General features: G+C 41.7%; 5 protein-coding genes across 9 annotated transcripts; 1 reads left to right on the top strand and 4 right to left on the bottom strand.

The window, feature by feature from the left end:
* Window positions 1-911: 911 nt before the first annotated feature.
* lhfpl4b (LHFPL tetraspan subfamily member 4b) lies at window positions 912-6,380 on the top strand. Of its 2 annotated transcripts, XR_014890225.1 has the most exons (8): window positions 912-1,131; window positions 3,770-3,990; window positions 4,137-4,341; window positions 4,585-4,664; window positions 4,741-4,888; window positions 4,973-5,009; window positions 5,087-5,498; window positions 6,127-6,380. XR_014890225.1 is itself a non-coding variant. In XM_085260464.1 (7 exons), exons 2-6 carry the CDS (start codon window positions 3,772-3,774, stop codon window positions 4,999-5,001), a joined length of 681 nt encoding a protein of 226 aa, XP_085116590.1. In that variant the 5' UTR covers window positions 912-1,131; window positions 3,770-3,771; the 3' UTR covers window positions 5,002-5,009; window positions 5,087-5,697. The 2 variants fall into 2 exon arrangements, 1 of the variants encoding a protein (XP_085116590.1); XM_085260464.1 differs by lacking the exon at window positions 6,127-6,380 and having other exon boundaries at window positions 5,087-5,697.
* A 4,097-nt stretch (window positions 6,381-10,477) lies between these two features.
* pcsk1nl (proprotein convertase subtilisin/kexin type 1 inhibitor, like) lies at window positions 10,478-19,801 on the bottom strand. The gene is made up of 5 exons (XM_085259717.1): window positions 19,658-19,801; window positions 14,220-14,475; window positions 13,692-13,935; window positions 13,507-13,614; window positions 10,478-11,451 (listed from the first exon to the last, which is right to left on the bottom strand). Exons 1-5 carry the CDS (start codon window positions 19,709-19,711, stop codon window positions 11,049-11,051), a joined length of 1,065 nt encoding a protein of 354 aa, XP_085115843.1. The 5' UTR covers window positions 19,712-19,801; the 3' UTR covers window positions 10,478-11,048.
* A 2,398-nt stretch (window positions 19,802-22,199) lies between these two features.
* Window positions 22,200-30,958, bottom strand: LOC146551252 (synaptophysin-like). 4 transcript variants are annotated; one of them, XM_085259579.1, is made up of 8 exons: window positions 30,779-30,958; window positions 28,179-28,244; window positions 26,213-26,337; window positions 25,730-25,928; window positions 25,466-25,657; window positions 24,091-24,345; window positions 23,749-23,829; window positions 22,200-22,839 (listed from the first exon to the last, which is right to left on the bottom strand). In XM_085259579.1, the coding sequence occupies exons 1-7, from the start codon at window positions 30,878-30,880 to the stop codon at window positions 23,764-23,766; spliced, it is 1,005 nt and encodes a 334-aa protein (XP_085115705.1). In that variant the 5' UTR covers window positions 30,881-30,958; the 3' UTR covers window positions 22,200-22,839; window positions 23,749-23,763. The 4 variants fall into 4 exon arrangements, with proteins under 4 accessions (XP_085115705.1, XP_085115704.1, XP_085115707.1 ...); XM_085259578.1 differs by having other exon boundaries at window positions 22,200-22,857; XM_085259581.1 differs by having other exon boundaries at window positions 24,130-24,345; window positions 30,779-30,957.
* Window positions 30,959-33,115: 2,157 nt separating this feature from the next.
* On the bottom strand, window positions 33,116-49,273 carry LOC146551253 (synaptophysin-like). Its single transcript, XM_085259315.1, has 8 exons — window positions 49,200-49,273; window positions 43,739-43,804; window positions 40,103-40,227; window positions 39,626-39,824; window positions 39,362-39,553; window positions 36,616-36,831; window positions 36,170-36,250; window positions 33,116-35,116 (listed from the first exon to the last, which is right to left on the bottom strand). Exons 1-7 carry the CDS (start codon window positions 49,215-49,217, stop codon window positions 36,185-36,187), a joined length of 882 nt encoding a protein of 293 aa, XP_085115441.1. The 5' UTR covers window positions 49,218-49,273; the 3' UTR covers window positions 33,116-35,116; window positions 36,170-36,184.
* An 8,319-nt stretch (window positions 49,274-57,592) lies between these two features.
* cacna1fb (calcium channel, voltage-dependent, L type, alpha 1F subunit) lies at window positions 57,593-105,004 on the bottom strand. Its single transcript, XM_085260367.1, has 51 exons — window positions 104,655-105,004; window positions 94,580-94,839; window positions 94,309-94,409; window positions 93,704-93,809; window positions 90,669-90,808; window positions 87,412-87,566; window positions 87,177-87,329; window positions 86,713-86,909; window positions 86,508-86,611; window positions 85,943-86,094; window positions 84,969-85,043; window positions 83,882-83,963; window positions 83,743-83,769; window positions 83,493-83,653; window positions 83,153-83,378; window positions 82,862-83,069; window positions 82,664-82,784; window positions 82,358-82,433; window positions 82,215-82,263; window positions 82,076-82,136; window positions 80,252-80,354; window positions 79,807-79,936; window positions 77,426-77,485; window positions 77,223-77,329; window positions 76,969-77,056; window positions 76,681-76,788; window positions 76,137-76,189; window positions 74,736-74,882; window positions 74,458-74,659; window positions 72,603-72,761; window positions 72,411-72,521; window positions 72,080-72,163; window positions 71,001-71,129; window positions 70,699-70,764; window positions 70,262-70,353; window positions 69,042-69,201; window positions 68,602-68,729; window positions 67,984-68,080; window positions 67,779-67,881; window positions 65,433-65,534; window positions 65,211-65,341; window positions 64,004-64,135; window positions 63,837-63,891; window positions 63,488-63,707; window positions 62,527-62,634; window positions 62,287-62,423; window positions 62,099-62,211; window positions 61,828-62,026; window positions 61,681-61,743; window positions 60,861-60,961; window positions 57,593-60,775 (listed from the first exon to the last, which is right to left on the bottom strand). Exons 1-51 carry the CDS (start codon window positions 104,674-104,676, stop codon window positions 60,512-60,514), a joined length of 6,228 nt encoding a protein of 2,075 aa, XP_085116493.1. The 5' UTR covers window positions 104,677-105,004; the 3' UTR covers window positions 57,593-60,511.
* Between the last annotated feature and the right edge of the window lie 8,637 nt (window positions 105,005-113,641).

The raw sequence follows: 113,641 nt of genomic DNA on the forward strand, positions 1-113,641 counted from the left end.
CTCCTCTTCTGTGGAACCAGCTCCCAGTTTTCCAGCTTCTCTCTACTTTTAAGATTAGGTTTAAAATGTTTCTTTCTACAAAGCTCATAGTTAGAGAGGAGCTACGCTGCTATGAGCTGTTTATACATTATTACAACATGTCCTCTGTCCTGTAGTTTGTCCTCTCTCTTTCCTCTCACCTCCAACCCATCTCAGCCGATGCCTGCCCCTCCCAGAGCCTGGTTCAGATGGAGGTTCTCTTACTGTTCAAAATGAGTTCTTCCATCTCACAACGTCTTGTTCACATGATCGACTGATCATTGGGGTTCACCCTCTGATGTTGCCCTGCACTACAAAGCACACTGAGGTTACTAATACGGTCACTTCATTTATGCCAGGGCTCACCTCTGCTGAATGAAGTCAGTGATTTAGACCTCTCTTCCCTGTTTGAAGCAACTGAATTACAAATTATCTGTCAAATGACATCTTTTGCTGTGAGGCAGAGACCAGCCAAGAAGTCTATATGAGTGAGATGACATGCCTGTATTTTATTTCAGATTAGCAGACGTGAGAGATGCATTCATGGGAAATTGCTAAACACACCCTCTCCTCCCTCTCATTCAGATATGGTCACTTCTGGCTCCTTAACACGACCAGAGTCAAGTCAGGGATGTTATTGCTGCTGCGTACTTCTTTTAAGTAGTACAGAGGAATGACCTTTGCATTCAGTCATGCACCTTTACAGAATAGAATGCATTGGTGCAAATCAACAGACGCATAAAGAAGGTAAAATGAGCCATTTGCTGCTCACATCTTTCCCCCCTCTTGTTGTAAATTGGTGAGAGATGCGAGATGAATCAAAGTGAACGTTCAGTCCTCTTGCAGCTCCTCAGTCCTCCTGTAGGAGGCGCAGCTCATTACAAACGACCGAGTGTGGAGTGTGGAGGCTCGTCTGTTGTTCGTGTTTCTCCGTCCGCTTATTGATCAGCAGATTATTGTTTACAGCGGAAGCTCCACATCCGGGGATGTAGAGGAGACCGCCCCCTCCCTGCTGCTGCAGCAGCATCCTCTCATCCGGCAGACAGACAGGTGGAGCTCATCCCGCAGACAGACAGGTGCACAGACAGACAGGTGGAGCTCCTCACGCTGCAGGTTGGTTGATGCCGTTTTTCTCTTTTTACCGGATGAATACGGCTGCGGCTCGTGCCGTTTCTGTGCTCGGTAAATCACGGGGTGATGATGTGACGTTAGTCTGTAGGTGATCTGATGTTTATCGGCCGCTGATTGGCTGTCGGTCGCTTTGATTCTGCAGCTTTTCGTGTTCTCGGTATCAACCCCGGTTTTCCCCACTTGGTCCTTGCAGAATTTCTCTGCAGGCTGTCCTGAGCGTCGGTGTCTGCGCTCATTGTTGCAGAGAGATGATGCAGAGCGAGACTCCCCCTGTGCCTCTGTGATTCACTGATACTCCGTCTGTGCATCTAGGGCTTCACGATTAATCGAATTTTAAATCTCGAACACGATTTTGGCTTCCCATAAATGCACGCGCTCCCGTAATCAGCACCTGACCACGTGCCTACATGTGCCAATCATAGCTGTTCCCTGAGCCTGCACAGCCGAAAATCTCAGGTAGAGCTCCTGCCGCTACACCTGTCTCCACCTCTCATTCACGTTGTGCAGGTACAGTGACAGGAGTGGAGGATTTTATGTTAAGACTTCCTCCCTGCTGCCGCCTTTAGCAGATAATACACCGGACTATCATTTATGAAAGGATGCAGGTTTTTTTAATAGAGCATTTTCCATTTCGTGCTATAATCTGCTGATATGTTTTGAACCTACGGTGAAGGAAACAGTGGCGAGTACGATGCTGTAATAAAATCTGATTATAAGCCTTTTAAAGTAATCGAAGGGCTAACGTAGTTCAGTTTGTATTAGTTTTGTCTTCACATTGGTCTCTGCTTGATTGTCAGTCTTTAGGATCTATTGGACGTCTTCACCTCACAATATAAATACGATTCACAGGTCTTTTCGCGTTGGCATAATCTAACATTACACAGACTTTGTACTTTTTACCATGCAACCGTCCTGCCACGGTAAAAATTCCAGGTTTCAGGGTAGCAGAGCTGGCACGAAGCGCCTTGGAAGTGTAATGGGAAGTCTTTAGGACCCAGGGGACCCAATGGAGGGTATAAAAGAGGAAGTAGCAGCAGGTGCTCTTCATTTCCACTGACGAGCGGCTGTGAACAATGGTTGTGTGAGTAGGTGAAGAGCCTGAGAAGTTTTAATTGTCTGCTACACAAACAGTTGTTGTAAACCTCTACAGCAGAGGTTCGAGGTACAGGCTGTTTTTCTTTTTTTTTTTTTAATTTTTTTTTCAGTCAGATATGTTAACATTTATTATTTTAAAAGAACACAAAGGGTTTGCAAAAGGCCTAAAACATCAAAATGGTAAAAAGGTCACTAACGACCACAAGATAGTGTTATTGGTGCAACCTGCCAGCAATGCAACTATCACCTGAGGGCTTGCTCTCCCTTGGCGGTCCCAGATGCTCGTTGCTTTAAAAGAAACAAATCCACCCCAAATAAATACGAGCCCAACAGAACACTTATCGCATGCACTAAGTGCTAGTTCAGGCAATAATCGGTGGCACTAAAAATCACTCTTAATAAAAACTTATTCACTGCAAATCCACACAGAGCACCTCTAAAGATCCTAATTCCCCTAAGGTAAGAGTCCCACTCAGGGATTGCACATTGCCCGACTAATATTGCACCAGCCCAGTAGAAATAAAAACAAACCCGGCATAAAAAAAAACAGTTTTAAAAGGTCCATCCATTCGCTTCCGCTTATCCTTTTCAGGGTCGCGGGGGGCGCTGGAGCCTATCCCAGCTGTCATAGGGCGAGAGGCAGGGTACACCCTGGACGGGTCGCCAGTCTGTCGCAGGGCCAACACACAGGGACAGACAACCATTCACACTCACATTCACACCTAGTGGCAATTTGGATTATCCAATTAACCTATCCCCACAGCACGGTGGCACGGTGGTTAGCACTGTTGCCGCACAGCAAGAAGGTCCTGAGTTCAATTCCACCATCAGGCCGGGGTCTTTCTGTGTGGAGTTTGCATGTTCTCCCCGTGTTTGCGTGGGTTCTCTCCGGGTACTCCGGCTTCCTCCCACCGTCCAAAGACATGCAGTTTTAAAAGGTGACCCTACTAAAACCAAAAACACAACAACAAGGAGGAGGAGGGAAAAAAAACAGCGACAAATTCACATGTGCAGCCTGCCCTGCAGGAGGCAATACAATATAAATTAGATTATAGTGCATCAATATACTTTTTTTAATGTCAAATATATTAAGTTAACATACCTCCAACAGACAACTGTGTTTGCTGCACACCTGGCTTATCTTGGCTTATCTTGTGAAAATCACTACTAAAACATAAAATACAATAAACATCAAATACATTATAACAAATTTAAAAAAAAAAAACACTAAAAGAAAAACAGCCTGTACCTCGAACCTCTGCTGTAGAGGTTTACAACAACTGTTTGTGTAGCAGACAAAACTTCTCAGGCTCTTCACCTACTCACACAACCATTGTTCACAGCCGCTCATCAGTGGAAATGAAGAGCACCTGCTGCTACTTCCTCTTTTATACCCTCCATTGGGTCCCCTGGGTCCTAAAGACTTCCCATTACAGAAGGATTAGGACAGTAAAAGAATCTGCAGGTTGTTTAAGAAAGTCTACAGACATTTTTCTCGTCATGGTCAAACGTGTCTCTTTCTCAGTGATGTTGGTGTCTCCCAGCCTTGCCGACCTTTCCCGCCTGTACCAGACTGAGTTTGTGCGGAGCGCCCGGGCCGTTGGCGTCCTCTGGGCCGTCTGCACTCTCTGCTTTGCCATCATCCAGGTGGTTATCCTGGTGCAGCCGTCCTGGATCTGCACCACAGACGTTCGCCCACAGCAGGCGGGACCAGAGCCACCCAGCGGCACACTGGGACTGTTTGAGGTGAGAAACGGTGCCTGTCCAATCCACAGCTGGATCTTTTAGGGGTTTCTGTATTTGTATGTACACATGTTACACCTGCACACAGATGGATTATCAAATAGCTTACCTGATCACTTTAATGTGTGTTCATGTATCCCTGTGTGTAGGTGTGCATGGAGTCAGACTGGCCGGTCCCAGACTGTCACGGTGGTCTGTCCACTCTGTCTCCACTGCCGTCCTTGCAGTCGGTGGCGGTGTTGGTGGGAGTGTCTCTGTTGGCGGTGTGGACCAGCGTCCTCTGTCTCTGTCTCTTCAGGTTCTGCAGCGCCGCAACGGTTTACAAGATCTGCGCCTGGCTGCAGCTGACTGCAGGTTAGTCATGTTGATGGGTCATTGAATCCCAAACATTAACACTTTGGTCACTGCCGTGGTCGTTTTTCTGCAGCTAGAAGAGAGCAGAACTGCAGCTCATGGTTATTTTTGCATTTGGCTTGATTCACCAGGCTGGAGGTTGCTGCTTGGTCAGACACTAGTTTTATTTTAGAGGACAGTGTTTCTGTAGTTCTTCTCTCTGCCTGTACAGGTCAGCTTTTCAGTATTTTCTTGTCTCTGCAGGTTTCTGTCTGGCGTTGGCGTGTCTTCTGTTTCCTGACTCATGGGAGAGTCAGGAGATGAAAGCTCTGTGCGGAGACTCGGTGAGGATTCTGATTGATCGTTTTGCTTCTGGGTGTTTTATCACACTGATGTCCTTAATCGTGAATCTGTCTCCAGGTGGGCAGCTTCTCTCCAGGTAACTGCTCAGTTCACTGGGCCTACATTCTGGCCATCCTGGGAGTTCTTGATTATGCCATCTTGGCCACACTGGCCTTCGTCCTCGCCAACAGACAGGACGCCCTACTTCCACCAGATACCCAGGAATGTGAGTGTGGGGGTAAGGGGGTAAACTCATCTGACGAGTTAACTTCACAGTTTCATACTAAGACTCTTTTTTTCATTGCTGCAGTGACCGCAGGTCTGCTGATGACAGCATGAATCAGCAGGTGAGTATCTTCTTTATGTTTTACTAGTCTTCTGTCTTTAAAGCCTCAGATATTTATTTCTTTTTACTCTCTCTTAGGGATGTTCGGTCTTCATTTCTTCAACTCCGCCCGACCTCTTCATCCTCCATCATCATCATCATCATCTGTTTCTGCATTTCATGGCACGACTGTCTCCTTCAGCTGCAATCGTTCATTGCTGCATGATGTTTCCAGGAGGAGTTGTTTAGTGTTGAACAGAGGAATGTAACAACAGGAGGAAAGAGGCTCTGCGGTGGTGAGGTCGGTGTTCGGGACATTCGGTCGCTGTTCAGTTGAAGTAAAATGGTGAGAAAACGAGCGAGATGGAGTAAATCAAAGGAGAACTAAGCCCCTTTTAGACCTCCAGTTTTTATCTTCACTCTCATATTAGTGATACCGTCATAACAGCTGTGTCAGCAGGCTGGACCCACCTCCAATAGATGCCGTCAGCACAGGTCGTTTGAGTTGCAGGTGATTTTTTTAAAAATTTATTTATTTAACTAACCACTGGGAGCAAAATGAAGTGTTGGTACTGGATGAGCACAATTAATAGATTACTACATAGTAACATTTCTACACAGTGTGGCAATCAATCAGGACAACTTTAAAGCAGAAACAAATTCGTCCCACGCATTAAATTAAAATATATTTGGGATATTTTCTGGAAAAACTTAAGTCAGCAAATTGAAGGAAAGTCTTAGATTTCTCTACCGACTTCCTGTTCTGTCAAGCCATCCTTTTAGCTTAGTATCAGCTTTATCTTATGGTCCATCAAGCCTTATGATTAAGACAGTTTAGTAACTGTTTCTGCAGCTTTTAAAATTTACAAAAGTTGTAGAAGAAAGAAAAAAAATCTGCTTTGTAGGTAAAAGTTAAAACTCCAGTTAACAGCCTAGAGTTGATATGTTAAATCTGATATTTTGGGGGTGAAACTGTATCCCCGCCACTGTCTTTCCATTTAGACTGGCTTTATGTTAATATGAAACTTGTTATACTGTTGCTTTTTGTTTGACTTTTAAGCTACATTAACTAACTAATGGTGTTGAATATTCATGTTAAACATAATGTTGTAAAGGTAATCCCTGTGACTTCCCCGCAGATTTCAAGATGAACGTGTGGCCCAGCACTGATGAGAAGCACAATTGTTAGACAGTATTATTCTACCCTTAAATTTGGTCTTGCTTGGTAGTTAAGTGTCCATGTTTTGTTCGCTGAAGAATGAAGTCCTTTGCAAATCAGTGCCACAAATCTGTGTGCATGAGCCAAGCGTATTCGCTGTACTATTTAGAGTCAAAGGAGCTTGCAAAGAAAAGCGTCTGGACTTCTTTAAGTTACTTGAAGACGTTTCACCTCTCATCCAAGAAGCTTCTTCAGTTCTAAGGTCAAATGGTGGAGAGTCCCAGATATAAACCTAGTGGGAGTATCCCTCCACAGAGGGACAAAAGGACCCCCTGATGATCCTCTAATCGCCTGAGCCAAGGTGTGAAACTGGGTGTGGGTCCCAATCAGCCAGAGTTTCGGGTGAGTTCATTGTGAAACCTGGCCCCACCTTATCATGCTAATTCCTGAGATCAGATGGCCCAGGATGTGAGTGGGCGTTAAGGCGTCTGGGAAGGGATCTCAAAACTGGATTATAGATGGCAGAGAGTTGGTGTCGTAAACCCCCGCCTCTGTTCAAAGATGGTCGCTCACAGTGGACATAGATGGCTTCTTTCACTCCTCTTTCAAACCATCTGTCCTCTCTGTCCAAAACGTGAACATTGGCATCCTCGAAAGAGTGTCCTTTGTCCTTAAGATGCAGATGGACTGCTGAGTCTTGTCCTGTGGAGGTGGCTCTTCTGTGTTGTGCCATGCGCTTGTGAAGTGGCTGTTTGGTCTCTCCAATGTAGAGGTCTGAGCATTCCTCGCTGCACTGTACAGCATACACCACATTGTTAAGTCTGTGTTTTGGTGTTTTGTCTTTCGGGTGAACCAGTTTTTGTCTTAGCAACACGCTCAGACAAAAACTGGTTCACCCGAAAGACAAAACGCCAAAACACAGACTTAACAATGTGGTGTATGCTGTACAGTGTACAGTACAATGTACAATGTACAGTACAGTGCAGCGAGGAATGCTCAGACCTCTACATTGGAGAGACCAAACAGCCACTTCACAAGCGCATGGCACAACACAGAAGAGCCACCTCCACAGGACAAGACTCAGCAGTCCATCTGCATCTTAAGGACAAAGGACACTCTTTCGAGGATGCCAATGTTCACGTTTTGGACAGAGAGGACAGATGGTTTGAAAGAGGAGTGAAAGAAGCCATCTATGTCCACTGTGAGCGACCATCTTTGAACAGAGGCGGGGGTTTACGACACCAACTCTCTGCCATCTATAATCCAGTTTTGAGATCCCTTCCCAGACGCCTTAACGCCCACTCACATCCTGGGCCATCTGATCTCAGGAATTCGCATGATAAGGTGGGGCCAGGTTTCACAATGAACTCACCCGAAACTCCGGCTGATTGGGACCCACACCCAGTTTCACACCTTGGCTCAGGCGATTAGAGGATCATCAGGGGGTCCTTTTGTCCCTCTGTGGAGGGATACTCCCACTAGGTTTATATCTGGGACTCTCCACCATTTGACCTTAGAACTGAAGAAGCTTCTTGGATGAGAGGTGAAACGTCTTCAAGTAACTTAAAGAAGTCCAGACGCTTTTCTTTGCAAGCTCCTTTGACTACGATGACCTGGATGACTGAGAACCTTCACAGACATATGTACTATTTAGAGTACTCATTTTTCTCTTAGCTCAACCTTTAGGGACTTGTGTGGAGCACCATTTGAAAATATGGAGATGGGAATGAGCTAAATAGACCCACTTAAATGTAAAAGTGACGGCAGGTCACTTTGATGGATTTAGGTTTTAAAAAGGTTAAAGAATAAAAGGAGACGGCTGCTGTGACAATATGTTTGGTCTGAAGATCAGTGGTCCTATGTTGTATAAAATCATCTTATGTCATTTTTCAGCATTTATTAAGTAAAAAATTGTTTTAATCAAAGTGGTTAACCTAGCTTAGCACAAGCACTAGAAGCAAGGGAGACTGTTGGCTAGCATAGCCAGATTTATCTTAAATATGTCCTAGATAGCAGTGGCTTCTACCACTAATGTATTCAGCATGAATAAATGTCTTATTTACATTGTATATCATATTATCTAACAGTTTGTCATTAGGAGTCAGAATGAAGTTACCATTAGCTTTATGATATAAGCCTATGCTTCCAGCCTGATTTTTAGCTAGGTTAGCTTGCTTTGAGTTAGCTACGAGTTCATTTAGATTTGTGTTAGCTTAAGGTGTTTAAATGAATAAAGTGCTCCTACAGGATTAATAGTACTAGATGGATTGTTAGTATACATTACCCTTCATGTCTAGCTAGCTTCTTTAGTCAACTAAACCTCTTTGATTCCCTTTCTAGCTAACACGCTTAAGCGCTGCATCTGAAATAATCTATTCATTAGGATAAAATCTAAATTATTTACTAACCAACAACTTGTGCAATAACCATTCAGTCTCAATGTAAATGAGCAGTCGAGGTCAGAAGTTTATATACGCTCATCTGTAATAATTTCTTTGAAATGTTCGTTTCATCAAATGATCATACAGCATACGTCTTTAATGACTGTTAAAACATAAGTTTGAATTTATTTATTGTTTTTCCCTAATCTACAGAGTCATACAGGCTCATAGTTGACCAATCGTTCATATATATTGGTTGGGACCTTAATGTTAGTCTGCTTTATCCATCCCAAAGCCAGTTTTGTTGTGTGTTTGCTAGAATGTCCAGCTGTGTCCAAGTCAATCATTTTGAAATGGCAATTCTTCTTTATTCTAGTACCACTGGCAGCAAAACAGCCCCAGAGCACAGGTGGTACAGTGTTCTTAGGTTTGAAAGCCTCACTATTGCTCCTCCAGACATATATCCCTTATCATTGTTGCCATATAGCTCAATCTTTGTGTCATCTGACCATAAAATTTGTCTGTTTGATCAGCAGCAACTTTCAGAGGAGCTTGAAGGTGTTGATTTTGGGTGGGGGTTTCTTTCTTGGTAGGTAGCCTCTCAGTCCACGGCAATGTAAAACTTACTCCACTGTGGACAGTGATGTTGGCGTACCAGTTTCTAGTCCATGGCAGGCTTGAGGCTCTTGGGTTGTTCCTGAACATTGTAACATCCTTGACTACGGCTTCTCAAGTTTCTTTTAGTAGGTTGATGAAGATTATATAAAATCTTTTAAGTGTTTGTTACTATTTGAGCCTGTATCTATACTTTTTGAATTAAGAACATTTTCTTTAATCTTTAAAGATGTATGCTGGACAATCATCCCACCCTGTAAAAAGAGCAGCTTAAAGAAGTAAATAAAAGCCCCAAATTACCATGACATTCATGCACACGAGTGTGTATATAAACCTGTAAGAGTTCACTTTGGTAGGCATAAACACACATGTGAATGACATACTGTCACACATACTGAGTGTCTGTACGGGAGTAGGTTAGAGTTGGGTATGGGGTTTCAGATGCAGCGCGGTTCTTTGTGCTAAGCTCAGCTAACCACAGAGATAAAACTGATGGAGAGCATTAGTGTTTGCTGTCAGCATGACCTTTGACCTGTAAGGTACATGAATAAATGTGTTCCCTTCTGTGTTTAAAATGTTTTTGTTGTTAATGAGATTATGCTGTGTCTTTATTAGATTCAGTTTAACTTATTTTTTTCCCCCATAGACCAGACATGTGTTTATTGGAAAACTGTTTTTTGGAATGATTCAAAAGTTTTTCTGTTTCAATGTTTTATTAAAATGTAACAAAGCTGTTAAGTGGAATGAGTTATTTCTGTACCCTGGATTTGACTTTTCCCAGAAATGGGAAGTTGAAAATTATGTGATCTGGACCTCCAAAGGTTTGATGAACAAAGTTGGGAAAGACTTAACCTAGTTAATTTACTTACCTGAAACAGAATAATCAAAAAGATGTGCTGTTTGTTTTAATGATATTATAGCCAAACTGTTTTGTGTATATATTTCAAACAGTTAAGTCAGAATGATTGTTTCATATTTATTAACTTAAATTCAGAGTACTTGGGGTGTGAAGACTGTGATAAAAGTGTCATTTTTTCACACCAATGTGACCCATAATTGATTAAATGAACAAGATTTTTTTTTTTTATCAGATAAGATCCGAAACTGCCATCTCAACCTATAAACTCACCAGACGACTGAATAGTGAGGTTAAAGTTTAAAGAAGATGTAGGGTAATTTTCCCATAGACCTCAACACAATCGGACTGTTTTGCAAGCAGATCAGACTCCCCCTGCTGGCCATTAGAACAATTACAGGTCCTACACTGTTCTCCCTTTCGACAACCACAGGATACGTCCGTCTTTGGTGGGGACAAAAACAGACAGCAGGCGGCAGTGAAGGTCGACTTTACCGACTTTATTTCTGAGTGTGACATGAATCAAAATTTCACCACAGACAGACGAATCATCACAAGCTGAAGTACAGGAACACAACGAGAACGTATTGATCACATAGCTGATGAGCCATTGCCAAGGTTATTACCACTTTCCACCATCTCTCCATCTTTTTTGAAGGAAAGAAGCTCGATTTAATGGCGAACCTGTAACAATGTAACCACATTACAGTAATGAAGAGTCTAACTACAAGCCCCAGAGACCATTGCAGTAGATTATCAGCCAATCGGAGAGCTTGAGAAAGAAGTTTCTTTTCACAAATTTGATTCCGGTGAATTTTTAGATTTTGGTTCATTGAATGTGCTGGAACAATGCCTGCTGAGGCTCATGGGAAATGTAGTGTTTTAAAGACTCGCACAAACGGAACCGTTTTATCCTTTTCCATCTGTTTGACATTTCTCCTCATTTTTACAACAAACAACTTGATAAATGTTCACGAAAGCAGCAGGAACAAATGAAAAAGATGCACAAATAAAAACCTGAATGACAACGTATACTCTTTTCTCTACTCCTTACTCCCTCATGTACTCCAGAATCTGATCAACCAATATTTGTGGGTCGTAGTTCAGAGCAGCTCTCCTCCGGCGCCTACGACTCCCATGATTCAGTTCCTCTGCGTCACCTGTTGACGTAGTGTCGATGCGTTTCATCCTCTGCAGCCCGACCACCTGGGGGTGCAGCTTCTCTCCTTGCTCCTCTCCGTCGTAATCCTCCAGCCTCTTCACCCTGAGGAGGGGAGGGTCGTTGCTAGGTGAAGGGGGAGCCAGATCGTCAAGAGAACGGCGGGTTCTTCTGTGGGCGGAGCTAACAGGCTCAGGTGCTTTCGCTGACAGGTCCCTCTTCGCTCTGCGACCAGAGGAGGCGACCGAGGCACCGTTAGGACCGATGCTGGAGAGTATCCCAGCAACCATCCGCCTAAGGAGGGAATACATGGCCATCTTGAATTTATTATTATTATTATTGATAATATTATTAAACAAAATAAGTAAGCAATTTATTAATAAATCATACTATTAATTTACATCATAAAATAAAGAGTCGGTGGTTCAGCAGCTGTGGGCACATCATTGGATCATTAAGTTCAGTTTTACATTTTCTAATAAGTATAAAACTGAAACAAGTCAAATGAAGACACATAATTAATAATAACATTTCTGATATTAGTTCCCAAATGGTCTTCAGGGAAGTCAAAGTGTGCCTTTAGATTTTTTTGCTTTTTGCCTTGACGTGTGTCAAAAAAAAAAAAAGATTGAAAAACACGAAATACATCCTCTGGATTGTCACAGTCAGTCCCTGATGTACTAAAAATAAAAATAAACAATATCTACTAAATATCATAGAGATTAACATAATTCAGCGCTACGTGCATCATGTTTTAAGTTAGTTTTCAAAGTGTGTCTTTTAGAGAGCAGTGCAGTTTAGGACCAATCTAAACTGGTTCAAAACATACTTAGAAAACAGGAAATACTTTGTATCAAAAGGTAACTTCACATCTGAGCAGACAAGGATCACATGTGGAGTTCCCCAAGGTTCCATCTTGGGACCCCCTCTGTTTAACATTTACATGCTCCCACTGGCACAGATTATAAAGAACAACAAAATAAACTATCACAGCTATGCAGATGACACACAAATATATATCACAATGTCACCAGGAGACCGAGGCCCTGTACAGGCTGTTGGTAAATGCACTGAGGAAATTAATGACTGGTTGTGCCACAATTTTCTCCAGCTAAACAAAAACAAACTGAGGTAATAGTCTTTGGTGCCAAAGAAAAACGATTACAGGTCACCAGAGAACTTCAATCTATACATCTAAAAACCACAAACCAGGCGAGAAATTTGGGTGTAGTGATGGATGCAGACCTAAACTTAGAAAAACACATTAAGACAATAACAAAGTCAGCTTACTATCACCTCAAGAATATATCAAGGATAAAAGATCTGATGTCTCAACAGGACCTGGAAAAACTAGTCCATGCATTCATCTTTAGTAGGCTTGATTACTGTAACAGCATCTTTACAGGTCTACCTAAAAAATCAGTCAGACATCTACAGCTCATTCAGAACTCTGCTGCTCGAGTCCTCACTAAGACCAAAAAAGTGGACCACATCAGTCCAGCTCTGAGGTCTTTACACTGGCTGCCTGTCCGTCAGAGGATAGACTTTAAAGTCCTGATGCTGGTCTATAAAGCTCTGAATGGTTTAGGACCAAAATACATCAGTGACCTCCTGACCCAGTATGAACCATCCAGATCCCTCAGGTCATCTGGATCCGGTCTTTTATCAGTTCCTAGAGTCAGAACCAGACACGGAGAAGCTGCATTCAGCTTTTATGCTCCTTATATCTGGAACAAACTCCCAGAAAGCCTCAGATCAGCTGAAACACTCAGTTTATTTAAATCCAGGTTGAAGACTCACCTGTTCTCAGCTGCATTTGACTAAAGCACCAAATCCTGTAAAGCACTGTTTTACTTTTAAGCTTAAATTTCAAAAGTTACATTTTAACTACTGATTTTATCTACTGTTCCTTTCTTTCTTTTTTCCCATCTTAAATCATGCTTTTTATTTGTTTTGGATTTTTAATGTCTCTGTAAAGCACTTTGAAACCCTGTTTCCCTGTAAACCTTTGGATGTTCTCAATAAGTGTTAATATGTGAATAGAGGAGGACACAAATATAGATGTCTCTTAAAAATAATCAAAACATTTCAATATTTTAGGGTGGAAAACTTTCATTCAGAGAAAACTCATTCATTCTGTAATTAGTCATGCTAAATTAAAACTTTGTTCACATTGTTTTAATATATTCTGATTCTTTCTCTCCATTTCTTAACTTTCTTTTCAAAGTACTTTCATTTAATAATTAAACTCACAGTTACAGTGGACTGAATTTTAAAAAAGAACTCTGTAGAGCTGCAGGTGGAGCGGACTGATCCATCGTTTATCCATTAACAGATTGGTGAGCTCACCTCAGGGTTTCCTGGTCTCGGCTCAGTCCTGATGCGACTCGTCCAGCCTGCTGACGTCTCTCCTGTTTCGCTCTTTCCAGCAGCGTCTGAGCGAGCCGGGGATCCATCCTGAGAAAATCATGCTTTATTATTATTGATTACTTTTTCTGTCTCCTACAGATTCTCAGCATGAAACTAAAATTTACCTGTCAAGCAGGGCCTGAGCAAGCTGGGGCTCCACAAGGCCCCACCAGGCGGCCCGGGGCCTCCCCATGCTCATCCCCCTTCCAGTCTCATCGTAGTCTGCAGGAGCAGGACCCTGGAAGTCCCTTGTGGGGCCCTGATCATCCTCCTCATCCTCCTCCTCCTCGACCACTTCCACGTCACCCGGACCGACCAGTCCTGCGCTCTCTGCCTCGCTCAGTAGGCGGAGCAGAGCTGCCAGGTAGGCTGTGGACATATTTGATTGGTGTACTTAGAAGTTGGTTTTAATTTCGCCTAAATAAATATACTGATGATAAACTGATACGGAGAAACGTTTACAATGGAAATAATTGAAGTGATGTGAGGAAACAAAGACAAAATATTGTATTTTTACCAATAAATTAATGAACATTTCTAGAACAAAGTCAGAATTTTTGTTCATATGTAAAACACTAAAAAAAGTAAACAAAGTTTCCCTGAAAATGAAAATCTCAAGAAAAACATAAAAGAAAGGATTAAAGTTTCCTAACCCGCTTGCTGCTCCTCTTCCTGCTCCTTCCTCTGGTCTCTCTCCACCAATCGCTGCAGTGCCTGGTCCAAGCCCCTCCCCCTCCAGTCATCTGATTGGTAGTACAGGTCATTGGCCCTGCCTCCTCCCTGCATGGCAGGATATGACATCATCTGATCTTCATAAGGCAGCATGTTAGGGAGGTCTCTGCGCTGGCGTCTGACTCCACCCACTGACACATCCAGGCCGTGGCCCCCAGCACGAGCTGCAGGTAGAGACTGAGGGAGACAGACCAGAAGTTACAGCTTAGATAAGCTTAAATTTTTATTCTCAGGGATTAAAAATAAAATCCATCTCATGAAAGAACAGATGCCTTCTGTCAGATTTAGCGAGTAGCTAATTTCCCTTTCCAGTAACTGAGCAGGTAGATACGATATTAAATAAGGTATGAAATAATCACCACCAACATAAATACTTGCCTTTCACTTGAGCTAATTTGAAACTTTGTCCATTATATGTGGCAGATTAACAGCTAATTGCTCAGCTTCTTTCCTCCATATGTGAACATGTCAACATCATCGGCATACAGAGCACGTGGAAGCTGAAAAACAGAGTGCCCGATATTGATCCGTGCAGCACCCACCAAGCAAACGAGGTTGAAACATTAGCGTTGTGTCCCCTGCAAAACTGCACCAAGGACGTACAGATCTTGATGTTGTTTCCATGGTTACGGTCCTTTCAGATTGTGTCTTACAAAGCAAGAAATATTGATCAGGTTATTGCAAACAGAGCTTTTCCTTTGATGTAGCACCACTGATATGAACTAGCTGTGATCAGAGAGCCACAAAAAATATGCATGTATACATGTAATCATGTCCTTGTGTTGTGAACTGACTTCTCTCCATGTGCCTGGATGTCAACATTATAAATCTTTGAAGCAGTCTCCTTAAAGTGTTAATCGGTTAGTTAACTCAATATTCATTAGTGCTGAAGGTCAGGAGTTCGATTTCCCTGTGGTTGATTTGCTTTCAATGAGATTCTTACTTAAGAGAGAATAATTCCTTTTCATCTTGATTTAACCAATGAGCGGATGATAGAAAGCTAACTTTCCCTCTCCACAAAGTGTCGAAATGTTCACAGAAGGAAGGAAAGGTGTGAGAACAGATGTGACGCAGCAGTTTCTGTTCCTAAGTGAGTGTGTGTGAGACCGAGGAGGACTGATGCAGTGATGAAAGACAGCCGAGAGGGTTATCGATGAGCTGTCTGAGGCCTCGGGGTGATCGCATTTATATCAGACTCTCAGACCACGGTGATATTAATCAGTGAGCTGCACTTACGGTGACTCAGCAGCAGTGCTGGCTGTATGATTGCACTGAGAAATTATTGTTCTTCTATTTAGTATTCACATCGCAATTAATACTCCAGTTACCACTTAGATGTGCAACTGAGATGGATCTCACCACCACGTTGCTGTGAAAAGCTCTTTGAGCTGCTTTCAACTAATTATGCTAATAATAAATAAGGCTTTGTGGTAATAACGGTGAACCTAGCTTGCAGATTCACAGCTCCATATTTTTCTTCTCATACTCAATTACAGTAGCTTTGCCACCATAATCACCATTCATCTTATATTGGTTTTAGTTCATTTCTCCTGTGCTTTTATCCAGTTTTCTTCTGATTGGCTGCCCCTCCCAAACATCTGTGCTCATAGCCAGAGCTGTGTCGGAGACAGCTATATTAGAGATATCCCATATCAGTGGTGTCATCTGGGGAAAAGGCAGAGCATTTAGAGCAGTCTGGAGTCTGAGCCTTTGGCTCACAGGGATCATTTTTCATGCTCTGACTTCATTATTTCAAATTTTAACCATGCTTCATACAAATATCCACCATTTACTAAGAAATAAAACATTCTTTAAATCTACTATTTTTAAAAAACATCTGTGCTACATCTCACACAAACATGCTTGTACTGAACACGCCATCCAAATTTGGTAATATATTCTGCAGCACCACCTGGTGTTTCCACTCCTCCACCCCTGGCATCAACCTCTAGGCTCCAAGGGGATATTTACTTTTCACTTCCCAGTTCCTGTGCATCTCTTATTTTCAGTGAATGATGAACCAAATGATCACCTCTAATTAAACTCTTCTGCTTAAATCTAGGCAGGCATCTTTCTGTCATAAGTGTCTGAATGAAATGTGCTAATCCTCGTCATTGGGAGACATATGTTGGCAGATGTGACGTTTAATGCTTAAGTGACAGTTACACATCAGTGCATCTGCGCTGATATAGAGCGACTCATGGGTAAAGTACCTAAAACTGCTCCTCAGTATGAAGAGTCTGAATAGGCTGCGAGCAATCTTTGCTCAGGATTAATGGAAGCATGAGAGAAAAATGCTTCAACAGCTTCTTTCACATGAAAGAAGCTGTCGCTTTGACTGTGAGATGATTAAATCTTCCATGCCAGGCGATCGCAGCAGACAGATCCGGGTTCATCCTGCTGCAGCAGCTTTAATTTCCAGCCGAGATGTGTCAGAGTTCTCGAACTAACACTGATTTACAATGATAATATGTCTCCGCCTGCAGCAGAGCAGCTTATTCCGGAGAGGAGGAGGGTTGTATCTGTGGCTCTGTGTGATGGTGAGACAGCGGCGTGATGAAGAGATGAAGGAGGAGGAGGTAATGAGCCCTCTGAGGAGAATAACTCTCTGACTCACTGTGGGATCCAGTATTTTCTGCAAACGTTAGAGCAGCTCTGACACGGCGCTCTGGGAGATTAAAACATCAGCATAAAAACCTAAAAAAGAGCTTTTCTTTGCTTTCTGTGCAGCACGGAGGGAGAATTTAGTCATATTAAGCCAAAATGTCCACATTTTCACATCATATCATGATCTTTCACCGTTTTCCAGACTGAACTGAGCACCGTATGGAAAAACACAGGTCCAGCAGATGTGTTATGGATTCTGCTCAGATATTCCATTTTCATGGAAGATGATAGCTCATAGCATCGTAACTTCCCAAAGAAGAGGCAGGTGTCCAAATTACACCCTGCTTTATCCTACCATTTGACACCAATAAATAAGCCTTAACTGAGATCATAAACGCACAAGGACAATGTTTACTGAGGTCACAAACCAATGAAGCAAAGGTCCAATTTCACATATACTTAATACAACCAGTCTGAGGTTTGAGACCTGAAGAGTCTCCCCCTGCTGGCTATTGGAAAGAATGCATGTTTAAGACACTTGCATCCATCTTTCACACCCTGAATCCACAATCATCTATGGGTGAAACGTGATTATAAAGAAAAGTGAAGTTCTTCCAAAGTTAAAGAGCAAAATAATTCCATGTTAGGTGGCTGCAGGGGCGCCAGGAGAGTCTATAGTTCCCACAATCCAATGATCCAATGAAAATACACCGTCTCTGTGAGCTGACCGAGGTCGCATTTTTATTTGCTGTTTATTTTTATTCTGACCTGCTGGTTTGTTAGCTTTACCTGGTTAGAATTACAAAGATCATGGTTTGGGTTAAAATAGTATTAGATGTTTTTTCAGCGCTCAGGTTTCTCGGTTGCCTGGATACCTGATCACGCAACCCTTAAAAAGAAAGTCATATTTATGCTCTGTCTGTCTGTGGTACTCATCATGACTGTGAAAGTCACTTTGTTCCTCATGGAAGTGAAGCAACCAAGAAACCTGAGCTCTGAAAGAATCATCATATTTTTCATATTTCTGTGGCGCTACAGTAAGAAGGAAGAAGCTTTTAATGGGAGAGGAGCGAAAAGATCTTGTGTCAGACAGGATGAACTAATGGGCAGCATAAAGACCCAGTAAAAGGTTCAAAAAGAATTAATTTGGACTGAATCATGCAGATGTGTCATGCTGGAGATGGGCAAAATAAGCCACTCTTTAACTGTTTTTACACAAAATCAAGCTTTATTATCACAACCCTCATATTTATCTGGAAGTGAGGGGTCTCAGCAGAAGTAAGGTTAAGCAGTATGTGTTGTTTTCAGTCGTTACCCTGTAGTAGTTAGATAGAAGCTACGTATCTATAACGTTACTGATGTCGATCAACGTGCTGGTTGAATTCCCACAACCTATATGTCTGTGTAGCCAAACAGGTATGTAAACGGACACCATAATGGGACCATAAGTCCCAAAAAAGTTAACAGCGCATGACATTATGCACAGGTCGAACGCTGTTGGACTAGACCAGTAAAGAGAATGGCAGCACTTTATCATAAGCATGAAAAGGTCAGATTGAAAAAGGGCAGGTAAAAGCAGAGAACTGACGGTTTGCTCAGGATGTTCTTTGTAAACAACATTTGTTCTCTAAGCTGAAGGAGCACCAAAAGCAAGGACATGAACAAGAGCAGCCCATGTTGTAAGCTGTTCCGTACATGTTTTACACTCCCCCCGGGTGACAGCACACAGCTGCTTATCACCTACAGACCGCCACGCCAGGATCTGTCGGTGAGTCTTTTACAACATGTTTAAAAATTAAAGTCCAGGATGATGATGTCAGTGTCTAAACCTCGGTAACAAAGTGAGCACTGTGTGCAGTACAGGTGCAGTTGTGTTGTTGTGCACATACTGAATAAAGATTACATAACTTTATTGTCACAGCGCCGTGAGACCAAATATAAATTTTCCCTCAGAGACAATAAACCTCATCTCTATTATCGCTCAGTCATTTAGGTCTGTATGCTCAGGGAAGCGAACCCTGTCCTCACAAATAATGAACAGCAGTGCACACACACACACACACACACACACACACACACACACACACACACACACACACACACGCTGAGCAGTCATTATGTGTCAGGAGACCTGCTGTAGCCTGTGTAATCTACGGCCGTGTTGCTGTGGGTAACCGTCTCCTGTCGCTATGGTGACAGCAGCTGAAACGAAATGTTCTTCCTGACACAGCAGCTACCCACACACACACACACACACACACACACACACACACACACACACATCCACACACAAAAATAGACTCATGATTGTCCTGCTATCTTTGAGAGGACCCACGGTGAAATGATGCATCTGAGGGTCCAAACGCAGACCCTGGACCTGGTTCTGACCTGGTTCTGACCTGGTTCTGGTTCTCTCCGAACATCTAAAACTCAGTTTGATCTTCACGTAGATGCCGCAGCCTCACAACATCTCAGTTTCTCTGCACTGATTTCCCTCATCTGTTAATCAATACCTAATCAATGAAATAGAAAACAGAAGACAGGCACACATACAGGTGTGTGTGTGTGTGTGTGTGTGTGCTGACAGGTAGAAGATAAACAGCAGTGACATTGTTTTGCATCAGTGTCAGGTTACCGTGATGATGCAGCACCGTGGAGATGAATGGCTGGATAAACACACATGCGACACATATGTAAACATGCTCTCTCTCTCTCTGTATGTGTGTGTGCCGTCGGTGGGACTCGTCCTTACCTGAGTGGTGTGGATCAGAGCAGTGCTGAGCAGCAGGAGGCCGAGAGACGCCATGCTACAGGCCGAGCACACACACAAACACACACTGAGGCAGGATGCAGACACTCCTCTGATAAAAGGGAGGAAGGGGGGAGGGTACAGAGAGAGGGAGGAGCGATGACTCAGGACAGAAGGCGAGAGGAGAAAGGAAAGAGAAGGAGGCGACAGGGAGAGCTTTTGAGATGGAATAAGATAATAACAGAAGACAGAGGACAAAATAGGATGTGATGAAAAATGGAAGAACCAAGAATTATGGGAGTGAATAAGGTGGGAGAAAAAAATAATTGAAGGACATAAGGAAGGAGATAAGAAGACACAGAAAGCGATAAGTTCATAAAAAGAGATAAGTTTGGCTGTAAGGGCATAAGGAAGGAGTTGAAGTAAGGAGGTCGATGTGGACACAAGGAAATAAAATACGGGAATAAAATTTCAGAAATGAGGCAAAGGAACAACGGAGGAGAAAACAAATGTAAAAAGTGGAAATAAATAAGATAAGGAAGGTAATAAGAAATGGGACAAGTAAGAAAATCAGTACACAAGGGAATGCAAGAAATAGGAAAGAGGGGGTGAGGGAGGAAAATGGGAAAAGGACACGAGGAGAAAAGGATATAAAGTGTATAAAACAAAAAGGGGCAAGGATTAAGATTAGGACATAAGGGGCGGCATGACGAGGGAAAGAAATAAGAAATAGTGTGGAAGAAGTAGCTACAGAGATAAGGAATTAAATAAACGAGGAGATAAGGAACAGGTAATATAAGAACCAAAGCAAAGAAGTATGTATTTCCATAACAAGGAGAGAAGGATATATGGAAGTTGCTAAGGATGAAGAGAAGGACACAACAGACTAAACACAGAAGAACCAAAAGATGCACCGATGGAGACGAGAAGACTGACCCAAGAAGAAGAAAAAGAAGAGGAAGGATCACTTTTTTTCACAGAAACATTTGATTGGAAGACAAATAAAAACAAACGTAAAAGAAAAGCAGCAACACTCCAAAACAGCTCGCTGACTGGAACATCCATCTGAAGATTTATAGCCAATAACTGAGATCCTGTCAAAGGGCAGAAAGCCACGGAGGAAGCTTTTAACAGAAACACTTCCTGCTCCGGGTTTTTATAGCACAATCTTCATCCTTTTTACAGCTGCCCTCACGTCCTCCTCTAATAATCCTCTGAGATTCCAGATTCATTGACTTTCTGCTATTACTTCTCCTCTCTCATTTTCTTCAATCTTGAGCACATCATAGTATTCCTTACAACCTCTCAGCTCACTCTATTCACTTCCATCTCTATCCTTAACCACTCTAACCTGGCTCACATCCTTTTGCAGCTCGACCTCTACACCTCCATCACTTTCCGTACTTCCTCATTCCACCACCAAGTCTTCCTGCCCTCTTGCATACACCGAACACCTTCTTGGCAGTTTCTCTCACCACATCAGCTGTACTTTCTCAGTTGTCTAGTAACTCGTCACTAACACTCAGTCTTTTCCCTGAACTGTCGCCAAATTCTTCCGTCTTCAGCTTTCATCATTTAAGCCTTGTCTTTGCCTTCACTCTCCTTTTCTTCTTGATGATGATGACCTCATTACCTCTGTTCCTTTAACCCTTTCTCTACCACTTCATCCAGTTACTCTAGAATTCCTCTCTTTCAGCATTCAACATTAGCCATTTGACTTCAAGCATCAACATTTAAAATCCCTGCTCTCACCTTTCTTTCTCTCTCACTGCCTCCTAACATGCCCCCTCTCCTCTTTCCTTTGTCTTTGGCTAACAGCAGCACAGTTTTCATTGACACCCTGTAGGCCAACAGCGCCAAAGGCATTTGTTGCCAGCCCGGGCCTGACAGGCTGATTTTTGACGACTCGTTTGATTTGGCAAAGATTTTTTGCCAGACGCTCTAGTGCACAGGTGTTGAACTCCAGGCCTCGAGGGCCGGTGTCCTGCAGGTTTTAGATGTGTCCTTGATACAACACAGCTGATTTAAAGGTAAATAACCACCTCAACATGTCTTGAAGTTCTCCAGAAGCCTGGTAATGAACTAATCATTTGATTCAGGTGTGTTGACCCAGGGTGAGATCTAAAACCTGCAGGACACCGGCCCTCGAGGCCTGGAGTTTGACACCCCTGCTCTAGTGGGTGCGGCACTATGGCGTTTGGCCAGGTTTCAAACTACATTCTCTTCTCAAAACGATTTCTCTTATTTAATCACAATAGTTGACATTTTGTTTGGACATTTTCTACTGACAGCCACATCATTCTACATATGAACAAAACACATACAATATCCCAAATCCCTGTCGCCGCAAAATCTCATCCATTTTTCTGAAAAACACGCACCACCCAGCACTCTGAGGCGGATGCTCTGATCCCCTCTGGATCATCGACCTCTGGGCCACTCTCACTTCCTCCTGGTAGAGACCACCTTCAACTCAGATTCATTCTTTAAACTTTTGTCGAAAAGAAGTTTAAAACTCAAAAATGACAACCAGAGAAGAGCAGAGTTCATAACAGATCAGTTTATTGAACTTCCACAAACAGCCGACTAAACAAAGAGAGCGCAAAAGCTTGTTTTTAAATGTGTCAAACCTTCTTTTATTACACCATTAAAACTCATTCAAGATTCTGGATCCATCCTTCTACCGTTTAAAAACACGTTTTAAACTGTGCACAAAACAAATGCAAAGTGTTGGTTACAAAGCATAAATGCTCTTGCAAAAGTCTAATATGATTGTCAGTGAGTTCATGTTCATATACGATTCAGTAACCATATAGACTGCAGATACATTCAGATAATAAGCAGGCAGAACACCATTATCATATAGATATACACCATATAGCAGGTCATGTAACAGTGGATAGGGCAGATTAGCACTAAATAAGAAGTAGTTCAGTATGTGTTATATATTTGTTCAAAGTGATCTATTCAATACAACTGATTAATGTGTGTGAGTCCTATCAGCACTGTCACTGGTTACAGGTTACTATTTGTTATGGATGTCTTGGTGGTTAGCTTTTATTAATCATTTATACATCAGTTTGTTATGGTAAACATCTAAACCTCTTTTTCCTCATCGATCTCCATGGAGTGTTGCATTGTGGGTAGATTGCAGGTGGCTCACTGTTGGCTTGTTACGACGCTTCCTGTGACAGAGAAACAAACTGGAGACATTTTCTCATATAAGAGCAACTTCTCAAATTATCATGACCTAAAAAGTTTGAATGTTTTGCGTCAGGGAATTCAAAAAAAAAGCATCATTAAGCAAAAAAAAAAGATTAAATATTTTGCATCAGCATGATTTGAATGAACATATATTTGTACAAGAATACACACCACACGAACACGATACTAGGCATATTTAACTGTCTCTGGATGCAGCTTGCTAACCTATTATGCTAGCTAGTTGATACCTTTGCACTCCACCTTTTAGTTCAAACATGAAAACTTCTGGTTCCAAACAGTAGACAGGATAACACTAAACTCTTAAAATCAAGTTTTATTCTTTTAGTGCTACAGTGCGGGCAGCACAGTGCCACGGTGGTTAGCACTGTTGCCTCACAGCAAGAAGGTCCTGAGTTCAATTCCACCATCAGGCCGGGGTCTTTCTGTGTGGAGTTTGCATGTTCTCCCCGTGTTTGCGTGGGTTCTCTCCGGGTACTCCGGCTTCCTCCCACCGTCCAAAGACATGCAGCTTGTGGGGATAGGTTAATTGGATAATCCAAATTGCCACTAGGTGTGAATGTGAGTGTGAATGGTTGTCTGTCCCTATGTGTTAGCCCTGCGACAGACTGGCGACCTGTCCAGGGTGTACCCCGCCTTTCGCCCTATGGCAGCTGGGATAGGCTCCAGCGACCCTGAAAAGGATAAGCGGAAGCGAATGGATGGAGTGCTACAGCGCCCCCTGGTGTGTGGATGCTCTAGTTCGTGTTTTTTTTGTTTTTGTTTTTTAACAAGAATCAAGTTACTGATTAATCAAGAAGAAATGAATTCAAAGTGCTATACTCTATATAGTGCCACATGTAAAATATACTAAACATACTTCACTGACTCACCCTCTTCCTCACAGCTCACATGTGATTGGAGAAGGAAGTCGGCGCCCCCTGCTGGTTGGAGCCCTGACTGTACTGCACGTCCTGGAGGAGGCAAGAAAACAAAACAAAAACCAGGACATATTCAGCCTGTAACTAATCATTATTTTCATTAGTTCGGTTTATTTACTTAACTGATGGCTGTAACAATGAAATGTTTGGATTTCGGGCAAGTCATCAGGAGCCAAAATAAAACATGCAGAGCGACCCCTTGTGGCAACAATGCAGTCAAAGGTAGCTAGCTAATCAATCTTTGATTAACTAGCATCACATCATCTAGTCACAGACCTTCAGGTGTGCGTTTACCTGCTGCAGCATTTTGTTTCCTGAGCATTGTCTTCTCACCTGGGGATATCCCTCCTGGCTGCAGTCAGGTGAGTGGCCTGCCTGTTTGTTGGTGTATGTTTCTTGTTCGTTGGCCCCCTGCTTGACGTGGGCATCAGGTGCAGCAGGTTTCTCCTGAGGAGGCGGAGCCAACACGGAGTCAGTGATGATGCCCGTCTCCCTATAGATGAACCAGAGGTTTCCCGCCCACAGGACCAGGTTAATGAAACCAAATGCCTGAGATGGGAGACAGTGAAGGTCAACCCTGGAGTCTCCGTTTAGATGTAGATTCAAAACTTTATCAACACAGAATAGAAGAATAGAATAGAAAAACCTTTTATTGTCATTGTACAAGCACAATGAAATTATGGGACATTATGAAACATCTTAACGAAGAACGTTCCAAAGTTCTCAAATTCAAATTTATTCAGATTTTTGTTCCTAGAGTTGCAGCTTCTCTAATAGCCACTTGAAGCCCACTCCAGAAACTAGTCAATCCCAACAGACTTCCATGTTAAAACACCTTTGCAGTAGAAAATATCGTGTTTACATAGCCAGTTTAACCTTTTATAAATGTTACTGGGGAGGAGTTAAAAAGAAGTATCATTGTTTTAAATTATATTATGGCTTCAAAGTATGAATGATCGGGACTGAGGCCACACTGAGTGACAGGTAGGACCACCAGTTCTTCAGTGTGTGGTCGCATTAAAAGACAAATTGTGTGTCACACTCGGATGTTTTTGGATGCACAGATATTTGAGCCTCAAAGCTCCTTTCTTTAGTACAAACATTAGCTGAAATAAGTAAATGTAACATATTTTCAGAGATTAGTCTAACGATGCCACAGTCAACATTACCAGCTACTCTGATCTAGCAAGGGTTTTGCCATGTCAGCATATTTTCTTGCTATGCACCCTGGACATGGAGTAATTTACAGGTCTGTCTACCTGACACTAAGCCATCTCACTTTTTCTGTCTCTTTATAATAGTGAAGTAAAATCGTACATAAATGTCAGCAATAAGCTTGTCCTTCATTTGTGATTGTCGGTGGCGTCAGGAGAATGTAAGGAGGGTGTGTCAGAAGATCTCTGCTGATCAGTTTACATCGGTTTTGGCAGCGTGTGCAAGGAAAGCTTGATCCTCATTTATTAACCATTTTGATATTTTCAGTTCAATAATTGCAGTTTAGTTAATGAATCACATTTGAAAATTGTGGCTTCTTTGTTTTGGATGTTTCTCAGTAATATTCTGTGCTTTATTGGTCAGTACTGACTCTCCAGTGTTGGGACCAGTAAGTTCTAAGTTCCCCCGTCCTGATGATGATCAGAGCTGTGCCCAGGCCCAGTGAAAGTCTTACCACAGAGGTGTTCAATCCTGACATAACCGGGTCGTGGACTTCACGGCATCTGTTCTCATCCTCTTCACAGGCGTTGATCATAGTGATGACTTCATCCGGGTTGGTCGCAGTCTTCACGTTGGACAGACCTTTGGCCCAGGCTGCCGAACTCACCAGCCACATGAAGGCGAACACTCCGGTGACTCCCAGGTCCTGAAACGGCACAAAGACGGAGTGAGGCAGGGTTTTCAGAGGTCAGCTGGGAAGTCGGGTGGCTGTACTTACGATCAGTGGGCCCTTGTTGTTCTCCTTGTACTTTTCAAAGAAGAAGACGTAAATGCTGAGAGCTGCCGTAGAGTACAGGAAGGCGAAGACGCCGATGGTGACAAAGAATTCGGCCGAGGAGGAGTAGTCGCCAGTCAGGAAAACCCGTTCTTTATACTCAGACTTACAGGTGGGGGCATCAAAATACTCCTGGTGGAGTCTGACAGAGGAGTTTAAAGTTTCCCTGTTAGTGAAGGTGATCTTTCACCAAAGTGATAAACAATAACTAACACGCAGATAATAACTTCAGAGCTTTGATGTTCAGAATGAGCCCAAAACACCTCAAAGCTTTGAAGAACCACTAAAGAGACAAAAAACACCCAGGAGGGCTGACCGATATCATTTAAATGAACCAGGATAGTGCTGCATCCTCTAAATACTATTTGAAAGAATTTTAAATAGGTCAAAGTCAGTTTCAGAGTTCACAGAGTTTTTTGTTCTGACCTGAAGGGATACTCAAACTCCACCTCTATACTCAGGTCGCTCTGCACCCAGCTCTTGCACTCCACCGCAATCTTGAACATCCCGGAATAACTGCCACAGGTGGAGAAGGCGAAGATGGCGAAGAACTGGAAGAAAGAGCAACAACACATCACAAGCTGTGGAAACAGCTCACAGTCAGAGCGGGCTCAGGTGAGCCTGAACTGCAGTAGGCCTCTGCATTTCATTTTTACTTTTGTACTAAAAAGGCTTTATTTTAAACATGTTAAAATCATATAACAAACATAACAATCATGATAACATGTTCAAAAAGGAGCAGAAAGACACATAATCTTAATCCCACTACAAAACGTTCTGTGTTTTTATTGGAATACTTACTTTCCGATAATAATTAAAAATTAAAAACAATTAAAAAGACTAAAACTAACAGTGACACTAAACGTATAAATAAAATGCATCAAAACTATAATAACTGATGCACGGATTGTAGGCGTGCTCACTGAAGGAACAATCCCATTAAATCTTCTTTATTTTAGCCTGTTGTTTTTTCCATTTTGTCTATTGTGTGTCTTCAGTTCATAACAACAAGTTGCGTCAGAGTGTCACCCAGGGCTTTTGTACTTTTGACTAATTAATTCAGCTCCTACAGTGGAAAAGAAAACCTCTGGCAATGCGACAAATTAAAATCTGAATACTGAAGAATCTCTGACATTATTGTGACAATTGGCTTTTTAGCAGTTGGTGCAAAAATCCAAATTTTAGTTAGTCAAACTTTACTTTGGAATTTTCTTGTAGATTCAACAAAAGAAACTGGAACAAACGTGTTTTTTCGACAAGCTGCAAGCATCAAACTGCCTAAAGATGCAGTTTAAAATAAAGTTTTGTGCTACGCATAGATACAACACTGATTCATCCCTTGTGTTGAGTGCATTTGTATGCTTGAATGATTCATATTTATGTGTTAATTAGTTTAAAACAAAAAAACCCCCATTCCTCTGAAAATGGTCAGGTAAGGGGAAACAATGCAATGTTCAAAGAAAAACGGGAGAGGCCAGGAGAACTACAAGAAATGTGGGTGGCTCAAGACTTTTGCACAGCACAGCACTTCTTTAATATGATGCAGCTTATAAAGGCTGTACTGTAGGTTGGGTTTCTCTTTTTATCCTGTCTTCCTTCTCTCACACCAGCCAGTTGTGGCAGATGGCCCCGCCTCAGAGGTTTCTTCCTGTTAAAAGGGAGTTTTTCCTTCCCACTGTCACCAAAGTGCTTGCCTATAGGGGGTCATATGATTGCTGGGGTTTTCTCTGTATGTATTATTGTACAATATAAAGCGCCTTCAGGCGACTGTTGTTGTGATTTATATAAATAAAATTGAATTGAATCCTCCTCATTTGCAGTTTATAAAGAGTTTAGAAGAAAAAGAGTCCAATTAAAAAACACTGGTAGCAGGAAGATCTACAGAGTCTGCAAAAAGACATCAGCGCACCATTAAGTTACTAAGTTAAATTATTTAAAATACTGTCAAGTTTCCCCCCTTAAATTTATACAAAGTTATCTGAATCTGCAGTGAACCGGTGTCTTTTCCATAGAAGAAGAGTAAGAAAACGTTTAAAGCCACCACCCTCTCCCTACAGCGCCCCCTGCTGTGTGCTGGAATCTACAGTTTCTGTGTAACAAGTAAGCTCGCTCATTAAAACCTGCATCATAAAAGCGGCATTCAGAATTCTACAACAAACTAAGAATATATTGATATAGACCATAAAAGTGTATTTCATGTGTGTGTCCAAAGTCCTGTGTTATGCAGATGTGCATAAACTCTTCATATGATGATACTCGTGCTTTCCCGTATGGTGAATTATTAAATTCTGCCTATGATGTTTCCGAGCTTTAAACATCAACGTGAACTCAGTTACACATCCGTGCTGTGGTTGCAGTTTTTGTGGTGCAGCTGTTGGTCTGATGGACTCACCCATTGTAGGACCTTAACGAAGCCCAGAGGAACCTTCAGCACCCCAAACCGACCTCGGGTCACCAGCTGCAGACAGACAGATAAAAAAAAGCAGCAGGTAAAATATTTTCATTTTAGCAGCATGGTGAAAAACAGAAAGACTAATGACCCACTGTTCACGTGCATGTTTATTCAGGGACGTCAGATCATCAGAGTCAATAACAAAAATGACAAAAACAAAACACATTTTTATAAAAGCTTTCAGTTAGTTCATTCAAACTCTTCTCGTTTTCAAGACCCAGCATCTGTTTACATTCCAGATGTAGGGTCAAAATGATAAACTTGGTCCAGCTGGGCACCTGTAGACTCACCTTAAGATCAAATTAAAAAAATAAAAGGGATGGTAGTGGCCAGGTGATGAGCGGTGCCTGGTTTCCTCCAGACAGTTCAATCTTTATCTCATCAGACCAAAGAGTTTTGTTTCTCATGGTCTGAGAGTCCTTCAGGTGCATTTTGACAAACTCCAGGTGGGCTGTCATGCGCCTTTTATTGAGGAGTGGTTTCCAGCTGGCCACTCGACCATACAGGGCTGATTGGTGGAGTGCTGCAGAAATTGTTGTCCTTCTGGAAGGTTCTCCTCTCTCCTCAGAGCACTGCAGGAGCTCTGTTTGAGGGACCATCCCTCCCCGATAAATGTCCTTCTACCCTGATCACTAAAATTGGCCGGGCATTCATAAGAGACACCATAGGAGGGAGAGTCCTTCTTCTTATGGTTGATGTAGACTTCTATGCTCTTTGGGACCTTCAGTGCTGCAGAAAGAACCCTTAGCACAAATCATAGGGTTTGTGCACATACGCAAAGTATATAGTGTAAATATAGATTAAATATGGTGTAAATGAGGTGCAGGGCCACCAGACCTAAAATTTTGGGTTGAATATAACTGAGTATTAATTCCAGTCTTTATATTATTCAGTGTATATTTGTCATAAAAACAAACACAGCGACAATGAAGCAAAGGTGTAACTCAAAGAGGAGGTGGGGGCCGATGGGTTTGGATGGCGGGGGCCACCAGCTTCTACATATATCACAAACACAGACATCACAGTATGAGTACCTCATATACTCCACATGCTCTTCTCTCCTAACTTCTCTATAAAGCACAAAAACAAATTGTTGCATAGTTGACGTCAAGAGTTCATGGTCATTCTGCACAAATGACCGGGAGCGAGGTCAGAAAGTACCGGTAATGTGCTCCCCAGCATCCATCGAAACTGTTCAGAAAAGCATCTATTTTAACCAGCATAGTGTCACATGACGAAGAAACACCTGCAGCTAAAATTCAGTTCATAAGGAAATTCATTCAGTTCATCTGTACTGCATAAAAATGTTAGGCTTTGGTCCCCGAGAGAAAACCGTGACTTAAACACATAGTGGACTTCTTGTAAGGTGCCCACACACACACGACCACCTTAGGAATATGAACATCCAGTGTGACGCAGAGGATGGCCTCCATTAATAGTCACTGTGACTGCGCTGCTTGGACTGGTTGGTTGGACGTAATGAGCAGTCATGTGAGTTCCTGTCGCCTTTCTATCAGCTTAAAGCGTCCTGGTCATTCTCCTCTGACCTCTGCCACCAACAAGGCTTTTTACCACAGTGAACCGCCTCTCACTGGATGTTTTCTCCCTTTTTTAAGATTGTTGTCTGTAAACCTTAGAAATATCCGTGTGTCAAAGTCCCAGCAGATCAGCAATTTCTGAAATACCAACGTGGCTCACACCAACAACCATGCAACGCTCAAAGTCACTGAAATCACCTCTCTTAGACTGGATTTCTTTAAACATCAGCTTAGTTTTATTGTCTGAAAAGGTTTAGTTTTAATTTTGTTTTTATTTGTTTCAATGTCAGTTTTTTTTTTTTAAGATACGTGATTTGGTTGTGCTGCAGGAAGTCATTGAGTGTGTGCAGGAATGGGAGGGGGCTCTTGTTGTTGTTGTTAGGGAGCTGGAGAGTGAGTTGTACCGGAGGACAATCCTCGGGATTAACGGCCCGTTTTTCTGTACCTCCTCAATAAACCGTGGTGAGAACAAACCTTCTGGTGCTCGAGAGCTTGCGAACGTTACTATCTATCTATCTATCTATCTATCTATCTATCTATATATATATATATATATATATATATATATATAAGCACAGCATGAAAGATGGGAGCTTAATTGCGCATCACCGCGGTCAATGATCCGGCTTATATTTGTTTACCTTGAAAGCTTCAGCAAAATCCTGAATGCATCATTAAATCACACCTTAAGCTTCTTTACTTGATAATTTATCATGATCAATTTGGATAAAAGCTTTTGATTGTTAGAAGAAAGAAATATAATCGTGTTTTGTCTGTTCGTTTACACGAAGTCTCGAATCAGTGCCTTTGAAAGAAAATCAGGTTAAAAAAAAACAAACAGAAAAAGGTCGTTATATCTTTAATCGTTTTATTTTCTTCCTGTCATGCCCAAGTGGGCACATTTCCGTCTTGAACGCAGCTCCTTTCTTCCGTCGTGTAGTTTTTTTTTTTTTTTTTTTACCAGTAATCCAGTTTTTTGTTTCCATAAATGAGCACACTGACCGTATTCACTGCTTTCTCCAGATCCCTGGTGTCGGGTAACGGGGTTTTCCATTGGTTTGGCTTCGGAGCGACTCCTTGGGTGTTGGTTTTCGGTGCAACCATGCTGTATCATTAGTCGGTGTAGTTCTCCAGTATGCAGGATGTAATGTGGGTGTGGCCGTCTTCGGGAATTGATGCTGGATACAGTGCCCCCCCCCCCCCCCCCCCCCAACCCCCTAAACAGTTCTGTGTTTTTGCAAGCGTTGATCAGAGTTTTCCTTTTATTCTGATTTTTTCTGTGATGCAGTGATACTGCTCAGCAGGGGCGTTTCTAGGATCACACTTTAAAATCATAATGTGCCGTGCAGTTAACATTAATGGACGGTTCCGTTTTCAAACATATTCTGCCTTGTCTCACCAACCTCACATTACAGTGTTACTTTAAAAAGCAACTTAATCAGAGGGATTAACTATTGTAGTATCCAAAAAACATTTAGATCGAAAAATCAAAAATTCAATATAACAGTGCTTTAGGCTCGACCTGTTCATCAACAAATAATAAAATATTCAGTCAGTGAACTTTATTCACATGATGAACCTGAGTGGCATCCCACTATTAATCCATAGACTTTAAAATGATGTTGTCTCACCCTTTGCAGCTATAACAGTTTCAACTCTTCTGGGAAGGTTTTTCACAAGGTTTTGGAGTGTTTATGGGAATTTTTGACCATCATTCCAGAAAAACATTAGTGAGGTCAGACACTGATGCAGGACGAGCAGGCCTGGTTCACAGTCTCCGCTTCAACTATTCTGGTGGGTTCGGGTCAGGACTCTGCGCAGGCCAGTCATATTCTTCCACACCAAACTCTCTCACCCTTGTCTTTCTGGACCTTGCTCTGTTCACTGGTGCGAGGCATGTTGGAACAGGACCACCAGACTCGTCCATCGCTAGATAGAGAAGAGTGATTTGTCACTCCAGAGAACATGTCTCCACTGCACTAGAGTCCAGTGTGCTTTACTCACTGCATCTCACCCGCTGATGTAAGGCTTAGGTGCAGCTGCTCAGCCATAGAAACCCATTCCATACGGACGTTTCTTGAGCTAATCTGAGGGCAAATAGGAGTTTGGACGTCTGTAGTGACTGACTCTTGTTAGATTATAATATTATTTTATGCCATGTTATACCCCTAACTAAAGATTGTGAATTATTATGTAGTTTTAGTTTGCATTATTCTCCTGAATTAGAAGAAGCTGATAACTATTGCATTCGTTAAACTGATTTGCATTACATTAGACTGCTGATTTATTGTGGATGAATGATATTGTTTTATGATGTTATAAGAAATACTGTTTGCAGAAAGTCATCGCCTTATTTGTCTGATTAGAAGAGAACAGAGCATACTGGAGTTTTCTGCCCCAACTCAGCAGGAGCAGATAAACGGGGAGCCAAGGTCGTAGCTTAGGCGCCGTGTGAGAGAAAAGCATGTGAATGTTTAGGCTTTTATGATAAGGTGGGAGAACCAGAGGCTATAAGAGTTTGAGCAATGCTCCACCATTTTGAGATCTGAGGCTGTCTGCATACGGTGTCCATCTCCCACGCGTGTGTTCATTAAAATCATCGTTTGACTTAACCCGGCCGGACCAGTGTTGTTATTGTGGTTTTTTCTCTTGTCTCCATCCCCAATATTTTGAACCTTAACACTCTGCACCTAGTTGGTGACCTCTGTGCGCCTCAGTACCTGCTGACCCCGTTCTGTGATTTTATGTGGCCTACCACTTCATGGGTGTTGTTCAAAAATCACTTTCACATAATACTGCTATCAGCCTGGAAGTGACTGGAACACATCAGAATCTGAGCAATGTTTCCTGCACCCCGATGAATTTATGCCACAAAGAATTAAGGTAGCACCAAAGACAAAAGGAGGTCCAACAAGGTACTCGCACTTTGAATGGTCAGAGTAGAAAGCACTATATAGAAGTATTGGTATAAAAGTAGCTGTCCATTTGCCAAGTATCTATTTAAGCGTCTAGTACAGGGGTGGGCAACTCCAGGCCTCGAGTGCTGGTGTCCTGCAGGTTTTAGATCTCACCCTGCGTCAACACATGTGAATCAAATGATTGTTCATTACCAAGCCTCTGGAGAACTTCAAGACATGTTGAGGAGAACATTTAACAATTTGAATCAGCTGTGTTGGGTCAAGGACACATCTAAAACCTGCAGGACACCGGCACTCGAGGCCTGGAGTTGCCTACCCCTGGTCTAGCATGTGCATTTCCCATCTAGTGTCCTTTTCTTCCCAGTTTCATTTCCCCTTCATTTGCTCACTCGACTGTATAAAGACACAAAATCAGACTGAGATGAGTTTGTCGTTTATTGAAACTTTCCATTGAATAAACACAGCAGGGGGAATTGGGTTGGGGATGTCTCCATAGCAACAAGTCACACACATCATCACTGTCAACACCATCGCCATGGTTACTGATGCCGGGTAGACTATTGTGACACAAGAGGACACATCACAGAGGTGAAGAAGAGGATGATGAAGAATAAAGAGGGAGGGTAAAAAAAAAAAAACAAGGAAAGAAAGAAAAGTGAATGGAGGAGAATTAAAAGCATAAAAGATGAGAGAAAGGATAAAAAGAGCCAATGAAGTGGTATGGACAGGTAATGGTCTCACACACACACAAACACACACGCGCACACACACAGGAAACAGGAAGTAGAATCACACTGATCTTCAGATACTGAACGACACGAGCAGTAAACACGTCACCATGCGGGAGGAAGATACCGACGCTAAAAACAGCTTCACTTTCAAGAAAAACAACCCAAGAAGAAGAAGAAGAGGAAGAAGCATCACTTTTTTATAGACCCAGAACTTTCCAGAAAGACTCGATTGGCTAACAGAAGACAAATTAAAATAAATTTAAAAAACAATTGCAACATTTCAAAGTAGCTCGCTGACAGAAGCATCCATCTGAAGATTTAAGCCAATAACTGAGATCAACATGTAAGTCATGGAGGAATCTTAACTGAATTTTGTGCTCTGAATTTTCACATCGCCACCATTTAGAATGGGAAAAGTGAGTTTCCAAGTGGGGAAATTTACCCCCATCAAGGTGGAAAAACTCCAAGAAACCAGTCATCTAAAATTTTGGTCTGCCATTGAGTTGTTGATGCCACAAATGTAGACTCATAGCACAACAACTTGTATCAGGATGTAATCATCAGCTGCTGTCTGCATAGAAACCGTTTCCAGGTAAAGATATTTATCGGGTACTGGAAACAGCTGTTGCTTAAAACCTCTGATCTTTGTGAACAAAGCAAAGTCAGAGGCTTTGCAAAGTCAGTCCAAATAATTATCCCATACTTAGTCTTCCATTCATTTGTCTCTTTTTAGGCTCCCCGCCTCCAAAAGCCCACCTTCACTTTCTAATTGGTTTAAATCTGGAAGCCCTTTGAGGGGCAGTGAACTGTACTGCCTGCTCCTGATGGGCGTTTCCGTTGCATCATAGCAGTACATTGAAATCATCAGATTGGTCTTAGCCGAGTTTAGACCCAAAGTAGAAGCCAGTAGAATCAGATCTGGCTTAGTTTTAGTGGCGGTGATCGTCCAGATGGACGTTTCTGCAGCTGGAATGTAACACACAGCAGATCGAAGCTCGGCTGAGCCCATTAAACACACAAACTGTGCAAACTGTAATGACGAGGGGCCATTTTGGATCCAGTTTCCACCGGGCGTCACTGTGATGCTGTAGGCCGGACTGGGTTTTACTATGTGCTCAAATTGACATCACTTCCTGTTTGATATTTACATGCAGCGGGGAGGTGATGTTGGCAGACGCTCTGTTAGTTTGTTTAATGTGGTTCTCATTTTGGTTTAAATCTGGTTTTCATTGGATTTTTCTCAGTGTGGACCCAGTCTCAACAGCTTCACGATTGGCTGGTGTGAATCTGGTTTGCTGATGTAAGGAGGCGGGGCATAAAACTTTGGGCAGGGCAGCTCAATAGGAAACAGGAAACATTTCAGTCTATATTATATATCTGTTCATAGTGATATCTATACAACACAAACATACATTCTCTCCACAGATTAATTAATATGAATAACTCTTATCAACATCGTCACTGGTTTCAGGTTTCTATTCGTCACCGATGTCTTGGTGGATTCTTCAAGTTGTGGATTTATTATCTATAACTCTCTTTTTTAGTCATTTACACATCAATTCATTATAGTGAACATCTAACCCCCCCTTTCCCCTCATCCCTCCCCCACCCCACCCATTAACTTTGCAGCCAGGAGTGTCACATTGTGGGTTGGTTGCAAGCGACCCACTGTTGGTTCACTCCGACTTGTCCTGTGAAGGAAAGACAAATGGAAAAAAATCTGATTAAATAAATAAAAGCTGCTGGCTTTTTTCAAATGACCTTCATTCACCGACGAGTCTTTTTGAAAAAGCAACATTAACCTCGAGTTTTAATGTTTTGCGTCAGTGACTAAAAACGAATCCCCATCCTGGAGAAACCAGAAACAAAAATACAATATTTAATCTTTAAAATTTACAGTCAAATCCCTAAAAATAGCGAGAGAAAATAAACGAGGATGACATCTTAGTCCCCCTATAGAGCCCCAAACATTTCACAACATTCCTACGCATGAATATGAAGCTTTACATTCATGATTGTTTCAATAAATACACAGCAGATGAACATAGTATTAGCTCACACATTTAAAGATGTGAAAAAACATTCTGATAGAGGTCCTTGGGTTTGGTTGGCAAAACTGCAGTTCCATTAATGGCCACTTGAGGCAGACTCCAAAAATCCCCAGAGACTGCTGTGTTAAAGTGTCCGGCTTCACATCAGTAAAATAAAAATAAAGTAAAAATCATATTTAGAGCCTGGTACAAAGCCTGAGCATTCATTAAATATATTTTTGGATATTGTGATGGAACAGTGGAGAGCAGACAGGAAATCTAGGAGAAAAATGAGGGGGAAGATGAACAGTAAGTGGCCTTTAGGTGGATTCCACTCTGGACCTTTGTATTAGCCTTATGGTGTATGGGTTACCTACTCAACCTGGTAAACTGAACTGGGACCCTCTTGTATTTTTAACTAAACTGAGAAATATGATGGCTTGATGTGAGGGATGTGCCATCAAGAGGTTTGCTCTTCAGTTTTGGTGAGTGAAATTCTAGTGTTTTATTAGTCTGTTAATAATTGGAAGATATCTGTGTGCATGCTTTGCACCTAGCTGATGTCGTCGTACTGCAACCTCAGTTTTAAATATGGAAACTTCTGACTCCAAGAAACAGAACTTATAGGGCCCAACATACTAAAAGTGATGCTTCAAATTGAACCTTCAACTTAAACGCAGCAAGGAGGCATTCACTAAGCCTCCACAATCTCACCTTCTTCCTGTCAGCTCACATCTGGTTGGAGAAGGAGGTGGGCGCCCCCTGCTGGCCATAGCCCTGACCATACTGCGCTTCCTGGATGACAAAAAATAAAAAATAAAAAAAATACATAGGATGAATTCAGTTTTCTTGATTAATGATCACTTATTTTGTATGTAAAATGTCAGACTCAAAGACTAAAATTCAATCTACAGTCATGGGCAGCAAAGTGTTTCTGTTTTAAACAATTATCATATACATTAATTATCACATATAATGTAATTAACTGACCCATCATCTGAATAGCAGATGTTAGAGATGTCTGTTCTGATCAAACAGGTCATCAGGAGATAAATTATGTTTCAACCAAAATCAAATTACCGAGTCACAAAGCTTCAGCTAAACTCTTCCCTTGAGGTTCCAGGTTTGACGTTACCAGCATCATCAGTGCGTCTACTCACCTGGTTGTATCCCTGCTGGCTGTAGTCAGGTTGGTAGCCTCCCTGGTTGCTGGCATATGGGTCTTGCTCATAGGCTCCCTGCTGGCCGTAGGCATCGGGTGCGGCAGGCTTGCTCTCAGGAGGCGGAGCCCGCATGAAGGGAGCGATGATGCCCGTCTCCTTAAAGACGAACCAGAGGTTTCCAACCCACAGGATCAGGTTAATGAAACCAAATGCCTGCAAGAGGAGAAGCTGAGGGTTATCACGTCATTCTCTGTTACCAAATTCAGATTCTGATAGAAGTGCCAAGAGCTGCACTTCCTCCAATGGCCACTTCTGCAAAACCTAGTCAATCCCAATAGACTCCCATGTTAAAATAGCTTAGAACTTTGCAGTTGAATGCATCAGTATTTTTTTTTTATATAGCACCGATTCACAACAGTCACCTCAAGGTGACCTCAAGGCAAAAACCCTACAATATTAGAAACAAACCCCAAAAGACAGACGACCTATGAGCACTTGGCCGCTTGGCAACAGTGGGAAGGAAAAACTCCCTTTTGACAGGAAGAATCCGCTGGCAGAACGATCGAGGGCTGCGACAGCTTAGGAGTGAGAAGAGGCAGGCAGGACAAAAGACAGAAATTCACCTGTTTTAGGTGAATGGGGATAACTCGGCCATTTAAAGTATATTATGGCTTTAAGTTTTGCATTATTGGGGTTGAGGCCTCACTGAGTGACTAAATATAGCAAATGCAGTCTTCAGTGCTTTAAGAGTTTCTTTCAGCTCCAAGAGGTTCCCAAATCCACCCTCATTTGATAAAGAACTGATTTTGTTTTCTTTTTTTTTTTTAATGCCTTCTACCATCCAAAGTACAAACAATAACTGAAAATAAACTGTATTCATTAGCTTAAGTTAGCATCCTGATTAATAAAAGTAAATCATGGAGGCACCTTGAAATTTAGGGGCATAAAGTTTTTTTTTCTTCACGTATTTAGGTTACAGTAACAGGGAGCAGGGTTGATGGTGAAGACGAAAAGAACAAGATCAAAATCAACATCCTGTGTCACGATCAATCATCTAAAGCAACCGACAGCGCACAAGATAGGTGAAGAGGAGCAGGAGTGACAGAAGGGTAGCAGCAAGAGAGAAAGGGGAGGTTTACAAGATGGTAATGACACCTGCTATACTGTATGGTTTGGAGACAGTGGCACTGACAGCAAGACAGGAGGTCGAGCTGGGTGTGACCAAGATTAGAAAGGAGTCCATCAGAGGGACGGCTCAGGTCGAGCGGTTTGGGCACAAAGTCCTAGAGGCAAAGCTGAGAGGGTTTGGGCACGTACACTGATCGACTGGATTTTTAAGATGGAGCTGCTAGGTAGGGGGAAAAGAGGACGACCTCAGAGAAGATCTATGGTTCTAGTGAAAGAGGACATGCAGAGGGTTGATGTGGCGGAGCAGGAGGAGGATGCTATGGATAGGGTCAGATGGAGGAAGATAATCCATTAAAGCGAAAGGTAGAAAGGAAGAGGAGGAAAAGAAGGAGGACAACAAAGTGCGAGTGCCCCGTCAGCAGTTACTTCATCAGTACAAAAACAGCCAAGTGTGAAATCTGTCTTACTTTAAGACAGAATTAAACATTTATGTCACTGACCTGAAACAAGTGAATTTAAACCCATCTTCAATAAACAGAGAGTTTGATCCAGCACCAGTTTTCTTTATAATCCGGTGCTAAACGTGTCATTGTTATTTAGTTTATGTCATTTAGTTGACATTATATCTGAAATCTTGCTTCTTTGACATGTTGAATTTTTTTTTTTTAATCTCTCATTAATCTTAAGCTCGAGTTGAAGACTACTGGACTTCTGTTCTAACTGCTCATGAGTTCCTCTTGAGGCGCTGTTATGAGCCAGGTCATTGTTTCCGTGTGGTACTGTCACTCACCACACCAGAGGGGGGCGTTGTTTGTACTCTGTGATGTTTGTGCTATGTAAGTTTCCAGGTGGAGGCTGACCATCGGGGGAAGATGGAATGAGGCCGGCTACAAATTGGGACCTAACTAGGCCGGCAGCCCCTCCTGCTTCCTGTTTCCAGCGAGCTGCGTGTTTGGCCCCGTGTGCTGTGTGACTGAGTTTTCCGGGATGAGAAGCGCTAGACTGCAGTGTAAACGGTGTAAAAAGACCTCTAACTGGACATGGTAGCTGTAGGGGTGGGAAGACTTTTCTTTTTAGAACCTTTTTCTCCTGTTTTGGTTAGTGAAGACAGGTAAGAGGCTTGTATTTTCTTTTGTGGTTTTATCACTATAGGTAAGTTAGTTCTGGTTTATTTCTAGTGTGTTTTGTTTGTTGTTTTGGCCATGCCCACCCTGACGCTCATTACCTGTCCAGTTAATAAAACGACTAGTCATTGTAAAGCCGTGGCTGTGTGATTGACTTCTTTGCGATCTTTTTTTGCTTTCCTCGTGTTGCACTCCGGCTCGAGGCTGGTGTGTAACAGGCGCCGTCACTTTGGACATGGTCCCGAGAGTCTCTTACCTACTCTGTCATCAGGCGAGTCGTCAGGGTCACACCTTGGCTCATGTGAAAGAAGTCCAATTTCTTTTTACTCGAGTGCTTAAGACTCTCGTGCCCTGGATGACTCAGAACCTACAGACATTTCTCAGTAATATTCTGTGCGGGTCAGTACTGACATTCTAGTATTGTAGTATCCATGAACTTTCCCCGTCCTATGGCAAGACTCAGATGTGCCCAGGCCCAGTGAAAGTCTTACCACAGAGGTGTTCAATCCAGACATAACCGGGTCGTGGACTTCACGGCAGCTGTTCTCATCCTCTTTACAGGCGGGGATCATAGTGATGACTTCATCCGGGTTGGTCGCAGTCTTTACGTCGGACAGACCTTTGGCCCAGGCTGCCGAACTCACCAGCCACATGAAGGCAAACACTCCGGTGACTCCCAGGTCCTGAAACGGCACAAAGACAGAGTGAGGGAGGTTATTCAGAGGTCAGCTGGGAAGTCGGGTGGCTGTACTTACGATCAGTGGGCCCTTGTTGTTCTCCTTGTACTTTTCAAAGAAGAAGACGTAAATGCTGAGAGCCGCCGTAGAGTACAGGAAGGCGAAGACGCCGATGGTGACAAAGAATTCGGCCGAGGAGGAGTAGTCGCCAACCAGGAAAATCGGTTCTTTATTCTCAGACTTACAGGTGGGGGCATGAAAATACTCCTGGTGGAGTCTGACAGAGGAGTTTAAAGTTATTGAAGGTGAAGCTAAAGTGAAAAATACAACATTTGGTTCAGACATTGGTGACCAACAAGAACTAATACACAGTTAATAACTTTAGAGCTCCGACAGTCACACCATCTGGTCAAAACACCCCTCAAAGCTTTGGACCCAGGGGTCCTGCCTGAGGAACATTTATAAATAAAATTGAGCTGAAAGAAGTTTAAACATTTAATTTTTTATTTAATATTTTTTAGCTTCAGAGTTTATGGCGTCTGTCCGTGTTCTGACCTGAAGGGATACTCAAACTCCACTTCTATTTTCAGGTCGCTCTGCGTCCGGTTCTTGCACTCCACCGCAATCTTGAACATCCCGGAATAACTGCCACAGGTGGAGAAGGCGAAGATGGCGAAGAACTGGGGGAGGAAGAAGGAGGAGCAACAACACATCACAAGCATTACTCGCAGCAGTGGTATCCTCCTGTATGTGGCATAGCACAGCATTTTCATCTCACTCCTAAAGTTGTTCCAGGTTCTAATTTCCATTTCCTTTTAGTCTGACCAAAATCCAAAACACGATGTATTCGTGGTTTTGCACAGAGGTCACTCTGTTTGACTCAGACTAGAAAAATAAAAATCATGATTATATCACAAAGAGACTGAAGACTTATTTGCCTCCAAGAGGAGAAGCTGTGTTTTTGTAGAGAAGGTTATTTAGGTTCATTAGGACGGCTTAATTAATTTTTTTATTGATAAATAAATAAATTCAGCACTTGCAGGCAGATTTTTACAATTGCTCAAATATTGCACTGAATTTAGCAACACTAAACTGTTACATGCATTTATAGACTCTCTTTAGGATGAAGAAACTGACATGACTGTGTCACCTGACCTTTGACCTGCAAACAGCATCCTCAGTAAAAACAATTTTTCATGGCCGTGACCTTCCTGTGGCTAAAAATTGCTGCTATTTTTTTTAAATACATATAAATGCAGTTCTGCTGAAGCAGAGGAGGCGCTGGCTCCTGCAGGATGATGACTCATCGTCACGTCTATGTTTAGCGACTCATTGCGAAGCTTTGCATATCAGACAGGAACCGAACCAACAACTGCCTCGGCCTCACAGAGCTGTGCACACTGACTTCAGCGGCCTGATGAAAACAGGCTTCACGTTGAGTCAGCGGGAGGAACTTGGTGACGTTTTTATGTGTGATGTCACTGATTTCCCCACCTGCTACAGAACGTGGAGGAAAGTGAAACCAGGGTCATCATTAAGATGTTCGCAGCCTTGCGTGATTTACATGCAGGAAGATCCAGATTTATTTTCATCGTCTTGTATCCAGGAGTCAAAGTTTAAACTCCTGTATGATGTGGTTTGTAAGGAGGTCTGCAGTTTTTACTAGTTTTTATTTTTTTTAATATCCAGACCCCTTATAGTCCCCAATCATGGGGCGACCACTCTACCTACTGAGCTATCCCTGCCCTGTGATTGGGGGCAGGGATTTTGTGATTGTTCTGCTTTTACCTGCTGATAACTAAAAACCTGACACTCAGCACACCTACTTTGAACCAGGGTAGATATGTTACTGTGCAAAAGAAAGTGCAAAAAACAAAAAAGTGTGCACATCTAAGAAGAAACAGGCTTGATACCAGACCATTGTTGGAACAAATTGTTGCCAAAAAGATCCCACTTGTGCTCCCGCTTTGCCACTAGTGTCACAACTAGAGTCCCAAAAAGTGTCCCTGCTTTTCTACAGCTGTTGCCACATCTGTAGACACCAGCTGTGATGCTCTTCTAGCCAACACTCAGACACGTGTGAGGACCAGCCGTGAGGCTCAAACAGCCTGATGAACCGCTGCTTCGACTGTCCCCATTTCCCTATAAATTTGCCATAAAACATCCACACAATTCTGAAAATTCACACTTGGTCCTCGCAAGGAGGCTGCATGAACCCACATCCACGTTGCCAAGTAGGGATTGGGCCGTCTGACTGTGACCATCTGCTCAGTCAGTGTGTGGGTGTGCGATATTTAATAACATACATACAGTACTGAGAGCTGAAGCTGTTACATCACTTCCCATCCAGCCTTCGGCATCTCAGTGGAATTTGTGAATAAGCCATTTCCTTGTTGTCTGAAGGTTTAGAAAAGGTTTTATGTTTTCAGACTTGTTTTATAGAGTTGATCTGACAATGTGATACAACATATATATGAAGTTAAGTCAACATGCGCCCTGTCAGCCAGTGTGTGAAGGTCAGCCTGGACTGAGATTTAACAGGGTTTTTTTTGGGACGTCCATCTAACTAAACGCTCACATTTAATCTGAGGTATTGAGGCACACTGGCTGAGACCTCCCATGCTTTATTCCCCATTTCTCTTGGTGAAGCAACCAGTGATCTCCACAGACAGCACTTTCAACAGGATCTGTAATCACTGACGAAGCTATCAGTGTCCGATCTCTCCTACCTGCTAATTAAATCATTAGGACAACCGATCTATGTCTATGCTTGTTTTCAATCTTCACAGATGTCTGTACCTGAGACCCTCTGTTATCAATGTGAGATGTTGAAACTGTTACATATACCACATGAACATCGCTGCTGCTAAAAATATGATCATATTATAAACAAAGAACCACGACCAGGGATTCTTTTGACGAGTCTGGTGTGAAAATGTAAATAAAAGGAGGCTAAAGAGCTTGGAAAGAAAAAGCGTCTGGACTTCTTTAAGTTGCTTGAAGACGTTTTACCTCTCATCTGAGAAGCTTCTTCAGTTCTAAGGTCAATCCCCCCAAAGAGGGACAAAAGGACCCCCCCCCCCTGTTTTCAGGACCCAGGACCCACACCTGTTTTCACACCTTGGCTCAAGTGATTAGGTAGAGGATCATCAGGAGGTCCTTTTGTCCCTCTTTGAGGGGATTGACCCTAGAACTGAAGAAGCTTCTTGGATGAGAGGTGAAACGTCTTCAAGCAACTTAAAGTCCAGACGCTTTTTCTTTCCAAGCTCCTTAGACTATGATGACCTGGATGACTGAGAACCTTCACAGACATAAATAAAAGGAGACGTTTTATATGCTAAAGGTTGTTTTGAGCAGATACTTATATCAGATGATGAAATGACTCCTGAAATTTCACTGAAAATTCATTTTAAGTTGTTTTTTTCCCCCCACAGTGAACAATCATAAATCAGATCAAACGACCAGGAGTACCGATGCTTCTTTCTGCTACTGTAACATATTTTAAACTATGATACATCCCATGATGCTGAAGCTCACTGAGTTTTTTGTAATGAAAACTTTAATACATCTGAAAAATTCATGTGTATATCTCCTGCATCTATGAAGTTATGAGGTCCCTAAAATGTTTTTAAAAACCCTCCGGACTGAGCTGATGTACGAGGTTTTATCCACAACGAAAAACCAAAAGAAGAGCGAGTTGAGGGGGAGGGGATTTCAATCTCCCTACAGCGCCCCCTGCTGTGTGGATGCTGGCATCTACAATTTATTTCAAAATAAAACCAGAAGGTTAGCTCGTTAATAGTAGGAGCTGAATCATACCTGCAGTTAGTGAACTTTTAGCAGCTTAAAGGCTACAAACATAGAATAAAACTGATACAGTAAGATTTTTATGTTTTATTATATGTTTTTATTACAAGTCATGAATGCGTACTTTAAATATTAACATTAAAGCTGATCAGCTGTTAAACAGAAGAAAATTATTCGTTCATACATGATCATGGATATGTGTGAATTGTGCTTTCATCTAAGGTGAACCATTAAACTCTGATGGTGTATGATGTTTCTGAGCTTTAAACAGGAACGTGAACTCAGCTCCGGGAGTTATACGTCCTTAAAAACTCTGGAGGATACGGTGCATCTGTGCTGTGGTTGCAGGTTTTTGTGGTGCAGCTGTTGGTCTGATGAACTCACCCATTCTAGGACCTTAATGAAGCCCAGAGGAACCTTCAGCACCCTGAACTGACCCTGGGCCACCAGCTGCAGACAGAAAGACACACACTGGTTAATTATGTTCATCCGAGCAGCCTGACGAAAGACGAGCACGCGGATCTCCTGCTGTCAGGAGCACTTTCACTCAGGGCCAGAACATCATAAACAGCAGCATCATTTCTGCTAAATGAAACATTTGGAAGAAAACTTTTTCCCCAAAATATTTCCAAACTTTTCTGTACTTTAAAACCATCCTAGAAAAACAAAAACAAGCAAACCAACACCTACAGAGATGCTAGGTGGCAGAGAGGAGGGTCAGCGTGGTTTCATGGACTTATTTCTATTAACCATCAACGACATGTTTAGACTTTCATCAAGAGAAACTTTGAGCTCAACTGTTGTTATCAATAATAACAATTCACTGAGAATATTGGCAACATTAAAAAACATTCCCATCATACCGAGTCAGCTGACTTAATGAATGATTCAGACTGCAGGTCTAAAATGCAGACACTGGGAGTGGAGAGGAGACCGTCATGATAATCTCATCATGCAATAAGCGACAGAATTTATCTGTATATAACATTTTTGTATGCATGTTATTCACAACTACACAACAAAGTTTCTTTATTGCAATAATCTGAACAGCTTTTCTTACGTTGTAGGAGACGATCTAACTGCACATGGAAACCCGCAGTTTGCTGTGTAATAGTCCTTCAGTCTTAATGATCCTTGCATATGTTTCTGGATGTTAAAATGATTTTCTCACCACTTCATTTCAGCTTTAATGAAAAAAGCTGGACTCATTTTCACTGATCGGGAGAAGATTTGTTGTGCAGGGAAATTTTAAAAATGTCAGAGAACAACTTTGTTCTGATTCCAGAGCGTTTCAGGGACGTTATTCTACACGCAGGAATGAAGAAAAACTGGCAAATGTTTTTGGATCGTTTGAAAAACATTTGGAACAATTCAACGAAGAAATCTTCAGAATTAACAGAATTGGATGTGAATGACTTAACAGATTTCAAATGATTTTTGAGACTTTGATAATTATCCAATTACTTGAGAACAAATGCATAAAATTCTTTAAACAGTGCAAAAATCATTGCCAGATTATCTGAAATCATCATCTCTTTTTCTGGGAACACTTTCATGTTTCAGCTTTTTGGCAATGACTCAGTCACTGCTTTGATTATTCTTCATTTAAAATGAGTTAAACATGTACCTAAACATGAATTATAATGCGTTCAATGTCACAATCCTTCATTTTAAATTGAACTTTAAAATCTTCATTTCAGATTTAAATACACATCAAGCACATCTTGCAAACAGACAGCATCATGCACCGTGTTCAAACAAACAGATCCATTCTTCCTCTCAGATTTCAACCTGCTGCTCGGCTCGTGGGATATTCAACACTCGCATAAAGGTGCCAAGGATAAGGTATTAAACAGGCTTTAGGGATATTATAGTATTACATTCATTACCAAACATAACTGCAGACACACTTATGGCTCAATAAAAGAATAAAAACAAGCAAAAAGTTGTTTTTGTAATCAAATACAGTTAATTTCACTTTATTCACTTATTACTTTAAAAGGTTCTGTTTAATAATCAAAGTACTTCCAGTAAATTTTTATTTTATTGTATATTGTGACTTTACATTATAAAGTACCTTGAGACACATGTGGTGAACTGGCACTACTTTATATAAAACCAAAAAAGGGATTGTAAGCTTATTTTATTAGGACCATAACACTGTCTCTGAGGTTGGTTATGACAGGCCGCCAATCTGACGCAGGGCTAATGAAAATATAATGAAGTAAAAATGAACAACAATGGAAAAACAGGAATTTATAGAATGCTTTTGCCTTCACTTTATATGCAGACATATTCCAGAAATGAAAGAGTGAAGACTGAAAGACTCAAATGTTGCAGATAACAGTTTAAAGCAGAATAAAAATGCACGAGATCCTTAACCGCAAATAGTAATTAATTAAATGCTGATATTTTAAACTGATGAACACTCAGACGGCGCTGAGGTCGACTCAGACTTCTAGGAGTTTTGCACTGGTCTGCCTGAGCGGGCTCATCTCAGGAGGAGTGATGCCAGAATCTGTTGTTAACATCCAATAAAACCAGCCAGCAGAGCTGAAATGATTGTTTACTGACTGAGACTCTGACAGTAGGAGGGAACATCGTTCAGTTGTTACCTTTCACAGTTAAACTGGATCTTTATCGAATAAAGGTATTCCCTTTTCAGTATTTGTTTACATTCAAAAGAAGCTACAGGAAAAGTCAGTAAACACATGAATCTCATGGATAACTGACTGACACGCTTCAGTGTGCGAGACGGGAATTTGCTCCGTCTCCATTGGTGGACGTGCAGTACGGGAAGCTCCACAGGGGACTGAGCCGTCTCCATTCCTGTTCACCTCGTACCTGCGACATCAGAGCTGAATAAACTGATCAGGAAGGCGGGTCTGTGATTGGCTGCAGAGTGGACACATTTATCCACACATTTAGCAGACAAACCGCCGATTTCATTTTAAAAAGTGATGCACAGCACAGTAATTTAGTCTCCATGGCAATGTGCCACTCTCCACCATGTTGTGAAGTTCTTTGCTTGGCACTTTGTGCGTTCCTGCTGAAACACCAGCACCATTTAATCGGCAGCTTTAAAATAAAATGGCTTCTCAAACTAGAGTCTGTTCGTCCCACCAGACCAGAATCCCAACCTTTTGCACACCTACAGGTCATAAAAAAAATTCCCCGACTTTGCTTCTCTTCAGGTAAAAACATTTCTTTCATTATTTTACAGATGTTCCCCATCCAACACAGACCACAGATCAGAGTTCCCAAAGGCTGTGGCACATGGGTGAGCCTCGGGACTTTGTGTCCTGCACCCACCAGTGCTACCCCTCAGCCTCCTAACAGACACAGCTACGGTAACAATTTCAAAATCCTATGTGGCCCTGCTCTCAAGTTTCACCAAGTTTTTCACCTTAAGGTCGAGGTCACCGAGACTCGAACTCGTGAATGGTTGTTAGTAAATGGGCTAATATGTTGCCTCATTCTGCATTCACAAACTTCCATGCTGCTCGCCCGCCCGTCAGTGAGACGACAATGCCCCATCAGCCTTTTACAGCCGAGGGGTAAAAAGGTCACAAGCTCAGAGGAGGATAACCAGATACTGCAGCCATGCAAACTGCAGTGCCGTCATCTGACCATGTAATCAAGAGCAGAGCTGAAAACATATAAAAGATATGAAATCCATTTCCCACAAATATGAAATTTTGGACAACGTGCTTGAATACCACCTCCACAAACAATAGTGCACTCCTTTGAGATCTAAAATAGACTGCGCAGGATCATAGCCACGGGTTTTGGACTCATTTGTAGCCATCTGGTTGCAGATGGTAAGTGTTTGCTTTCTGGGATGTGGTTAACATGGCACAAAACTATTTTATTATATTTTTTTCAACCTCAAAACAAGATCTTTTTTGTCAAAAACAAGTGTGAAAATGGTGAACATACACATCCTTCAGCCTTTACCCTTCCTCACCTGGAGAGATTCTTCTTCTGAAGCACATCCCAGCACGCTGAAAAAAAGACTAGAGTACTGCTAGACTGTTAAATTTAATGCACTGGGAGTACGAATGTGTTTTTAAACCACCATCATGTCAAACACATGCTGTGATGGGCCTGAAAGGTAGCTCAGCTTTACCGGCAAAAACCCCCCAAAAACAGGAGCATCAGCTAGAAATGTGTGAAACTGGACATCTGTACGGCTGCTGTGGTCTGTAATAAAAAGCATTTCTGAGCTCCTGATTTTTTATTTTGTGCATCGTGTGAATATTAAAACATTAAAGGGGACCCATTTTTTCCTCATGTTCAACGCCATATTTTTATTGTTGGACACTAGTAGAGTGACTGTGCAAGATTCACAGAGTTCACAATGGTCCTTTTATGAGAAACAATCCAGCCTTATGTGCCTCCCCTTTGACCAAAACTGAATATTTGGTTGGGCCTCTGTGCTGGCAGCCAGAGCAGACCGTATCAGGGATTTCCCCTCTTTATGATACAAACAAGCCAAGAGCAGAAAAAAAAGCCCTCACACCAAATGTTTCAGAGGTTCTCCTTCACAGAGATCATCACATAGGCTCAACTGGCCATATTTAATCAGAGTGTAACATTTATTCATGACAGAGTCAGGAAAACCAAATGTTTCAGTTATATTTTTACATTAAAACATAGAAATCGAGGATTTAAGAGTTTTCTGATTTTAATTGGTTCGTTTTAACCACCACAAGTCCATAAAAAATATTAAAGACGAAACGAGCAGTAACATCTGTAACACTTGTAATAATGCTGCCCCCTGGTGGTGGACATGGTTAAATTCTGCAGTGGGAAACTACAAAAACTGCGTTTAAACGGAGGGACGTAAAATTCTGGAGTTTGTTATGAAGCGTAACACAGAACACTCAGATATGACATCATTAATTAAATGCAAGCGATCAAAGAGGCCGACAGAAGTCAGCTTTGGACTGAAATCACGTTTGACACAGAGCAGCTTTCATCAGCTTTCCCGGGCTTTTTTCTCCTCTGTAGTTTAAAACAGTAAAAATAAAGCGGCGGTGAAACAGCAGCTGGATATGAAATATCGGGCTGTGATAGAAACTAACGGCGAAGCAATGCTGGCTTTTCTCTCGGTCTCCATCTTAAAAGGTAGCTGATGAAGGAGAGGAGGAGAAGGGGTGGGAGGAAGAGGAGGAGCAGCTGAATCATCTGGGTGAACCCGCTTAGACCCGGGTTAAATAACGCGGATCAGGTAGAAGGAAAACGGCGAGAGAAAAACAGATCCGGGCAGACCCGCAACATCATCAGCATCAGCATCCCGAGCAGAGAGGACGCCCTCCCCCTCCCCCCCCCCGGCTGCCATTTTACAAGCCCAGACACACACACACACACACACACACACACACACACACACACACAGCATTTCATCACGGGCGCACGGGGCTGCTGATATTTTCATGTTTGTGCGTTTTTGTTTCGGGCCTCCTGCAGACACCGTGGCGCAGGGATGGAAACCCCAGACAGCCACTCCTGTTTCCAAACCTCCCGCAGTCCGCCTCACATCCCCCTCCCTCCCACACACACACACAGTGGTACAAACACACAAACATATGGACCACCATGAAGAACCGAGCCCGGTCCGGAGAGCCTCTCCCCTCCGTCTCTCCATGTCCTCCTCCCGGGCATCCTCCGCCAGCTGTCGGAGCCGCCTCCTGCGGCCGACACGGAGATGCTTTACCGGGAGGCAAAATGCATACAAATTCCGAACCGAAACACGAACACAACCCGAACCCACAGCTGATCAACCCGCAGCAGACAGGTGAAATATATATATATAAAAAAGGCGGATGTGGAGTGTTTGTACCTGATTTACGACGTCCATCCTGCAGAGTGTCGAGAGGACCGAGAAGATCTGGGAGGGGGAAGGCGTGAGGGGGGTTGAGTGGAGGGGCCGGGACTGTCCACGACATCATTTTATTTACTATAAAAAAACAAGAACAAAGAAACATTTCAGATTAAAAAAAACAAACATTAAATATGATTATTAAAAAAAAAATATTTATTTTATTAAATTAAAAATTTAGCTTTTATTTCTTGGAGGGGGGGGATTGCGTCATCACGGTAGAAGGTGGTGGTGACGTGCTTGTGATCATGTGACCCAATACGTGACGTATAAATGTAATCTGTAACGCAGATTTATATTTTTATAACATTAAAACAAAAACCTCAGCTCATAATTTGATTTAACAGTTAATTCAAATAAACATTTAATGCTTACACAATTTAGGAACCAATATATGTTACAAATACAAGTAGATCTTAATCCTGAATCATTCAGTGGCTTTAATTCAATTTTTGTCAAAGTTTAAAGCCAAATTTCTGACAGACATTCGTATTGCAGTGGCATTCATCCTGGTCCCTCTGTGCCTGTGGGAGCACTCCTATACAAATGTTCCAAAATGAAATTCAGAGTAGACAAGGAACTGTTCCCATCAGTATCCACATGTAGACTGAGGTATAAACAACATCTTTGACTGCATTATGGAGTTTCGATACAACAATAACTACTAATAATTATTTGATGCTAGCCACCTGATCACTTTTGGTTTTATGATACTGCAGCCATCCTGGTGTCAGTCAGAAGTCATGTGAGTCTGATAATGACCACAGTTAACAAAAATGAACATTGTGCTGTATTCAGGAGTACTTTAAGCTAGGACTGATTTTATTCATACCATAGTCCGTGAGAGTCTAGGTCTATTTTCTCAGTCTACCAAGAAACTGCAAATATGAAGTCTTCTTTCATTTTTGCAGTTACTGGAGTCGCCCCCTGGTGGTCATTAAAAAGAATAAGACCTTACTTAAACCAGCATGCTACATTTATCCTTTACTTACAGTCTGTGCCTCTCAGTCACCCCCCACCCTGCCACTCAGAGGTCATTATGATTAACATCATCACTTGTTGATTTGTTGAGAGATTGCATTAAGCTAGACCACTGAAGTTCAAAAACATTTAGGTCACTTCAGTAAGTCGGTGCTTTTGAAAGATAGTTATATTTTTAAGTTAAAGTAACATTGATTGCATTTAGTGGAATGATTCATTTAAAAAAATTGGCTCTTTATAAACTTCATTAACAACAACCATTTGCAAAAAATCATGTTCCTTTAATAAACTGTTGTACTCGTTTCCCTAAAACATGAAGAATTGTCGTGTGTCAAGACTTTTGCACAGCACAGTATCTTAAACAACCGTCACCCTGGTGTTCCAGCAGTACTCATCATGCAAAGTCACTGTTTAATCAATAAATAAAACCTCTAACAATCAGCACAGCTGGAAAGTGTGGTGCCGATTAAAGACACCACTTATGACTTCCTGCTATGGTGTGCACTACGCCCTTCACAGAAGAGAAGACACAGGCTTTAACCCGACCTGGTGCGTGCTGACCAAGAAGACAAGAAGTCTGCAAGAACCAAATGGTGCTGCTCATGAAGGGAGTAGTGTGTACAGGTGGTATGCTGTATTCATTTTATTCATTTTGAGGGGGAAGTTTTTACTGCATGGAGCTGTTGACCATGACGTCATAATTAAACCCATAAATGCTGATGTGCCAGACACTCATCAGTGTGTGCAAGCATCTCTGGTTAGCATTTTAACTCACTGGATTTGAATAAAAACAAACAAACAAACAAAAAAACCCTAAAACACTACGTACTCCCCTAAAGATATTACATAAAAATCACCTGTGAATTTAACGTCATATTAGCTCAAACATACTTTTCTGTCAAAACAAGGGCTTTTCAAAGTGACCCCAAATCTCAGAGTGGCAGTTTTTAAGTCAAAGGACAAACAATAAATTCTTGTAGCAATTAGCAGCATCATTTCAAACAGACTTGCAGGTGTGTCAGGATGGCACAGATCAGACAAATGAGTTGGAGAACACACCCAGCCCTTATATGACCTCCCCGCCCCTTCCCCTTCTCAAGATAATTTGGGCTGAAGTGACTCTAAAGAGGTAAAACCTCCAGCTGTTCCTAGATATGGTGGTTTATAGGCTTTATAAATACAGGAGAAGGTTTAAAGTGAAACAGATAAAGAGTAGAAAACATTTAAAACAACCAATCACACGCATATCTGCCAATGAGGAACCTGGAAGGTGGGGTTTTACGTGTGGTCATGTGGTATCCCTGGCAGAGGGAAGATTATGTCATGGCTTTCAGGTGGCACAGGTTTCCCTGACCTTTGTGCAACAATGGCAACAGGCTATGTCTGCTGGTTTGGTGTGTGTGTCATGGAAATGGCAACAGATGGAAATGGGCTGTTAATTCTGTTTGAATCAAATGAGCTAGCTGAGCTCCAGTTAGGGCTGAAAGACGGATTTTGAGTGAGTGATCCTTTCCATCCTTCCATCCTTCCTTCCTTCCTTCTTTCAACTGGAGCTCATCCTTCAGTCAGCCAGCAGAGGGAGCTCAGACCACATCAGACTGGGTCAGACCTGTCACTCCACACAGGTAGGTACAATAGTGACACATTTTGTTTCACAGGTAGGCCCTTGTAATATTTTATGCTACATGTTTTTGTAATGTTATTTTACAGTGGTGGGTTTTGATCCTTTGTAACAAACCCAACCTTCAAACAGAGTTTGGACTTTTTCAAGATAAGATTGGGAAACTCTGAAGGATCTCAGTAATATGCATGTCTCTAACACAGACTGGGCAGTTGAAAAAATTCAGTCTGCATTTCATCCATACATTTGATGTCAAGACAACACTTGGAAGCTACTTTTCTGATGAGAATAAAAATATAAATTTATACTGCAGCATCCCCTATTTTAGCTGTGAGTTTATGCATCTCTTCGTTTAACCACCAGGGTTGCTTCCAGGATTTTAGTGGGTGGGGGACCAAAAAGCATTCAAGGGGGAAACTCACTGAAAGCTCCAGGAGTTCTAAGGCACACAGCTCCTTATTCTATCAACACGCATTGAGAAAAATGTTTGCCCTGTAACAATACGGTGACCACACTAAAACACATTTAACACAAGATAATGGAGGTGACCAAAATGCAGTTTAGTTGCAACAATAAATACATCAGATTTCATTTAATATAGTCTGTACCTGCCCATGGACCGCAGGCAAAATGAACCAGTATCTGCATTTATTAAAAGGTATCTTTTTCCTGATGACAATGATGTTTCCGTGACAAATAGAAAATAAAATCAATGAAATTAAAAGTAAAAAATGTCCCACATATCCTTTGGTTTAAGTTCATTTTTACAACATGTTTTTGAAGCAGTGGACAAAGCCACTCTGAGAATTAACATACACCTATATTATTTATCATCATATATTTACAAAGGTGCATTGTTCAGATTCCTTTATTAGCATCCACAGGCACAGCCATCTATCCTCACATGCATGTTTTCAAAAACAAACAAACAGATGAGCATAATGCGACTTAATGAAGAAGTAAAATAGTCATAAATAATTCACACAGCGTCAGGTAGGAGATCAAAGCCACAGTCTCTTTCTCTGAATGAGGCCTGCTGCAGGAAAGCTGCCGTGTTTATACCATGCTGTTCTGCACTTTGGGACTCGAAGCCGTGTCCAGAAGGAAGAATGACGCGAGCTGAGGCTGCAAGTCGACAAGTAAAATTGATCCAGCCGGTCTGGGTCCATCTGGGATTCACCAATCAGCCTGTTTGAATGAGAGAGTTTCTGCTCTTTACAGATAAATATTTAAACTATGACACAGAGGAAAGCAGAGTCAATATAAACACTATAATAATGAATAATTGTCCAAAATATTTAGAATACCATAAAATTTCAGCCCACACAAATATATCAACAGCAGTGATCACAAAACGGTGTATAACTGAACACAGTAGTGAGATCTTTAACCAGGTCTTCCCATTAACACCTGACCTGTCCAGAGGTTCAGTCAATGAGCTCGTCAATAGCTTCAATGCTAACATGTTAAATGTAATGGACACTATTGCTCCCATTAAGGTGAAGGTTATCTCTGGAAGGAAAAAGTCTCCATGGAGAAACTCCACACTGCTGAAAAATGAAAAAAGAGAGTGTAGGAAAGCTGAGCGCAGATGGAGAAAAACAAACCTCCAGGTTCACTATGACATCTATAAAGAGAAACTTCACAATTATAATTTACAACTGAGGAGTGCAAGGAGGTCCTACTTCTCTGACATCATCACCAAAAACAGTCATAATGCTCGGGTCGTATTTGCTACAGTTGACAGGCTAACAAACCCTCCTGTGCCAGTGGCAGCTGAATTTCGACAATGGCCTGCAATGACTTCGCCAAATTCTTCACAGAAAAAATCCAAAGACAAGCAGTTGGTACATCAACAGCAGATCCAGGATGTGTACTGTGTCCACCGAAAAACTGTTTAAACACCATGAAACAGTTTCAACCTATTAACAGCAAAGACCTGGAGGACATCTTAGGTCAACTGAACTCCTCCTCCTGCTGTTTAGATGTCCTGCCAACAAGTTTTTTCAAAAAGGTCTCAAAGACTTTGGAGTCAGACCTGTTACAGATCGTCAACTTTTCTTTAATGTCAGGTGTGTTTCCAGAACCACTAAAAACTGCTGTAATCAAACCTATACTGAAAAAGGACAATCTTGACAAGACACAAATGAACAACTACAGGCCGATCTCAAATGTCCCATTTTTAAGTGAGATCATTGAAAAAGCAGTTTCTCAACAACTCAATTACTTCTTAAAACAGAATAACTAAATGTATTCTGTTTTAACTAAAAGTAAAATGATTTTAAAATAGATTCTATATTCATTTGGAAGCCAGTGTAAGGAGGTCAGAACCAGATTAATATGTTCAAATTTTCTTTTACCAGTTAAAAACTGTGCTGCAGCATTCTGCACCAGTTGCAGGCGTGACAGAATGGCCTGGCCAGCCCCTGTTAAAAGGGATTTGCAGTAATCCAAGTGTGAGGTTATAAAAGCATGGATGACAGTTTCCAAGTCGCGCCTGGGGAAAAAAAGGCTTAACCTTCGACAGACGTCTGAGGTAATAGAATGAAGATTTGAGCACTCCTTTTTCGTGGCCATCAAAACTAGATGCAGTGTCGATTTTTACCCCAAGATTAGTAAGGGTGAGGGGTCAGAACAGCAAAGTCAACATCTGGTGTACCAGAGGAACAATTGGGACTGAAAAAAAAAGAGATATAATGAAAACAGTAGTGGTCCAAGAATAGATCCCTGCGGTACACCCCATGGCAGAGTGGCCGCAGAAGCCGAACCCAAATTAACACAAAAGCTCCTGCTAGAGAGATATGATTACCAAACACATTCCACCATCTGACCCTTAACACACGTGACCTCTTGTATATGACATTTTCTATTAATCAGTGATCATATCATTTGTATTAGTTAGACTGAAGACGAGACTCATCGCATTATTTAAGAAAATTATTCAGGACTGGGACACGATTGTTCTCATTATCCTAATGATGCTCTGACACACATTTGTGTAGAGGATAAATAATAAGGGAGAGAGCACACGTCCCTGTGGACATCAGACTGGATCTTATTATAATACAAGAAAATCTATCTGTCCACAGACGACTCCTATGTGATCAGGAGTTGAGCAATCACATTAATATCAAATATTATCAGGTCATCACGTTGCCTGGCAAACACCTACCAACAATTGATCTGTTTGTAGTTTATGAACCTATTCCACCTTTAAGCAGGGTATCGTTTTCATTTCGCCACAAAAACATCTTGGTAAATATTAAATATACTTACTTTGGATATCAGTATCAGAATTACATCACATCAACTAACACAGTCTTTATTCGTGGACTGTAGCGTGGCCATGTGTGCACTAGTTAGTTAAAGTGTCAAGAATCCACAAGAATTTTATTTAGGTTGAAATGTTTTAAGAGTCTAACTTAAACTAGAAATGAAAGTATGAGGCCAAATTTCACTGAAGGGTGAACAAAACTAGCAAAAGCAGTTTCCTTTTTTTTTTTTTTTTTACAAAGTTATAAACTTCCTGGTACCGGCTGAACTCCTCTGACTGTAGTTTCTTACCTACGGTGGTCCCTAGAGACAAAGCACTTACAAATTCCAAAACACATGCAAACTCTGAAACACAACGGAAGTGCTCCAGGACACTAGGGGCCGTGATGAGCTTTTGTTACCTAGTAACTACACAAGCCAGGAAGTACCTGTGTCCACTGTACCATCTGGGAACTCTTCCTGTTTAGCACTCGTAATAACACAAACACTAAATCCTGCTTTTCTGGTGCTGTTTTGTAGCAGTGTCTACACCTGAGACTGTCACCTGTCTGTCTGTCCTGCACTCTCTCTCTGTTTCTTTCTCTCTGATTGTGGAATAAAAGTATGAACATGTGTTTATAAGTTACACTTGTGTTTGAATCCTGCAGCTTATCACACATTTGATTTCCATGTGTGACAACTGCAAGTGTCCAGAGTGAGGACAGACTGAGGGACCCACTGCTGCACATCATCTGTGAGGCTTTGCAGCCCTGATGATCCACCAGGACAAACTCAGCAGTGTGTGAGGAAGAGGAGGAGGAAGAGCCAGCAGCAGCTGACAGATGGAGAGAATAGACAGACTGTTCCCTGTTTGTGAAGGACTGCTAGGAAAGTTTAAAATAACTAATTGTCTGTCCTGAATCAGTCTTATTAGGTAATGTTCAAATAATGTTATCATCCCAGTGTTTTCAGTGTGGGAGAAAGTACTCAGGGCCTTCAAGTTACACACTATGAAAGGCAGCAACAAGTTTAATATTCAGAAACCTAAAGTATGTATCAGCAGCAGAATGGAGCTAAAAATAAATGTTTGTTTCAGTTCTATGAAGCTTTGAGTATTTTGGATCAGTAGCACTGCTGTGTTTGTTGCATCATATTGCTGTAACTGTTTATATGCTTTATATATTCTGAGCTAAGTTGATCTATAGTGTTACATCATATTCTATAAGGATGTTATGTGTTTGTAGACTTTCTGCCCAGTTTGACCCATTTAGCAGACGTCAGCCTGTTTAAGGCTCTGATATCTATTCTGTATGACTTAAAGCAGTTATGACATGGTCTGATTTTCTCACCCAATAAAGGAATATTTAATATATCAGTCTACTCTTCATTCTATCAGAAACAGTTTTCACAGCTTGTACATTTTCTTTTTATACATATATGTAAGCAATGAGCCAAATGTAATGTAATGCCAACATATTAAACAAACAATATTTGTCTGTTATGTATAATACATCTATACACTGTCAAAGATACTTGTCTTTGAGTGAAGATTTAAGGTGATAGGTAATATAAATAAATGCAACTTGAATCTTTGACCCAGAGTTCAAGCTCACTGCTGTAATATATCCTGTAATATATATATATATATCTATATATATATGTATATGTATATATATATATATATATATATATATATATATATATATATATATTCATTACCACAGTGAGATGACTTTAGTCTCATGAACAACATTAGCTAATTGTTATTTACTAGCTAATATTAGTTAGTATCAGTTCAGTACAGAAATGAAGCCCAACAATCATGTTTTACAGTCCCATGGTCTCAGCCTCAGATGCTCAGCTAATCAAAGTTATGTCATAAAAAATGAATGACCAACAAAACATTTTCTCTCCTTCATTTCTGTCAAACAATGCTGCATGAAACGTTTCTCGCGGTTAGTATCATGGTTGCTAGGCAACCTGAACAGCGCGACGGAGGCTAGACCGTCCCATTTCACAAGCCTCTCACTTCCGCACTTCTCGTACTACGTACTACGCACCGTACGTAGTACGCGTAGTGCGCGTACTTCAAGCGTGCGGTCTCTTAATTGGGACACAGCCCCTGAATTGGGACACAGCCCATGTGTTTGCAACAAACTTGCCGTTTATTTTGCAAATCGAGCTCAACACTGCCCCTAGCGTCCTGCAGCACTTCTGTTGTGTTTTGGAGTTTGTAAGTGTTTTGGAGTTTGTTCATGCTTTGTCTCTAGGGGCCACCGTACTTACCAGATACTTTCGCATTGAATAATTTGCAGAAAAATGTTAGATATAGATTGTTGTACATCCTGCTGTATATGTTCTGCATTTTTATATGCTGTGAGTTTGCATGAGTGCCAACTGGGTCAAGTCTCTCTCGAATAAGATAAAACAAGTTGTTTTAAGTGTGCTGTCTTACAGTATTGTGCACTGGGTATGAATATTAACACAGAAGAGTCCGGCAGTAGGTTGTTTTCAGTCTTTATTTGAGGTAAATGAAGGTTCAGACAGAGCTGTTTCTCAGCTGAACATGGTAGTTTAATGTCTGAGGGCGTTGTGAGGAGAAAATCCAGGTGTGGAATTAAAAGCCCTTAACTGCTGGGAAACTGTGCAAACTGTTGGAAAGAAAAAAGAATGGAAAAAAAGAGAAAAAGACGAAAACACAAAAGTTCAGAAGAGACATAAACACCACTGGACTGCTGGCCGGCACGAATGAAACGGAAATCCCGTCCTTTCTGTGAAAGTCAATAAAAAATATCAAACATCTGAAATAAGAAAAGCTGAATACATCAAACAAACACACTCCTGACAAATAAAAAAACAAACAAAAGCAAAGTCTTTTCAGGTCTTTGTGTGTAGATAAGACTTTCATTAAAACACGTTAATGAAACATGAGAAATAAAATGTTCCCCACAGCTGTACGAATCACAGAGCACATCCTTCAACAGCAACATCAAACACATCAACAGTCCTGATACAAAACCTGTGACTGTGAAAACTAAATGAAGCTCAGCTTATGCTCCACTTATTTATGCTTCTTCATCACAAGCGTCTCGTTCCCAGCCTCAGTCACATTTTCCTTACTCACTGCACAAACCTATCAATGGAAGTTCAAGGATACCTCTCCTTTGACTTTGACACATTAAATTTTAAACTTTTTCCCTTAATTCTTCCATATTTATAATTTTACTTCAATTCCTCTTTTCTTAAATTCATGTTTACAAAAACATACAAATGGATTATTAATTACACTGACATATAGGTGGAGTTTTGACATGAGCACTTGGAAAAATAAATAAATGCTATGGAAGAAAACAATGTTTTTATTTCTGCATCTTCTGAAGAAAAAATTATTCTGCCACGAGAACTTTTTTGATCAACAATTTCAGCAAAATGTTAAAAGATTTATCCAGTTTATACGTTAACCTCTTCTTTCTGCTATCATTCAAATGATTAAATCATCTGCTAACAAGATGGGAACACAGCTAGCTCGTATTCATTTGCTTCAGTTGCTTTATTTTTATTAGCATTATTGTGTTACTGCATAAACCTTGCCTTCTCATTACCAGCTCATCGGCTTCATTCAGAGACTGCATTAGAGTAGCTTTATCAATACTGGCCATTTTTAAGTGCCTTAAGCCTAAAGAGGGGCAGCACCAGTGCTGGTGAACTGTACTGCCGCTAATTGTTTGGTGTGTCTGTTGTTTAAAGATATCCGTGAAGTTACACGGATTAAACTTTATCTGACTGTGACATTATATAACATAAACTAAAGACAGAAAGTAAAGACAAGCAAAGGTACTGAGTATTAGCTAGCGCTAAACTAAATCTGTACGCAACCGTTAGTGGTTAGCAGAAGTCAGCACTTAGCTTAGCTACCCAGCAACTTGCTAATCTTTATTAAATTATGACATGTATTATAGAGTTTTATAAGTATATAGTAAGTATACATGATAGTGGTTGTATAATTTAGTATCTGACAAAGTATTACATGCCAATTTTTTATCAGAAGTTCCAGTTTGCATTTTAGGCTAACAACAGCATAATGCTAATTCTTAATCAGCTGGTTAACTATGGTATTAAATGTATCTGAACTCATAACCTTTTGTGTATTTTCTGTGTCTAAATGTAACATAAAATGCTGAGGTGCTTTGCAGTTGTCAATAGCTAAAACCTTTGTGATAAAATAATAGTAAAAATTATATTATTAACATTCATTTATATTCTCTTTTGCTAGTTTACTCACAATTTAGTTAAAATAGCATTTAAGTCTGACAAAAAACATTTAAAAATGTATTCGTGTTATGTCACTAAAATTGTATCATATTCAAATTTTATCCTTCTAATGTCCACCGGGGTATAGAAGTATTACCCTATGGCTCTCTTAAATTATCATTACATACGTTCCTGATGGGTTTAAAGTAAAAAATGATATTGCAACAGGGTAGTCATTAATGCTCTGCTTGGCTTGCTTCAAGGCAAGTGGACGATGTCATTGAGGCTCTGTTCATCTTTCATTTACAGTCTATGGCTCTACATCGCACACCACTCCAACTGTCATGTGAAAAACTGCCTGCAGTCATTGAAACAATATGTAATAAGTATAATATCAGGACTTGTGTTTGGTTTCCTCTCATTTTACTACAGCACATTTTATCAGCAATACATATTTTCCATGCTCGCTGGCATTGGATCACTTTGAGCTGGCGGCGACGTTTTGGACAAACAGGTTGCAAAAGTGAAAAGTTTTATTTCTACTTTGTTGTTTGAGTCACTGGCACACATCTGAATTGATGCAGAGTGAACTGGAGTAAACCTGTTTAACCTTTTAAACCTTTAGAGAGACTTTGTCTCCGAAAAGGCCACCAAAAAATTCCCGGAGTCACCGGAAGCTGCTGTGTTGTCTGCCTAGGCCCTCCTGCCCCTCAGCTAGTCAGTGACTTGAGTGTTGGCAGGAGTCGCCTCTCAAGTCAACATTTTCTTTTTTTAAAAAAACCCTCATGTCCCTCTTTGTTTCTCATCTCATCCTTCTTTTTCTATTTTCCCACTTGCTTTCATTGTTTTCCTAACTTGTGACATTTTTAACCCTTTCTTAACATTTGTTCTTCCTTCCCTTCTTCCATTTGTCCTTTGTATCCAGATTTCCATCCTTTTTTATTTTCTTCCTTCTCCCTTGATTTCGTTCCTTCTCCCGATCCCTCCATACTCTTCATCCATCCTTCAACAGTGACCTCGATCTCTCCTCATTCACCAAAACTTTAAATTAACTACTCCCCGACTCCTTCCTCTAACTGGTTTGGTGTCCTGGAAGTCACATTCTAAACATGGCTCCTGCTGATTGCAAATGTCCCATCTCCATCTTTATCCTGATTGGTCCAGAGCCTCAGAATGATGTCACACAGGTCATCTCATCAGCCAGCTCATCCTCGTCATGGCCTGTCCTGATTGGCTCCTCATCGCTATAGAGCGCAGCTTGGTCGCTGGCAGCGTTGCTGAGAAAGCTGTGGCTCCCTGAGCCAAGAAGGTCGCTGGCAGCCGACTCCATCTCATCCACTGTCATGTGGCACGCGTCAGCGATCTCCCTCTTCGCAAATGCCACAAACTTTGGATCTCGAGCGTAAAGACCGAGGCCCTCTGAGATCAGAACCTGCGCGGAGATTAACACAACCGGGATAAATCGCTGATTCTGGACACAGAAACTGATCAGAGATCAATCAGCAGTCAGTTCTTACCGCCTCCACCAGACTGTCAGCTGACCCTCTTTTCTCAGTGAACGGTGCTCCAAGGTGAGAGGGGACTCTGAGGGTTGTGTACGCCCTGTATGGGGGTGGAGCTGCAACACAATCACGTGACACATTCAGACACGGAGCGTGACCACAGGCCGTGGACACAAACTGGCCTGGAGGCCTGCTCCCTACCCAAGAGTATGCACACAGTTTGATGGCACAAACGCACAAAGAATCTAACTACAGCACTGACTTTGGATGTTACATCTCTGCAGTTACAGCACAGCAGATACACCTGTGCAACCTGCTGTACATGTGAGCGTTCTTTAGAGAAACGTTATTGATCAAGTCGGTAAATTTCTAATATCCTTAAAAATGACAAAAAGAGGCCGTTCTTTTTGTCAGGGGTCTACGTGTAGTGTCAAATAATCTTAAAATTTTGATGCACCTTTTCCCTCCACAAATGATATCAAAGGGCACAGACGGTTTCCCTCTGTGCCCACTCTGGTCCTCCGCTGCTCCACCACTATGTGTCCTCTGAACTTGGGCCAGCAGCATTAGCATTCAGGCCCTGCACAGGAGGCAGGCCTGTAACTGTGCCAGAGCTGCTGTCAGTTTATGCTTTGCTGACCTGCTAACTGCATCTTTCTCCCAGAGGCTGTCTGCGGTTACTGCCAGAATAACAGTTTTCACTGCCTAATTAAAAAAGAGGAGGAGGATACATTTTCAAGTTCAACTGATTTCTGAAATTCAACCTGATGCCGCAACACTGTCTAGAGTTTGTGTGTAAAAACTATCTTAGTGTGCATTTGTTCGTCCCTCTTACCTGATGTCCCCGCAGGGCCGCCGTACCAGGCTGGTCTGGGTGCCGCACCTGTCACGCTGACACCTGATGGATGAGAAAGGTGCGACTTTAAACCACAGGAACACGTTTACAGTGCGGCTAAAATCAACAAAAATGTGGTGTCCTCACCTCTTCCTGCTCCTGCCTTCTTTATTTCACCCGCAGGTCCTCCTCCTCCTCCCCAGGGTGGGCTTCCTTCCTCCTCCACCAGGATTAGAGGAGCATAGAGGAGGCGACCGCGGCGAGGGCAAGGGTTCGCCCAGGATGCCGAGGAGGCCGCCATGGAGCGACCGGAGGAGTGACGAGACTCGAAGCTGTTGAACGTTTGCTGAGGAGAGGAGAGTGTTTGATTTCACTGAAGAAGAGAGATTTGTGTGTGTGTGCTTGCTGTGTGTTTTACCTGTGTGCACGTGCGACGCGGCGGCGATGTCGGGTGGTAGGTCCCGGGGATCGGTAGGTCGTCGCTGCTGCCCTGCCTCCTCAGGCACTGGATGTTAAACGACGGCTTCCGACCTGATAAACAAAAAACTCATATGAGGTGTGATGATGCAGTTACGCTGCAGAGAGGATTCTGGGACATCGTGTCACCTGTGGGTGTGGCAGGAAGTAGGCGTCTTCTGGTCGTCCTCCTCCCCTCGCTGTAGCCATTACCATAGCTACTGTTGGTATAGGAGGCGTGGCCATCGTAATGGTCTCTGTACAGAGGAGGCTCATCAGGATAATGTCTGCAAACACACAAAGGAAAATGAATCGGTCTTCCACTATGTCGATGTGTGCCCTCCAGAAATGTCAGTCGCCTCTGAGGGTGACATCAAAGCTAACGTGTACCTTTCTCTGGAGGTGATGCTGTCATTGTCTTCTTCTCTGCTGTAGTAACCCTGCTCGCCACAAGCCTCCATGTCTCCGTTCCTCCACAATCTGTCCCGTGAGTCCCTTCTACAGGTCACAGAAAGTGTCAAATTAAGTCAGGTTATTTAGAAGCATAATTAAAAACATTTAACTGTACAGCTCATAGAATAAAATGAGATAACATTAGAGCAACACAACATATTAAAATACACAAAAAGAGTAAAACCATAGAAGTAGAAAGCAGCCAGAATAAATAAAGATACTGATGGCTGCCAGTACTACCCCTCACCTCCTTCTTGAGTTATTGCCTTCACAAGATCTTCAGAAAACTTGACCTCTGACCTTGAGCTCAACGTCACACTTAAAGTGCACTTATGGTATCAGTTTGAAAATCCTACGTCGCCTCATTCTCGTGTTCACGCAGCTGGGTGTCCACGCTGTCCCGCGCAGTGATGACAACATCCCATCAGCCTTTTACAGCTGAGGCATAAAAATGGGTTAAAACTTTTGGTTTTGTTGAGGTCCTGAAGGGAAGGTGCAGTTTATTCCACTATGTAGGGGCTTTTGCCATAAAGACTCCATCAGCTCTGTGAGCTATAATGTGGACCTTAGGTCAGGTTAGGAGCATCTGCTCAGCAGACCTCAGTGGGAGTGTGCAAAGTTAAAGGATGAGAGAGGTGAGGAGGTCACAACCCACAGGAGAAAGCCAATATGGTAAATTTGTAGTCTTGCTTGCATGAGCCAGTTGAGAGTGCAGCAGTGACCAAGCAGTGACAGACGACACTTGAAGGAAAACTGATCTCAATTTCTCTCTAAAGGGTTTCTTATTGATCTGTAAGGGGCTGGGGCTGCCACCACCTGGAGGGGGGGGGACTGTAATTGGCTGTCACACCTGTAAATGCCACGTTTCCTTAGTGGTTTCCGTTGTGTGACCACCTACCTTCGTTTGGAGTATGACGGTCTTTTGTGGCCGTGGTCCAGCAGGCCGTTCTTCACGGATGAGCGGCGGTAGGGATGTCGATTAATGGATGACCTCACGCTGTCTCCCCAGCGAAGATGTTCGTCGTGATCGCTGCCGTTTGCCATCTTGGTGAGAGACCCGACCCGGTGTATCAGACCTCCGTTAGAGACGCTGCCGTCACCCACAACACCGCCCTGACCTGCAAAAGAAGGTGAGGTTGACACACTAAGTGTCATGTAATCACAACTGTTTTCCTCATTTACATTTTAAATCCTTTTGTGTTGTTACATGATGCAGCCTGATGATAACGAATTAACTGGTCATTTACCAGTAGGTGTCAGTAAAGAGCCACGTCGATCTTTCTCTGCATAACCATTTTCAGCCTGCAGGCAAAATACAAACTTAATCTCTTTTAAAGGCCCATTCAAGTATTTTCTAAAAAGAAAAAGTTGAGAAGTTTGTCAGACGCTTAAGTGTGTAAATCTGAATAAAGACCTTATATGCAGAATTCTCCTCCATCTCCTCGTCCTCCATCATGGCCTCCTCCTCCTCCTCCAGGTCTTCGTTCAGAGCCAGGCGCATCTCTGGACCCAGATCCTGCAGAGTCTTCAGACCAGCTTTACAGAGCTACACGGAAACACAAAAAAAAAATGCATGAAGACATACTTGTTGTAACAGCATCATACACAAATACACATCCCAGTTTCTTTCCTAAAGGCATCTTCAAGCTTTGGTTGGACTCTAATTCAGTTTAAGAGCTCTCAAAAGCATCACAACTGACGACCGAATTAATGAGTGACTCTGAGCACTCCTCAGGTGATGGGAGAACAGAGATGAAGGATAAAATATAAACAAACAAAAACAAGACTGGTACAGACCTCAGCTTCATCCATGGACCCTCTAAATTTTCTCTAGGAGCTTTCCCATCCATCCATCATCGTGTAATTATTCCAAATTGTGTTAGCAAGCGAAACAGGTATTCCAGATGTGCTTTCCCCAGCAACATTTTCAAGATCTTCCTGAGGTGCTCCCAGGCTTAGAGGAGCTATATAATCTCTCGGGCGACCTCTGGGTCTTCTCAAGTGTCTCCACCAAGTTGGGCATGTCTGGAAAACCTCCAAAGATGTCCAAGAGGAATTTTTATCAGTTACTCGCACCACCTGAATTTACTGAATTTCCCGGAGGAACCCACCCGAGGGATTAATAAAGTTTCATTTAATCTAATCACCTCAACTGGGTTCTTTCTATTTCAAGGAGCAGCAATTATATTCCAAGCTACCTATGGATGTCTTAGCTCCTCACCTCATCTCTAAAGTTGACCGACCCACCCTACACATGAAACTCATTTCAGCCACTTTTATCCTCAGCGTTATTTTTTTAACTACCCACATCTCATGATGGTAGGTCAGTGCTGGGATGCAGATTGACTGGTAAACTGGAAACTTTGCCCTCCAGTTCAGCGCTCTCCTCAGCAGGAAATGAACATCACAAACTCTTGGGTTAATCTCATGCTTTACCTTCACATTACTCACAAACAAGACCCCAGGACATTTAAACTCTGTTGTTTGGAGCTTTGGTTTCTTCAGTCATTAAAAAAGAACAAAAACATGTTGGGTTACTGCTGCCTGTCTTATATGGCCTGATACTGTTGGTCTGCATCTTGCCGCTTTGCAGCCTTCTGTCAGTAAATAGACAGACAGACCTGGACAGCAGACTGGTTGGGTGAGTCGTTCTCTCCGGTCAGATCTCCCTTTTCTTTCCTCCTCCTGAACTTCCTGAAGTAGTCTTGGATGAGGAAAGTGGCATAAAACTTCCCAACAGTTACTTCCTCCTCTGTGGATGGAGAAGAGAGAGTTCAGTCTGCAGTACTCCTGCTGAGACTTGCAGTAACAGTACTACCTCGTCGTGTGAGCAGCAAGAGTACCTTCATGTGGCGGTATGACTTCGTCCAAAAGTTTTGGCTTCATTCTCTTCCAGATCTTCTTGATGATCACCCTCAGCTCTTCGTTCTCCTGCTCAGGGATACCTGGCAAGAGGTAAATCCGATAAAAGTTATGGCTAGGCTACTGTGTTTACAGGCTTGTGGCTTATTAACAGGGACCCATTTCTATTTTTGTATTGATTCAATGATTTTAAGAACTCAATAATACAGAGAAGCTAAAAGATGACCAATCAATCAATTTCACTATTTAAAATTACTGCATAACAGCATCCTTTATGAAGATACACTTTCATTTATTTAATTTAGTCTGCAAAGCAAACAGCTTCTGCAACTTTGAATTAGTCCATAGAGAGATGAAGTTTTGCTGTCACAATGCCTAAACTGCGACACAATGGTTCAGATCTGTGTCTGTTTGGTTTATTGTCACATTCCAGAAAGATTTACAGTGGGGCAAAAAGGTATTTAGTCAGCCACCGATTGTGCAAGTTCCCCCACCTAAAATGATGACAGAGGTCAGTAATTTGCACCAGAGGTACACTTCAACTGTGAGAGACAGAATGTGAAAAACAAATCCATGAATTCACATGGTAGTATTTGTAAAGAATTTATTCGTAAATTAGGGTGGAAAATAAGTATTTGGTCACCTCAAACAAGGAAAATCTCTGGCTCTCACAGACCTGTAACGTCTTCTGTAAGAAGCTTTTCTGTCCCCCACTCGTTACCTGTATGAATGGCACCTGTTTGAACTCATCATCTGTATAAAAGACACCTGTCCACAGCCTCAAACAGTCAGACTCCAAACGCCGCCATGGCCAAGACCAAAGAGCTTTCGAAGGACACCAGGAAAAGTATTGTAGACCTGCACCAGACTGGGAAGAGTGAATCTACAATAGGCAAGCAGCTTGGTGTGAAAAAAATCAACTGTGGGAGCAATCATCAGAAAATGGAAGACATACAAGACCACTGATAATCTCCCTCGATCTGGGGCTCCACGCAAGATCTCATCCCGTGGGGTCAAAATGATCATGAGAACGGTGAGCAAAGATCCCAGAACCACACGGGGGGACCTGGTGAATGACCTGCAGAGAGCTGGGACCAAAGTAACAAAGGTCACCATCAGTAACACACTACAACGGCAGGGAATCAAATCCCGCAGTGCCAGACGTGTTCCGCTGCTGAAGCCAGTGCATGTCCAGGCCCGTCTGAAGTTTGCCAGAGAGCACATGGATGATACAGCAGAGGATTGGGAGAATGTCATGTGGTCAGATGAAACCAAAGTAGAACTTCTTGGTATAAACTCAACTCGTCGTGTTTGGAGGAAGAAGAATACTGAGTTGCATCCCAAGAACACCATACCTACTGTGAAGCATGGGGGTGGAAACATCATGCTATGGGGCTGTTTTTCTGCCAAGGGGACAGGACGACTGATCCGTGTTAAGGACAGAATGAATGGGGCCATGTATCGTGAGATTTTGAGCCAAAACCTCCTTCCATCAGTGAGAACTTTGAAGATGAAACGAGGCTGGGTCTTCCAACATGACAATGATCCAAAACACACCGCCCGGGCAACAAAGGAGTGGCTCCGTAAGAAGCATTTGAAAGTCCTGGAGTGGCCTAGCCAGTCTCCAGACCTCAACCCCATAGAAAATCTGTGGCGGGAGTTGAAAGTCCGTGTTGCTCGGCGACAGCCCCAAAACACCACTGCTCTCGAGAAGATCTGCATGGAGGAATGGGCCAAAATACCAGCTACTGTGTGTGCAAACCTGGTAAAGACCTATAGTAAACGTTTGACCTCTGTTATTGCCAACAAAGGTTATGTTACAAAGTATTGAGTTGTATTTTTGTTATTGACCAAATACTTATTTTCCAACCTGATTTACGAATAAATTCTTTACAAATCCTACCATGTGGATTCATGGATTTTTTTTTCACATTCTGTCTCTCACAGTTGACGTGTACCTCTGGTGCAAATTACTGACCTCTGTCATCATTTTAGGTGGGGGAACTTGCACAATCGGTGGCTGACTAAATACTTTTTTGCCCCACTGTAGGTAAGTTTATATGCAGATGAGTCTCTGATTTATGTTATAAATTTGATTATCAGTTACAGAGAAGTTTCTGACTCCCTCTTAGCTGCTGCTAGTTTATAAATGCATTAGTAGCTGTCAGATAGTAAAGCTATAAAACCTAAAGGTTTTCCTGAATAATGTCAACCTTTTAATGCTGTGGCAGAAAAGGAAAGAGGAGCCATGATTTCCTGAAGTCTTTAATTTGTCCAGGATCACTCCTGTGTGTTTATAGCAGCTCCTGCAAAGACCTATCACATACCTTCGGTCTTGATTTTAAGGGCAGTGCGAACCAGAGCAAATAACGTGGCGTTGAAGGTCACCATCCCATCAGCATTCAGAGGCATGTTCATCGCTACCAGACGCTGAGATGGTTAAAAATAGCTCCCAGTTAAATTAAGTCTCTTGAATCCAAGCTTATAACCTTTTGAACAGCAGCTACAGCACACAGTGTGTGACTATTTTACCTTGCAGGCAACTCTGTGAGGACAAAGCTTCCCAAAACCCAGAGGAGGCTGAATCCTTCTCAGCATAGCAACAACGTCCAGGTGTTTTATCCGACCTCTGAGAACAAAGAACAATCAGGAATTTTATGATCATCTCTCCACCTGGAACTTTATTCACTTTTCCTCCTGATTTAGGTCAATGAACACTGGAAAAAAATAATCCACTTTTCTCCCCAACATCAAAAAGTTAGATGAAACTGCAGGGTAGTGAGCCCAGAGCATGGCTGCAGATTAAATCCCAGCTCAATTTATTATCTTTCCAGTTTCAATTTGCTTGACTGCTATGAAATTTAAATCACATGAAAACTTTTATATGTTTTGTGCGTCTGATACAGAAAAATATATGAAAGAGTATATACTGCATTTGAGAAAAAGACATTTTATGGAGTGTAATCGAGGGATCTGTGTGTGTGTGTCTGGACAACTAGTTATTTAACCAGGTGTTTTAGCAGGAGCAGGAGTTTCTATTCTCACCAAAGGAATTATTATTAACTAAAGCCAAAATAAAAAATAAATTAAAAACATGAAGATAAAAACACTAAATTATCCTGGGTATATGTGGACCACGGATCATCTTACTTGGCCTCTGGATCATATTCTGACCAGATCCTCTTGAACTCATCCAAATGATGTGGCCCCAGAATTGACCAATCACGTGTCAGGTAGTCAAAGTTGTCCATAATGACAGCAACAAACAGGTTGATAATCTGAAGCAGAAGAAACAAGTATATTCAAAGGTGTTTAGTTACATTTTAAATGCACATATATATACTCAATTGCCACTTTATTAAGCACACCTTGAACATCTGTCTTCATGCAGCTAATAATGTTCGGTGTTTAGAAATGTCAGCCGTGAATAAAATAACTTATTATCTAAATCAAAGTTAAAGGTGTCTCTAATATTTGTGCTCCTATGTGCATCAGCAGTCTGCTCATATTTTCCTTCTGATTAACTATTATGTCAGAATTTCATTAAAGATATGTGTGATTAAAAAATGTGTGTAAGTGTGTGTCCTGACCAGGAAAGCACACAGCATAAAGAAGCTGATGAAATAAACAATGGCGAAGTTGCTGCCGCAGCTGAACTCCTCCCCTGGTTCGTAGTCTGACTCGGGGTCGCAGCGTTTACCTGGAAGACTGGCTAACATGATCTCCTGCCACGCCTCACCGGTAGCACACCTGCACAAACACACACAAAAAAACTTGAAAATAATAAATTCTCAGTCCTGCCGTAGGAGAACTGCTGGTGCTTAGAAAATCTGAAAGAAGCAAAGGACCCAGAGTAGATCCCTGTGGGACACCAGGAGTGATTTAGCGAGTTTTTGAAAGAATGAAAACAGACTTGAGCACTCTTGAGCACTTGAAATGAAGGTACTGGACTTCTTTTTGGTTCGTGATGTTTCACCTCTTATGCACGAGGCTGTCCTGTGCATTCAGTGAAGAACCTCAGACACCAACCACGGAGAAGCAGAATAACATCGATCCATTCTCTTCTGCTTATCCTTGTCAGGGTTGTGGGGGGACCGGACCCTATCCCAGCTCTCTTAGGGCGAGAGGCAGGGTACACCCTGGTGTACCAGGTCACCAGTCTGTTGTAGGGCTAACACAGTGACAGACAACCATTCACACTCACGTTCACACCTGTGGTAATTTAGAGTTAACCTAACCCCACTAACTGCATGTCGTTGGAATGTGGGAAGAAGTCAGACTACCCGGGGAGAACCCACGCAAACACAGGAAGAACATGCAAACTCCACACAGAAAGACCCGGCCTGATGGTGGAATTGAACTTAGGACCTTCTTGCTGTGAGGCAACAGTGGTGGGACCAGAGGTGGTGTCTTATGGCACCATCTATCAGCCATCTATAATACAGTCTTGCAGTCCCTTCCCAGGCGATGCAGTCACCTGACCTCAACATCCCACATAATAGTGGGACGAGACAATGACTCAGAGAATTCAAACCCTGGCCAGTGTGACAGTATTGGCCCACAGTTTGCTTCACACCTTGGCTCATGGGACCCTTCACAGCTCACATGAATAATAGTGGGATTAATAGTGGGTGAAAGACTCAGTACAAGCTCCAAAATGGCAACCGCACTAGGGGCTAAATAGCTCGGGCTCAACATTAGCAGCTTAAGAAGAAGCCTCTTAGATGAGAGGTGAAATTTCTTCACAAGCCAAAAATACAAGCACTCAAGAATCTACACAGACATAAAAGCAGCAGGAGGAGCATCTGACCTGAAGAGGAGGAGAACAGCCTGAGGAAATGTCTGGAAGTTGTTGTTTCTGTTGATCTGAGTGTAATCCTGCATCGCTATCTTCCCAAATGTCTGACAAATGGAGACGAGCAGAAGAAAAAAGTCAGCAGCTTTAGCATGTCCTTATTGTGACAGGCTTCCAGTGTTGTTAACGGTGACTGTTTGGATTGAAATGAGCGGCCAATTTACAAAATATTTGACTTCAATTTCTTTCCTAACTTAAAGGGGTTGACACCCACAGAGATTTTGCAAGAAGACACTAACAACTGAAGTAAAGGCACAAAGAATTAAAGTTGACCAAATCAGATTCAAGTGGGCAAAACAAACTGTTCAAAGATCTTTTTTAGTGTTGTAAAATGTTTGATATAAATAAATTAAGTCAGAATGACCCTGCAGGTTTACTGTGTGTAAACTTACCTGCATGCCGATGACAGCGTAGATGAAGAAGATCATGGCAATAAGTAGAGCAACGTATGGCAAAGCCTGCAGAGAGACAGGAACAAATTAGAGTTTTTGCTGAACAAGGCAGCAGAACTGCAACAAAACACTGCATTATAAAATATAAGATGGGAGCTGTGGCTACTGAACAATGGGCAACATTAAAGAAACAAGAGCTTTAAACCACGATTAAGCCAGACTTCAGCCAGAACTCGATGCAGATTGACCTTGTGGCCATTAAGAAACGCCACATCTTCTTTCCAGACAACGTCCTCGCTTACCTGCAGCGATTTGATGAAAGTCCACAGGAGTGTTCGAATGCCCTCCCCTTTACTCAGCAGCTTGACCAATCGCATTACTCGAAACAGCCGGAAGAAGGTGATAGACACCCTGGAGCTGTCCTCTCCACTCTGAAAACACAGAAAAGTTTGCAGATGTGATAAAAACATGTGTTAATACACTCACACAAAAAACGACTGGCTGTTGTTTTAGAGCTGCAGGATCCTCCAGGCTGAGCTGAAAGCTGCACAAAAGGGTGAAGTTAATTTGACCTGCATTTAAAGTAGTTTCAAAGGAAGAGGAGTCTTGAACATCTGAAAGGAAAAACAGCACTTGTGTCAAGTCCCCCAAACAATGAAACTTGTCTAAAGTGGGACGATTTATATTACTTCAGCAAGTCACGCTACAGTTACCCATGTTTTTGGTGATACCTGTTGTTAACAATGGGAGAAAAATCACAGCCACAGCAACGATACAGTAAAATTTGATAAATTTGATAAATGATACAATAAAAAGATAAATATCACTGAGTAAATGGGTCAGACTTTTACTAACAGTAAAATAAAAATGCTTCAGCAGCTGCAACAGTGCTCCGGAGTTAACCTGAGGACAGCGGCTGAAAATGATTTAATTAAAAACAGCTCACATGTCCTATGTGGAGAAAATTACAGACTGTGATCTGCTTTCTCAGAATTAATTGTTCTATATAATAAATGATGTTGTTATTGCAAAATTGTACATAGTTTTTTCACTGTGTGGATGCTCATATGGACCCTGCTGCTGTAGTCACCCCTCTGATGCTGCAAATATTTAATAAATTCAGAGTTAAAGGCTTGCCCAGCTTAAAGTTCTGGTTATCATTTTATCAAACCAGGATTGCATTCATGATCTCACCTCTAACCTCAGGTCAGGTGAGTGTTTGCACACCAGGATTACAGGCTGCAGGGTAAATGAAACAGCATCACAGAGCAAGAGGGAGTGGGCACCATAATTATTTGTGTTATTGTGTCAGTTATAATGAGATACAATAAAGAGAACTGTTCTAAATCCAATTCAAGACAGAAACGTCACAAGTACTCACGCTGAACTCAGTGACAACGATGTCGACCACACTGCCGACCACAATCAGAGCATCAAACGAGTTCCAGGCATCAACAAAGTAATGCTGGAAAAAAGCAAAACAACATTTAGTGAAACTAATTATCCCTGATCTCGGTTCATTTCTGTTTATATAAACCCTTAATCTTAATGGTCACATATGAGTTTAATAACACGGTAAACAGAAAAAGGAAAACTATCTACACTAAAGAGCTTTGAAAACATGTCCAAGAATATGTAGTTATTAACAGGAAGACTTTCCGTGCGTAGCGGATGTATGGAGATCTTTGAAGAGATACGCTTGGTTTCCTCACCCTTATTCTGAGAGCTGCCAGCTTGAGCAGCATCTCCAAAGTGAAGAGTCCAGTGAACACCATGTTGAGGATGTCCATGATGTAGCTGAAGGTTTTGGACTGTTCATAGTGCTGCAGGAGACACGGAAAGTTAGACAGATTAGGTTTTAGTCAAGAGGAAAAAATCAGAGAAGAAACTGAAATATTACGAACCTGAATGGCCAGAGTGACGGTGTTGAGAAGGATCAGGACAAACATGACGTATTCAAATCCTGTCGAGTTGATGATGGACCAGAACTTATACTGAACCGGATTCTTCGGGATGTAAAGCTTCAGCGGCTGAGCCTTCAGAGCGTACTCCACACACTGACGCTGGAGAGGGCACGAGAGCATTAACAGTACTGCAACAACGCAGCTAAACAAAAAACAAAACAAAATTATGATAAAAAATATGCTGGGACTGTAAAAAAAATTGTTTTAACTAAAATTACTTTGGTAAAAGAAAATTAAGGGAACACTTCAATGACTTCAACGACTTGTGATTTTAACTCACTGTTGTTCCATAATTTATGTGAAATATGTGAATATTTTATTCATCAAGATGTGAACAAAATCCGTTGATTAAAAATATATTTTTAAAACAACTGCATAAGAAACCCCGCTCCTATGTTTACAGTGAAAGTAACATAAAAATAAATAAATAGAAAATAAACAGAAGATGGAACAACAAAAACACCCTATAACTGATAATCTTATGATAAATCAAATACAATGTTTTTTTTGCAAGATTAAGAGTTTCTAAAATTAATATTTAAAAACATTAAATAACCAAAATTAATAAAGGAATAAATAAATAAATTATTAATGACATAAAAATTTAGATTTATCAACTATAGCAACCTGTTACCTTTGGATTTGAACACCTTTGAACGTACTTACTTTGATCATTATTGTTTTTAACTAGGGATGGGTACCGGTGTCCGGTGCCATGATGGCACCGGTTCTGACATAAACGGTAGTAACCAGACCGAAAAGCAGCGCACATTTCGGTGCTTTATTTCGGTGCTTTTTTTTTCCTGAGCTGTGATACACTTCTAGCCAATAATTTTACGTTTCCGAGGATAGTAGGCGGGGCCAGGTACGTGCGTTCTTTAAGAGCAGAGCTACAGATTAAAATGTCCAAGGCGAAGCGGTCAAAAGTCCGGCTGTACTTCACAGCAAAATAGGCAAACTCAGCAGCAACAAGTGCTTTAAGCTGATACTGTGATACTGTCAAAGGAGGTGACACCTCAAATCCGATGAAACACCTGGCGACGCATAGCGTTTTTTTTAAAAGCCCAGAAATGCGCCGTATGATAGCCTGCGAGACCTCACACCGAGCACGTCTACTGTGCGTGGGTTGCCTGTTATCTGACCCGGAGTTAGCAATATCCCCCAAAAACCCCGAAGAGTAGAGTCCTGGCCCCTAGCCCTGCCAGTGTAGCAGAAATGATGACGGATGATGATGCAGCAGCAGCCGTTCTTCTCTGCGTGAGTAGCTTAATGTTCGTGTGTAATTTACGTTGAGTAGGCTAACCACGTTATTACATTAATGCATGTAAGGTGAACTAGCAAACATCATCATAGCTACATGCGGCTGTCTTCTTGTTTGATGGCAGATACTCCCTTCACCCTGGCCAAAAAGGCTAAAATGACCAAAGAAAAAGTGGAAAACAGCTGAACATGAGAGGTTTTTGGACAAAGTTTGTGTTTTTTCCATTGTTTAAGCACTGCTTCCAGCCAAGAGTGATACCATATATGCCCCATAGCTGCAGAAAAGGCTAACATTGTTATCTTTTTACAAAAAACAGCTGAACATGAGAGGTTTTTGGACCAATTTTGTGTTCTCCATTCTTTAAGCACCGGTTTGAGCACCGGTTTGAGCACCGTTTAAGCACCGGCACCGTTTCAAAAGTACCGATTTGGCACCGGTATCGGATAAAACCTAAACGATACCCATCCCTATTTTTAACGTATACGATGACTGTGACACTGATTCGTTTGGGTCCAGACTGGCAGCTGGGTTTACCTGGTTCTTGTCCAGCTCACAGTTCTTATATTCTTGCTCTCCCTGTTCTCTGAAGGTGATGATGACAAAACCCACAAAGATGTTCATCATGAAGAAGGCGATGATGATGATATAGACGATGAAGAAGATGGAAATCTCCACCCGGTAGTTGTAGATGGGACCAGAGTTCTCGCCGTTGGCGTCGATGGCTTTGTAGAGCAGACTGAAGACAGACGGGTTAAAATGTCAGAGTTGGTTCCCCACAAACAGTTAAAAAAAAACAAAAACTGAGCACTCACGCAGGCCAGCCCTCAAAGGTGGACACGGTGAAGAGCGCCATCATCCCCATCAAGACGTTATCAAAGTTAAAGTCACTGTTCATCCAGATCCTCTCTCTGACCATCGGATGGCTCACGTCTCCATCTTTGTACACCACGAAGGTCCCTCTGAACACACACATCACATTTCATCAGAAGACGCTGACTTAAAGTCATGTGCTGGATATTTAATTATGAAGTGAACATGGCGCCCTAAACATTCCATAAACCCTCAAACCGAGTATTCACCTGACATTCAACCATTGAGGGGACTCACCTTTGGCCACACAGTGTGACGGTCTTATGTTCAACCCAACATGAGTAAACAAGTCCAGTCGAGTCACGGAAACAAGAAACGGAACAATACACTGTATATAAAAGATGGACACAACCACTATGACATCACCACGTTCCTGTTATGAATGTTTGACCTGCTGCCATTTTGGCGTTTTGAAATGGCGTTGGTGTACGAGGGGAGGATCTGACTGTGAAACAAAGGACACTGTAGGCTCATTTCTTACCGACTTGTGATTGATAAATCGTTTTCTAAAGAACACATCTTGAATAATTTTTATTTTTACTATCATGTACAAAATTAAGTCATGTTTTATTTATAAGACCTCACAAAAAGTGACTGAACCCACAAACTCATCAGGAAAGTGCTCACTGAAGAGAAAGGAGACAAGGCCGTTTCTTCCACACAATCGGAATTCTTTCTGCAACTAGATAAGTCCCTCCAGCCCAAACTTCTGTCCATTAGGGGGAAAAAGCATGTTTTAAGGCACAGGTGTCAAACTCCAGGCCTCGAGGGCCGGTGTCCTGCAGGTTTTAGATGTGTCCTTGATCCAACACAGCTGATTTAAACGGCTAAATGACCTCCTCAACATGTCTTGAAGTTCTCCAGAGGCCTGGTAATGAACTAATCATTTGATTCAGGTGTGTTGACCCAGGGTGAGATCTAAAGCCTGCAGGACACCGGCCCTCGAGACTGGAGTTCGACACCCCTGTTTTAAGGCATTTCAAGCCTAGCTCGACGTTTTAGACCTGGAAGCCACGATTGATATTCATCTCGGCTGCAAACCAAGTATTGTTTTTACAAAAAAGACATAAAATCTTATCTCAAGTTGTGACATCGATAGTTAGAATCAGACTCAAATTAAAATGAAATTGCGCTAAACTGAGTGGCAACTTTAAACATCAGAAACAAAGTATAACTCTAAGATACAGACTTAGATTTTATAAATCATTGGAATTGAATACAAATCAGAGGATTACCTCTGGAGTGAAATAAAATTAGATTGTTTATTGTTGTTGAAGTTGAATGTCAGTATTTAAAACACAAGCTGGCTTCAGTTTTGAACAATTTAAATAATGAAAACTCACTTGCACTGTTCGGGGGTGTGTTTGGCTTCATCGGTGCAGCGGTAAAATTTACCCTGAAATGCAAAACACACAGATTGGACCAGAAACACAAACACTGTGCTGACGTTTAGTCACAGCTTTAAGACTTCAAAAATATGAACAGAGACTTGGAGCAGAACGCAATAATGCTACAGTGTCTTTATTGTTCGATGCACTGTAAATATAGGACTCATGATAAATACTTTTTTGTGTTTGAGGTTATGTTTTAGAAGGTTTTTTTAACATCCATTTCTCTGGTTTGTTTTTGTTTGTTTGTTTATCGAATATGTGAAAATGTTTCATTTCCTGTTTTGCCATATCTGACTGTTTTTCTTTACTTTGGTGGCCCTTTGATGACTCTGGAAATTCAGAATCAGGGTCAGTGTTGTCCTGATAAACAGTGTACATTTATAAAACACACTCTATTTTCTCCCCTTCTGCCCAATGAAACACTTTTACTCCTCAGAATACTCGGAAGTTTTTCCAAAAATGTGTCCAGTGTGTAAGTAGACGTTCTCAGCCTCACTTTGAAGAGCTGGACTCCAATACAGGCGAACATGAACTGCAGCAGGGTCGTGACAATCATGATGTTTCCGATGGTCCTGATGGCCACAAACACACACTGGACCACATGCTGCGCGACAAAAACAAACAAACACAAAGTCAGGGAGTATTTTTAAAATAACACAGCACAATGCCTGGTACTCGCCTACAACCCTCAATATGTACCATCGCTACTCCCCACTGACCCCTTTGACTAGGCTTTTGTACGCCCCACATTAAGTGAAAATATCACTGTACTGTGTAATGTTACCTTGAGTCCTTTGGCCCTGTTGATGGCCCTCAGAGGTCGGAGCACCCTGAGGACCCTGAGGATTTTCACCACTGAGATGGCACTGGAGCTGCAGAGGCACACGCACACATTTACACACCTCAGTTTGTTTAAACACACTTACATCAAAACAGTCTCTGTACTTAAATACAGTCCAAACACATACAGCAAACCATGCATGAGACAAAGACTGAAACAAACAGGAAAGTCAGAATGTATGTTGTTTGGATACTGACTGCAGGAAGAAGGAGACCAAAGAGACGCTGACGACCAGGAGATCCAACAAGTTAAACCAGTTCCTGCAGAACGAGCCCTGATGGAGGAACGCTCCGTGGACCGTCATCTGTGAATGAGAGAACATGTTGGCAATGCAAGACAATCAAAAGAGGGAGAGGAGGGCCTGGGTGAGTTATTTCATTGAGCTGAAGGCGATATTTACCTTTAACAGAATCTCCACAGTGAAGATGGAGGTAAAGGCGTAGTCTGCATAGCCCAGAATCTGAACACAGAGGTTGAAAACAAACCAGACTCAGGTCCAACATTTCAATTTTTTTCTTCAGAATCCAGAAATAACTTTCCACAGGTGAGTCAGGATAACGTGTGCAGATTAAAGCAGATGCAGCTGACACATTTGCTTTTCATTTATTAGCATTTTAGCATTTTCTTTTAAATAAGATATTTTTATGTGGGCTTTTGTGATGTAACTGAGGCTGTGGATGGTGAAGTAGCTGCTGTGTTAGAGGCTTAAAGGCAGCCAAAATAAAGTAATAGATAAAAAATATTGATAGAAAACTGTGAGATTAAATTATTTTCAAAACAGTTTCTGGTTGCGATAATAACATCCTGCTCTATAAAATAAATAAATAAATAAATCAAGAAAAAAGTCCAAGAAACAGTTGAAGCAGCAGCTCAATGAGACACATTCAGTTTTCACTCAGATGACGACAGAGAGTCACACAGCAGAGACCTAAGTCCTGAACAAGTTTTAATTTAATTTGGCAGAAAGTTCAGGAACTCAGCTCCGTAAAACCAAGTGTATCATATTTCATACATGAGTTGGTGGTGGCTTTATCCTTCTTTCAATTGCCTTGTGGGATTTTTCAGCATCTCAAGCTTGGTTTGGCTGCTATTGTGGAGCCTGTGCTACAGTCGCTCTTCTGTAGGATCGAACTGCACAGTTTGCCCTTCGCTCTCTGCACACATCAGCAACTCCTGAGGTCATCGCTGGTTTTACTCGTTGTTCATCTTAAACTGCTTTTGGTACAGTAGGTATGAACCACTGGACAGGACCTGCTGTTTCAGATACACCACTGATCCATGCAGCCATAACACTTTGGTCACTTGAACCCTTGTGCTGCCATTTTTCCTCCTTCAGTGCATTAACGTTCATCTTTCCTTCCTATTCAGTTCCTTCATGTAGCCCAACACCTGTCACTGGTTTTATGATGGTGGGAGTTTAAAGCGGAGAAGTCTGCATATCAAGAAAAAAGATGTTTAACTACCTTAGCTCATCTACACAAAACTCAAAAGTCCTTGAGAAGGTTCATGGTTTCATTTTAGCTCAGAAACAGAAGCAAAGTGCTTGAGCTCATTTTCGGTTTGCTGAAGACGGTTAAAACACAATCAATGAGAAATACGCACTGCTCGTAAGGACGGCAGCCGAGAGGCTCGTTAATTAATTCAAGATAGAACCAAAATGTATAATTTGCACAGTTTCGTAGAGAACAGAGGAGGCAAACACAGGGTTAACGCTCAGTATGAGCAGGTTTGATTGTATGTTTGAAGTAATTTCCTCCCTCAGCTGTTGTGAATTGCTACTTCTTGCATGAAGCCAGCTGCTGCTCTGCATGTGAGTGTTTAAGTTTGTGTGTCTGCACACACACACACACACACACACACACACACTGTGAGTATTCAGGATCTGACAGTGAACTGGTGATTTTCTGCCTCCATGTGTTTCCATGTGTTTCCCTCTTTAACCCGGTTAGGCACTGACCCACTTCTGCAGTGTAATCTGCTGAGGCCCCGCCCCCAGCGCAGACCACAGAGGGTTGGCACAGGATTGGATCAGCTGGAGGGATGCTGTGCTCTGCTGCGATTGGTTGCTTGGCTATCAGGTAACTAGGTGATGGTGAAAGTGGTTGACATGGTGGTTTGTCTTATTTCACCCAGACAGGCAGAATAAATAAGTTTCAAGAAGGCCTGGAACTAAGAGTATGCTGGCTTTAGTCATCCTAGTGGTGGTCCCAAGCCTGGATAATGGAGGCATGTTAGGTCAGGAGGGGGTATTGGGAACAAAATCTTTGCCAAATCAAGAATGGGGATCATCAAGAATCAGATTGGTCCAGAACAATGGATGCTGAGCTACTACTGGCTGAAGACAAAGGAAGAGGAGAGGTGGAAGGCATATTAGGAGGCAGCGAGAGAGAAAGCAAGGTAGGAGTGTTGAAGTAAGAGTAGGGACTTCAAATGTAGGCTCTATTATTGATAAAGGGAGAGAGCTGGCTGATGACTCATAGAAGGAAAAGATAAATTGTATTTGCAGGAGGCCAGAAGCATCGGAGGTGGATTCAAACTGCTCAACCACGGTGTAGACAGGACAGTGTTGTGGAGGTGAAGATGGTGTCAGACAGGATCACGAGTTTGAAGCTGAAAATCAAACAGGTGATGCTGATGTTGTCGGTGTGTACGCCCCACAGGTTGGATGGGAGTTAAAAGAGAAAGAGAAATTCTGCAGTAATTTGGATGAAGAGGTAAAGTGTGTCCCCAAAGGTACTCAGCCCTCTGTGAGCAACTTCAGATCTCACATTATAGACTCACATTGTTCCTGAAGGAGTGGGCTCTGATTGGATCCTCGGCAGCCAATGAGCAGCTGCTGAGGATGATGAAGACGAGGATGAGGTTGGTGAAGATGTGGTGATGGATCAGAGTGTGGCAGGCCACACGGATACTGCAGACGGAGACAAAGAGTCAGTGTTAGAGGCTTCACGTCCCAGCATGAAGGATACTAGAATTTCAATCACAAAAGCTGGAACACAGACTCTGGGTAAAGTTAACCACACAGCAAAACACATTATGTCTAAAATAACCACATCAACAAGCTAAAAAACTCCTAGAAATGATGCCAGAAAATCTAACTTTATGTAAATATTACTTAAAGGGAACAACAATAATACATGACTCAAACATATTTGTGTGATTGTTATTGTTCATCCTGTAGAGGTGTTAGACGGCGTGTTGCACGCGCATGTGTCGACACACTCACGGGTTTGTCTTGCTGAGGCAGAAGAAGGCGCTTCCTTCTGGGATCGGGAGAACCTTCTCTTTAGGAGGAGCAAGATCGGCCATCTTTAACTGGACTCCTCCCTCTGAGAAAGGAGAAAGGAAAGTGAACGATCTGAGGGTGATGGTTTTAGCTTTTAGAACATCCATCATTTCAGTGATTGAGAGCTGGATAGTTGCATGTTATGGTACTGATATTTAAATATTCATACATTGGGCCTCTGTTTTCATCACCTTTAAAGTCTCTGATAGCAGCTTCCTGGTTCATCACTTGTAGCTCCTGTGTTACTGTTCTTATTAACATATTCTCAGACATTTGTCATATTGGTCATATTACACTTGTGTTTTATTTACTGATTATTGGAGGGATTATTGTAAAGCTAAAAATAAAAATACGGCAATATGTATTCATCCAGAAAAAATGTTTGTTTTGCACTTAACTAGAGCTGCATCATTGTCATAGAAAAAACCCCATGATGCAGCACTGTCTCCATGCTGAACTGGAGATGCTTGTCCACGCCTTTATCTCCTCCCGGTTAGACTGTTGTAAATCACTCTTTTCCTGTCTGTTTAAGGCTTCCTTAAATCGCCTCCAAGTGGTCCAAAATGCTGCAGGCTTTTAACCCACAGTAATAAAGTCTCCCATATCACTCCCATGTTAAAATCCTTGCACTGGCTTCCAGTTGGGTACAGATTTAAGTTTAAAATCCTCACTTTTACCTATATCGCTGAGCTTCTCCAACCTTACTCTCCAAAGCGGATTCTTAGATCCACTGATAGCGGTCTTCTGTCTGTTCCAGGGACCCGTTTAAAAACAAAGCAGCATCGTGCTTTTCAAAGCCTGGCTCCAATACTGTGGAACAGTTTACCTCCCCGCTATGCACCATCGACTCTGTGGCTTCTTTTAAAAAACAGCTTAAAACACATTTGTTTAAACAGGCATTTGGGTAATGTTCGTGTGTTGTTGTTGTTTTACTTTATATGTTTTTATACTCCCATGTGAAGCACTCTGTAATAGATTCTTGTCTTAAAAAGTGCTATATAAATAAATTTTACTTTTACTTACTTACATAAAAAACACGACATCAAATGTAAACAAGCTGTTTTCCTTGAAAATAGATTTTTCACCAAATAAATATCAGTTCATGTCATTGGAGGAAATGCTGGGACCTGGACTGGACAGACAGAGTGAGTCAGGCAGCTTGATTGGTGGATCTCCCGTCTCCTCTTTGTCTGATTGGTGGATCTAGTTTTATAACTTGTCCCACATATTTTTAATCTACCTTCCTAATGTTTCAGCAGAGGTCTCAGCAGCCTGTTGACTCACACTACAGACAGCCGACTGTGTGCAGGAGGGTGTTTGGTCCTCTTTGGGCACCTTTAAAGCGTATTCTCGCACAACTTGCAACTTAAATAAATGATAAATAAATCAATACTATATCTTCCCTCTATCCAGGATCCAGCTACCTTTTAAACTGGTATTAAATAGCACTTAAATCTCCTCCAGTAATCTGATTTAAAACTGTAAATTTGTCAAAGAACCACTAAAAATGGGTATCTTGTTGTCCCTGTGTCTTTCACATAGGACTTTCTCTAAAACGGTTCCTTAAAGATCTCTTTAAAAAGCCTCAGTGTGGAGTAAACTAATGTTCTTTGATTGCGCTGTGAAGCTTGTGACTTTTCTTGTTTACAGTCGTTTCTGAGTTATCATCCAATTAAAATGGTGAATTTAGTTTTCCTGTCACTTCAGCGTCACATCTTCTCGGCTAAACTTGAAATGTGGCGATGGGCTCAGCCGAGGACTGACCTTCATCTCCTTCAGGAAGCTCCTCTTCCTCTTCATACTCAGTGTCTTCATCAACATCGACCTGAAAAGACAAACAGCCCTCAAAGAAAAAGATCGCTGATAGTTAACTGAAACATTGCAGTCGGAGTTTGATGTTCACCTTCACTTCTTCTTCTGTAGCTTCCTCCTCTGCTCCCTCCTCCTTCTTACTGAAGAGACAAAATACAACAGTGCAGTCAGAAGTCAACAACTAGCTTTATTTCTTCCTCCCCTCTTTCCTTTTGTCCTCCGTCCATCACTTACTCTTTTTTCTTGTCATCACTGTCTCCTCCTGCCAGGTTGTCCACGGCGATAGCCAAGAAGACGTTCAGCAGGATGTCTGATGCTCGTTAAGGATGCTGATGTTTTCACAGGTTACTACTCATAAAACAACAAAGATGATCTTCACCTTGAGCACAATCACTCAATAGGAGATCATTGTTTCACTAAAACTCAAGGAGGGGTATTAAGTATTGTGGAAATTGAAAGATGCCTCTAAAACAACAAATACATGTATTACCACAAATGCAGCTTTGAGAACTTTGGTGCATCAGGGGGATTCAAGGATACAGTTACCACAGATGAAGAGGATGACAAAGTAAATACAGACGATCATCCCGGGAAACACGGGGCCGCCGTATGCCATGATGCCGTCATACATGACCATGTTCCAGTCCTCACCTGTCAGGATCTAAACACACAGTCATCGTGAGGCGCCCGCTCCCTGCACGTCGTGACATCACTGGGAGAAAGTGGTTGCAGTGCTACCTGGAAACAGGTGAGCAGCGCCTGCGGGAAAGCGTCGAATGTGCTGCGTTTGGTCTGCGTTTCATCAAAGTTGAATTTTCCTCCGAACAGCTGCATGCCGAGCAGGGCGAAGATGATGAGGAAGAGGAAAAGGAGGAGCAGCAGCGAGGCGATGGACTTCATGGAGTTCAGCAGCGATGCCACCAGGTTGGACAGAGCCGTCCAATGCCTGAGCAAACAGAGAGTGACCTCAGCGATGACTCGTGACGAGTCGTGTGACCTGCATCGGGTGGTTCGGGTGTGTTTTCTCACCGTGTCACCTTGAAGATCCGCAGCAGACGGACGCAGCGCAGCACAGAGATCCCCAGAGGAGGCATGATCTCCAGCTCCACCAGGATGGTCTCCACGATGCCACCGCACACCACGAAGCAGTCGAAACGATTAAAGAACGCCACAAAGTAATGGGCCAGACCCAAACTGTACATCTTCAGCAACATCTCCACCGTAAAGAGAGACAGCAGCACCTTGTTGGCAATGTCTGCACAAACAAAGACACGGACACAGAAAATGTTTGCTCAACAACATTTCAAACTGAAATATCAGTGTCTCTACGACCCGTTCCTCTTGTGGAGGAGAAGGAGGCTGTTGTTACCCTGGACTTGAGTCAGCCAGTCTGGTTGGTTATAGTGCTCAGAGGCGCTGAGGGAGGTGTTGAGGAAGACCAGCAGCAAAACCAGCCAATAGAAAGTTACGGATTTGACGGCAGTGCGACAGTTTCTGCGACAGACTCGGTTCCAGCGACGTAACGTCCGACTGAGGCAAAGAAAGAGAGTCGTTCAGGTGAAGGTGAGTCTAACGTGCTGACTTTAGTCTGCTGAACCTCTGAAGGTCAGTGAACTCACCAGCAGCCGATCTTCATCATCTGAGCACTGAAACATAACATTTTTTGTTTTTATGTGAAGTTGTTCCTGAAGGGGGCACTAAAGCAAGAATCATGTGATGTACGAACTGAAAGTGTGCGTGTGTGTGTGTGTGTGTTACCAGCAGGCCTGGCAGCAGTTGGTGTGCTCCTCATCGATGTTCTCTGTGTTTTCAGACGCCGTTTCACTGGCAGGAAGACTCGCTGAAACACACACAAACAGACAAATATTAATAAATGATCAATGCAAGTCAACAATCCTGCTTCTTAAAAAATGTGGCACTTATTAATTTCTATACTATCAATATATTTTATTTGTTATGCAAACAAAAATATAAAGTATAAAATATTCATATCTTATTCATACAGTATATCTCACAAATTTTTCCCTCTCCGATTGATGAAAGCTGACGTTTCCCGACCTCCTCAGTGAATCTATACTGAGGTGAATCCAGCTGAACGAGCTCGGAGAGTAAGTCTGATCAGAAACAGGGTCAGATAAATATGAGGACAGAAAGAGACCCAGATATTTTACAGGGACAGCGAGGATGACGTTTGCATTTAGACTGAGAGATGTACAAACTGCACAGAGCTGTCTCTGTGATAATACAACTCATATATACTGTACATATTATGTGTGTGATTGTGCTTCTATTAATCGTACTGGTGCATCATTCTGTTAACACAGCCACCTTATTATAGGAACCAAAAATAAATCTCCATAATGTAGGTCCCTGTGTCAGACAGATACCTTCTCCAGCTGTTGTTGGATTTTACTGTATCTGCTCTTCTGGTAAAAAAATGTTTTTGGCCTGTGTGGCTAGTTTCACAGTTTATTATGACTCGCACATCTGGACATCGGTGAGGGTTAAAGGGGGATGTCGTTGCATTGACAGGTGTGTTGAAGCTGACACAGTTCAGGTAACTAAACTGGACCTCTCCACCATGTTTGTTGTGCTGGTGTCTTGTAGAATTTTAATAGAAATAGGTAACAGCTGCTTGGGCTGCTGTGTGGTAAAACCATCAAAACAATGAGTGAAGTTCCACAGTCTCTCTCTGCACTCTTAAATATAAGAAATGTAGCTTGCTAACATAGCTTGCTAGCCTCAGCTCATGACGTTGCACCTTCTTATCCTAACAAGGTCACTTCTGGCACTAAAAATCCTCTGATGTGATGGAGACACAACAGTGTTTGCATGTGTGTCTCACCATGAGTTTCGTTGGAGTGACTGAACCATCCAAACTTCCCTCTCTTCTTATCAGCCAGATCGCCCAGAGATGGCCCTGACAGAGAAAAACATTTATTATTAAAATAAGCAGCTTAAAATGAAATTCAGAGAGAGCGCCAGCCTCGTGTGGCAGCCAAGCCAAACACAAAACTTTTTGACAATGACTTCAAACCAAATCAAATGAATTCAAAGTTATTGCTACGAGCAAAAATAAGAAAATATCAAGAATTCCCAAAGTAATGTGTTAAGAAATAAATATATATTCGTAGTGCTTATTTTCTGTTTATATTGTTTTACAGTCAGGCGAAATGTGGATATTTTCTCTGACACAAATGTTATTTAATGTTGAAACTTACAATCAAACCAAGCAACCAAACAAAAGGCTTAACAAGCATCTACCTTACATCACATTTCTGGCTCGTTTGGTTTCTGCTGTTGTGCTTGAGATAAAGACACAAGCAGAGAAACTGATGGTTTGGAGAGCAGGATACAGAAAACAGTTTCCATCTAACAGCTCAGTGGAGGTTTGAAACAACCTGCTAAAAAACACAGGGAGCTGCCATATTTAAAGCCACTGTACTGTATTTGGGCTCCTGCAGCTCCTCTGATTGGACTCAGTCATCTAAACGATTTGTGTGAAAATGACCATTAAAATAAGACAGCTGAGGCAGTTTCTGCATAGTGATTAGGATGCCACATGTTCCAAGGTATCCTAGGTCCTTTTCTGGCTTGAGGCCCAGAGCTGCTGGAAGAGGGCCTTAGGTGGGGACACCTGGGTTACTTTGGTGAGACCGCCCCCTCCCCCCTGACTCCAGACAAGCAGAGATGGATAATAATATGATCACAACTAATGTTTGGGACCAAATGTCACACTGGAGACCTAAAGGAGCCAATCTGAGTAAAGAAACCCACGACAGTCCACCAAGAAGAAACCATAGTGTGCCCAAGCCTTACGTGGGTTTCCGTCCTCGTCCAGTTCATCCATGTCCTCAGCCTGAGTGATCCAGTCCATGTACCCACACAGATCCTCCTCCATCTGCTGCTTCTCTCGCAACTTCTGGAAATCTCCACGAGCCTTTGCCTTCTCCCTCTCCTTACTGAACTCTCTGCAGCATCCACAACGATTCAGACATTTAAAACTCCTCAAAAATCATCATCACGGGAAGAAGTGTTCAGATGCTTCACTTAAGCAGATATTGAACAATGATGAGTGTTGAGAACATAAAATATTACCACTGCTATTACAAGTTAGGCCTGTATTCATAATCGGGGCTAAAAATATATTTAAGATAAGATGTGCTTAAACTTATTTGAACTATATCAGAAACTTCAGCTGTTTAACCCTGAATAATGCCTCAGATAAGAATGAGGTTTTTACACTATTAAATGCATCTAAAGTGTCCTTTTATTTGCCTAAGTACATATATATATATATATATATATATATATATATATATATATATATATATATATATATATATAAAAATGTGAACAGCTTTTGTGTTTGGAGATGACCGACCCGCTGAGGACTCCCAGAACGAGGTTGAGAACAAAGAAGGAGCCAAAAATCACCAAGCTAACAAAATACACCCACGGCAGCTCAAACCCAATGGCATCGTTCATCTGTGCACAGACACAACAGAAAGAGAGAAAACACAATGAAAAGTGAGCACCTCTTATGTTTTTGGACAGGCTGGTAAACATGACACCACAATGCATTTTACCCAGTACAGCACGTCAGTCCATCCCTCCATGGTGATGCACTGGAACACGGTCAACATGGCGAAGAAGAAGTTGTCGAAATTTGTGATTCCTCCATTGGGACCAGCCCACCTTCCCCGACACTCTGAGCCATTTATGATGCACTGACGGCCATGACCAGCAAACGCACACGGCACCGGGTCATCCTCCACATAATTATCTGAGGAATATTCCATTTAAATTCAGTTTTATTTTTATATCCCCAAATCACAAGAACAGTCACCTCAAGGCGATTTGTATTTAAGGTAAAGACCCTACAAGAGCAGAGAGAAAGCCCCAAAATCTAATCGACCCCTTCTGAGAAACCACTTGGCAACAGTGAGAAGAAGAACTAAGTTTTAACAGGAAGAACGTTTTAGCTTCTACAGTCATCAAAAAATAAGCAGGATCTGTGTGAATGTGTCCTGCATTGTGTGTTCGATCATACCGGTTCCTATATAGTAGCAGGTCCTGTGCATGCGTCCGATGAAGAGCTCCAGACCGATGATGGCATAGATGATGATGACGAAGAGAACCAGCAGAGCAATGTGAAGCAAAGGAACCATCGCCTTCATGATGGAGTTCAACACAATCTGCAGACCTGACAGACACACACAGCTGAACATGTGGACAACCATTGACCATGCACACAGTGAGTCCACGCCAAAGTCTAGGAAACTTACTGGGGACTCCAGAAACCAGTCTGAGGGGCCGCAGGACTCTGAAGGCTCTTAGAGCTTTGACATCCAGACCTCCAGGTTTCCCAGGCATGTGATGGGTTGTTGCTTGCTCGCCACTTGACTTATGAGTCATTGTCTCCAGGACAACACTGAACAAGCTGTGCGGAAAACATCAGAAGAAGAAAAGGAACATCAACCTTTATGATCTAGCTCATTGAAATGTGGGCTTCAGTTGATCTCAGTTAGACCAACATCTGAGTTTGACCAGTATACCTTGAACATCACACAAGTGTTGTTTCCAGCAGCTGCAGAAAACAATGATGTCATTCATATGTGTGTGTATGTATATATATATATATATATATATATATATATATATATATATATATATATATATATATATATATATATATATATATATATATATATATATATATATATATATATATATATATATATATATATATATATATATATATATATATATATATATATATATAGCTGCGTCTACGCTGGATAGCGTAGTGGTTAGACTACACGCCTTTGGAACAGAGGATTGCAAGTTCGATTCCTGCCTGGGGCGTCTGTATCCAGTAAGGGTCCTAAGGCTAGACCCCCTATGCTAAGCAAGCCTACCGCAGACATGAGCGAGACAGATAAATATGAAGGCATGCCGGCTCGGACGTCGCCCAGATCAACAAGGTCCGCGTCAGGTGTTGAGGAACCAGGGCACCCTGACGAAAAGTGGGCTACTGGAACAAGAAGGCATCGGTGGGCAAGGGACGAAAACAGGGCGTTGTTGGAATGCTACTACGCAAGTAACCCCGGCGGAAGGGGCTACATGAATAGGATGAGGGACCTATGGATTCTTCGATACCCAACATCCACAATGACGGCGAATGCCCCCAAGGGTGGTGGAGAATGACCGAGCTAAGATCCTGTGGGACTTCCAGATACAGACGGACAAAATGGTGGTGGCTAACCAACCGGACATAGTGGTGGTAGACAAACAGAAGAAGACGGCCGTAGTGATCGATGTAGCGGTTCCGAATGACAGCAACATCAGAAAGAAGGAACACGAGAAGCTGGAGAAATACCAAGGGCTCAGAGAAGAGCTCGAGAGGATGTGGAGGGTGAAGGTAACGGTGGTCCCCGTGGTAATCGGAGCACTAGGTGCGGTGACTCCCAAGCTAGGCGAGTGGCTCCAGCAGATCCCGGGAAAAACATCGGAGATCTCTGTCCAGAAGAGCGCAGTCCTGGGAACAGCTAAGATACTGCGCAGGACCCTCAAGCTCCCAAGCCTCTGGTAGAGGACCCGAGCTTGAAGGATAAACCGCCCGCAGGGGCGTGCTGGGTGTATATATATATATATATATATATATATATATATATATATATATATATATATATTGAATGGTGATATATATATATATATAAAACAACCAGATGACACCATTCAACTCCCCCAGAGCTCGTCCCATCAGCCTTTTGAACATTGCAGGTCTATCTTTCAGGCCAAATAGCATAACCTTAAATTGAAAGAGGTCCAGATAAAGGGAGTTATCGTGCTCACCTCAGGGTTCATTTTCACCTGTAACCTCTATAGACAAGACAGCAGCAGCACTATCCTGTAGTTCTCGTATTGCCTAAATACGTGCAGTCCATCAAACGTCTGTCACAGAAGCTGATCAGGTGGCAGGAAGTTAGGTGGACGTTCACCTTTTTCCAGCAGAGAGAAGCCTCAGACTGGGTGAACCATGACCCATTAATCATCATGTGATAAACAATTGCAGACATACTGTACGGACAAAGATTATTTCTGAAACTGTGCGATTAAACTCCACTGGAAGGACTGAAAATGCTTAAGTTTGGATCCAACCTTCAGTCCAGGAGGTGGGGAGTGCCATCCTGCTGCTTCACACACGGCTGCAAAACACCACCTGTGCCTGTTGGAGGCCCAGTCTGATAAAGCCACTCCATCTACGGTCCCTCAAGCTGGAGGGAAGAGAGACTCTGCAGTTTGTGATTCTGCATTAAAATGATCACAAACTGGAACAGGAGGAAACCCCAAATAAGAATGTCTGACCACACAAACAGATTAGATCAAGATGTCGCTTATTTCCTACTGAGGCAGATTAATTACTTCCTGAGTAAACAGAGTAAAAAAAATATTAAAGCTATGAACCTGCGATAACCCCCCTTAACCTCCCCTGGGATCCTTCAACACATTTAGACTCGCTGAAATCCACGATCTTTCTACAGCTATCAATAAAACATCCAATGAAAACTGCCTTTAAAGTAAATCCAGCTTCAGAGACAGAACACAAATCAAACACTGAACTCCTACAAGAACTCCTGAGTGTCCCACATATAGCATCCTGACTGTAAAGTGGAACATAGCTTCCTCAGGCTGTGTTACCATGACAACAGGGTTTATCATCATCATCATCACCATTATCAGCCTGAGGACATCCAGTCGCATCAGCGTCCTGCAACAAGGACACGAAATAACAAAGAGAACCAAGGTTAGGACCTGCAGGACTGAGTGTGATCTCAGTCAGCGACTGATCGGAGGAAATGACTCAGAGCTGCTGCCAACCTGTTAAACTACTGGGCTGTATTTACCATATGTAATAATAACTATTCAAAAATCAGTAATCTAAGTCAGCCATTTCTTTTGGCTTGTAGAAAGGCAGAATATATGCTGCAGATTTTACAGATACTGCACAATAAAATTTGATTCAACATGATGCAACACAGCAAAATTTGCAGCAAATCTTCCATCTTTCTACCCATCCTCTATCATAGTGTGAGAGGTGTGGCACCCTGGATGATACCCACAAAGCAGGGCCCGTGCATCTGGTGGATTCAAACCCAGGACCCTCAGCTCTGGGCAAAATCATCAGCAACTAAAATGACAACACATCACTCAGATGTCTAAGAAGAACCATCTCTGCAGCTCTGGAGTACCAGAGGTTCAGGGTTAAACAGCGTGTTCCTGCAACGCATCAGGCTGCTTAGGTTTCCTGGATGAGTTCAGTCCACTGTGTAGAAATCAGAGGTCAAAAGACAGAACCTGCAAACTGAGTGAAACTATGACATCACCGCTGGGCCTGAGCCTGATTTACTGAAAGTCTTCTGCAGTCAGATCAGATCTACTGCTGCAACATGCAGAGAGCAACAAAGAAAAGGATCCCAGAACACGGGGAACCAACAGATCCTAAAAGCCTACGGTGAGAACCATCTTTTGATTTGCTTACCCAACTATGACGATGACAAAGTCGAGCAAGTTCCAGCCGTTGCGGATGTAGGAGCTGGGGTGCATCACCAGACCGTAGGCCAGGATCTTTAGGAAGGTCTCCACGGTGAAGATGATGAGGAAGACATACTCCACTTGTTCCTGAAACACATAATATGTTCCATGTCTGTGTGCGTAACCCGGTAAACGTGGACGTGGTGAATTTGTGAGTATTTCGGAGAATTACCAATCTGTCCTCATCTCTGACACACACACACACACACACACACACACACACACACACACACACACACACACACACACACACTGGTCTTCCTACACTTATGAGGATCATTATCAAATGGAGGCATTATCGTTCAAATTGTTCGATATAAGCTCAAGTCCTACCTGACCTTCAGCCCAAAACTTAAAATCTTAACCCACCAACAGTCACAAAAAAAGCTACTTTCAGCTGGTCCCTTATTCACACGACATCGCCACAGTGGGCAGATCCACGTGTTTGATGTGGCAGATGTTTTAAACCCCTCCTCACGCAACCCCAAAGGATTTATTTCTCCACCAGCGGATGTGTAAACCACTACACTCTTGAGCCTCCGACAGCCACAATATCACACAAATGACCTTCACTTTAAGACCTGTCCTCACAAAGAAACACAAACACACTTATGTACAGGGCTCATTTTTTTTCTGCTGGCAGTTATCAACTCTAAATCTCTCTTAAACACACACAAAATGTTTTCATTTCAAATACATGTTTGACTGTATTACTTCCTCATTATTTACTTTGTAGCGACAGGCGAGAGGAAGCATTTTCATGCTTCACTAGTTGTAGACAGTATCTGTGACACAGTATAAATAACCCAGTTTTTATGACAAAAATAATAACAAATCCACATCTAGGTTCTGAAAGCATTTAACAAATGCGTTCAAATATCATCAGTAAGTTTGAGTTGTTAGCAAACCAACCCAGTACCGCAGCAAAGCGTGCAATAGACACGGGACACCACTGAGTCCATTTCATGCTTTGCCTCTCCAAAACATGAAATGAATGCAGAAATTGCATTACCAGCAGGGGGAGATAATATATTTAAAGCCACAAAGTTGGTAGTGAGCAAAAAACGTATGAAGTATATTCCAGGGTCCTTAATTGCAGGAAACGATTAAGCTGAGGCACCTAAAACATATATAGATGTAAATTGTTAATAATGCTGTTTAAAGGGTTTCCCGCGGTTTTCCCTTTCATGCTGCTTGTGTAAATCTGTGGAGACGCTTTGCTTCTCCAAAACGGTGGACCGGTGTCTATTACATGCTCTGTTGTGATATTAGGTTGAGCCTATTTCCACTTTCAGAAGCTACAAAACTATAATAAATAATAACAATGTTGTAGCTGAACAGCTAAGCAACAAACTGAAAATAAAAAGCAGCAGAGTGCTGTTGCAGATTCAGCCAGTAATCCTCTGCAGGTTTATCTCTACCACAGACCACTGAACATTAAACTCTGTTTCCACAGTGGATCCATAAATATCAGCCTGAGCTCCTTTCACGCCGCTTGGCTAAACATGTAGTTACTGTGATTTGTGTTTGTCGAAATAGGCAGAGATGTCACTTCAGCACAAAGTGGCTGCCTGAACAGCGAGTACAGTTCAACTGTAAGTGAAGATCGAGAGATGCAGACATAAAGAGGAGAGTGAGGAGAAGCCGAACCATCAGAGCAGAAACTCCTCAGATCTGATCACAAACCTGTCAGTCATCTACTGCATCAGCATCCATGACCTATGACTTCTACCACAGGAGCAACACACAAAGTGGAGCTGAATCTGCAATCAGTGCACAAACCACGGAGCAACTTCTGGGGCAAAAACACACTCAACACAAAAAAAGTAGAGTCAGTATTTACGAAAGAGCACAGTGACAGTACTGCGTGAAAGGAAACCCAGAGACTTTTTTTTCTACTGACACTGTTGCATGTGTATTTCTGGGCGTAGGTCCTGTCTCAAAGTGCAAAATATAGGGAGGAGAAATAAATAATGAAAACTAATTTAATAATATTTGCAACACACAATTTATTGCAAATTTCTCATTAAAAAAAACACAAATTTTTTGCTTAATCACAACAACAACAACAACAATAATAATAATAATAATAATAATAATAATAACAATAATAATGATGATGATAGATTGACTCTGCCTGTGTTTAGAAAACAGTGCAACTTTTGTAAATCACCAATGAACCTAATAACTGAGCACTGTTCGTGTATTGCGCTTGCACGCTGTTTTCCCCGTGTATTAAATCAAATGCCAAAAACTGAAGTTCTTCTAATGGCCACTTGAGGCTGTCTCTAAAAGTCAGTCCATGTCCGTAGTCTCCGAATTCAGCCATGGAAAGAAATACGTTTAGAACCTGCAACAAAAATACCTCTAAAGCGAACGACCAAGCAAACACATAACAAACATATAGCAGGTGTTTTTGAAACTCATCTGTTTGGATTTTCTGACAGGTGTGTAGATATAAGCAACTTTAGTATCTTATATCTGCTAAACTGGACCTCTGAACTGTGTTTATGAAAAAACCCCTGCATGTACTTGTGTCATATGCAGCTCATCCAAGTAGTTTTATTTCAGTTTTGGTGAAAAGTGTTATCATTGGAAGGTTATGTATTTCTGTGCATTGCACCCATATAGTTTATGGATGCTGCTTCTATCCAAGCTTGCGTGATTGGTTGATTGCTTAGCAGTCCTCCCTGTAGTCCAAATATGGTAAATCCTTCTTTGGAGCTTAGATTTAGCATGTCATGCATTTCACTTTCATTCCCACCACAGAGACTGACCGAGGAGAACTTAGCTTAGCTTAGCATGAAGACTAGAACCAGAGGGAAAGCACAGTACAGCTCCAGGAAACTAATAAATATCACCAAGTCCAAACTTCCATGTTTCTGTTTGATGTGAGACTACAAGGTCTCTATGGTTGATCATGACATGAGAAATTTTAACTACCTGAGTCCAGTGTGTTTGTGACTGTGTGTCTTATCTCACCAGATCATGGTTGGTGGAGTTGGAGTCATCCTCAGGAAATGGTTTGGAAACTCCCAGGGCGACACAGTTTGCAAAGATGGCCAACAGGATGAAGATGTCAAATGGCCTGAGTTACATTCAGGAAACAACTAAAAACAAGCTTTGTTTTTGACACGAGGACTCAATTTTAACCACTCCATGACATTTTCGCAGACCTATAAATCGTGTAACATCATCGGCATTACATGAGATTTTCTCCTGTCACCTGCTGGCTCTGGAGATATATTAAGGAGGACCTGTTCTGCAGATGTCCAGCTCTATATTTCAATTCTAGGACTCTAACAAAGTACTTTTGGATGAGTATAATTATATATTAGCCCTTTATGCAGCCCAATTATACCCCGAAATTCTGTGCAGTTAAAATAATCTATTAATATATATATTTTGTTTGTGTCATTGATTATAAACTGACACTCGACAATAATCTATCCAATAAAAGAAAAAAGAAAAAAGAACATTTAAGCAGCATTATAAGTATATGGCAGAAAATAACATTTAAAAAAGCAATAAAGTCATTTTTAACCTGGGACTAATTAACCTCTCCTTACGGTCACAGTAAAGGATACTTCCACTCAACAATATGGAGCGCAGCCCGTCTGATTGGGTTGTTGAGTTTCAGACAATATAATGCCCGGGGAGCACGCTGGACCTGATTAGTGCCCTGCACCTGAGGAGGAAGTGACATCAAGCATGTCATCAATAGCATCATCAACATTGGTAACTCTTTTATTGTCTTTTATTTTGCCTTTCCAAAAAGGGTTCAGGTCAGCAGCTCCATATTATAACTGAAAACCTGCCGTCAGACCTTCCACCTGCGTGTTTAGCGTGTTTTCTCACCTGTTTCTTAGCGTGTTGTCCTCTTTTTCTCTGCGTTCCTGTTGAACTTGTGGTCGAGTGAAGCGTGTCTGTTCTTGTCATCCTCACACCTCCTTCGTCCTCTCCATCCAGCTCTTGATCCCACTCCGCATTACTCTCCTCACCTCCTCCTTCTTCTCTGTCCCCTCTTCCATCCACCTCTCCTCCCTCCTCCTCTTCCTCACCTTCGCCCCCTCCTTCCTCCCCATCCACAGCTTTGGCGTAGCCATTACGACCAGAACCTGGAAACGCAAGAAATGCACAGAAAAATGTCAAAACCTACAAGACTTTTCCAGTTTTAGCCTATCCATCGATAAATCCGTCAATAACCCATCCATCCATTTTCTTCCATATATCCTGGCTGGATCACAGGGGCAGCAGCCCAAGCAGAGAGGTCCAGACCTCCCTCTCCCAGGTCACCTCCTCTAGCTTATCCAGGGGAACACCGAGGCGTTCCCAGACTGACAGATATGAGAGCGATATTGATATAAACTCCTTCAGTTAGGACATGCCTTGAACAACTCACTCAGGAGGCACTCAGGAGGTGCCCTAAACAGATGCTCGAACCAGCTCAACTGCCTTCTTTTGACAAGGAGTAGCGCCTCTACTCTGAGCCCCTCTCAAATGACTGAACTCCTCACCCTATCTCTAAGACCCAACCATTTTTCGATCAGCGATGTTCAGTCACTGCCCAGAGCTCGTGCCCACAGGTGAGAGGAAGATGAAGATCGACTGGTAAATTCAGAGCTTTGCTTGTGTGCTCAGCTCTCTCTTCACCACGACAGACCTTTGTAGCTTCCGCATCACGGCAGACGCTGACTGCATATTTTTTATCCAGTGTATTTGGATAACATTGTCTCTCAGCCTCACATAAAACTGCAGAAGAAGAACCAGAATCTAGTATTTGCTGCTGATCTTCATGTCATAATAATATCCACTTGTTACGTCTGTTATCATTAGCCATTTCCAGGTCCAACTACTCTTTCAGTTCTCAAAATCAAGCAGGCACTGAGGCACAAAAAAAAGACTTTTAATTTAGTTCAATTTAGTTATTTTTATATAGCTCCAAATCACAACAACACCTCAGACAAAAGAACCCAAGAACAAAACTCCCAAACACAAGTTAAGTTAAGTGTAACATAGTGTTTGCTGTGGAGTGCAGCGAAAAGTTCTCAGAGCTTTACATCGAAGAAATCAAACAGCCTCTCCATAATATAATAACATATACATAATATAGGCATAATATACAAGAACCAACTCGACAGGAAAAGACTCAGCTGCACATCTGCACCTAAAGGTCAAAGGTCCCCCTTTCGTGGATTCCAGTGTTTACATTTTTGACAGAGAAGACAGATGGTTTGAAAGAGGAGTTAGGTCGGGCCTTTGGATGTGTCATATGTATGTGTATTTAACTCCAGGTGTTTGTGGCCATGAACCAGTCTGTCTGTAACACACGTGTGATTTTTCCTTTTCTTCTGACCTCGCTACAAGGTCAAAGAGGAGAGAAGCGTGACACGGAGAAAAGAAATTAGGTAAAATGAACCGTGAGGAAGAGAAGGAGAGAGATGTGATAGAATCCAGAGGAGGTGAAAAAAAGAAATTATAGTGAACAGCTGCGACCTAGATCTGTGTGTGTGTGTGTGTGTGTGTGTGTGTGTGTGTGTGTGATGTAGGCTGGGATTGATGTGTTGGTACCTGAACACACACGCACACACAGACGTGTTTGTCTTAATATACCTAAGAGGACCTCAACACTGAACCCTGAAACCAAGTCAAACCCTGAAGCAGACGTAAATGTCCTCAAAGGGTAGGAACATCCACAGGTCCTCACAATGATAGCAAAACAAGGACACACACACACAGATCTACCTCTCTCCATTTAGTCCTTTCCTAGAGTTCCTGTATTTCCCAGTAGAGTGGGACTGATGGATGCCTTCATGGTCAGTGGGAAAAAACGCCCTCACACGTATTAAGCATCAAACAGTTTATTTGTGCAGCGTTGTCTAAACATGTTTCTTATATTTTGTGGGTGAAGATGAATATTTGTGTTATTATTGTAATTTGTTATTATGGTTTTGTAGAATATAGTATAATAATATATTATTATTTGTTGTTTGTTTTTATAGAGCCTGTGTGGTGGAAAACCTCTATACAAAAGAAAAAAATATATACTAATCTCAGTCCCAATTTTATTATTTTCTCATAAGGCTTACTTTAATCTGTATACTGTAAGTATATATCACAGAGATATTATTTATATTGACTGTGAAAGGACATATTGACAGTGCTCACCAGACAAAGAAAGGCTGTCCAGTGTGGTTGGAGTGGTAGAGAGGACAAAAGGGACACATTTACAAAAATTGCTGATCAAAAGCAAATTTAAAACAAAGTCAAAACAAGCAAAAACCAACGTTAGACCAATGCTTACTGGGCAGCTGGGTAGCAAACAACCATAGCACAACCAAGAACATCTAGAACCATCAATTAACCGGTGTTGAGAATTTCATGCAAAAATAATACGACTCAGTTTCCCAACACAAACAGTTTTTCAAAACAATACGTTTCTCAACTCAGCTTTTATTCCTGTTAATAAACTTAAAAAAATAACTATAAAACAGAAGGTCTGTTTATTTATGAGCCCCCTGAGGTCTAAGTCATTATATGCGCCAACTCTAACACTAGTCCTATTATGCACTTCAAGACAGCAGCACCAGCTATTGCTATCAAGTGATGCTTTGCAATATCAAACTAAAACAAATACCTGAATCCCAAATATCTACTGATATGATCTGAAATACAACACTAAATATGAATCTGAATGTTGTTGTTTTTGTTTGTATTATTGTACATAGTTTAACAGAGTCATTATCTAATTATAAAATATCTGAAAAGCTCATTAAATGCCAGCTTAGTAACATGGTAAAGGAAACCTGGAAAGTGTTCCTGATATGAAATGTGCACTGAAGAAAGGAGAATTATGGTCCTCATCAGAGTTAAAGAGGATGTTAGGTGTAAGACGGGTCTATTTTATGATGGACAGATAATTTCTGTACGAGTCCTTTGATTTCATTAACAGGTGATGCCATCCTGGTTGCAATACTGTAAAGAAGCATTTCTGCTGTACACATTTTAAAGCAGAATCGTGGTTTACTTCGTATTATTACACTTTGCTTTTGTTTTTATTTTGCAAGAGTTCAGAAAAGTCCTGTTAAGCATTTTCGCTGTAGAGAACTTTGATTCCTATAGCAGATCTGCGTAGTTACTAGAAAAACTTCTCACCGATGCATTTGGTCATATTCTGCTCTGAGCTGCATCAACGTATGATGACAAGTTTTTATGTTTTAGGAAAATAAAAGGACTCAATTGAAGAGCTGGTGAAGCTGCTTCACCCGCAGGACAACAAGAACCATCCAATTATCCCCGAATTATCCCGAGTCAGCTTGCATCATCGAGAGGACAGTGAGTGTGTGTTCAGGTACTTGTGTCTTTGTGGGGACCAATCCGATTTTACTTATATTTGTGAGGACGCTGTAGCCAGTCCTTACTTTTAGACAGATGTTAAAAGGTTGAGTGTTCAGACCTGGTTTTATAGTAAAGACCTCACATAGTACAAAACATTTTTTTTAAAGTTAAATGGATCTTTTGGCAACGGATGATGTGAATTTATTGAAATTCTGGACATTTTTTACATACATTTTCTAAAGTAAATTCATAGAGAAGATGAGAATCGTTCTTAAAAAACTGAACGAGTTTCAGGTTGGCATTATTTTAATGATGGTCTTCGCAAACATGTGTGAGTGTGTGTGGTGTAGTGGTACATTCCATGGCTCGCACAGAACTCTCCATCCGCCTTGTTAACTTTCTACTTTTCACTGCCCATTCTCAGTGTGTGTGTGTGTGTTAGTGTGTGTCACGCTACCCTCCAGCCTGGTCCAGCTGGAAGGTCATCAGTTCAGTTAGTGAATGTTGGAGCAGTTTTTTCTTCTTCACTGCTCACAAACACAGTTCTGCAGCAGCAGCCATGCTCAGTTCTCTAGTCAGTCCAGTGAATATTATAATGTTTATTATCTGATAAATCATCCAAGTGCTCAGATCTCCTCCTACAAAACACAAGCTTAACTGTGTTAATTGTGAAAGTAGATTCATTCTTGTTTAATTTCCTTAGAAATTATGCTAAAATGTTTCAAAATAAGCAACATCAACAAAGCTGAGATAGGAGCTATTTATCTTAAATAAAATAAAAGTTATAGAAGAGATATTTTGTTCAGTTTTTACAAATGCTCCTGTGTACTCCTGTTAGCAACATTAAAGCAAAGACTTCACTTAGTTATTTTAAAACACACTGCTGTTGAGATTAAAAAAATAATAATAATGAATTTAGTTAATTTCATGCATTTGATTTACCATGACCATAGTAACCTTTACTCTGTTAGTCTTTCTGGGCTTTTTGTTCTATAATATATACACTATACTTTCTACTATATGAATGAGGAATGGAAAAAAATGACAGCAAGTCTGAATGCTATTGTTGCGATTAAATTGCAGAGCTTGAAAAGCTTTTTGGATCCTTTTTGATGGAACTGATTTCAGGGCGTTACAGACTTTTAAGGACTTACAGATTTGTTGCGAATAACTTTTTTTAAATAAAGCCCTGAGGGTGAGATATTAAAACATGGATTTCTCAGCCTTCAGAAGAAAAAAAAAAAAGAGTGACATCTGAGAAATCAGACAAGGGTGGATGTGAAAAGATAGCACCCTTCAGGTCAACATCAAGGAGCCATCAGTAACAAATCAGCTGAACTAAAACAACTGAAAGACTCCTGTCAGTGTCTCAGAGTCCAGCTGGATCAGGATGGACCAGCCTACTCGCCTTAAAGGTTACTTGGGGGTTTAAGTCGTGTTAAAATTAACTTTCTTTCATGCGCTCAGAACAAAAGGAGGGATTAACTCTACTGCCACAGCAACAGATGAAGTTATATGGGAAATGCTAATTTCCATGACGACGTTATCAGAAAGTCCGTGAAGAGCATCTTAATTCAGTGAGCAGAGAGCAGAAAGTCTGATCCTCCTATATCAGGATCAGGAGGATTAAACTGAGTCCCTCTTAAAAAGATGGAAGCCACAACCTCCAGTAATTTCATCCCACCTGAGCTCTGAGGTCAGACCTGACAGAGATCTGAGGTTCTGTAGCATCCCTCCATCTGCAGATATAATGGTTTTCATTGTGCAGGAACGCCTACGTCAGTCCGGACTGCACACTTTATGAAGAAAGTAATGAAGAATTTTACAGTTCCCACCTGTTTTCATAACTGTTTACACTGAAAACATCATTAATGGAGTAAAAAACAGATCCAGAGCAGGTGGAGAGTTCAGTAACCATATCCATTCATGCAGAGCTCATGGTTAATTCTTGAAGAACCAAGCTCAGCCAGCAATCGTGACAGCTCAGCTGACCTCAACACCAGCCCACATCAGCTATGCTGGTAACCTTCTGTGCCCTGGGCTACAAAGTAAGCTCAACATAGCCAGGATATCATTCAATTATCTGGTTTCACTTACCCTAAATCAGCCATAAGGCTAAGGGTTAAAACTGATGGCGGTGCTGGTATGGTGAAAACTGGCAGATGTTACAGTGAATGGCTGTCCTAATATTATATCTTAAAATGTGAGAGATTTGAAGGGGAACCAAGACAAAGTGGCTAAAATGAACTCAGAACTGAAATTGATATTTTTGCTCCAGGGGAAAAGATTTGGATCAGGGTGCTTGATCGTAGGGATTCATCTGATTGTTGGAGTGTTCTCTCTGCTATTGCCTATTATGGTCTTTACCTTTAGCACTTTGATGTGTTTAGTTGAATTGAAAAATTGAGGGTAAGAACACTGAATCACAGACAGTGTGTTGCACTTTTGGAGGAGGATGAGACTGATGCTGGTGACGTAGACCAGCGGTCCCCAACCTTTTTTGCGCCACGGACCAGTTTATGCCCGACAATATTTTCACGGACCGGCCTTTAAGGTGTCGCGGATAAATACAACAAAATAAAACTAGTACCGGTACCGAAAAAAAGAAAATTTATTCATAACACACGTAAAAAGACCCAGGAAAACCGAGTAAATGATAAAAACGATAACAGAATAACGCTGAAAACCGATAAAAACCCTGAAAACTATACATTTCACACCTGAGCCTCAACTCTCGCGGCCCGGTACCAAACGACTCACGGACCGGTACCGGTCCGAGGCCCGGGGGTTGGGGACCGCTGACATAGGCACACAGATAACAGGTGGCTCAGCCTGGGCAAAGTGCTAAAAATAGTCTGGGACCTGAAAGCAGAAAATCAAAAAATTTGTGAGAAGAAAGGAAGATCTTGAATTTGCTGTCTGGATTAATTAAAGGACTAAATAGCAAACTGCAACGCAAAGGCCTATTTACACATGGTAAATGGACTCCTTCTTATATAGCGCTTTGCTACTCTCCTGGAGCACTCACTGTGCTTTATACAACATGTCACGTTCACTTTCTTCATGGCTAACATTCACACACATTCATACTCCAGCGAATGCATTAGAGAACAGCTTGGGGTTAGTATGTTGCCCAAAGGAGACCTGGCATGCAGACATCCATGGATGGAACCAGTAACCTTCCAATCAGGAGATGACCCGTCTACCTCCTGAGCTGCAGCCACACTTTAACTCCAAAACATAGTCACACTCACACACCAGTGAAACAGTCGACAGTGAAAGAAACCACAACATCAGGTGACTGCCTAAGCTGGTACTCATCAATGTTATGAGGCCAGTAAGTTTTCAAAGCAATGTATGGACTTCAAAACAGCTGAGAGTGAAATGCACATCATTTCATTCCTTGCACTTGCAAAGAGGAAAATGCATCCAGTGGTGTTCACCTTGAACTCATTGACCTGCAGTCCGATTCACTGCTGGCAGAGCACTTCAAGCCAATATTTCTGCTGGATTTTTATTCTTCTTTCAGAAAGGACAATTTCTCTATATAAAGAGAGATGCTCAGAAGATGTTAGCTCTCTTTGCATCTACGTTCATTTGTGAATAAAAACAACTTTGAATCTCTTTGAATCTTTCCTCCATTTCAGGCTATTCGTACTACCTCTGACATATTCCATGTTGAATCCACTGTCAATAATGCCTCTTCTATTCATGCCACTGCTGTCCTTGTCTTTAGGATTTCTAGAACACCGCCATACATCAGAATATAAATTGCTGCAGATGATATAAAAACCTTATTTTGACTAAAGTGGTCCTTACAGAGACATAATTACAGTTCTTGCTATTTGCCAGGAGGTGAAGTAAGAACTCACCCTGCAGAGTCCTCATGTGCTACTTAAATGGGCACTCATATGGTAATGATATTACCTTTTTAAAACAACTTTAACATCTTTTTAATTGATCTAAAAGGTCCTCGAGGAGAACATCAGTCTCAGAAACACACGATATCGATCATTCCCATATGGAAAAGAAATAGTAAAAACTTACATGATTCACTCATGAAAGTGGCCACTTTCTCATTACTTTCATATATTGTTTTAGTAAGTATCCAAAACATACAAGTTTCATTATATAATTTTTCAAGGGATCTTATATCTGTTTTCACTCTTGTATGCTTTTCATACAAGTTTCACTCAAGACAGATACAAACTTTATAAGATTTATATATATCTTTTCCATATGGGTTGTTAACTGTCATGTGTCCTCAACCATTTAAACTTTATTGGAATATCCTATTGCAGACCTGAGTAACTTTACTGAGCATCCACTGATTGAAAATCTGTCAAAATAAAGATTTACTTTGACCCACTGCTATGTTTTTATGCTGCTTTACGTTTACCTGCAAAAACTAAATTATGTTTGTGAATAAATCAGCTCAAGCTCAAATGAGACTGTTTGTTACTGAGTGTTAATAATATGATGCCCCCGAGGAGAAAACATAAACAAGCAAAAGCCCAAACATTAAAGGAGACATGCTCCAAATGCAGGCAGCAGAAACAGACTCATACAAGCAGGAAACACATGCACAGAGAAACAGGTGCTGCTTTAGGATGTTAGATGTCCTCAGTTTGGATGAAGATGGGTGATTCCAAGTCACACATATGTGTGTTATTTTCTATATGGAGCATTATGTCACCAGGTTAGAGCTATTAGAGTCATCCTTCATGGTAACAGCGTAACTCCAGAGATGACCAGCTGATCAATGTTTACCTGAGGCTCTGACAACTCTTTAGGGCTCAATGTGGCACATATGCATATATAAAACTTCACAACATGACATGAAGCAGAGTCATCCTTTTTAAATTTCCATGTTTTGGATTTCAGGGCTACCATATCTGAGATCTGAGGCCTGCCTTGTTAAGAAGACTTGACCACTGTTAGCGTGTCCACACAGATGCACAACTGCATCATATCCAGAAACACAACATAAAGCACAACGATAAACACAATCCAACAGCTTTAGATGCTGCACGGCTGCATCCAAGCAGAACAGATCACTGTAATCCAGTAAAGCTGATCAGGCCACAGCGACGAGGTGGTCCTCTGCCTCCACGATTCACTGCACTTATAACAGTAACATCTACAGCTACACATTCACATACAATGCTCTTTGTGCAAGGAGGAACAGGATGAGCGCTGCCAGAACTACAAAAATAACCTCCAGGATAGCACTGGTGTAAACATTTCTGACCACACAATCATAAACAGACTTCATGAGGGTGGCCTGAGGGCCCAACATCCTTCAGTGGGCCTTGTGCTTGCTGCCCGGCACCGTGGAGCCCGATTGGCACTTGCCATAGAAGGCCACGGGCACAGTGCTTTTCACCCTATGCCGCAGTCTAGGACCAGTTTCTTCTCCACGAACCCCCCTCCCCCTCCTACCCCGAGTCACATGGCACATCTATGACATATTCTTTACACCTCAGTGGACAGCGCAGTTTCCCCAATGAGTGATGTTCCACACAGTAAGCAGAAAACACCCCTTTGAAGTTAAGCATTAAAAGCACTCTGTCTGGTTCCTGAGCCTGGATTACAAACCAGACACAGTAAAAAAAACACAAAGACCAGACCTTAAAGAGCTGCAGACCCACAGGTTGATTCTACTGCAAATCTGTTTTTTAGATCAGAGATCAAGTTCATCTCATTTCATCAGAGAGAAACTGTGAGGCTGAAAAAATGATTCAGTATATCTGGTTTTCTTTCATCATCACCTGACTGACAAACTCAGGTTCAGGCACCCAGAGCGACCAGAACTTGTGATGCAAACAACTTGCTGTTGAAGAATCAATAAAAGGAAATGAAATTAATTAAGCACACAGAGACTGAACATAAGCACATAAAGGCCACAGGTAAAAGCACGACAACTGTGAAATGACCACAAAAGATTAAAAAGTGGACAAACATTTAGCGTGAGGATCGTGTTCTCCAGAAAGTGAAGATATCAAAGCTCAAGATCTCCTCGTGCCTTCAACGTGACCTAAATGATCACAGCAGCTTCTAAATCTCTAAGGTGTGCACAGATGTGCTGTATGAAGCTGAAGTTAGTAGAAAAGAAACACAAAGATCACGTATTGGTTTGAATCTCTGTTCTACACTGCAGCATCACACACACACACACTCACACACAGGATTTACGGCTGTAGGGAAACAGGACATAATGATAGGAACCATTAGTTCAGGTGATGTGAAGGGAATCAGATGGTAAACTGGACCAGATGTTTCACGTCCCATATTTACTCTTGTGCTGTTTGTTCAAACTTTTTATTTCTATGTTATCAAATGTGCCCATTTAGAAGATTTAAAAATTCTATTCGTGAGTTTCTTTGGAGAGAAAATTTAGTTTTAGTTTCAGATCACTTCTGCATTTCCCATAACTCTGCGGGGAACAAATAAAAGCCAAATGAGCTGTAGTCGATTAATCACACAGCTGTGACCTTCATACAGAAAATACAGCTGTTCCAGTCTGGCTCCAGCTGAAACACAGAAATCTGAACTTTAACCAAGTGATCCACTGACAGGTTCACTGAGCGCTTACTTCGGTGGTTCTCCTCGTACATCTTCGCTGATGCTCAGCGCCACACACCGATGATCATCGTCAGTCGATCCGAGCTTTCATCAGTTTCCTGCCGGTTCCGTCATCAGCTGCTTTATTCCAAGTCACCAACAACTTATCCGCATTTCGCTGACAAATGCACCTGAAAATTAATCCACCTTTCTTCTGATGCAGCTAAATTTTCCGATTCATCGATCAATTAATTAATTAATCAACCTCCAAATGAAGTTAAAAAGTATGAAGAAAAAAGGATAAATCCAGACATGCAGCGATCGAGGAGGTGAATTCAGCTTCTTTTTAAGCTTCGCTTCACTAATCTGACTCTCTTCATCTATCTGCCCATCGCTCTCTCTCTCTGTCTGTCAGAGGTTCTCTACCTCTCTCTCCCTCCCTCTCTCTCCCAATTGGGGATTAAACAGAAAAAACATCGGTGTTAAAGGGGAGGGCAAATGGAGACGAATTAAAGGCGCAGAGACGGGAGCCTTTATCACAGAACTGATTAAAATGATAAATGTTCTGAGGAAGGTAAAAACCCAAGACCACAAATGTAATCCCTCTGTTTCCTTTTCTTTTCTGGGAGAAAGTATTAGTCATGAACTAAAATCACAGGTCAGTTTTTCAGATTATGTTCCTGCACAGAGTCAAAGAGGAGACGAATAAATACATTATTTATTTTTCTTTCTTTAAACGAAAATCCTGCAGTGGGGCGCAGGTGTGTGTTATTATTAACCCTTAACGTGGCTGTTTGTCCCTTTGGGTTCCAACAATAAAAGTTTATTTTTAGACCACAAGATCAAATTATTATTTCGTTATTATTTAATGGATCACTAAAAAGCTGGAAGCGATGTCTTTTTAACAAGCCTGTACCAGAAACGTTAAAAAAAATGCAATTTTAATTTCAGTTTCAGTGCAGCGTTATATCAGTGGTGTCCTCTAAAAAATGGAAATGGAAGATTTTGTGGAGGACATAGCCGACTGGCCATCGGCCACCAGGTGGGCAGTTTGTGCCGTACTTCAGCTAGAATGGAAAAAAAGACACAAAGGTGGATTTATTCTGTGTCTTTATGCTGTCAGCTGCCTCTTCTTCTCTCATTCAATCATGAAACTGATCAATGATCAGCTGATCCGCTTTTCTCTCTTGTTTATCGCCCACTTTGCGCCAGAAAGAGGAAACCAGCGGATGTCGCCTTAAACAACAGCAGCACGTTTAAGCTTGATCAGCTGTTGTTAGAATTTATTTAATATTAATTTCTAGTATCAGCTGATGTTTGCTGGAGCCACAGCTGTAAAGCTGCTGGTCATGATGTCAGTTTGGTTATCTGGTGAGAGGGAAACATGAAGATGAAACCAGGAGATGTCCTTACTGGATCATCAGAGCTGTGATGGAGAAACAGGTTTACCTTTTAGGTGACATGAATGAGTTGAAGGGAAGTTATGAACTGTTTCTGAGAGACAAATAACACCAGGATCCTTTTCTAAGTAGCTGACAGCTGGTAACTGTGCAGGGGCGGGTCTAGCAAAGTTTTGCCAGGGGGGCAGGTAGGGCATTAACAGGGAAAGGGGGGCACAAAGAAATACTTTTCTTTTTATTCTCATTTTAAAATGTCTCGCTTTTAATAAATAATTATCTGAATCTTACAACCAAAGTTTTTATCTGATGTAAAATGTATAGAAATCATACATATACCAGCAAGACTGTACATCACTGTCACAACAGCGTTTCTTTTCATTCAAAGTCTTTATGGTTTTTTCCTATAATACCTGCTGGGCCGGTCTCTAGTCAAAATGCCCGGGCTGATTTTTTGTCCCAGTCCAGCCCTGGTGGAGGACATCTACTCATCGGAAATATGCTTGGGCAGGATACTAACACAGAGTTTCTCAGAGTGTGAATGAGTAAAGCACTTAACCATAGGAGGAAGTGCTTGTATGAATGGGTGAATGTGGCAAGTTTTACTTGGGCTTTGAGCGCTCAGATATTTTAATTGTGAAAATCATTTTCACAATTAAAATGATCCAATTTCTCTAAAAGCTTAAAAGTGTAAAACATAAAAAGCCCAACATTTAACTAAAATTGCACAAATACAACATATCAAATGTTAAAAGGAGTATTTTTATTTTTAACATTAACATTTTGAATTTGATGCTAGCATAAAGTCTCTACAAAAAGAGAGGGCAGGGCTGCCAATAAAACACATGACCGAGCATCTTCCAAACCCTGAAACTTAATCAGGTTTAAGGTTTAAGGTTATAAAAACGGCAGAGAGGCTCTGTCACGGTTAAAGATGGGAAGAGGTTTAAAGCTCTATAGATTACTACGTGGGCCACTAGGTAAAGAAATTAAGAATCTGGAGATTTCATCATGTAACGTAAATAATATCATTAAAGATTCAGAGAATTCAGAGAAATCTTTATACACCTGGGACAAGACTGCAGACTAATATTAACTGCTGGTGGTCTTTAAAGACAGACTGCTTTGGAAATATCTGCATGTTCTCAGGAGCAGATGTGAAAATCACTGTGAGCAAACAGTTCATTCCTGCATTCACAAGTGCAGATTAAAACTATACAATGCAAAGAAAAAAATCATTAATGTGAAAACAAGCCATCGGAAATAACTGAAATCATTTTTGGAAATGACTGAAACCTGCGATGAAGAGGAGACACATTATTATCAGAATCCACGTGCACATGGCGCGGGTGGCTTTCATATCTGTGAAGGCACAACTGGCCTCCTGCAGCCCACACCTTTCACCCCACTGAAAATATTTGAAGTGTTATGAAATAAAAATGAATAAAGCAGCTTGGATCCTATGGGGGAGGAACGGGGAAACATTTTTCTTTCAAAACTTTTTTCCACAAAATCAACAGAGTTATTTAAAAAATAAGAAGTGATACAGTTAGTTTGTGTTTTATTCCTGGCATTAAATTTAAAATGAGTATTTATTTGCTTATTTATCAACAGTGGTCTTGGTTTCAGATTTGATATGCTGATATGTTGTATTTGTTCTGCTGTCAGTTAAATGTTTCTGTTTTCAGTGACATTTTACAAATAGTTCTCACATTTTTGGAAACATTTCGTTTGCATTTTGTTTCATGACTAGCAGTGATTACAGTTTACAAGGAAATAATTTCTTTTGCTTTTATAAAACAATCAGCTGGGTTTTCACCAGTAACCCTGATGCAGAGGGTGTTTGGGGCAAGCTGCATGTAAGAAGCTGACAGTGGAGGTAAGATTTCTGTGTAAAGATGCAGTTTTAATGAACATTGTTTAGTTTTAGTGGTTTAAATTCAGTTCAGGAGACAAACATTAACAGTACAAAGATGGCAAACTGTACATTGCACTAGCTGAGACCACATCCTCATTGAGGTTTGACAGTATTTAGCGACAGGTGGCGTCAGCATGAATTGAGGCTGCGGTTTGGGAAAGGCCTCAGAGGAGACTAACAGCGGCAGAGAATGAGTTCAGAGTATACAGAGAAGGATGCAGAGTGCCTCTACCAAAAGCTCTGGAAAAAGTCCTAGAAAACTTTCGAAGAGTTTCAGGACAATATTCAGTAAATACACAATCTAATCTTTGGGTGCAGCAGCTGTCATGCCAGCAGACTTTCAGTGCACAGGAAAACTCTCTGCTGTGTCCTACTGAGGCAAGATGGTTTTCATAGTGGATAACCTCCAGAATACCATTCAATAAATATCATTCTTCAGTTTTAACACTTAACAGCATCTGTTACTCTGGTGACTCTGGATGCCCTTGTAGCTTCAGGATCCTACAATGTGCTCAGAGGGAAAAAATAATAAGATAGGAATACATTTCACTGTCCCACATGGGAAATTTGTCCTGAACAAACAGGCATACACATAGCTGCATTAAAATAATAAAAAATAACAATAAATTAAATAAATAATTAATTATGTTTATGTTTCCCATAAAGCAAACGTTCAAGTGCACAACAATGTGTCCTTTTAAACGGACTCTTTATTTAAAAGTGCAATAGAAGCTGGGAGAAATTAGAGCTGGTAGCAGTTTGTTTCACTGTCCTGGAGGGTAATACTCGTACTCTGAACAAGTCTCTGAATAACTCATAGTCTAAGCTGATTTCTCACATAAAAAGTCGACATGTTCTTCCTAGGAATTTGTCTATATCGTTCTCACTCCCGGGGCGTAGTATACCGACGTTTTGTCACGTCCCGCGGCGTTCCTGATGAACGCAAAGGTGACCTTCCGCGTTGTTACGGTCTGCGCCAGGTTATGGCTGAATTCCAGTGGAATGACGGTCCCGCGGACGTCCCAGCCATGTGTTCCAGCCCTAAACCAAACCTTATCCCTAACCCTAACGTTATTGCTAACCTGAACCAGCAGTTAAATGATGTAAAATAGTGTTTTCCAAAGCGATTTTAAGAAAATGAACGAACATGTGTAGATTGAGTCCAAACGGTTCTCATGTGTTCTACTTAGGAAGTGTTGGGTACCCGAAAGCGTAAAAAAGTTGACGATTTGTCACCTAGCGTAAAATATTAGGCTTAGGGAGTGAGAACGTGTTGAAAAGAAAAAGTTCAAGGCAGGATCGAGTTTAAGTTCAGCCTGTATGGAGAAATTGCCTTTTAGACTTGAGTCACTGTGTCCGATAAGCTTTCTTTATGTCTCACTTTCACCATAACCTCAAGGTCTGTGTCTCCAAATATTCTTTGTACACTAATGGAAACCTGCTCAGACTTTAATGTTGCCTCAGCCTGGATGAGCTGAAACAGAAAAAAACATGGCACCGTCCACATACTTGTGATCGAGACTACAGATGGATGGATGGACAGAAGCTATGTCCCCATCAGATCAGAGATGAGAGGATGCAGGGCAGCGTGTGTGTGTGTGTGTGTGTGTGTGTCCCTAAGCTTCTATATTAAGCCCCTTATAATCCTCGGTGCTGCTGCTGCTGGACTCAGAGAGGATTTACCTCTTTCTCTCGTTTCACTCGTTTGTTGTTTCTCTCTAAATAAAGGACAGAATAAAAAAAAAAAAACAGTCTGAACTCAATCCTGAAAGCATTTCGGATATTTACTGTTAAAATCAATCCTTTGGTTCATGCATAATCTTCTTTTCCAAGTCAAACCAAAAAGTGTTAAAAAAAATTAGATTTTTGTGTTTCCAGCCTGTTTTAAATAAAACCCATCACTTTACTGAATGCGTAGCAGCTGGAGCTAAAGATCAGTTTCCAGGTAGAAAGCATGTGACAGTCAGGTGCCACTCTCCAGAGGTCTGAAAGAAGTCAACATGGAAGTTTCAAAAATGATTGCAGTTCCTCTTATGTCCACTTGAGGCTGGCTTCCATATGCACCTTTATAGCAGAACTAAACACCCTGGTCTAAAAAACAAAGAAAGAAAAAGAAAGGAAAAAAGTTTAACATCAGTCCAGTCGTTTATTTATTTATTTATTGTTACTCATCCATCCAGAACATCGGGTTTAACTGGATTTCTGTATTTTAAACCTCATGCTGATGCAAAAGTTCAGCAAAGAATGATTTTTAAGTAAGATGAGAACTTTCTGAAAAGTCATCTTTATTTTACAGAAGTTTTATTGAATCAATTTTTTCCTTTTGTATCTTTGCCTGGTTTGGTAATAGGACTCTAAACAACAAAAATGGATTGTGACTTCTGGTAAAACCTGCCAGCAAAATCTCAGGATGTTGGCAAGACGGGCTTTTGGGCACTTTTAACAACCATGAGCTGTTAAAGGCTCATTCTGTTATTACTTTTAGCCACCCAGTCCACAGTGACTTTGACTCTTTACCCTCTGGCTGTTGTTTTAGAGTAGCTGTAAGGAGAACCGAAAGACTCGAGACTTCGTCTATTCCTACTGCAAACCATCGCCTTAATGACCAATATCCACTTCGGGGCTTTTTATCATTATTTTTATTCTACTTTTATTTTTTTTTTTCATTTGTTGTGACACTGTTTTATTCTTATGCATTGGATATGCGTCTCCATGTCTTTGGTCCTGGTTGTGTGTATGTTGAACGTCCTTATTATAAGTATGTATGTTGCACACACAAGTTTCTGCAAGACCAAGTGGTCAGAGCAGGACCTGCAGGGAGCGATTGAAAAACAGCCCAGAGATGCAGCACATACACAGGCAGAGAGACAAAAGTAAAGACAATAAAAATAAAAATGAAACACAGAAACAACCAAAAGCAAAAGTTATGAACGTCAACGTCATAAAAGTAACTCATGCCAGAAACAAAGGTATTAATAGTCAGGCAAACCATCTGCAGTCTAAAGTATTACAGTATCACAATAAATCCTGCTGTCTCAATTTTTTCCCCATAATCCATATGGATGATGACATCATCTTTTGTATTAAAAACTGATCTTTGCTGCCTCCTGCTGGATTAAAACGGCATCACAACCAGTGTAGACTACAAAGAAGATGGAAAATAGGGTAGAAGAAAGAAAATAGTCTAGAGAAAAGAAAAGAGAAGGAAGATGCAGATGAGATACAAACGAGGTATTAGTAGAAAGGAGGAGGAGAAGGCGAGGAAAATTACAGAGCAGGAAGACGACGTTAGATCCTAGAAGACTCGTGGGGTTTTCTGTGTGATTGTTTTCCTCTCTCGAGAGTTTTAAATAAAAAGTCTTCCAGTGGAGTCTGTCAACCTTTGCAATGACAGACTTGAGGTGCGTGCATACACCTGTGTTTGAAGGTGTGTGCTTTTTAAAAATTATTATTTTGGGCCTTTTTTCATAGAGACAGTAAAGCAGAGAGAGAGGAAGACATGCAGAGAGGCTGCAGTTCAGACTCGAACTCGGTCCTCCTGCACCCTGGCCCTACGGTCACCGGCTCACCCACTAAACCGGTGTACAGTTTGCGCTCTGTAATCAACTTTGTGCTGTAGTTGTATTATTCTCACATGAGATTATTTTAACAAACCAAGCACATTTTTCCTGATAATGATTTTTATCCTCCTGTACCTTTACTGTATAAAGAGCTTAAACCTCCAAAGTTTCAGGAGTGTTAGTCTTTATAAGAAGTGTTTGTGAACTAAAAATCAATCAATCCCAACGCAGGGGGAAATAATTCTGTCAGGGAGACCTACCCTTGGCACGACAGCTGTTGTGCAGGTGAAGCCAAAGGCAAGATATGCTTCATCATATGTTCTAGTCTTTGGCTTGGAAGCATATTTGGCAATGTTTCAACCTCTGCTTTGCATTTTTTTGGGAACGCTGTCAAGAAACCTGTCCATTATGCTAGCAGTGTCCAAGCATTCTTTTTTATTTCTTTTTCTTTTATTCATACCGCCCCCTACTGCAATGGCTGTGTGTGCCCCCCACTTTGGGAACCACTGGCCCAACCGGTCGCAGCAGATGGCCCCTCCCCCCCGTCAGCCTGGTTCTGCTGGAGGTTTCTTCCTGTTAAAAGGGAGTTTTTCCTTCCCACTGTTGCCAAAGTGCTTGCTCATAGAGCTCAGACCTGCTGACCCCATTCTGTGATTTTACATGTCCTACCACTTCATGGCTGAGTTACTGTCATTTAAAGTTGCCTCCACTTTGTTATAACATCACTAACAGCTGACTGTGGAATATTTAGTGACTCGTTGCACAGGTGGCATCCTATCTCAGGACCACGCTGGAATTCATTGAGCTCCTGAGGGTGACCCGTTCCTTCACAAATGTTTGTAGAAGCAGTCTGCATGCCTGGGTGCTTGATTATACACCAGTGGTCATGGAAGTGATTGGAACACCTGGATTTATTGATTTAGATGGGTGATGAAACAAAAGTGATGTTTGTGGACAAATTCCTGCCTTATAAAGCCAGTAAATGAAAACTCTCCTGGAAAATGTCCATTTTCTGTGGACAGGCTCCGAAAGTTAGTAAGGACCATAGATCAGTGGATTGGTGCTGCTTTATACAATAACCAGGCTGAAACAACCTTGAAAACACAACTGTAATTAGTAGAGGAGCATAACGCATTTATTGAGGGGGTAAAAAAACAAAAACATAGAGACTTGTTTTCCTGAGATAATGAGATATAGTCCATCTAAAGCAATAAAACAGAACAGAAGTTCTGAGCAACCCTTTCATGAACACACAAAAAAACGCTGTTTTTCTGACTTAATGAGACCCCAAAGTCCAGCATGGAGGAGGGCCTACAGCGTCTGCTGCTAATTAGCTGAGCCCTCCAACAATATTATTGCTCAAACCTGCAAGTATCTCAGTGTTTCAGACCCAAACTATTTTTTAAAACATGGATTAAAGTAAGCAGGGAAGGCAAATCGAGCTCTGAAGTGAGACTCGTTTAGGATTTTAAAATATCTCATTAATAGAAAAATGCAGCAGATTTGTTTTTTAAGGAAAAGTTTTCTCGGAAATCTAAGTTAATGTGCTCATTAATGAGGAAAAAGAGGCCAACTTGTTTTTCTCATATAAGCGTGTCATGCTTCGGCAGATTAATGCACCGACAGTTTCAGATTGAATAGGTGTGACTCTATGAGCAGCTGAAGGAACATAAGCTGGCTTTGAAGCCGTGTAAGATTTTGAATTTAGGAGTTTTATTTCTAAATGGGATATTCCCTCACTCGGATCTTGATATTTGTTGTGCAGAATGTCTTCAGACGTCACTGTCAAGATCTGAAGCTTCAGTTCCTCCTTACACAGATAAATGTACAGGAACACACACTACAAATGATGAAGTGCTCATTAGGTCTCATATGACAGTACAGAGACAGTAATGGACCAGAGAGAGAGAGAGAGAGAGTGTGTGTGTGCACGTGCCTGTATGCCTGTCTTTGTGAGGACCAGCACAAGTTTAAAACCTTTTGGGGACTTTGCTTACAGTCTTAATTTTGAGGATTTAGACCAGTTTTAAGATTCAATTTAGAGTCAGGCACAGGTTCAGGGTCAAGGACCTGGGACTGCAGTAGTTCTTGCAAACATACCACCGCACTGAAATACAAACAGTGTGTGTGTGTGTCTGTGTGT

Source organism: Mchenga conophoros, linkage group LG20, assembly GCF_057382185.1.
Source record: "Mchenga conophoros isolate Kocher_MC1m ecotype Shallow Benthic linkage group LG20, M_conophoros_male_GT1.1, whole genome shotgun sequence".
NCBI classification, from domain to species: Eukaryota; Metazoa; Chordata; class Actinopteri; order Cichliformes; family Cichlidae; genus Mchenga; species Mchenga conophoros.

Coding starts and splice junctions, on each gene's coding strand:
- lhfpl4b (XM_085260464.1), top strand. CDS start 3,772: ATGTTGGTGTCTCCCAGCCTTGCCGACCTTTCCCGCCTGTACCAGACT. Junction 3,991..4,136: donor GCACACTGGGACTGTTTGAG/GTGAGAAACGGT, acceptor CCCTGTGTGTAG/GTGTGCATGGAGTCAGACTG. Junction 4,665..4,740: donor AAGCTCTGTGCGGAGACTCG/GTGAGGATTCTG, acceptor ATCTGTCTCCAG/GTGGGCAGCTTCTCTCCAGG.
- LOC146551252 (XM_085259579.1), bottom strand. CDS start 30,880: ATGGTTGCACCGAAAACCAACACCCAAGGAGTCGCTCCGAAGCCAAAC. Junction 25,658..25,729: donor ACAACAAGGGCCCACTGATC/GTAAGTACAGCC, acceptor GTGCCGTTTCAG/GACCTGGGAGTCACCGGAGT. Junction 24,346..25,465: donor CAGGATTGAACACCTCTGTG/GTAAGACTTTCA, acceptor CTCCCATCTCAG/GCATTTGGTTTCATTAACCT.
- LOC146551253 (XM_085259315.1), bottom strand. Junction 36,832..39,361: donor CTGGATTGAACACCTCTGTG/GTAAGACTTTCA, acceptor CTCCTCTTGCAG/GCATTTGGTTTCATTAACCT. Junction 36,251..36,615: donor GCCAGCAGGGATACAACCAG/GTGAGTAGACGC, acceptor TTTGTCATCCAG/GAAGCGCAGTATGGTCAGGG.
- pcsk1nl (XM_085259717.1), bottom strand. CDS start 19,711: ATGGCGTCTCTCGGCCTCCTGCTGCTCAGCACTGCTCTGATCCACACC. Junction 13,936..14,219: donor GGAAGAGGAGCAGCAAGCGG/GTTAGGAAACTT, acceptor ATATGTCCACAG/CCTACCTGGCAGCTCTGCTC. Junction 13,615..13,691: donor GCTCAGGCCCTGCTTGACAG/GTAAATTTTAGT, acceptor TGATTTTCTCAG/GATGGATCCCCGGCTCGCTC.
- cacna1fb (XM_085260367.1), bottom strand. CDS start 104,676: ATGTACGAGGAGAACCACCGAA. Junction 72,522..72,602: donor CCGTCACTCTGGCCATTCAG/GTTCGTAATATT, acceptor TGTCTCCTGCAG/CACTATGAACAGTCCAAAAC. Junction 60,776..60,860: donor CTGACAGTCTGGTGGAGGCG/GTAAGAACTGAC, acceptor ATCTCCGCGCAG/GTTCTGATCTCAGAGGGCCT.